The following is a 121,896-nucleotide window of genomic DNA, read 5'->3' as shown; positions in this document are numbered from 1 at the left end:
CGAAAGCCATAAGCCATATGAGCATAGCTGCCAACGATGGTGGCAGGTTGCTTATAGTTTTTTGTGAAAAAACGCTACGCCGTCACCGACTTCAACATTGTAATGGTCATTCTTCTATCGATCTTCTGGTCGCCGAATCATCTATGTCGAGTGTAATCCTCGTATAAGAAAAGATGTGCAGTCTTTCCGTTTGGTGCGCTGTACCATGTGGTGGCTGCGTTGGGCTAGGAATCAGTGGTATACGTGTGACGCCTATAGGTGTCGCTGATGCAGATTACTGCTCACGGGCGTGATAGCTGCAACCAGTCAGTGTCCATTTATGAATTTGACCGCTTTGAGCATCGAGTAGCACGTCACAGCTGAAGCTGGGAAACTCTGCTGTCCTCAAATTCATGCCACTTGCGCGCTTTGCCATACATTCGAGGGAGCCGCGTCACAAAAGGGCCGTTCATCGCTCGTTATTGAAGGTAAGCCTAAGACTTTCGGGTGCAACCAAGATTACCGCTTTATTGTGAACTAATATCTCAGGAGATTTGAAGGTGTGCTTTCTGCATTATCTCTTGTCTTGGATGAGTAAAAATTAGAGTTTGCTCACGCGAAACCGCAGTAATGCAATCCTTTTTGTTCGAAATGTATTACCCTAACCAACAAAGGGCAAGGTGGGCGTATCAGGGGGGAGCGAGTTTTCGTTGTGAAATCCGAACGATATCTACCCCCGCCAATGGGCTTATAAAATATTGACTTGAGCGTACATAAAACACATGCTCTATTTTGTAAACTAAAAAGTTTAGAAACGACAAAGCCTACCTGATTTGCAAAGGCACTTTTTCGCAGCTCGCATTTTACTAAACAAGCATTGCCTTGTGTATCACCTACAGCATCAGGCCACGGCGGTAAAATTCATTTCATAGAATGGTGCCTGAGGTCTGGCACAGTAGAACTTTATAGATAGGGAAGAAAACAAATTACGAAGTGGTTATTTTAAGTGGTCACTTGGCAAAACTCACATGAAGAGTCTCTCAGCGTGAAGTCGGACGCCACTCGACTTCGGAGCGATTTAAGTTCTCTATTCGGAGTTCTTGTCCGTTAAATATTACATATCTGCTGTCATTCAGCGGTAATAGCTTATGTTTTATATCCAAGAACGGAGAATAGATGTCTGAGTCTGCATAAATATTGTGGAAGATAAATAGGTAACAGGCAGATACGCAGAAAGTTGTCACTGTTTTTTTTTGTTTTGGTGACTCTTCATTACTCGCAACATAATTGAAGCTGAGTGTTGCATAAAGTTTAACATAATGTGTAGGTGGACGACTGAAGGCACATATCACTGTTTTTTTTTGTGCCTATCTGCTAGAGCTCTTGTATTTGTCTAATATGTGTGAAATACTGAATGGCGAACAAGCCAACCTATCTACTACTGTGGATACATTAAAGAACGCAATGCAGTTATGATGAACAGTGTATCGAATGCAGATGGTTACATATTTTTCGAAATTCGTATTACATCATCGGGGAAAAGCAGTGCCACATCAACGTTCATAAGGAAGAGATGCATGCGCATGAACTTTTTTTTTATTCAGTGGGACAGCTGTTGCTGCTACATTTGTGGTGGTCGTGCTTGAATGTGAAGCACGCCTTAAACATTCGCTTCAACGTGTTTGCGGGACGTTTCACAATAAAGGGTAGTTAGCAAGGTTGTAGCCAGTCTCCTTGTGTAAAAGCAACTGAAAACCGAGTTGCTGTTGCAGAACCACTGTGTTCCACTAGATCTTATATAGCCGTGGCTCTTTCCCTCAACGAAATAACGAGAATGGATCAGAGCGCAAACAGACAGGGCGTAGTTTTTGCTATTTCCAACCGACCAGGCAAGTTCATCAAGGTCGAAGTCCTTGCATATTGCCACCACCATGCATTTCCCCCTTGTTTCACGAGCTTTTATCCTGACGTTCTTGTCGATTGCCTTTTTTCTTCTTGAAACTGCACGAATCTGCATGCAATTCTATGAAACCACCAACGTTACCTGTTTTAGGCAGGCACATACTGTTTTGCTTAAAAAACAAGACAGCAAAAGGGTGGCTACTTCGACTGGTTGGTATTGCTTTTTTGAAAGAAATATACTTTCTTAGTGCACAGGGAACGTTTCAGAAGGAAGAAAGAGCAGAGAGCTCTGTACTATCTCTCTGCTCTTTCTTCCTTCTGAAACGTTCCCTTCGCACTACGAAAATATATTTCTTTCAAATAAAAAAAGAGCAGCAGCCGCAGGATCCTTGTGATGTAAAACGGAACACTTTCCTACCCTTTTAATAGAAGTTCCTCGCCGTCGTTAGCTTCTGCATCAGCTTTCCCACCCCTTCGTCTGTTCAATGCCAGCGATTCGTGAGCCGGCAGAGATGGTTCGCGAGTAGATTTCGGGCTTTTGTTAAGTACAGGGCGTATACTTACCGGGATGTGAACATTTTTCGAAACAAACAGGCCTTCTTGGGCCATACGCGCCATGAATGGATGTTTTTTTAACAATATAATATATACGGAGATGTTGGCGCACCATTATGGCCCCGGCTATTCCTTGGCTGTTGAGTGAAACTTGAACACGTATCTCAAGTGAAACACACAAAGCAGTGCATGGAAAATGGAACACTAAGACACAGATATCCAAAGACACACTTGTACGCACATATCACAACATAATGATAAGGGAATGTTCGAAAGTCAACAAATGAAGTCTCTGATAATGTCCCCCGTTAATATTCGGTTCGCGCAGCACAAAATAGCAGAGCACACGTCTGGTCCTTATGAAGATATATTTGCTCGTGTGTACGTAATAGTAGACACGTCATTCACTTCACAACACACACATGATGGGTGTCACATGATACTGCACATAATAAGTACATGTGTTATACAAATTAAAGTTCGTTATTTCTTAGCACTTGTCAGCAATTCCGCTGTCTTGTAAAAAACGTGTTAATGCTTTTAAAGCGTGTGACTGTAAAACTCCAGTTGGCCACGGGCTCAGAAGTTTCTTCATGCTAAACGGTCTGCGCTCTAATGCCAACAGTTTGGATTTAAGACGGCGTCTCGGCGTGCCATGATGTGGACAGTCTATGAGAAGGTGACATACGTCTTCATTTGTAAAGCCACATTCGTATTTGGGAGTTTCAGGTCTGCTAATATTGTGCAAAAAATGTTTTGTGTATGCGGTTCCTAGCCTCAATCACTGAATTAGTTTCCATACTTCTAATACCAGCGTATTTTGAATTGAATAAATGAATTGATGTGATATAAGTCACAGCTTTTTCTACTTTAGTCATACCAAGCAGTATTGCTCATTCTGAAAGTTGTGGCCTTTATAATACTACGCGATTCATTTTTCGTTATTGGTAAATAAACAGTAACGTCTATATGATGTGCTTGTCGTGCTGCTTCATCGGCAGCTGCTTTTCGAGGAATGCTACATTGACCAGGTATCCACTGGAATTTGATCTCACGTTGCGCCTTGTTTGCTGTGGTGAGCTCTTTCAGCGTTTCGTATGTCATACTATCACTTTTTGCTGTCGTGTTTGTACTTGAGAGTGATCTGAATGCGGCCTGTGAGTCACTGAAAAGTACCCATTTTCTAGTGTCTGCTGCCGAGTTCATAAACTTTATAGCACACATAATAGTGAAAAGCTCAGCTGTAGTAGATGACGTCATACGACATAATTTAAACGATTCCTGAATATTGAGCTGTGGTATAATAAATGCCGATGTTGAAGACGTTGTAATACTTGATCCATCTGTGTAAATGTGCATGTACCTTGGATACCGCTTGTGTATCTGATAAAGTGCTAGTTGTTGAGCAGCTTGTATGAACATGTCTCTCTTTCTGATAATGCCATCCACTGAGAATTCAATGCTGGGTATTGTAAGCAGCCCTTGTGGATAGTTCATTTAAGAGCTCCAAAATTCATTTCTTGGTAATATATGTACATTACTCTGTACATCTTTATGAACATTGCTTTTATTCCTTCGTAAAATCTCCAGTGCCGATAGGTGGTCCTTGTGCTGCGTCTGTAAGCGAAAAAAATGGCGGCATGTTTTGATTGTCCTCATGACCGGAAAGAGTGGTTGTCGAGTCTTTGCTATGACAAGGCTGCTGGACGTCACTCGTGGAACACCTATGCAGACGCGCAGTCAACTAGCTGATAGTCTTTGAAGTCATTCCTCTGAAGTGTGGGAAGGCCGTGTAGGACTGTTGCAGAATATACAACTTTTTGTCGTATTAAAACATTGTGAACAGCGAGCATGGTTGATACAGATCCGCCCCATGATGTCCCAGCAATTCTGCGGAGTATATTCACTGGCGTAATCACCTCGTTTTCGAGTTTATTTATGTGAGGTGGCCATGATAGCTGCCTATCAAGTATTACCCCGAGAAACCGATGTTGTGTCACAATCATTAGTGGTTCTCCTTCTGAATTGGGATTGAAGTTCTTTAACTTCTAACGGGTGAAAGGCAACACAGCTGTGTTTGCGTGCGATAGAATCAGTCCTCTTTCTTTTAAAAAGTTGTTGACAATATTTATGCAGTCTTGCGATGCAATCTGAATTAACCGTATCTCCGTGCCAGATGCCCAAATTCTCACATCATCTGCATATAAGGAGTATTTCAACCTGGAAGGCAGTCTTTTAGATAAATCAGCTATAACACAGTTGAAAAAAAGGGCTGAGTACGCTTCCTTGTGGCACTCCCTGTCTGACGTCATGTTCCACACTTTTACCTTCGCTCGTCTGAATGAATATTTTGCGACCTGATAAAAATTTAGATACCCACCGCAAGGACCTGCCGGACACTCCGAGTTCCAACATACTCAGCAGAACATGAGTGTGACTGACTGTGTCAAATGCCCTTTTGATGTCTAAGAACACTGCGGCCGTCAAACTACCACAAGCGCGTTCATGCTGCACATACGTTACTGTTCATTATTGCATCCGTTGTGCATATGTTTCCTAAACTCTGTTAAGTAGTTGGAGAATACACCAGTTCTGTCGCACCACCACTGAAGTCGTGCATCAATAATTTTTTCCATTATCTTACATAGGCAGCTTGTCAGACTGATTGGATGGGGGGATTCAAGTTCAAGGGCTTCTTTGCCGGCTTTAAGATCGAAATGATGCGAGCAAACTTCCAAGGCTCGGGTACAATTTCTTGCATCCATAGATTATTGTAAATATCTAAGAGAATAGTTGTGCCTGTGGGTCCAAGGTTCTTTAGCATATTGTCCGTAAGGCCGCCCGGTCCAGAGGCCAATTTTCGACATGATGCTATAGCCCAATGCAGCTCGCTTAACGTAAATACAGCGTCTAGTTGAGGATGCTGGGCACAAAAGCAAGCATTATTTTCTGGCTGGCTAACGCGACAGAATTATCAAATAAGGCATATTGTGATGCGGCAGGCCTACTGAGAAGTTGACAAACTTCATCTGCTACACAACTTCCGGTTTATTCAAGGCTACAGCAAGAGCACAAAATGGGAAGCTCTGTGATACAGGGCCACTAAATGCTCGATTTACAAGCCAAATTCTTGGAACAGGTGTGTGGGGAGAAAGTGTGCCACAGCAATCGCACCAGCGTCGTTTTACTAATTTTACTAGTCATCTACACATTACACTGTGGATTTTTTGTGCGTTTTTGTACACTTCTAAACTTCCGCGGCGTCGATGTCGATACGCCCTTTCTGAAAGTCGTCTGATGGCTCTTAGATGTTCATGTTCACCATCGACTGCAGCATAGTTTTTTTGGAATTGGGACTTTCTTTGTACATTTATTCGAAATAATTTGCAGAAATTCACTTTCAACTGTCGTGAGTTCACTATTTTGGTTTGTTAGGCGGTACCGAAAAGCTTTCCAGTTCGTCAGTTTGCTCTAGCGTCTGATGTCGTTATTTCGCAAGTAGGGGTGATTTATAAGAATGGGGAAATGGTCACTCCCACGTGTTTATACATCCGTTGTCCATCCCACACCATAAACTAGATCTTGGGAACACATAGTTACATCGATGCAACTCGAGTAATTATGCCATCGGAAAAAAGTCGGAGAGCCGTCATTTAGAATTGTCCAATTTCATTTGTCTGCGGCACACTAAACAATGTTCCCACGTGCATCACATCAATCACTACCCCAGATTATGTTGTGCACAATAAAGTCTCCACACATAAATGTATATGAATTGGAAATATTGAAGATATTTGTTAGCTCTTCCACCGAAATGCGGCTTGACGGTTGTAGGTAAAAATTGATCACTGTTACGCACCAAAGAATACTTTGCAAGCGACAAATTCCGGTAAGTCTGATCCCTTGACTGAACTTGGTGAAAAGGTAGGTCTTTCTGACGCACAAATGCACTCTGCTAGGACCACTTCGACGAGATGACTTATATATCACGTAGTTGAAGAAGCGGAAATCATCATTCATTCCTGCCTCTTCGATGCAAAGTATTGGAAAGTTATATTGCAAAAGGAGTTTACGGAAGTCAGAACACTTTCTTCGAAGACTATCGGCATTCCACTGGTATATGGAGACATCTTTATAGCGCTTATTCATATGTTACTTGTCACAGGTTTGATCCGGATTGTTGACACAATAGAGCTTCTAGAGGCAGCAAGATTTTTACTTCTGGCAGGTTGTTTGCTTCCGGTAGAGCAGACAGGATTGCCTTAAGTGCTGCGAAAAGCATTGGTAGAATCAATTGCATGACTGATGCAGAGGCACGGTCCCCATTGAATAGTTCAGTTTGACGCCTGTTGAGAACGACGGAACGTTTCGATTTTGTAGCTGGGGTGAACACTGGCGCTGTTGGTTGCGCTACTTTGCGGCTGAGGTCGCGTGGGCGTTCGCAGCTTTGACGCGTAGGTTGGGTTACTTGAATGTACTTCTCGTGAGTGGCCTCTCGGGTGTGCTTTTGGCGGTTCTCTTGGCGTTCTCTTGGCGTGTTTGTCGGCTGTTGTTGTTACAGTGTGATCACGTACAGGTTGAACAATATCGATGTTTGGAGAGGGTTCATTGGGGCGCGGTTTTCTTCCATGGATAAGCTCATGCCGACGCATTTTTGCAGTAGCTTTACTTTGCGGGCAGCCTGAATATGAGCAAGCGTGATTACCTGCACAGTTCGCACATCTAGGCTGAAGAACTTACTTGCACTCCTTATGGTGGTGTTCTTCTGAGCAGATCTTACACCGGCGTGTGTTACGGCAACTTTTCGCCATGTGTCCGAATCGCTGGCAGTTATAGCACCGAAGTGCTAGACCAAGATATTCTTCCACTGGGGGACTGGTGAATTCTAAGTAGATGCTTCCTGGAATCGGGCGGTGTCACACAGGTCCCGTTAATTAGGGAGGCGATCGACGGGCTAATTCCAAGGGCCGAGATATCGGCCCCCCGAACCGCACCACGAAAGCGTGGACAGCTTAGAAGTGGTCCTATTTGGCGCGCCAGCGGACGCCGGCTGTGGCCCAAAGAAAAAGTCAGAGCCGAGAATTGATAAACAACACAAAATAATATTCTCAATAATGGCAGATCAAAAAACAATACACAAGTATGCACACTCCACAATTGTTGCATACAATATGTCACCAATCAAACAACGTACTACACAGTACAATCGGCCACACTCGAAACAACGGACACAGACAACAATACGCACTACAATGCAGTCGTATGCATTGAACAACCAAGACACTTAAAGACTAAAGAGATAGAAAAACCTATTCAGTCCAAAGTTCTTGGAACAAAAGTCTGGATGATACTCTTCCGAGAATCACTCACTCAAAATCCCGCGTTGTTGTCGTTCCGCAGACCCCGAAGTTTCTCTTCAAGGAAATTTCGCGTCTTCAATTGGCCACTCTCCAAGCTTCAAACTTCTTCGCCGGAAACCCGTCTGCTTCACACACGCAGCTGTTGCCACGCGTCTTCGCTCGATAGTGGTAAACACACACTCTTGCCTGTAGCTCGAGTCGTCACCCTTCAGGTGGAAATCATCTTCTTCTCCTGCTTTGTCTCCACGGACAAAAACCTTCGCCGACTACACGGCGGAATCCCTACGCGCTCTGGCGCTAACTTCCGGCTTCTCCTGCTCTCTCGTCTCGGCTGCTCGATTAAATACCTTCCGCGCGAGATTCCAGAAGGTTCTCTTCATTTTGTCGGCGCGATACGCAGCGAAGGCTGGGGAGAGGGTGAGACGGTTGGAATGCCCTCCGCGGCAGATGACTCAACTCGGTATGACCACGCCCCTTTCCATCTAGAAAAATCGAGGGCTTGCTTGGCCGCCGTTGTGGGGTGAGGAGGTTCATCGGCGAAGCCACGCTTCCGCGGGGAGAGGGAGCGTGCTCGGGGAGCTTGTTTTCTTTTTTCTTTTTCTTTTATCGTTGACCTCGCGGCGTCACTCCGGCGTTTCGTCGCGAGGAGTTGGTGGCGCGCTCTTTTTGAGCGCTCGTTCTGTGGCAGGCGGTCATCTCAAAAATTCAGAATCACCGAGTGAATCGGACGCAACGTTACTACTCCATCTTCCTAGCAGTTGTATTTCATTTGCCGTTGCACCGGTATAACCCCTGCATCTCTCAGTACTCTAGGAGCTCATCTGAATAATGCAGAGGCACATGTTTTCCAGAAGCTAGCGCCTTCAGCTGTTGGACGAAAGACGACTAGGATGCTGTCAGTTCGTTTCTTCTTATATGCAACCAACGTAAATGGTTCATCTTCGCCCATGTCTTTTTCATCACTTAGGTAATGTGTTGACATTTTATCGTCGAAAAAGATTCTCTTCTAAGCGAAGCTTCTTGCTCCCAGCTTCCTCATCTTCCATTGCTGCTGTGCTCGCTGGAGCCAGTTCACAGTTGTGAATGAGCAAATGGGCCGGCTTTATGATGTTTGGGCACGCCTGTAGGCGCCGAGGCTTTTCATTGTGTCCGGCAGTACCACTCATGCGGGTTAACAAACTTGGACGAGCATAAGGCTCGTGGCGATGGCTACCAACCACCGTTGGCGTCGCGTACTAGCCAAGTCTTTGATAAAGAAACCTCGTACCTGTAAGGCACCGAGCTCTCGAAGTCTTCACCCGACTTCTTGCTGGCATAGCGGGGAGAAATAGATGTTAGCATAATAGTCCAATAAAAGAGCACAAATCGAACACTACACAAAAACAGCTACCGAACAGAGCCACATCTTTTTCTTCCTTCAAATAGATGTCCATTCCGCTACTCACATCTCTGTGGCCCCTGCGTAAAGCTCGTGAGAGTACGTACACAATAAATGAACTTAGTGATGGCACGTTACAATGTCCTTGTAACTCTGGCATCTGCAAGGCACAGGCGTGCTCATGCGAAGGCGGCTGACCCCTCCGCTCAATAACCTTGGAGGTTGGGGGAAGGCTGCTTACAATCAACTTAGTAGGTAGGGTGAACGCTGCAACAAACCTTTGCCCCCTTTCTTCCCCCTCTCACACCGTGAAAGGCAACGTCACGATTGCTTATGGGCAGCTGCGTGTGTAACTTTTACATACTATATATGCAAGCAGCAGCGGTGAACGCACTGATGGTAGATGACTGTGGACACGGGCAGGCTTGAGGCTCGCGCTTCGCGGCCACCGACAGTCAGTCGCCGCCGAGTCTTGAAATGACAGATAGGCTATTCAGTGTCCTGTTCTCGTCTCTGAAGAGTTCTGCGCGGCGGCAGGCCCACACACTCACAACATAAATGCAAGCGGGCCCACGTGGGGGTTGGTTCCTTTCCCTTTTTTTAGTTAACAGGAACTCGAAACGATCGGTAGACTCGGGCGCTGCTGCACTTCATGGGGTGCCATACGGCCGCCGCCGTGTCTGTGCGGTCAGGGCTAAACTGGTGGCACACGCTTCGACTGAGTGCCATCAAGGTAATACCGCTGGCTGGAGCAAATGCAGCGCAATGGCTGGTGTGCCACTCGAAGCTTACCGCACGCAGTAAATCAAAGTAAACCAAAATCTGCTACGCCACCATTCTTACCGCGGTCCTACAGGAGGAAATACTTATTCCAATGTGATCGACAGTATTAAGGTTGCTCTAAAATTTCCTAAGCACTGCCATGGGTACTGCAAGATATACGGTGGCGTTTAGGAGAGGTCTAGCAATGTATGTGGCTTAGAAGTTACCTGGATAAAAAGGCGAGAAAAGCATTCCAGTTTACAAGCGGCAAAAGTTTCAAGCTTTGCTCTCTGCTAGCTATAGTAAAAATATGCCGCGAAGGTAGTGAAGTACACTTGCAATAAGTAAATACACGCGTTGCCAACTGTTCACCAATTTTTTCTCAAATATTCTGCTGCCCAAGCAAATACTATAGGTAGCTGGAGAACTGTCCCTGTAGGTGGTTTTCTGAAGCGCGAACGGGCGTTGCCACGTTTGAACACGTGATTCAATGGCCTCCTTTCCACTTCTTCACTGTCATCGATGGCTGGCTGATTGGTCACTGCCGCTACCGGATTAAAGGCCAGCAAAGCGGGCACAGTGCGCGCTGCCCGTTTCTATCCTTATTAAAGACGATAGTCTTTCTTGGAGAACTTAAAAGCAAAAATTTTGGTCTGTCTGCCAGCACTTTTGTCTGTTTGTCTGTTTGTCCACCAGAACAAGAGACAACTGGTGGCGTTGTAGTTTAATTGATAGAGTTCACTTTCTGTGCGTGGTGTGGTGGTGAATTTAGTTCCTGTGTCATGCGTATATGCGTTCAAAGTCATGCTTCTGCGTGAATGCCTCGCTATTTATTTCATATGTCCCAGTATTGAAAAGTAGCAATGAACATCGGTGAAACACAAGTACAGTGCCTCGAATTTTTTCGTCGCAAGATGACACGCTGGTAACGCGAATTCTGGCACCTACGATACCACCTAGATATAAAAACACCTGAAGTGCTGAACTAATCTAGCAGCTGCATATAAACTCGCATATAAATCAAATTCGAGCAGGATCTGGGAATGAATGAATGAGGTCACAACCATCTTATTCATATACGCACCTTACAACCTTCTTTTGAGGGGGGTTTTGTGTAGTACTTATCACACTGCGACACGAGCCCAAAACTTTTTATAATGCTAAAACCCGTTTGCTGTACAGTTCGCTCTTTATTTAGCTGAGTGACGGCTGGATTTCACAACTACGCAAAAACCTGACAATTTCGTCCATTTTATCTGCTTCATGGCCTGTGACCTGTATGTGCTTTTTTTTTCAGCGGCATGACGTCACCATCAGCGCAGAGTGCAGACATCAGTATCATAACTCGTCCCTACATTTCGCACCTTCAGAACCTGTGCGTAGCCTCTAAGCCGAGTATTCGTGATGTTACCTCCATCTTCGAAGAATTCCATCGTTCTTTGGATGCCAGAAAGCCCAACCCTAGCCAAAAACCACCCTCTTTTTCTTCTACTTCCTCCAGTGCTTCCAAAAAACGGCGCGGCAAGACTGGTAAGGCGCACCTACTCTCGTTATGTCATCTTTATGTGCATTTTGGAAGGAGGCGAAAGTGCTGTAGGCCCATGTGCTCAGGTTTGGGTGCACGTTAAAGAACCCCAGTGGTTGCGATTATGCAGAGAATTCCGCTACGGCGCCTCTTATAATCATATGGTGGTTTTGGGACGTTAAACTACAGATGTCAATCAATCAAATCAATCTCATCGTTATGTGTTTTTTCACGTAAGCTTGCAAACCTAAAGACTTGGCAAAATGGTTAAAAGGACGAGTTTTTGATTCACGATGGATTGTAATACGAGTGCGATTCGTAGACAGGTTCACAACGGCAATGATGTTTCTGTGGCACAACACGTCAGTAGAAGTTGATGTGAAGATCATTTTGACGGCAGAGGTGTGGCTAAAAACACACAGATGAGCGCACAAGGATTATAACTGAGCCCTAAAACATAGCGCGTGATAACTTGACTGCGTCTCATAATCATATTGTGGTTTTCGGACCCCCACATACCGATTGATCGCGCATGCAGTGGTGTCTCCCAGGAAACCTGTAAGGAGTGGTGTCCACTCCTTGCGCATTCTCACATTCTTCACGCCTATTACGATCTTTCGGGACGCTAAACGACAGCTTCGGCCCACTCTTCACAAACACGTAGCGTGTTTGGCACAGAGGCGCGAAACAGTAGTTCTTCCGATGCCGCAGCATGGCTCAGAATCCAAGAAGCATGTCAATATCTTACGTGCTGCGCCCCGCAAACGCCGCCGGGAACAAATGAAATTGGCATGTTTGCGGAGATACTCTACCACAAAGCCTTCACTAAAGAGTGAGCCCACTTCCCTGTTCCAGTACCTGTACCCCATCCAGCAAAAATACTCGCCGGCACCAACTTCCCTATTTTACGTTCTTCCAAGGATGTTCGCTCGTTCTTTTTTGGCGTGTGCTCTTATTTTCGCCTTTCGTTTAAGTTTTCGCAGGCACTTCACCGCCCCTATCAAGCCCTTTCTAAAAGGACATTCCTTTCTCTTGGGGTCATCAGCAAGCATCCGCTTTTTCTCATCTTGACGTCCTGCTCAAAGCCCTCTGTGTTGGCTCATTTCGATGACTCTATACACCTTGCCGAAGTTGGTACCGATACCAGTGGTCTTGGCACCGGCGCTGTGCTCGATCAAAACTGACGTGTTCAGGATCGCGCCCTTGCTTACGTACGCCAGCAGCCTTCCCTTCACAGCTGAGTGAAATTATTCAAGAGCAGAGAGTACCCCGCTCTTGTTTGGCCCGTCAGACAATTCCACCCATATCTGTATGACAGAACCTTCACCATTGTAAGTGAACACCACGCCCTCTGCTGGTTGTCTTCCCTCAAGTAATTCTCTGGTCGCCTTGGTTGTTGGGCACTAAGACTTCAAGAGTTGATGTTCAGTGTCGGCTACAAGACTTCCCGCCTGCATAAAGGTGCCGGCTGCCTGTCCAGCTATCCTGTAGACCCACCAGATCCTTCAGTGAATAATACCATTCCGTCTGCGCTCATTATGAATGACATTTTCAACATTTCTTCTGAGCAACGCCGTGAGCAGGCTCTTAGAAAGATAACTGACAGCGTCAACTCCCTAACTCCTGATTTCTCGCTTAGGCTCTTTGTGTTACGTGACTGCACCTTTCTTCGTTGCGATTTGGTACCTGACGGTGTTTGATCTCTTACTTGCGATACCGGTAAACCTTCGTATATCTGTTCTGGCCCAGCTTCATGACGGGCTGACGGCGGGTGACGTTAATGTTTTCCGCACCCATGCTCGTACGCGCCATCGGTTCTACTGGCCAGCATTGTATAGGTCGGTACCCCGTTACTTGACCTCGTGCGACCTTTGTCGTGCCGGAATAAGTCAACACTACTGCTTTCTGGCCTTCTTTGAGCCCTTGACGTCCCATAAGAACCTATTTATCATGCCAGCCTGGAATAGCTTGGTCAGTTGCCTATGCCTGGCTTCACAAATTCCCAGCAGTTGCATGACTGACGTTGCGGATTTCTTGCTCCTTAACGCCATCCTGCAGCACAGAGCACCACGGGAGCTCCTAATGGACCATGCCAGGTACATTTTTTCGAGGGTCATCAATGATATTTAACGTCTTGTTCGACCAAGCATAAGCTAACTACTATGTGCACGGAGCGGACAAAGCGAACCATTACACATGCAGGCAATATACGTGTCTGCCGATCACCAGAGTTGGGTGCAGCATCGCGTTTTTTTTACACTTTCGCCTGTAACACACCACTGCAGGAGCAGGCCAGCTATACGCCTTTTTTATTTGGCCGAAATACAGCATTGCATGTGAACACGATGCCTCCTTCGGCGTATCCACCTACTGAATACTTTCAAGAATCTAAAGCCCGCACCGACCATGCATATCAATGTGCGCGCGTTCGATTGACTGACTCGCAAGCGGGACAACAATCTCATTACGGCAGCCGTCATCGAAACGCGCACTTTCTCTCGGGATCTCTTGTCTCCCTGTGGTCTCCAGCACGCCGTGTTGGGCTTTCGGAGAAGTTACTGTCCCAGTATATAGGACCATACCGCGTGCGCCACTAAGTGACCAACGTCACGTATGAAATTGAAAAAAATTGGCCCTGTATCTGCATATTACACCACAACTATCGTCGAGTCGGGAGAGTGAATAAAACGTTTATTTGATGTTCTGCGCAAGAAGATCGGTGAATGGTATTCTGGAGGCGCTGCGTTAGTGTCCCGAGCGTGCAGCGGAGGCGAATGAGCACATCAAGTCACGTCACATGTGAGACATGAGCACTATCTGGCAGTTATCCTGAAAAACGGGGCGCGCGCCGTGCGCGCCTGTCTCAGAGGTGACAAGTTGTAGAACGCAAATCGACGGGTAGGTGCCACCACCGTGTTTCTTAGCAAAGCGTTGGAAACACTTGCCATTACTTGCAAGCGTTGCATGGCCAGCGCAGCGTTATAAAGGCCATGATACTTGAAGTTACTTATGTATGCCTTTTCTAGTAAAAATACACATACATATATTTGTCATGTTGTCATGCAGATATGCGCAATAATTGCTTTTTAATTGACAATCACACAAGTATGAACGCTGAACCTTGAACAATATTGGTGGGCGCTGCGGATGGGATCGGCCGTTCGGAGTCGGGTCGGCCGTTCGAAGATTGGTCAATTTGGTGCTGTTTAGGGTACCGTTAAGGGTGAACAAAGAGGCAAATGTACAGACGCACAGACGGACGGACGAGAAATATTTGCGTCGAAGGTCCCCAAAAAACACTATGGACTTTAAAACTGTCTTCGACCTCATCCACTCAACCCCGCACCGACATCATTATTGTTGTCCGTCTGACGCCTTATCGTACACCGCACATCACCAACAAACGTGTATAGTGGACATTTCCACTACCCTCTTTCTTCGGCTGCACCATGTGGGTTCCTTCGCCACCGGAGGTTAATGTTATGCGCCGGTAACCTAGAGGACGAAGTGGAAGATTTTGATTGTTTCTACCCCAATTACTCTGACCGTGCAAACATCGTAATTACAACATTGTTCGTTCGTCTCTCCTGAGCAATATTTACCGCGCAGTCACCTGCAGCGCAAGCGCTGGATGGCGAAGCAATGTGGAACTGACCACGTTTTCTCGGCGTAGTTTGTGACTTTCTCAAGCGCCAGCACATCAGGCTGAACATGCTGTTCGTACATGCAGCCCACGTTTAGGGACACATAAATCTCGACGTTCTTGCGTATTATATGCAGTTTTTGCGTAATATAATCGATTTATATTACAATCTCGAGATGTCAGACCATTTACCCAGTGCTGACTATATTTGCACCAAGTGCGTCGTGTCATGTTTCACCTTTATTTTCGGGCAGATAATATCACTGATTCAAAGAGATTGTAGTTTATACACGCTGACTGCAAGTACTGACATGTTGTCAGTTCTAACATGTGGTGTTAAATTAGACAATAAAAACCAAAATAAGAGAAAAAACCACATTGGAATAGAACGTAAAATAGAGTAACAGTAAAATATCGGAGGATTACAGATTGGTCTGACGGCCAGCGGGGGTTTTGCGTATCGGTTTACATCAAGTCGGAGAACTAGACCTCGGCTGGTCCAGTGATGCGTCGAACAGGCAACCGGAGCACCAGTAAGAGCAAGATGATTACTGCCAAATGACATCCGGCAGAGAAAGACACTCAGATGAAATCTTGAAATTAAGAAGCTTGCTGAAGTACAATTTATTCAGTTCGCACTAAAAGCACAAGCTCTAGATGATTGAGACTCGAACGAAGCCTTCAAACAGCAGGCCATGAACAAAACAGGCCTATAAGATGATGATGAAAAATTCTACAGTCTTTGCCTACATACTTAAACAAAAAGGTCAACGTGTTTTTGCTACAAGACAGTGCGCATACACTACTTGTGAACTAAATGTGAACACACGGTATAGTCTTGTGAGGTGCCTGTAGTGGGGGTGGCACGGGAAACCCCGCTTGAGCCGCATCTCTTTTACGTGTATGGGCCGCACTAATGCTTCGCTGAAGTTTTTTAGTTCTTGTTCACCATGTCTGAACTTACAAGCAATAAAAATTAGCAATGCAAAGGAATAAACGAGCAAATCAGTAATTTGTCTTCATCCCCGGACCAGCACCAATTTTTTGGCAGCTGAAAAAGCTTCAGTTTCTGAGAAATTCGCATGGATTTCCTCTTGGATTTGTGCCACAAACGGGTAGTTGACTATTCATTTTTCGTGTGAGTGAGCTTAAATTCCAGATTCATGCTGGCAGGCATCGAGTGTATGTACCACAATGAACATAGTGATTGTTGTAAATGTCACAATGGTAGATCAATTGACACACAAGAGCCGGCTTGTTCGCGAAAGCACTCGTTACGTTCTGTCCCAAATACCAGTTGCACGTCACTCACCACTTTCAGTGGCACGGGCGAAGGCTGGGAGTGACGATGCAGATGGCCATAGCGGTGGAAGCTTGCACAGTGATGTGTGTTTCGAACGACCCTGCACGTGGGAGCCCAACGAGAAGCCCTGCTGGATCTTGTCCGATGTGGAGCTGTGGAACGGCATTCTCGCCGGGAGCTGCATCGAATTGTCGGAGTACATGTGGGGTGAGCTCGTGCTTGAGGGCTACGAGTGGCCCGAAAAGAAGCCGGCGATGCAAGACGTGCTTCGTGCTTCTCTACTGATCCACGTGCTGCTGAAACAGCACAGGTATTGGGGGTTCTGCTTCCATTTCGTCTTCATGTGCATGTGATGGCTTTAGTCCTTTTTTATTCACCTATAAATTTTGTGGTGTAATGGATTTCCGCACAATTCATCAATGCTTATTTTGCCTGGCAATTCTTTTTTTTTCGTCACGCTTTCGCGCTGTGTCCCCCTCAGTATCTCGTACCAGTACCAACTTGCCCTTCAAGTCACGCTTCTGCAATTTGGGGGTGCTTGTACACATTTCGTCTTGCACTTGAACAGATATGCCAAATTCGTCGAAAAGCACATGTCGCGTGACACCAGGTGTCACTGTTTGTGTTGTATGGTATGCGTTACTATACGTAAGAAGAAAATTCCCATGCATTTTGTATTGATTCTTAAAAGGCCAGACAAAACGGCGTTCTTCAAGGCGCTAAGCCAAGCAGTTCATTAGTCTTTGTCAAATCAGAGCTACGTGGGCACGAAAATTCTTTGCAAAATTTGCTTCCAAAGCCCTCAGAAGTGTACCAAAGTGAGTTGTCTCACTGCCTAACTGTTCTTTTACCAAAGCTTACATTGTTGTGGAGGTTGATTCTATAACCTCGTTGTTAACACTGCAACACCTTTCTTTTGAAAGCGTAGAGAGGTAGAAACTAAAAATAGCTACTGTGAGGCAGAAGGGAACTTTGTAAAGCATGCCATTCTTGTTTGCCAGATTAGCTTCTGCAGTGATGTGGCGTACGTCATTGTCCACAAGTGTTTCTCATTACTTGGAGCCATTAGTTTAACAAAGTGTTGTAAAGTACGTGGAATAATCTCTATTACAATCCAATGAAATGGGCTATAGTGCTTGCATAAGAAAAGTGCTGGTCATGATAATACAGATTATAAAACTTTTTTTACCTGTCGCGGACATCTATGACACCGAGGCATGACATGGAACACAAGCTTAAAAGCTTAAACTCAAGAAAGACGGAACAGCTAGTACATTTCTAGGAAGCAGTGAAGCCATGTCTAGGCAACTTTCAGCCTGTAGCCCACACATGTCTCTGCGGCCCGCCGCTACCTAGAAGGAAAGAGAGTAAGAAAGGGAAAGGCGTGGTGAACTTGACGCTTTCCCGATTTGTCCAACTTATGTAAAGGGTGGATCTCCACATCGGAGAGACAAGGACAAAGAAAGAATAGTGGACAATTCCTGTGTTCTTCGCTCGTTCTTGTGTCACTTCTGGCTATAATTTTATTGGTAATTTATGAATAAATGGGCCGATTAAAATGTTTCAAAGGTGGAAACATGAACTGCCTCGTTAAGTGGTCATTAAGGCGGAAAGCCTAACTGCCTCGTTAAATGGTTCTTTGAGCGAAACAGGGTAATTGAGTTAAAATGTATAATTACCCACGCGGCGTACGTCACTGACAACGTGACGTTGTGACTCAGTGCGTGACGCTGCCATGACGCCATCCCATATCACGTGTTGATGAATCACTCCTTGTCATCGCTCGGTCAAAGATGGGGCGATCGAAGAGGCAGTGTTAAGTGATGTGCGTGAAGCTTAATACGGGAGCAACAATGTAAATTACCGAGAACGGCAAGGAAAACACAGCTGCTTGTTAAATGCTGCTGGAATCCTCAGGCGCGATTGCAAATCCTCAGCTTGTCATCGGGCACAAGACGGCACTTGTGTGCATCGTTTCTTCTCATCTTTTTGCTGTGCGGTGTTACAGTAAAACATGATCCAATACCAACTCCCCCACGTTTCCACTTTACTGCAAAGTCGAAGGCACTACCCCTCCCTGCCTTTCATCTCTCTCTTTCCTCCTTTTAATGTATTTCCAAGAGTGCAGCAGGTTTTATAGTTGAAGAGTTACAGTAAAACATGCTGCTGAAGTTTCATGCAATTTGTCCGACCATTTTTCGGGATGCAGGTGCGTTACAGAAGTAAGCTTGGACCATTATATTACGGTGGTCGAGAAATATGTGCTGTTGGACGCCCTCAAGACTGGTGCCGAAGGAGTTAAGCGATTGGTTTACAAGCAAGCTGCCATCGACATCATTTGTCAGGTGATGGTTTAGATAAGCTGCAAAGCTCTCGAGGTGTTACTTGGTGATTGTACTAAGATGTATTTAGTACGAAGACGGTGTCATATGCTGTGCCGTTAGTATAAAGAGACGCTAAACTGCAGAAATGGTGAGCTGCTGTTACGCTTGTTTAACTTGTGAAATAAGCAAACTAAGAAGTTTAGGGAAAATATTTCTTATGATGCAGTATATTTATGCTTCATGCTGTTGTCGTGCTGCAGTGTAAGGTAAAAAAACGAGAGATAACAGAACGATGCGCAAACTAACTAGTTTTTGATTGTGAGCAAACCTATATGAGAAAAAAAAGAAGAGGAGAGGGGAATTCAGTAAAAGAAAACGGAATACGAAATAGAATCATACTGCGGGTGTACCTAAGTCTGCTCACGATCCAAATCCCATGCATCAATACGAACAAACTAATCCTCATTGCCACCTCATTTGCACATGTAACCTTGTCGCACGAAAATAACTTCCACATTTCCCACCTTGGTCTTTTTATACTTGAAAACCCATGCTTGCTGTTTTCCTAGCAAAACTTTTCGTGGCACGGAAATACCAGTCACCCTGCGATAATTCTCTCTTCCGACGGCCATACGTTCCGTCACTGTTGGAAGGCCTTTTGTGCAAAGTATACAGCCAGTACGACATGTCGCGCTGTTTTAGTTTTGAGGCAGGCAAGCATCACGAGTTAGATTTATTGAGTAGGGCCGCACATATCGGGCGCTCATCAGGCCCACCAAGTACAATGGTTTGCGAGTGGAGGCCCGCGTCAGGTCGGCACTCACGTAGCAGCAGAGACGTCACTATTAATTTTGTGGAAATAAAAACAGATAGAAAAAATAAAAAAATCATACTTTAAAGCACATCATAAGTAGTGGTCATAGGCGCGTTAGCACAACACTAAGCAATAACTCTCTGATTCCTATGTGTTCTGATGCAATGTAACGATGTCGTCAATGTCCTGGCGTGTTATCAAAGTAGACAATTAACAGTGCAAACATATTTGGTGTTGTGTTGGTGTGGAGCTCAATAGTCTTCTTAAGATGTAAGCTGTTACATTTGCGAAGCTCTGGCGCAGAATTCTTCACTGGTATGCTAAATGCCCCGGCTAGCTTATGGCTGGAGCCACTGTTTGTATTATTTACAGCCATGAAGGTATGCAAGCCATAAACATAAGTGAACAATCGTGAACGCCGCCAATGGCAACACATTTTCTGCGGCACGCGCTTCTTTGCGCTGTCGCGTAGGATTGCTGAAAGCCTGGTCCAATAATAGACTGAATAATGCACCTTTGACACATACCCTTATTACATGGGCCCTGGCGTGAGTATTTGCCACGCATGAATGGTGGGAAAAAATTCCCTGGGATAGTGACATAAGAATGATGTTTTTCATGAAATCTTACGCACTCACGTCCTCATATGGCCACTTTGACATATGCCAAGGATATATGCAGCTTGACAGGTACATTGAAGCAGTCAAATCGTTCATCCCCTGGTAACCTTCTTCGGCGTTATCTTTTTTTCTTTGCTACAGCGAAAGTTGTTATAAGATCACCACACGGGTCACGCGCAGTTGTCCGCCGCTGCCGTTGTCTGTAAGCACATCGCGTGAAATATGAAAAGAAAAAAAAACCTGGCACTAATAATACAGTGGGGCCCAAACGCGGGTCCACTCGGTACCAGCTCAACCTTAGAAGTACTTGTTGCTGGGCTAGTTGGTTCGTCATACTGAGAGAAACTTCTAGACGCCTAAACCACCACAGAAAGAAAGACACACAAACAAAAAGCGTCAACTCGTAACTGATTTATTTGCAGGAGAAACGCAGGAACTATATAGCCGCACCGAACATGCGCAAAGTGCACTAACTAACCTAGACACATGACCACAAATAAAAATCGAAAACATTCCAAAGGCATATGTAATCGGACAACGAAGTGCAAAAATCAAACTCAGACATGCGCAAAACCACTGACGTGTGACTTGTACACAAGTCACCTTTTTCTTTATCCAGAACGCTTCCATTATTTCACGGGCCTCAGCATCTGAGCTTTTTGCGAGGACAGAAACGCTTGAAAACCGCGCCGCACAAGAACAGGAACGGCAATGTGCAGGCAAATGTGCTCCTGAATAACTATGAATTGAAAGCTAGTGTTCCCTGATCTTTACGTTCAAACGCCGTCTAGTCTGGCCGATGTAAACCCGGCCACAACTAAGTGCGGTTAAATTACACCACATCCACCACGCAAACCACATACATCGAAGCGTGTATTTTCCCACAGGTGTTCTAGAAATACGTGGGCACAGGCCAGCCGGCTTTCGTGGCGCAGAAAAAACATACACATTCTACCTGTTCGCCAAGTTAAGGTTTTGGGCTACCTTATGAACACACTGTACAACCATGGGTCGTTTATCCCTGGGTTGCCTACATTATCCTGTGCACTTCAACTTTTGAAAGCAGGATTCGGAAACGGATACAATGACAGTTAGGATAACCAGCTTAATGCAGCGCCTAGCCTGATTGAAGTAGCTATCCTGCATGCTGTGAGGGCAAGATTTTATCAGCACTCCTTCGAGACAATTGGTCGCAATGACTCTTTTTACAAGTTTAGAATGAGCCGTGTCAAAAGGTAAGAGTTCCTTGCGTGAACGTGGGCACACGTGTTGCTCTGAGAACATGATCCTCAAGACAAAGCCCGCTATTTATTGTCAATGGGAAGCTCATGCGCAAACGATAGGCCGTTAGAATTTTGTCTGAAAAGTACTAATATTTCGTCCACTAGACTAGTGGTGGTTGTAAAAGGATTAGTGTTTAAAATTACTAAAAATTATCCACGTACCGAAAGACTTTCTGCATCTTTGCATCGTCATGTTCTTGAGCTAAAACAGTCAAAGGAATCTAAGAACATGTTACACAACACTGGAGCAAAACAGTCAATGCAGATCCCTTTTCATTGATCGTAAAGGTTGCCGTCAAGTGATACAAAGATTGAGCGTAGATAAAATTCTAGCAACGTCATGAAGTTATCTAGAGAGGCACCTGCGGCCCTCTCAAACGCTATAACTCCGTTCGTTTCAATACATGTTCAAACAGTTTTGAATAGCTCTGAGTGTGGCACACCATAGAAGAGGTCTTCACCATTGACTGAAAATTCGTACGCACCACCCCGGAGGCAGTACAGAGTCTGCGTAACGTCATTCGAGCTCTTCACTGCAAACAAGACCCTTACCTCTACCGTGCACAGGTGTTTCTTAGAAATTTACTTACATGCATTTGCCACGAGTCGCGTTCACTCGCAATGCACCCGAAAGGCATGTCCACCATGTGTGTTCTTGCCCTGAAGAACACTGACAGGGTTGCTTGCTTGGAGGCGCTGATAGCCATAGGAAAATTTAATAGTTCAAGATCTTTGCATATCAGAACAGCTTTGGCCTTCACCTTGCTTGCTTGCGACTTCGCTGGTACGAAGTCTAGAACTTCGTACCAGAGAAAACTTCTAGATGCCTTCTAGCTGTCTAGAAGTTCCCCCAGTATTCTACTACTGAGCTACGCTGGCGCTTGAGACTTGTTGGCAAGCATAGCAGGCTTTATGCCGGGAAAGCAATTGTGTTAATACGACTTATAGAGCGTTGTCGAACAGCGAAAAAACAACCAGCCGTCGCACAATGCGAAGAGCGTCCAATAAAATAGGACGAATGCTCCAACTCATTACAAAAGCTTGTTCTTAATTGTTTACCTATTACCTGTGGTGCATGCCCACTTCAGCCATAATTCCTCATCGTCGTCAGCCACTGAATGACCTATTGGCACACATTTTCTTGGAGGTGTTTAGCTGATTCCGCGCTTCTCAGAAGAATGATAAAAGATAGCATAGTGAATGCCAGCCTACTACAGAAAAATTTTGATATTAATGTCCTAGTGGGTATCAAGGAAGTGTGCTTGCAGTAAGCACACAATGAGTGGGCCGCAGTGCTATTCTGTCAGAGCTGCATAAAGTCATTCAGTGGTACTGCCAGATATATCCAATCCTTTGTCCCCCTTCCTATTTCTTGTTCATTTGTTTTATATATTCTTGTTTATCGCATTCCTCTGCACTTTTTTCACGTTTTTTAAAGGAACATTATTATTGTTCCTATCAAATTTTTATTTCTTTTTTAGCAAGCGTTGTAAAAAAATTATCTATTATGAGATACAGTGTGGCCTATACCCCATGTGGTTATGAGCCAAGATATCCTAGGCGACAAGACAAGACAAGAGTGTTTTGAAAAGGCTCTGAAAGGCCGCTCGTCTAGCTTTCGCTGTGACTGTGCTGCGCCTTCCGACCAGGCCTGTCGTTATTTTTTTTTTCATGCTCAAAAGAAGCTGCGCTAAATCATCGCAATTCATAATAAACCAAGTCGCCCGATCTGCAGTACTTGTAATTTGTTCGTTAAGAATGTGTTTGCAATTTTATGGAATCGCAATTGAAGTGCAACTGTTTCAGGGCTGTATACCATACAGTTCTTGAAAGGATACACTGTCTGGCGTCACTGAAGTAACAACAGAGAAGACACTAGTGTGCCCTGTTCACCTGCTGCTTACTTTTTGTCACTTCAGATCCCTTTGACCTCGGCAACAGTTTGTAGCGAGGCTATCGCAAGCATGACGAACGTCACCTACCTCAATCTTTCGAACATGTGGTTTAGCGAAGAAGATGCACGTATGATTGGTGGCTACGTAGAGGAGACAACTTCGCTCACTTTCCTGGATTTAGAGCAAATTGAGGTGAGTAGAAAAAAAAGTACAGCCAGTTCCACTGTGTGAAAAGCGTTCAAATGGCGAAGCTCATGTCCGCCTTTGTCAGGCTGCTGTTTCATTGCCTGCATAGGCTAGCTCCTTTACCTCGCGACTACAAGCAGCGTTTGCCACTCTGGATGAATTCACTTTCAATGAACTGACACACTCCTTTGTACTCCACCGTAACTCCCACCGGTGAACAACCGGGTTCTGGTGCGATTTCTCGTTAGCCTCACGTGCTCGCTTCCTTTGGTGCGCCTCCAGTTGGCTGGTTCTTTGAGTCGACCCTCATTCTTGTCTCTTTTGGCAAAAATGGTTCCTATTTGTTTACCCTTTTTAGCAGGCCTTGATCTTAGCATTATAATCAAGGCACTGCCCCATTTTTCCCGCTGCAACATCTATCACATGTTGCAGTTCACCCCTTCTTACCAAGCCGTGCAATCGACACATGACAAGGTCAAATAATCAGTGTTACAATGACGCCAGCGAAAGGCCAACGAAGTGTTCGGGTCCCGTGCTCTTAGATGAATCGGCGCGTTAAAGAACCCCAGGTGGTCGAATATTTCGGAGCCCTCTATTACGGGGTTTCTCATCATATCATGGCTTTGGAACGCTAAAGCCCAGATTGGAAAAAAAAATGTCGGGGTCCTCTTTACTTTTTGTTCGAAATGTACTGACGGGTTTTCAAACACGAAAGAATACTTTTCTCAGCTAGGCCAAGCGAAGGCAGGTCGTGAGTTGGCGACGCGCGAATGGCAGCGCAGAGATTCCCAGAAACGCAGAATCGTCCATGTGTTGAAAAACGCCCGACGCCGTTGACGCCGACATCATGGAGAGAGTCTTTTCGGCTGCGTCCGATGACAATCTACTTCTCTTGGAACCGGTGGAGCATTCCTGATTTTTCTCGATACCTTGTAGACCCTAGAAGAGATGTTAAAAGTACCACGTGGCCTTCAAGGTGGTATTTATTTTGTATAACAGGATCTCGAACTTGTCATCGGAGGTTGAGATACTTTTGTTTTTCGCGATTTTTTTTCGCTTGCGCTTCCTCGAGTTCTATCCAACGCTACCTAGAAGGCCGACTCCAGTCTGCTAGCGCAATCGATGCCGCAACATTCGTCGCAAAACACATCTTGCATGTAATGGACTCGAGTCATTGACAGTTATGAGTTAGTCGAGTGATGTTTATTTCGATACCCTATAGGTTCAGAAGGCATCACATAGGGGGGGGGGGGGCGTTATAAGGAGTAAAATACAATCATATTTCAGGTATATAGCAAGGCAGAATACAAAATACAGAAAAAGGTAATCTACAAATAAAATGCAGAAACGATAACATTTCACAAATAGGCAATAACATTTCACAAATGAACACAATCAAAGATCAGTATAAAATACAATTATCTGATCTATTGAAAAGTGTTATCGCGCTTAAGAAACGAGTGCAGCGCTAATTCAAGAGACTGATGACTGTAGATAGTGGCAATGCTAGATGGCAGTGAATTCCATTGATCTATTGTTAGTGCAAGAGGTGATTTCCGGTATTTTTCTGTGAGCAAAAAATGGATAGACTTTATAGGCGTGGTCTAATCTAGACGAGATGTGGTGCACGGGTATAATATAAGATCGTGAAAAAGACGTGGTGCTATGGTAGAGGATGTGAAAGTAGGATAACCAGGCGAGTGTACGACGCAAGGCGAGTGAATGCATATTATGAGTAATTTTTAGTTTTGTGACACTTCGAAATCAAGAATAAGATGATTGGATTAACCACGCTGCTTTGTTTTGGACAGCTTCGAGGTGATTAGACCAAGAGACACGATGTGGATGCACGTAATAATCGTGTATTCAAATGAAGGACGATTGACTGACTAATTGGCTAATAATCTGGTGTCCCGGTTAGCAAGATGTTGGCGTCGTCTCGAGGGGCCGAGATTTTTTAGGGCGTTAGAAGTTGTGCACTCTATGTGGTTCTTCCAGGTCAACGTCGAAAGGAATATAACACCTAATTATTGATATGTAGAAATTGGGACAATTTTTATATTGTCAAGTGTGTATGAGTTGCTCTGAGAATTCGCGGCCGTCATAAACTTAATGTGCATTGTTTTATCTGTAATAACTTGCGTCTGCCATGCAGAGCCCCAATCTGTCAGTTTCTTAAAGGTGGACTGAAGTGAATGATGTCGGTGGGAGACGATATTTTCTTATGGATTACGCAGTAATCTGCGAACAATCTGACTGTTGCGTTTATGTCGGTCACTATGTCGATGTAGATCAAAAATAAAAGTGAACTCGGCACTGACCCCTGTGGTACACGCGGTATTACGTGTTCGCTATTTCATATACGGTTTTGAATTTCGACAAACTGTTTTCTTTTTTTTTTAGGAAATGTTCCATACATTTTGTTGTTTTGGGGTCTAGCTGCAGATTGCCTACTTTTAAAGTCAAGACGATGTGAGGGACGCGATCGAATGCCTTAGAAATGTTGATCAACATTGTGTCGACGCACAGTGATTAGTGCAGTGATTGATGAATATTTGTCACTAATTCAAAAAGTTGGGTTCGGCAAGACAGATTTTTGCGAAGGCCAAGCTGGTTTATAAGAAGTAGGTTGTTGTTGTTTAGATACGCTATCACATGTTTGTGTATTATGTGTTCCAGTAGCTTGCAGCTAATTGACGCTAACGTTATGGCCCTGTAGTTGCTTGGAAGGGAACTGTCCTTGGACTTAGATATAGATATTATGAAAGCTGACTTCCAGTCTTTTGGTACACAACCTGTGTAGGGGGATTGCTGAAAGATTAGAGAAAGTATGGAGGCTGAATTATGCTTTGTTAGCTCTAAAGTTTGGCGCTGATTCCATTGGGACCTGGACTTCTTTTAAGTGGGAAGCCTTTGTGAATTCAGCTACTAATAATAAAACACCTTTATCACATTATAATTTGGATTTACGAGTTTTGAAAAATTCTGAGAGTCGTTTTTTACCTGTTAGGAAATGTGAAGTGAAAATACTCATTTTGGCGTCATGAATAGCTTTTTCTGCCAGTATCAATATGGATTTGTAGTTTTACCAGTCAAATGGGGTGTTAGTTTGTGATGCCTTCTTGTACGACCTTTATTTCTCATATAAACATCGTCTTACTTCTTGTGTAAGCAACGGATCATCGTCACGTATTTCAACGATCAGTTTCGGCACGCAGGAATCCTCCATCGCGAAATATGACCCAGTGGAGTTTAATAGAACGGTTCTCCAAGTTTTCTTGGAAGTTGGTTAAGAATGGCTGCAGAATTTGGTTGATATTCTTATTATCAGCTCGTGCATAGTTAGGAATGCATTTTTACTGCCTGTTTTGTCAGTAGGAGGAAGTGCGAAAGAGCATCCTACTATGTTATGGTCACTGATAGATTCTAGAACATGTGTTTTGGCAATATCGGGGCTGTTCATAAATAAGAGATCTAAAATGCGATTACCGCGTGTAGGGTCATGAACTAGCTGCGCGAAATCACGATAGGGAAGTAAGCTTACGAAAGAAAAGCGTTTAGCCTGATTTGACTGTGAAGACACCGTTGTTGTTGGCCAATCTATCGCAGGGTAATTGAAATCACCAACTATATATAAGAGGCAGTCCGGAAACCTGTTAGTAACCAGCTCTAGTGCTTCGTTGAATGGGTCAGTGAAATCCGCATGGCAGTCAGGCGGCCGATAGCACACACCTAACACACACCGCAAGTGACCGAGTTTGAGGGAGACCCACATGTCTGCTAGAGTCGAGTCAACTGCAATGATAGACGGCTCATATTACTATTTAACTCCAATAAGAACACCACCGCCCCCAGAAACAGCTATATCTTTGCGAAACATTACAAGCGATGAGGGGAGCACAAGGTCGCTACTATTGATATAATCAGAAAGCCATGTTTCTGTGCCAAGAATATCTGATGCGTAGAACGAATTATCGCTTTCAATAAGTCAAGTTTCCTAAAAATACTGCGAAAGTTGGCCACGAGAAGCGATACCGGGTTTTGTATCGTCGGGAAGCCCTTTGATAATTCGGTTATTTCTTTTCATTTGCTTGTTAATGTCGTCTACAGCATCCCTAAGTGCAGAATTGGTTCTCTCTATGTTCATTTTGACATTCATCACGCAGTAAGCCACCACATCAATGTTATCCGATTTTATGGCGTTTTTACGTTTTTTTAGAATGAGAACTCGATCCTTTTTGCTGCTGATTTCACTCTTGATCTCACTCAGGGAGGCAGTATATTTGGCATGACATTTCCTCATTAGTGATAATACGCCATCGATCTTTGGTCCGGGGACTCGCCTCCACATCACCAGCGCTGAGCAATAGTAAGGCAAAACAAACTGATAGCAAATGTGACGTAGGCCTTGGGAGTAAATTGTGGCAGCAACGCACCTGCGCTATACAACGTTTTTTTTCTGCCAAAACACATAAGGTTGACATGCCCTTCCGGGTCATTGTGACAGAAAGTGGTACGTGGCAAAAGCAACTCGGCTTGTTTATTCAGACCCATCTAAAGTGTCTAAAGATTGATGACCCATTTGTGATCAAAAACTCGCAGGCTCTGATAGAATTTTTCAAACAGTCAAATCAATCTAATCTTTTCGGTTTTTCAATTGACATAAAGGACGTGTACTACTCTCTGCCTCACGATGAGGTACTAGAATGTATAAGGGATAACATAGAAATTGTCGGGGAATTGAACTTCCAATTAAAAACTGGCATTAGTCGGCGAGATTTTCTTGACCTGGTTTTGCTGTATCTCATGTCTACTTTCGTTCAATGGAATGATTGCGTTTATCTGCAGAAAAAAGGTGTTTCAATTGGTTCATGCATAGCACCTCTACTCAGTGATCTTCTATTGGCAAAAATGGGCAAAAAACTGCAGGAAAAGTTAGAAGGCTCGCATGTCGTCAAAATATTTAGATACGTGGATGATTTCTTGGTTATTCTAAATTGTAAGTCTTCTATGTTTCTCTCGCTGGCGTGTTCTATACTATAGGCGTGTTCGAAAATTGTTTGAAGCCTCTTGTGGTGACACATGAAATGCCCGATAATGACAAACTACGCTTTTTGGATTTAAATCTGGTTTTTAGCTCACAGCACATCTGTTGGTGTTATGAACCACGTGCGCAGAAACCTATACTTCCCTTTTCTTCTGCTTACAGTAAGATAGTTAAGCGAGGCATAGCATGAACCTGCCTTGAGAATGCTTTAAATAGGTCGTGCGCCCACAATATCTCTGCGGAGACGATCCTGTGGACTAATAAGGCAGAGCAGAGGACGCGACAGAATCTGAGCAACACGGATACAGAACCTGAAAGGATAGCCGTGATTCCATACGTACACCAGATATCACATAGGCTCAAAAAAATCGGAAAACGTGTTGGAGTTCGTGTCCTGTTCTCAGCACCGTTCAAGTTAATCAGCCTCACCAAATCTACCAACCCCCTGAAAACGAAATCATCAACAGATTGCAGAGTTCAACATCGAAACAGGTACGCGGCCTGCTCCCGGAAAGTCATCTATAGGACCCCCCTTTCATGTGGTGCTTGTTATGTCGGAACGACCGGAAGGTGTCTGAACGATCGGCTGAGAGAGCACGCGAACAATGTTAAAAACGGGAAAGATGGTTTTCTTGCCCAGCACTGCACTGAGTGCAAGTGTGTTCCCCTCTTCGAGAAAACAGCGACGTTGTACAAACACAGAGATGTAAGCACCCGGGTCATTGTAGAGGCTGCGCAGATGACACGCGAACAGGTGCCTTGTGTTAGCAAGCCCTCCGTGGTTTTGTCCGAGAAGGAACGCAGGTTCCTCGAAGGATTCGGTGCGGGCAGGTAACGCGAACGGGTGCCTTGTACTAGCAAGCCCTCCGTGGCTTTGTCCGAGAAGGAACGCAGGTTCCTCGAAGGATTCGGTGTGGGCAGGTAGCTTTACCTTTCTGTTTCGGTTTCTTCTAGGTTTTTTCTTTGCTGTTTTTCAGTGCCTTTGTATATGTGCTGTTTGTTTTTTTGTTTTCTTACTCATGTTCTGCTCTTGTGCCATATGGTTTTTATCACATGGACACTGTCTCCTCTATATATTTTCGTGCTCTGCGCAATAAACTCAGTTGGAAGTTAGCGCTCGTGTCTTTCGTGTCCTTCTTGTCTCTGTGTCGTCGTTTTGTTCTCGCGCTATAACTATCGTCGTAGTTGCGCAGCACCCCCCCCCTCTTTCTTTCTAAAAAAAGTATTTTGTTGTAGCTGTATTATTTTGTTGTAGCTGTACTTTGTATGTGTATGCATCACACCATGCGTCAAAGATGAATTCACCTCAGCACCTCTATTTCCGGTGTCCAGCACGTGTGCTTTGGTATCTGTATTAAAAATTAAGCTTTTGATATCTATGCCTAGCTCCGCACAACAGTGCACAAGAGTGCCTGTGAAGAAGATACGGCGCTTGTAAGTTGCAAGGTCCTGTTTAGGAGACAATCAATGGTACGAGCGCATTTCACTAGGTTATTTCTAATGGAGGCGGGAATGTTGTAGGCCCGTGTGCTCCGACTTGGGTGTACGTTAAAGAACCCCAGGTGGTCGAAATTTCCGGAGCCTTCCACTACGGATTCTCTCTTATTCATATGGTGGTTTTCGGACGTGAAACCCAACATATAAATCAATCACTACGTTATGATACTGTGGCACGTCCCTTAAGTGCCTCGTGATACGACACCGGTGGTCTAGTGTTAATGGTGGTCAACTGCTCACACCAATGTCATGGGCTCAAAATGCCGGCAGTGGTCACCGCATTATTTACTTATGCAGGATTGCTTGATGTCTATGCGCTTAGATTTAGGTTCCCTTTAAGAACACTAGGTGGTCGAAATGTCCAGAGCTCTTCACTATGGCGTGTCTTTTAATCATATCGAAGTTTTGACGCGTTTAGCTCCAAGAGTTACACGCCGCATGACGCGCTACATTTCAGCCTCATCGATTAAGCCGATAATGTGTACACACAGTACTACAACTGATATTTAGTATTTTGTACAGCCATGGTTCACATCTACGTATAATGCGAGAAGAGAAAATGGACGCAGGTCACCTTTATTTGCTTAAAATTTCCGACCAGGCAAAAAATTGAAACACCTAAATGAAGCGAATAAATTACCGGGTCCCACTTGAAGCGAACATTTTGCACTGGGCCAATCATTTGTGCTTACTCGAGCTGTCTCGTGCTTGAGTATTGGCATGCTGCAACGCTGAATGCCGAGATGTTCCGCAAATGTTCTTTCTGAAACATTGACGAGAAGTTTAACCATGGTCACGCTGTTAAAAAAAACTAAGCCATAAGTATGGCAATAAACATGCACAGGGAACACATAGGCATTTGAACACGTCACTTTCGCACGATACATGTGAAGGCTCATAAACTACCCATAACCATGTATCCAAACAATAGCAGATTCTCGTTTTATTTTTCAAGTAATAACTTCATGTTGCCGATCTCGTTACCGTCAATACATTTTTTTTCACAGTGCATGTTACAAGCAAGCCGAAATTGTTAACCTGTTAATGATGTGTTCTGTAGGATCATCGATTCTTATCGGAACGTTCTACGGCAAGAAATGCTGTGATGCGGACGCAGTACAAATCAAATGCGACGACTTGATGCGAGACTTCCAAGTACAAGGCATCGTACATGATATCCAACAGTGGTTATGTCTACTCTGGCGGCATTTATAAGCCGGGCGCTTCGGATCATTATGCCAGCGTTGCACAGTTCTCGGCTGGACTGTTCTAATGAGACAATACATTTACTTGTAGTAACATATTTTTTGGGGGAAGCAAACTATTCCAGACGATTTAGCCGTATTTTCTAAGAGTATTTTAGCGAAGTGTTGTCAATCTCTGTGATGTTCTTTCGGATGACATTGCCTTGCTAATTATAGCAATTACCGCCTAATTCAAAGTAATTTGCAAAGTTAGAGCACTAATCTCTGTGCCTGCTTGGGGGCCGTACAGATATTCTTTTAAATAACATTTCCTTATTGTTTGTTGGAAAATTGTTCTATTTTGCTGTTGTCCTTTTGCACCACTGCTCAGCCACCTTGTTTTGCCCTAAATACTTTTCATAATCAATATTTACTTCTTCCCTAATATTATTGTTTCATAAAAGCCGAAAGATGTGTTGGCATCGATCTTCCTATGTGTTGCAGAGGGCAAATTTCTCCTCATTAGTGCTAGCCCTTTTATACAGTGCATTATATCAACTTCACGGTTCGGCCTTTCGAAATGCTGATATGTGTTGATATCATGTAGGAATGTTTATTTCCAAGCTATCATTTCCTTTCTGCTTTACCACCTTGAGAATGTCGCCTGTTAGGATTGTGAGGCATGATAATATAATTGAATGAAGCGTCGAGATTTCCGACTTCTTGCTAAAATGCCTGTTTCAGTAATTCCATGTTGGGAGTGGGGCCACTGGATTCGCACATAGCGCACTCTCTGTGTTTCATTTTGAGACTCGCCCTTTTTCGGAGATGAAACGTTCCTGAACACAGCGTTTAGCTGCAGGCAACGTCAGCAGCCTTGCAGCCGACCAGTCATTAAACGCCGGGCGCAGTGTTGAATCGTGGTCGCGACGAGAGTTCAGGAATTCTTCGTGAGTTCAAGCTTTCTCTATTCCTTGAACTTTTGCCTCCTTCCTTCGTCCTGCCATGTAAGTGCCCATTACCAATATTTTTGCGGGTTTAACAATTTCTACGTGATGCTCTCCTGTACTACATCTTTGTATAAATAAAATGTCGCAAAGAAATGATGTACTCATCAGTTGTACCGGAGTCAAAGATGTAAAATGGCCACTATAATAATGTATTTAGGGCAAAGCATGCGCGGCGTAAGGCAAGAGGCAACGACTTGTCTCTCGGTATCTTGTTTGTTCATGATTTCATGGGCTTGTTTTAAACAAAACGGGTTTACCTGCATCATGTAAAAAGAGCATGTTTAACGTAGGTAAGACATAAAATTCTATGGCATATACATGTCTGCCGCCTCCCTCTGTACTGAAGTCTTGTGTAAATTGCGAATCTTGCAGGCTGATGATAAAGGTGCAGGCATATTCCTGGACCACTTGTCACGCAACCGGAGCCTGAAGACACTGCACTTGCAAGAACACTTCCTGCTCGAGCGGAAAGGCAGGGCTCTTGCGGATGCCATCCGAAACCATGCCACTTTGGAGGAACTTAAAGTAAAGCACCTTGTTCTTTTTTGTTGGCAAATACTGCCGGCGTGCTTGACAAAGTTTTCTTGAGTGATTCTAGAATGCGCAGATATCTAGAACGCGCAGTATTATAATATCAATATAGGTAAGCATTTTTTGCACTCTTGTCCACAAGAGTTTCCGACATAGCTGCGCAGAAAATATGGTTGAGATAAAGCTTTCTGAATTCATAGTTAACGAGAAAACTTGTGCGATTTCTCTCAGTAATGTGCAACACAGCTAGAAAAGTACCGAAACAAAGAACGGAGCGACGGAGTATGGGCAAGCTTACTAACTGGAGTCTTGTTCAGTGCGATTGAGTACTGGTGGAGTACGTCTACAATGCCTTGGACACACGCGAGTTAAAAGTATGTGCAATATCTACGTGCAAGAATTGCTGTAGCGTACGGCTTGGAGATCGGTTAACCTAAAGGAATCGGTTTACAGCGTAAGCAGTTATAAGATCCCCTGTAGAGCTGTGCTGTGGTCCATTGACCAGCGCATCCCAGTAAATCACCACTCGAACGTATTCGTATCAAGATCGATAATGGGACCAATGTCTGGCATGCCACGTAATACCGACGTCCCTTATCCCCGAGTTCCGCATGTAGGTAATGTGTGCATTTCACAGAACGAACAATTTCCATATACTGTTTTGAAGTCTTTGTGCCTAACCTGGCCTCCTGCGACGCAGGCAGAAAGCTTCATAGTGCATTATTTTGCTTCCATACTGCAGGTGAAAGGATCTAAAGATGAAAGCCCATCTGCCCTGCTGATAGCAGCAGCTCAGAGTCGGTCATTACGGTCGCTTATATTGCTGGAATCTTTTATTGATGCGGCTCACATCAAAGTCATGGCTTCCGCACTGACGATACCCAGTCTACCAGCCGAATTTGAGGCACTGACGGTTCGACGTCCGCCAATGAGTCGACTCCAAAAACTCTCCTTGAGCAGTTGTAAGCCCTTTCACTCGGATATGGAGGCAGCATACGCCAAGCTAATTGGAGGCAAGTACATTATTTTGGCCACCGTTGTGCTTTGACATCTTTATTATCTTACTCAAATACATTGCCCCACTCTATTAACCATAAACGGCATGACCACCTAAACGTTCCGTTACAAGCTCTCCTTTAGAAGAATATGACGAGTGAAAGTCAAGTATCACTAGTACTGAAATGTCAAACCTTCTCAAATCGTCCAATGTAGGTGCAAAACTGAGCGCATCAACTCTTCTTAGACTACAGCGCACTCGCGTCAACTCGGGAAGTGGGAAACTTACGCCTGCAAATGTGTCCCTGGTGTGTTTTGTGAAGCGTGGTGATGGCATTTGACAACTTTTAAGTACCCAAACATGCGTTTTGAGTTGATGGGGAAAAAATGTGGCAGACACCACGCCTTGGACTATGCCGTGTTTTTTAGCGTGGAACCATGCGTTGCGTGGTAGATCGCAGTGTTTTCATAAGTGTAATAGTTGTGAGTAAATCGTGAGCATACCTGCCATGTCAACGTATGGGAGTTTGAAGAGCAGCTTATGGTTTGCTTGAGCGTCAGTACTCACGAGTGAGAAAACATGTTGGTAAAATCCAGACAAAGTGCACTTCATGATGCAATTACATGAAACGCCACTTCGGTTAGGGTATTCCTCACTGGTCGACAAGCGCTTAAAGGAAGATGCTACTGGAAGACACTTTTTCATTATTATTCACCCTAGGGCCATGGAACTTGAGCTGTATATGGAACTTTTTGTGCTTATTTCAAATATATAATTAGTTTTCTTGCAAGTTACGCTTCTAGCTCTGCAACATGACAATGTTAAAACCTTATTCCTTTTGCCCCCCTTTTTTCATCCCTAAAATTCTGTAATTTTTTACCATTCATAGTTCATATAGCCTCAAATAAAGTGTAGAGTACAAATAACTAATTAGGAAGCACATACAAAATATGTAATATGCGTGAAAAATAATAGACGTAAGAAGTCTATATTTCACCTACCCTGGTAAACGTATAAATACAATTTTTTATATACAATAAAATATTGAAATTTAAACTAGATGCTTGCATACTTTGGAAAAAATTTGGGCGAAATTTCCTGCAGATCCGAGCACTATCAGTGCCCGAAAAAGTAGGGGCACATTGGAAAAAATGGCAAAATTTGTGTTTTGAGAAAAACGAGTTTTAAAGTTAAAATTGCGTTTTTATTTATGAAGGATATTAATAAATCAGACGAAATTTGCACACCAAAAAGAACAATCTTTCTCGTAGTGGCCACTGTGACTAAAATACGCCAGCACCATTAGTTTGTCCTCGGCGTTTTCGAGCCTACTCCTCAGACATTTCGCTCACAGACAGGGCCATGAAACGCATGCCAAACTTCCGCTCCATCTGGCAGAGCCTTGTGCCAAATGCAAGCTAAGAAGTTCGACAGGACTGCAAATCCCAGCTAAGTCAAGTGTCATGCCATTTTGCAGCCATGTTTGTGCCACATACCGTCGTTCATAATGGCAATGTCGTCCCTGCTAAGTTCTCTCACTGCGAGCTCTTTCGGCCTCTCAAGATTGGCGCTGACGTCATCCATTGCCCTATCACGAACTTTCCGGCTGACGGGTGCGAATGATTGATGCATTGGTTTTCGCAAGCCAACAACTCCCGCAAATCGCACCAGCTGCTCGTAGCCCATTCCTACAGAGCGTGCCACACAACTGCTTTCACGTGCGAGCAATGCCTTTTTTTTATTCATAACAGAAATATTTACACGAAAAAAGCATTGTTCAGCTGCACTGCTCGACAAGACATGGACCCCGCAAATAGGTTTCACAGCACATACAGGCGCGCAGCGGCCAATGGCGGTCCCAGATTCGTACCATGTGGTAACACAGTCGCGGCGCTTGAAAAACGCGCAGAAGAGTGATTCTTGTTATTATCTTGCGCTGCATCAGCGATATGAACTGTTGACATTTGAAGTGTGAGGCTCGAGTCTTCGACTCATGCAATCAACAATGGCTAGCGGCGGCGCATGATCGGCGGCGCTTTTAACAGGCGCCTTGTGCTCTTTAGAGGAAATTTTAAAGCATTTCCAGTTAAGTCTGGACCTATATTATTTTTTTTAGAACAGTTGAGGTACTAATCTTATCAAAACAGGCGAAAATAAAAAATCGGTAATTATGAAAGAAAAAAAAACTCGCGTTTTTCGACCCGCATTTCCCCTAAATGTAGCTTGCTGAACCACGGAAATAAAACTGTATCGTTTATTAGATTGCTATAAAAGAGGTGCCTGCACCGGAGCCAGAATCGTCTATGACCCGACACACCTGTATCGTGGGCTTGCACATGCAACGTTTATTGGTTTGGTAGAAAATTTAGTTGCCAGAACTCCAACCACAAATGACGTTGCACTGGCATTGCGCCAGCATAAGGTCCGCTTTTGTGGAACAGTGGCTATGGTCCAGATTTCCCAGTTCCGCTTATAATAGGCGAATTTGGGCTTTTTTCATCCGTCATGCCGGTTGTACAACTTTCCAGTTCTTTGTCAGGTTTTAATGGTTTTTTTGAAATTTTCAATTAAATGCAGTTATTTTACTAGTCGTGAGGCTCACCAGTGTGCGCTTTTGTTCAAAATAAAATGTTAGTCGATGACTATTAGCAGTTGAGTGTGTATGCGTGTGCAGTTTTTTCCATTAAGGGGGGCGCAGGTTATATCGCAGCGCCGCCGCCGTCTTACTAAGTAAATGTAAGGGCCGATTTCACCCCATCTTTGACGGTCGGTCAGTGTGTGTCTGAGTGTCTCTGCAAATGTGGCTGTCCGCCTTTGTATTCTGACAGACGAAATATCTTGATGTAAATCACATTCTTGCCAACTTCACGTCACAAAAATCTTTCATTTGTTTGTTTCCCTAATGAAATAGACTCAGGACTTCTGCTCGCCTCTGTACAACTGGTAATTTTCTGCTTCTGGAAGACGTAGTCACGTGACAGGTTTTCGATGTGTTCTCAAACAAACATCATCTAACGAGCTTCTCATCTTGAGTAGGCAGAAAAGGACGTATTTCTGAATTTCAAGGAGGTCATAAAATATTCTTCGGCATGGGTAAAGAGCGAGGAATCTGATGTCAAGCATTGTGTGACACAAGGATGTGTCTTAGTCCTCTTCCGTTTCTCGCCAATACGCTCATTTAGCAAGAAAACTGCCCCCTCTCTAAGGGCTCTCACTAAATGCAGCTAACATGAGGTCCTCTGTTGGATGGGGATGGGTGAAAAACTTTATAGAGGTCCTGAAGGACGCACGTTTTATATGCGGTGGATCTTCTGTAGCTCCTACGTAAAGACGCGGAAGCCAAGCCTCCCCACCGCTTCGTGGGCCTTCTAGACAGCCTTCAGCTGCTGTAGGGGAATAGGGCTTTTGAGCATCAAATGAAAGGCATTTTCAGAAAACTTTTGATCTTTTCCTTGTAAAGAGGGGCATTTCCGGAGTCTCTGGTTAAAGCCACTGATCGGGGCAGTCGGGACAAAGTGCTGAAATGTTGGAGGAATAACAAGTTTAAGAGGCTGGGGTATGTTCCCATCTGAAGCATGCGAAAGGACCTGTGGCCTAGAGGACTTTTCGTGTGGCCGGGGAAAGGACATATGTCCGACTTGATAGTGCCTTGTGAATTCTTTGAACGTAGTGAAAATTTTTGGAGATGACCACCATCTGCTGTTCTTCAGTGTCGAGAATATATGAATATGATGTGTGCATTTTGACATCTGGAACTAGTGTTAAATTCATTCAGACGGCATCACAACAGGCCATTAAAGCCACCGTAACAGATAAATGGCTTTCGCTTTGGTCCCTTTCGTCCGTAGGTTTAAAAATTCAGTCATAGCGAGCGTGGCTTTTCTCGAATACTACGTGATCGGCAGCTACACAGGAAAACACATATAAAGCGACGACACCTGGAAAGCGATGTCAGCGCAATTGTGAATGCACATCGCATACTTGCCGGTCCATCATCAGATCATTCAGTGTCATCCCTACTCACTGTATATAATTCTGTAAGCAGGCAATGATTCGCATATTATGGAACAATAATACATGGGCTCTTATCTACGTAAGAAGTCGTAAAACACTTCTTGCAATGGAATCGCGAAGATTGGCACATGTATAGGAATTGTACGAGAAACTTCCAGTGGTCTTTTAATAGCTGACCTATCAATATTGACACGTGCGGTTCTTTTGGTTTACGAAGGAAGACGCTATCACTTTCTGTTAAGCGCAACGCAGGCCGCGTTTATCTTGTATGCCACTCTGGAACGCGTTACGACGCGTGTATAAAAAACTGACACGTGCGGTTCTTTTCGTTAGCGAAGGAAGACGCTATCACTTTCTGTTAAGCGCAACGCAGGCCGCGTTTATCTTGTAAGCCACTTTGGAACGCGTTAGGACGCGTGTATAAAAAGCCGGCGCAGTGCGCCACTGGGGGTCTTTTTTTTTTCCGTCGGCCGACGACTGTTCACGCCGCTGTTGCTGTGAGTTGTGTCTGGCCCTGTTTTGCTGGGCACAAGTTTGCCCAATAAACAGTTCGCCTGACACCGCCCTGACTCCTGCGTGCTTCCTCTCAAGTGCTGCGTGTATCACAACCTCGTGACATCTGGTGGAGGTGCTTCTCTGTCCATGTACCGTACGCCCCCGTCCAGCCGTGAGCCATACGGAGACGTAGCGGCCAGGCGAAGGTGAACGGGATGGTCGTCGTTGTTGCCACTGCGATCCGGCGATGTAGTCGGCGATGTCGCGAGGTCGCTCACCTGGGCGCGGACGCGGACGCGGCGCCAGTACACCGGCCCTAACAGGGGCCGATCCCCAAGCCCCTACCCGGGAAACTAAAGGCAGCAACCGATGGAGGTGCGGTTGCTGCACGACGCAATGCCGAAGATCCTCCTCCTCCGCCGCCGCCGCCGCTGCCGATGACGACGACCACGACGCACGAACTTTCCCGACGTAGTCGCAGTACGCCGCCTGAGCAGAGTCTTTACGACAAAGCCTCGCCGCCGACGCGGCATAGCAGCACCGGACCAAGCCGACGCAGCCGTGATCCGACGCCCCGACCTAACCGGAACGCCAGACGACGAACCACCGACCTCGACGTGATCATCGACGGCCACAGCGTCACCGCCCTAGTCGATACCGGCGCCGACTACTCTATCATCAGTGGTCTCTTCGCCGCTAAGCTCAAGAAGGTAAAGACTGCATGGGAAGGACCGGATATCCGAACAGCAGGGGGCCACCTTATAACACCGACTGGAACCTGCACGGCAAGAGTCACGATTCACAGCCAGACGTATTCTGTGAATTTTGTGGTCCTGCAGCAATGCTCGCCAGACGTCATTTTAGGCATGGATTTCCTGGACCAGCAAGGCGCAGTAATCGACCTAAGATCCAGGTCAATCACGCTGTCCACGAATAATGCAACGGCGTCAGACTGCAACGTCGCTCACAATGCCTTGAATGTGACAGAAGAGCAGGTAACCATCCCGCCACTGTCGAGCGTCATCATTTCCGTCGGCACCAAAGCGTCTACCAACTTACAAGGTGTCATCGAAGGCGACCAGCACCTGCTCCTAAACCGTCAGATGTGCGTCGCAAGAGGCATAGCCAAGCTTCATAACGGCAAAGCCAAGGTAATGGTGACGAACTTCAGCAACGAATATAGGCACTTAAATAGGGGCACGACGGTAGCACATCTAAGCGAATTTGTGGAAGCGAGCAATGCCTTCGCCCTCACTGATTCTCAGGGAGCCGCAACGTCGACAGCAGTGTCCGCGCCCGCCTTCGACGTCAATCAAAGCCTTTCCAGGCAGCAACAAAAGGAGCTCAAAGCCTTACTCCACCAATACAAGGACTGCTTCTCGTCGTCGTCGAGGCTTCGTCAGACCCCTCTCGCGAAACATCGCGTCATAACCGACGAATATGCCCGTCCGCTCCGTCAGAGCCCCTACCGAGTTTCTGCACGGGAACGCGAGGCCATCAAGCAACAAGTCGACGAAATGCTGCATGACGACATCATTCAGCCGTCTACGAGTCCGTGGGCATCACCCGTGGTGTTGGTGAAGAAGAAGGACGGAACCCTACGTTTTTGCGTCGATTATCGTCGCCTGAACAACATCACGAAGAAAGACGTGTATCCCCTCCCACGGATAGACGATACTCTGGACAGACTCTACAACGCCAAGTATTTTTCGTCGATGGATCTCAAAACCGGCTACTGGCAAATCGAAGTAGACGAGAGAGACCGAGAGAAGACTGCCTTCATAACACCAGACGGCCTATTCGAGTTTAAGGTCATGCCCTTTGGTCTTTGCTCGGCGCCTGCGACGTTCCAACGGGTTATGGACACAGTACTCGCAGGCTTGAAGTGGCAGACTTGCCTCGTCTACTTGGACGACGTAGTCGTATTTTCTTCCAACTTCGACGAGCACCTCCGGCACCTTGAAGCTGTTCTTCGGGTAATGAAAGCCTCGGGACTTACCCTGAAGCCAGAAAAGTGCCGCTTCGCCTACGAGGAACTATTGTTCCTTGGCCACGTTATCAGCAAGTCGGGAGTGCTCCCTGATCCACAGAAAACAGCTGCGATCACCGACTTTCCTGCACCCACCGACAAGAAAGCAGTATGCCGATTTCTTGGCCTCTGCGCTTATTACAGGCGCTTCGTGAAGAACTTTTCGCGGATCGCCGAGCCACTGACGTACCTCACGAAGGCCGACGTCGACTTCAAATGGGAAACGCCGCAAGTCGAGGCATTTCAAGAATTAAAGCGACGCCTGCAAACGCCGCCAATACTGGCGCACTTCGACGAAGAAGCTGACACCGAAATTCACACGGACGCAAGCAGCACAGGGCTCGGCGCCGTGATCGTGCAAAGGACCGACGGACTTGAAAGGGTCATCAGTTACGCTAGCCGGTCACTTTCGAAGGCAGAAGCCAATTATTCCACGACAAAAAAGGAATGCCTTGCCATCATCTGGGCTACATCAAAGTTCCGCCCCTACCTGTACGGCAGGCCTTTCAAAGTCGTGAGTGACCACCACGCCTTGTGTTGGTTAGCTAACTTGAAGGATCCATCAGGGCGCCTCGCACGGTGGAGTCTCAGACTACAAGAATTTGACATCACCGTCGTCTACAAGAGCGGACGAAAGCACTCCGACGCCGACTGCTTGTCTCGCGCCCCTGTCGATCCGCCGCCCCAGGATGACCAGGACGACGTCTCTTTCCTGGGACCCATAAGTACCGACGACTACGCGGAACGCCAACGAGCTGACCCGGAGCTCAAGATCGTCATGGACTACCTGCAAGGCAAGACCGCCGACGTGCCGAAAGTATTCCGCCGAGGACTGGCTTCGTTTTTCCTGCGAAAGAACGTCCTCCTGAAGAAAAACTTCTCGCCGCTCCGCGCCGACCACCTCCTCGTGGTACCTTCAGCGTTACGTCCAGAGGTTCTGGAAGCATTACACGACGACCCGACAGCCGGACATCTTGGTGTTTCCCGCACACTGTCACGAATACAAGAGAAGTACTATTGGCCTCGCCTCGCTGCCGACGTCGCCCACTACGTAAAAACATGCAGAGACTGTCAGCGACGCAAGACGCCGACAACTAGGCCAGCCGGACTTCTGCAACCCGTCGAACCACCTCAACGGCCATTCCAACAAATCGGCATGGACTTACTGGGGCCGTTCCCGACGTCAACTTCTGGCAACAAATGGATTGTCGTAGCGACTGACTACCTCACCCGCTATGCCGAAACAAGAGCCTTGCCCAAGGGCACTGCCACCGAGGTCGCCATGTTCTTCATTGAGAACATCGTCCTCCGCCACGGAGCCCCCGAGGTCCTCATCACCGACAGAGGTACGGCCTTTACGGCTGACCTAACGCAAGCGATCTTGAGGTACAGTCAGACAAGCCACCGCCGAACCACCGCGTACCACCCACAGACGAATGGCCTCACCGAGCGTCTAAATAAGACCATCGCCGACATGCTGGCCATATACGTGGACGTCGAGCACAAGACGTGGGACGCCATACTCCCGTATGTAACCTTCGCGTACAACACGGCTGTGCAGGAAACGACGCAGTTTGCTCCATACAAGCTCGTCTACGGACGGAGCCGAACAACGACGCTTGACGCCATGCTACCGGTCGGCACCGACGAAGAAGACCTCGACGTCGCCAGCTACCTGGATCGCGCTGAAGAAGCTCGACAGCTAGCCCGCCTGCGTATCAAGAGCCAACAGACGGTCGACAGGCGCCACTACAACCTTCGACGACACCACACCGAATACCAACCAGGTGACCTTGTCTGGGTCTGGACGCCGATACGACGACGGGGATTGTCTGAGAAGCTCCTGCGACGCTACTTTGGACCCTACAAGGTAGTCCGACGTCGTGGTGAACTGGACTATGAGGTCGTGCCCGATGGCTTAACGTCATCCCAACGACGCCGTGCACGACCCGAAGTCGTACACGTGGTGCGACTTAAACCTTTTTACGCGCGCTGATTAGCTGTGACGCATTGTTAATGTAATTTATTGCATGTACTCTCTCTTATGTTCTGTCTTTAGCATCGGGACGATGCTTTTTCAGAGGGGGGTAGTGACACGTGCGGTTCTTTTGGTTTACGAAGGAAGACGCTATCACTTTCTGTTAAGCGCAACGCAGGCCGCGTTTATCTTGTATGCCACTCTGGAACGCGTTACGACGCGTGTATAAAAAACTGACACGTGCGGTTCTTTTCGTTTGCCGAGGAAGACGCTATCACTTTCTGTTAAGCGCAACGCAGGCCACGTTTATCTTGTATGCCACTTTGGAACGCGTTAGGACGCGTGTATAAAAAGCCGGCGCAGTGCGCCACTGGGGGTCTTTTTTTTTCCGTAGGCCGACGACTGTTCACGCCGCTGTTGCTGTGAGTTGTGTCTGGCCCTGTTTTGCTGGGCACAAGTTCGCCCAATAAACAGTTCGCCTGACAGCGCCCTGACTCCTGCGTGCTTCCTCTCAAGTGCTGCGTGTATCACAACCTCGCGACAATATCATTTCACAGTTATGAAAAAAAGCAAAATGATGGTATTTTTATCGCCTTCGGACACAACCTAAGGACCTCCTATTGGTACTAGAGATATTACAAAAAACAGGCTGTGTCCATGAATACATTAAGCGAAGTACGTGTCACTATATTGCCAAGGAATGAATTAACACAAATGTCAACTATTCTACATGCTTACATTACTAAAGTTTGTATGATAACATGCTCAGAATAAGAATGGCATTACCAGAAGTGACCTGGTCCATCGAATCACTAAACGAGTACCTTTGCTAAGTATAGTTTTTTTTGCAATCAAATTTTTTCCTAAAAAACTGTAATAGGTAGGCACTTGTCGGCTTTGCAGCCAATTTCGAGGCTGAGACGGGAAGATGTCGTCACTAATTAGTTACTCCAGATTGATTAACAAAGGTAATTGAATGAGCTTTTTATATCAATTTTAGGGTGGTTGTTTAAACGGTGAAGTTGTTCTACGGCACAGGTTATGGGCAGCTTAGGTTTTAAAAAATCAATATATAACGAATATATAGGTAGTACACGTTCTTGGGCTTGTTGGTGCATGAGCACCAGTTCTATACTTTTTTGTTTTCATTGCTTCATGCTTTCTATTTATAATTGAGAACTAATATGCTGAAGACAGTAGCACGTGAGCTCCTTCTTGTAACAACACACGTGTGCGATTACTCGCTCCTCTTGTCAAAACAGACAAGGTCTGTTGAAGGTCGTACCTCTGTGGTTACTACACAGAAATCTTGTACTAGCAAAATTTGTTGTCGTTGTGGAAAGTTCTGTTGCTATTTTTAACTGCATGATAGGGGCGCTCTCACAATACCTTTTTTTTTGTGGCATGAGCTTCCCAGTTACGTCTTACAACAAAATACCACTATTTGACTAACATACATCGATTGCCTTCAGATTATTCGCTGGTAGTCACAAGAGCGATTTCTCATCATTATTCTAATCGTGCCAATGTAGGAGCCTTGGTAGAGCTGACACTTTCCGACTGTGGCTTGGGTGAAGTGTTCGCGTCGCATGCCTCGGAGAGACTGCTCCACGACAGGCGGCTGAATTTACTCAACGTGGAGACAAACCTTTTCTCCGTCAACTCGCTACAGAGCATGATAAAATCTCTAGAGGTAAGTTGCACGGAGATGTCGTGCTGTTCGGGCACGTATGATTTTTATAAAGTACATCTTACAATTCCAGCTGATACGGAGGCCTTGCGGAGTCGTTTCATATTTCATGAAGTGGTGCCATCGTTTGTGGCCTGGGAGGCATGATACAAACGCAACGATTTTTGTATATTCGCTAAATAGCACTTCGTTTATTGGAACGAGATTCACTTTCGTTTTCTAGGCACTGAGTTGGGCATTGACGTAATTGTGTACGAAGCTCAAACACGTGGGCCAAAAAAGCAACGACGCAGGCAGTGATGCATCATCTGCTCTTGGACAAATGCGAGCAACCGTCTGGATGCCTTGAGCACTCTCTAAACTTCTCCCGCAGAGAAGAAAGGGAAAAGTAGATTTCAGCTAACGTGATTGCTTGGGCGATTTGGTACGACATGATTCACATAAAAAACAGTGCCAATAACAAGGGACAAGAAAAGGAGACAGACAGCGGCACTGATTTACAACAAGATTTATTTGCTAGAACCGCACAATATATACTTGGGCAGTATCTGCCAAAAAATACAAAACAAAGAAAACAGAATTCACCCAACAACCGCGTAATCATCGTAATAACGCACCATGAACAACACGTGTGCCAACTGGTAGATTTCAGGCTCAATACGTTGCGATAGAAATGATATGGACAGTCTTTGCTGATTCTTGCTCCTGCTGCAACCGCCATCGTTCAAGTATTTGAATGTGTATGTATATATACACGGGGAAGGACGCGCTAGCCTCCTTTTTCTGTGGAGCCAACATCGCCTTTCTGGCCGGAATCGTCTGAGCACGCGCGCTTATCTTGCGAGCTAACAAGGGAAGGGGGTGCTTATGGTTGACCTAGGCAACGATCAGCGCGCGGCTTGTGTCCGCACAGGAGGCGGGAGCTTCTACGCGTGGTGCTCTCAACTCGAAAAAATGGTGCTAAAGTTGTTCCTGGAGTGGCCTTGTTCTCTTACACTAGCGTTTTGTCCAGCTACTTGAGATCTGATCTAAATGGTTGCCAGCCTCACTTCGTATATCAGTGGGGCCAGTGTGCACTAGCCTTGTTGTGGTAATCTACTATGGCCGCGCAGCAGGAAACTTGGTTTACTACAACTGCATGTAGTGCATCTTTACTACAAGTAATATTACTCCTAAAAATGCTAGCCTTGCTTCGTAATACATTAAGATATGTTGGTGTCGCATTCAATGCTTCGCCTTTTTGGCGAAACTGTGACTTTTTTTTGTTAGACAGAATAGCAAGGAGAACAAACAGAGAGTAATGCCAGAGACACCGTATAATTTCTTAGGCATTATCGTCTCTTTGTTCTCCAGCACAGAATAGGGGCTTTTATCTTGCGCGTATTCTTTTTTACGTTGTCGTGTTACCAAAATGATGCAAAAAGAGTTTGTTATTGGAACGCATATTTTAACAAAGCTATAGCTGTCTCTGCGTCAAGATCTACGCAAGTGCGTAAGCGTTTTTTTGCACGTTTGGAAAACGGGATAAGTGACATTGTAACTGCATCTAAATAATGAGATTCGATAACATTGAACCTGCACTGCGGCAAAATCATAAGCAAGGTTTTAAGTATGTACAGTTTTGTGTTAAACGCAAATAGATGAAATACCGTGTACAAAATTTGTGACACTTTGTGCAACCACAGTCATAAACAATTTAGCTGTGACGAAAATACGTCACTCAAATCTTGATGAACCCCGGCATAAAATGCCTTCGTGTTAAGAAAACGCAGAGAATAAGTACGGTTTAGTCGATCGCGAGGCTCCATGAAATTGTGTTTTGATTCGTTCAAATTCCTTTTCCTAATGCGCAAAGGTGTTACTCGTTGGCATCATAAAAGATCATTAGGGGTTTACTCTTTATGATGCCAAGTTGTCTAGTGTAGTGCGATATATCTGACTTGAACGCTTTTACAGACAAACAAGACGCTGAAGACGCTGGTGGTGAGCCTCACAACCGCACACTCAGAAGAAGATATTTCTCCCCTCTTCGAAACAATGCGTCAGGTCAACGCATTTTCTCGCATGTGGCTTCATTGGAAGAATCCTTGGCCGTCGGACTTGGCAAATAGCCTCCTTACGGCCCGTACGTTGTCAGTTTCCATAAAACTCGACGACTACAAAGAAGTGGACGCGGCAGTGACATTGGGTGCAATCGCCAGGCATCGCAGCTTCGATGCCGCTGAGATTGAATGCAGTAAGAAAGTGGAGCCAGCTGTTCTTCACATACTGGCGGACGCTCTCGCAAGGACCAAGTCTCTTCAGAAAGTACCATTTATTTCTCGTCACCACATCATCATCCTAATAAGCAGCAGTACCAACTTATTCAACGTGACCATTTCCACATGACAAATGCCTCTTGCATGTCGCAACCCGGTCCTTTGCTTGCTACTTTCGCGTTATACCTGCAAACTCTGTAATCGTAGGAGCCCACGTAACTTTGCTTCCTCCTGGCACTTATGCCGTGTCCTGGAATTCAGTAAGTTGCTCTTGACAAGCAGTGGTCTTCTTGCCTATGCGCTACTTTTCCAGACCATATGCATTCCTTCCTCTTTACTTCAAATATCATGTCCTTACCGATCCTTAGTTCCCCGACACACTCAGCCCTGTTCCTGTCAGCCAAGGTTAGACGAATCATTTTTTATTTTATTGCTCGCTGCGTGATCCTCAATTGACCTGTTTATAAGCCTCCATGTTTCTGTTGCGTAGGTAAGTACCGGTAAGATCCAGCAGATATATATATTCTCCTTGTGAGGAATAGTGCTAGCTACCAATCAGGATTTTAGAATGCTTGCTTAATCCGATAAAGCGTACTCATAGCGTGTTGCTGTGTGTACCACGAAGACAGCTTACGCAAAAAATCATTGCCAATCAGCAATAACAGAGAGAAGCATGTTAAGCTGCCCGTAAGCTTCATTCGGACGCAGGTTTCCGCCGATGTTACTAAGATAGAAACACTTATTCCTCGAAGCCTGGTTCCGAGAGTCGTACCACTCGCGCCTCATCAAATAAATCTCTCTCAAACCTATGTGGCCAATACCTCAGCTTGCGGTCTTGGGCCTTCATATTCGGGGTCGGTAATCTCCCATTAGCAGCGATATTGGTATAGAAAACAATGATGCACATTGCGTATGTCACCCCTCTATACTTTTTGAAGCTTGGTTTTTGAAGCTTCGCGGCTTTTTGGCAAAGATCAAAGTGTTAAAGCATGCTGTAATTACTTTTATACTATTCAAACAAGCCTCTGAAAACTGTATACTACAACGAATGTTAAGAGGCTCTCAAGTGCCACTTCTTTATTAAACCATGAAAAGTGCCTTTGAGGTGCATCTTACTTAATTCTTTTTCCTTTTGCCCGAATGTGATCTTCCTCAGCGCCATTCTTGACGCCTGTTTTATCTACCACTGTACACTGTCGTTGTTTATGAAAGGGAACACGCGAACACGCGGCCTGCGCTCCGCGGCGGCTGCCTACAACACAATAAACAGACAAGTGAAGAACGCATGTTCACTCTTCATGTCATCTATGGCCAATCAAAATCACGAGTTACGGCCGGTAGACAAGCGCTGCCAGATTACGTTCCCTGATCACTCGCGCGGTGAGCGATATCCAGCGATTGCTGCAGCTTGCGCCGTAGTGACAAAAAACGTTGGATATGTTGGTAGTGAACTACGCGCTGCATGCCTGAGCAGAGAGAGAGGGCATTCTAGCAGCGCTTGTCTACCGGCCATAACTCATTACTTTTTTCTGCAACAGATGACGCTGAAAGCGAATAGGTTTCCTTTTGCTGTCAGATAATGTGCTTTAGGGAGCCGCCGCGAAGCGCAGGCCAGGCGTTAGCGTGTTCCCTTTCATAAAGAAGAATGGCGATTTGGGCTAGTTGGTTTGAATTCATAGTAATAAGGGCTGCAGCGCGAGCACGAATGTGCTAGAAGAAAAAGACAGTCGAGGTACGGAAGGCAAAAGAGGACAACACGAGCGCTGACTACCAACTGAATTTTATTCACAGCACACATGATAATATATACAACAGGAAACCAGCACACGTGAGCAACGTGACATATTCTGGGGCATGTTCTGATAAAAAGAAGGTACTGAAACTAGCTAACCTTTCATAAAGGATGACCGTGTACATTGATAATGTTAGTGAAAACCCCGCAACGGAAATCCCGCAGCAAAATTGCCCACCCGGCGCGTCTATGAAGCCACAGTACAAGGAGGGTAGTACAGCTTGAGCCTTGATACGTGGACGACGTCACGAGGTAACAGAGGCACTGAGGGTGTGCGGTTATCCGGGACATTTTCGTGCGTTACTTGACGAAGCACGCGGTCTGGGCCCGTAAAATGCGAAAGTAGCTTCTCAAAGGCGCTGTTACGTCACGTTGGGGAGCCGAGAAGAATGAGGGAACCCACTGGAAATCATTGTTCTTCATGTAATTTGTCGTAACGGTGCTTGTGCGTTTTTTCAGGAGTCGCCAATCTGTTGTTCTCCCCAGAGAAGGTACTGGGGTCATGGGGCTGCCAGATGGCACCGCACCGAGAGGTTGTCTGTTATGGTACCGTTGTAGTTGGCAAGACGCGTCCACACCCGGGGCTATGGTAGTATATACTGCAGAAGGCATCCACTGCCGAGCTCCATCATAAAAAAAAGAGTACCCCGCACCTCTACCCAAGATGTTACGGGGTCTTAATATTGCCAGTCACAAGCCACAGTACAGCTCACGCCCGAACGTAAACTTCAACTCCCTTCTCGACGCCTTTTTTTTGTATCGGTTCCACTGAGAATGCTAGTGAATAACGTGACACCATATGCTGATATAAAATGCAGTAACTGATGGGGATGCATTACGCTTCCACAATCAGCAATGCTTCAAACACTGTACAATGTTTCGAACATTGTACCTTACATTGTACATCGTATCCTTATAACTTTGTCAAAAGCCCAAAGTTTGAATGTTGAAGCACTTTCGTTCGACATGCGTCACGTAAATGTCAGTAGTCTTTTCCAGTTTTTTTTCCTTTTCATCTCTATCCGCCGCTGGACGCCACAGGGTTGATAGCACCATCACATCATATAGCATCAAAAAAGCACCGTCAACGTTGAGGGCTTCTGTGCTAATGACTAAAGCACGATGAGTTGTTTAGGTGCCTCCACACAATCAGGATGTGGAATTGTAAAGTCTTCAGTATCAGGCTGTCTTTCCGACAGTACTAAGACTTGCCTTAGTTACCTCCAATTCGCGACAATTTGTGCGAGCTTACTTCATATCTTCTCGGCGAAATAATTAATCTTATGTGTAACTCGCTCTCAGCATCGGCTGCACCTCTCCATAGTAATCCCACGGCCTTGAGCACCGGTCATCTCTCATGGGCTTAACCAAATCATTCCGTGTGCACCTCTTTTATTTTGGGTCAACTAGAATATCCGCTACCTTTGTTCGTTGCCGGACAAAATCTGTTACTTTCAGTGCCTTTGTTGCTTCTGGAACTGTGACACTTTAACGATTGAATTCCGGTTATTTTCAATATATTCAAACAGAAACAATCAAGTGTGATGGTCTATATAGCGTTTTTATTTTGATTATCTCGGATGTAAACGCTTTAAAACCTTGCTGCATGGGAGACCAGGGCGCGGTGCAAGTGACAGCCGTCTCTTTCCCTCAGTTGCTGAATGGGAAGTTGCTGCATGGAGAACTAACATGCGTGAGAAGGTACCGATATGGTGCATGTTATGACTCCACTGATCGAAAGTCGTATCATATTCATACTTATCAAGCACAATGCTTAATCAACAAACTGAAGTTCCAAATGGCTGCGACAATTCTTTCTTGAGTGAGCTCTTTTAAAGAATGCGAAGAATTCGGATTTACTAAAAGAATACAGTTGGTTTATCGCTAATTTTGTTAAATTTTGCAAGAAAAAACCGGTATTCTGAGCATATTATTGTCAATATGGTTCCGAATAATTTTCCGAATAAAACTGTTGCAGGGTACCTAGAGTAACGAACTTAACTAGCTAACTAAAAGTGCTAACAGTGTCGCACACAAATATTCCTCCAGATGCCTTATTCAGACGAGATATACGCTACAGATGTTAGGTTTTCTGTAGCCTTCTGTGAGAAGCAAAAAAAAATATTCATTCGCCTGCAACGTGCACTGGAAAGTGATATTTACTATCCCCCCTTATTAGAACGTATTACTAAAATGTATGCATCACCATGCGTCTACCCAACTTTTAAAAAAAAACCTTTATACACTATAACACTTCCTTCTAATGACCTTTGAAATGTTTTTTGCTTTTTATTACGCAGGCATTTGGTGCTGAATTTGTCCGGCTTACCGGATGCCGACGTGGTCAACCTGTTTCGCGCTCTCGAAAGTAACCAGACAGTCTTCACGATGGTCTTAAATGCGATCACCTTTAGCAAAAGAAACGCCAAGGCATTCGGGCGATTGGTCGAATGCAACCGATCACTCGTTTATATCCACGTCAATCTTCAACGCAGCGATCCCAACGTCGACCGTATGGTTCAGTTTCACAATATTTGCCGGGAAGTTAAGGAGGCTCTTCGTCGGAACCGGTTTATTCTCAACGTAAGCGCAAGGACGGGGTATTCTAATCCTTCCAATGACCCTGCAATCAAGGCTGCTATCAGGCAAAACTCGGCGAGTATTCATTTTTTTCGTCTATCTATAGATATTTTGAAACGCAAAGAGCATTTGCTAGCGTGACATATCAGCAACGCCAGCTGAAGTTTATGGCTCTTGAAATGGTGGAGGTTTAGGACTCTTTCTTTTTTTCTTTTCTCTTTCTCTTTCCTTCTTTCTTTCTTTCGCTTTTTGTTTTTCCCTTTGATCGTTCTTTTTTCTTCTTTTCTTTCCTGTCTTCATTCATTTTTTCTTTCTTTCTCCTTTTTTCTTTCATTTCTTTATTTTCCTGTTTCTTTCCTTTTTATTGTTTTCTCTTTCTTTTTTTCTCGTATTATTTCTCCTTTCTTTCTCACAACATTTCTTCTTCCTCGCTTTCGTTCTTTTTCTTTCTTACTTTCTTTATTTGTTTATTAACACGCACGGTTAAAGGCAAACGTCGCCTGACTTGGCCATGCCATCTATACAGCAGCAGCAGCAGCAGCAGAAAGAAGTTTACGAACACAAAACCCTACATGAAGATCGAACAATACGCTTGTTTACACAAACAATTTGTAAACTTCATCGAAATAAATGCAATAAACAAAAATAAACTAAACCTTTAATATTGCACACTTTGACTTGTAGTTAGGACTAAAAAAAGCTGGATTAAGAGGCCTCACGAGGACAGGGCGACTCGAAGAAGTCACTCTGTCCCCTTCGCATTCACCTAGGACAGAAGAAAACTAGTCTTCTGTACACGTCTTCTCCTTCAATAGTGTGACTGAGTGACACTTGAGTGCACAATAGCGTGGAACGCAATCGTCGATCGTGGCGAACTTGGCCAGTGACCGAAAGCGTCGCGTTTGACGCATTTATGAATAACTGTTCCAGTGTTCTTTGTGGGACTCGCATTATAGCTTCAGACTGAGCTCGCGTACTCGTGTTATGTGCTCGATCTAATCAAAATAGTTTAAAAACATTGAAGTAATTACACTTCAAGTGCCACGCAGAGTACATGAAGTCTATTGCATTGGTGCCGCTGCTTTTCACTCCGTAAAGTGCCTTTGTAGCCGGCAGTTTTTTATCGCAGTTGGTGGCGTTGTCAGTGAACGATAGATCAGGATTTGTGAAAGTTATATAGACTTCTTCTTCGGTGGCTCAGGTGTTAACGCCTCGCACTCGCGAATCAGAGAACCCAAGTTCGATTCCGCGCGGTGGACTCTTGTTGGTTTTTTTCTTTCGCTATATATATATATATATATATATATATATATATATATATATTGTGATGAGCGAGACGGAAAACAAGAGACAACACCCGATCCTGGGCCAGCTGTTCTTCTTCTGACATCGTTTTCTGTCTCTTGCTCTAGCTATCCGCGCGCAGGAGCCCCAGTGTCTTTCTTGGTCATGACACTCGGACATGACTGCGCGCTCGCGGAGCTGGCGGTAGTTTCTGGTGGGCAGGCTTGGCTGCATCGTGGTGGTAAGCCCGGACCACAATACAAGATGGAGCGACGGTATGGGGAAGCGTCTCTGGTGGACGGCACTAGCTGCCTCGAGCCGGTCGCTTTTTTGCACGCCACGATGTCTCTTGAAAAAGTGATGTGGACTCAGGCGGCCGGCACTGGCTGCCCCGTTGCACCGACGCTTTCGGCCATGCTGCGATTTGGTCTGGGTATCTGCCAGAAGTAGATCTGGTGGTCGACAGTGGCTGCATCTCGGGGGCCGGCCTCGACCACGCTGGAACTGGGTGCCGGAGTGTGCCACCAGTCTATCGGGAGGTCGAGACTGGCTGCATCATTGTGGTTGGTCTTGGCCATGCAGTGACTCTCTGTGGGAAGCAGCCAAACATGCACCTGACAGCGTGCTTCAGACGGGCAGCAAAATCAGCGGCTGACGTAAAACGCCGGACGATGGTTGCCGAAAGTGTATCCCAAAAGGCGCGCTAGGTGCCTTGGCTGGTGTCGAGAGTGCGTACGCAACTTCTGTGATGCATGACAGAAACCATAATTCACGGCCGGTCTTGGCACCTGCGGCAGGACATTCTGTGAAGCTGTCATCGTATTGGCTGCGTCATGGGGGTCCCTCTCGTGGACGCGATGACTCACCTTGCGGGGCTGTCGAACACCCTGGTCGGTGACCATGGCTATCTCGTAGCGGTCGCAGCACGCTTAGCAGGCGATTCCGTTGGTACAGGACATTGCTGTCGGCATTCTGGACAGGCTGCGATGCCAATTGCTGAGGCTCGAGGGTGGTCTTGTTGCCTGTTGTCAGGCTGGAGGACTGCGATGAGACATCGAGCTTCCGCCCAACTTGGGCTCGATATATGGTAGTGGGCGCGTTGACGAAGGGTCCAGCTACCCTGTGCCCCTCTGTATCTCCCCCCACGAAAGAGGACGGGGTGGCCAAAGGCTGACACGAATTTGGGTTCGGTACCAGTAACAAGTCTGGAAGCTCATGTGGAGAGCTGGAGTGCTCAGCTGAAGCCTCGAGATGGAACTCTTCTTGAACTCCATCCTCGGTACTGGTCAGGTTGGACTGGGTGGTGAAAGGGAGATCGGAGAGTGTCCGGCCGAAGGTTGCTATGAGCTTGGAGCTCCACTCCGCCCATGACTGCTGCTTCCAGCCTTCATACCGGTGCCACGCCGCTGCACCTTCCCGAAAACGGTCTACAGCCACGGTTCATTTCTGAGATTCCATCCAGGCCTCGCGCATTGCTATCGCGTTGACGGTTGCCACCCAGCTGTCGGCGTTGTTCTGGACCTCGTGGAATTCCGGTAGTTCACAGGCGGCTGGTGATTGTGAGGTGGCAGGTGGCAACGCAGAGATCACCGACGCGAAGCAGTCGAGCTGGTGTGAGAGCTCGATCAGAGAAGACCGAAGCTCCCTTCGTTGCTCCGGTGTGCTTGCCTCAAGGTCGTGTGAGACAGCTACATCCAACACTGCGTTAATGTCATACAATGCTGGCAACATTGTAGGAGCTCGCTCGGCGATCAACGCTGTCAGTTTGTTAGTCTTGGCGCGGAGGAGTGCGATGGTACGCCACAGCTCTACGGCACTGTCACACGAGGCTTCAGAGCCACTTTGGTTCGCGTTCGTCATGTACGTGGTTCTCGTAGTACTCACGGTGGTGACACGCACGTCCAAGGAAGCATGAACAGCGTTTCTTGGCGGCTAATGTGTTGGAAGAGTACCGGCAGGGAATGCCGGCCGTGGGAAGCTTGAACAGCATTCTCAAAGGACAGGAGCCCGTGCGTATTACGGCCGCGAAGTGGTAGCATAGTGTCCACTGGGTGATGACCCGGTACCACAGAGGAGGCATGGACACTGTCCACTGATGGTCCGATGGGCAGCTGAAGCGGCGGCCGGGTTGTTGACTCCATCGTCAAAGAAGCGTGAAAGGTGTTCCTGGTTGGAGAAGCCCGCACTGCCCACGAACCACAAAGACACGTACCGGTGGCTTCCCGCAGAGAGTTCACTTGTCGGCTTGCACTGACGGCAGAATTCATAGCCAAGGACGCGTGGACGGCGTCTCTTGTGTACTGCAGCCGCCGAGGAGGCCTTGACGCCGTCCCCGAACGGTGGTGGCAGTGGTGGCAGGTGAACAGCTGCCGATAAGGCCTTGACGCCGTTCTCAAGCGGCGCTTATCGCAGCTGTCCTGGATGACGAAGCCGGGACGTAAGCATTCTTCTTCGTCAACTGCGCCATTGTAACGGAGAGCAAGAGACAACACCCGATCCTGGGCCAGCTGTTCTTCTTCTGACATCGTTCTTCTCTCCCTTCCTCTAGCTATCCACGCGCCGGAGCCCCAGTGTCTTTCTTGGTCATGACAATATATATATAATGTGTGTGTGACGCTAGATGCGGGTGACGTGAGCTGGATCACACGCCATGTTTATTCCATTCTCACTTCTTCCTTCTCTGCTTCTACGAACCATAAATTCCATCACATCATACGTCGCACGGTTACCCCCCCCCCCAGGAAGAAGTCGCGTCAGACACTTAACAAAACAACAAAAACGCATAGTGTTAAAGCGAAAAGTGTCAAAATGCACTGTAGTTCCATTCCAGAAGGGACTTCCTTAATTCGCACAAAAAATCTACAGCAGAGGGAACCAGTCCGGCCATATCTAAGAGAACTCGTGTGGTCAAGGCTGGCTGTTGTGTCCTGGATGGCATAACCACACCCTGGAGATCTGCACTGGTGATGACATCGGTTGAGTTCTTGTGAGGAACGGACAAGACTTGAAATCTGTGTAGCATTGGATTGAAAAATGTCTTTGGCATTGAATCCAGCGCCGTCGTGGCAACAGACGCTGTGCTTCTAGTCAGCGTGCGTGAGAGCCAAGGCTGATGGGAGGAAGTGTTTTTTTCTCCGTTGTATACGTGGTAGCTTCCTGCCTTTTTCGTAACTTTCTGTGGTGTTCTCTCCGTTTGTTGCATCGCAGACATGGCCTTGAGAACTGGTGCAGAAAATTTTGTTGACGTTGCTTTCTGCGATGATGGCTTAGGCATTGACTTTGTCCTTGCTTCTTTAATTGCTGTTGTCTCTTATGACCTTTAAGCCACAAGTGTACTCGTGAGGAGATTTCACATGATCGTTGTTCATGTTCGAGTAGCCGTTGTAGTTCCTGGGGTTCGTGGAGTTGCCTTTGTTGAAATTGCTCGTTTTCCTGCGAAAGTTGGTCATATGGGCATCTCTCAGGAACATGAGTCTGCTTTTCTTTGCATGGTGATGTGATCAGTAGATAGTCGGTGGTCGATACTGTACTGCAGGGCTTTTCTTGGGATAAAATCAGTTTGGCACACTGATGAAAAAGCTTCCCAGATGGTTGTGTGTCATCATTCATTGTAAATGTTTCTGTAAGTTCACAATGTGCCGGTTGGTGGGTTCGAAACTGCTGTAGTGCTTCGACTCACATGCGTGTTATCACGTGAAGATGAGAGCACAGCAGATATGGCTTGAGGGGCTTCTGATGACGTTTGTTTTTCTTTTTGTGGCGCGATCAGGTTGTGAACGTCTTTCGAAAGAATCTGGTCTTGAACATCAGGGTGTGGGCTGGTAATGTGAGGGTTCGTGAACTCGTCACGCGTAAATGCCGTCACACGTTCGAAACCATCTGGGCCTTGTGTGTGACACGAAGCATCGTGGTATTCGGGTGGTTTAGTAACATCTGAAGTGTTGTGGTGCAGCGAACACGTTGAAAATGCCAATTTCATTTGCTCTTGGGAAAGCCAACTTCAGGCTTTGTCTTTTGGCGAAATAGTCTAGATTTCTTTTGGTATACGGAGGTTTTACCTTGTCTGTTGCGACGTGCAAGTTACCAGTCGGTGTTCGAATGCGAGACGTTTTTTCGGAAGACTCATATGACGGTAAAACGGTGGCATATTTTCTCTGAGGTCTTGTTTGGAAAATAGGCATACTGCGAGAAGACTTCGCGTAACTGTGATGGGTGAGTTGAAAAGCCTTCCGCTGATACGGTGTGAACAGATCTTTATTGTTTTCTTTGAAACGGGTGACCATTTCTTTTTTGATCTTTTTCCAAGACTCGTCATTCTCTAGGATGTGGGTAAGGTAAAATTTAAATGCCTCACCTGAGATGTAGTCAGTGAAGTTGATGATCATCTCCCGTTTCGACCAAGATGCAGCGGTAGCGTGGAGCTCGAACAGGTCGAACCAGTTTTGTACGGGTCCATCGTCCGCTGGTTCGGTGTACTTAGGGATGGGAAGGTCGGCAGATGGTTCCGACATGATGCTGGTCGATGCGTAATACTAGGCGCTTTTACGGTAGTCCATGTGTGGTCAGGGTGTCTTGCGGAGAACTGCGTAGATGATGAGCGACTGATGAAGGGGCTGGCAAGTCTCCATCCTGTCGACTCGGGTGGCGATAGATGTGGGAGACGTGGCCTGGCTCGTACGCCATGTTTATTCCATTCTCACTTCTTCCTCCTCTGCTTCTACAAACCATCCATTCCATCACATCCTCCGTCACGCGCACGCGCACGCACAGTTTATATATATATATATATATATATATATATATATATATATATATATATATATATATATATATATATATAGTAGGTATGATACAATGCAGCCCCTTTTATAGGCTCACGTGATGAACTCTCGGTATAGCAGCTAGGACAATCAAAGTAAAAAAATGGTAATCTGTCAGAACCTTGTGTTGACATGACTGACATGCGGCGGGTGCATGAATATACAAGTTTCAAATTTCCTTGCGCATCGACACGCGGGGCACAGTATGGTTGGCAGGACATGTAAAAGAGCTCTGAAGTAAAAAAAACCACGGTTGACTAATATACATTTTAATATACACTAAAATATTTTACTAATCTAAGAAGTCGTGTTGTTATAGTGCGAGTCAGGTGAGCTTTCCTACGTTTTCATTGATACCTGAGTGAATGGTGCTAAATTTGTGGATCAAGAAGGATTCCCTCACTTCCCTATCGTGATTTGTCTTGAAACCGGACTGAATAATAGTGGCCCTAATTTTGTCCAAACCATGGCCAGGCATACTGACGTGCATCGACAGTGGTAGATTAGGGAGGCTTACGGCATGTGCACGGTGATTATTAAAACGAATTCTGAAACTTGTCCCTATGTACTGAGCTCCGCATGTTGAACCACGGCTGGACTCGACTCCTTCTCCGGCGCTCCTCTTACGGCCTTCGCATTGGGGCGTTTTGCTGCCTGCCGCCGAGTTCGGGGTGGCGCTGCTAGACCACTGTTGCTTTAAGCGGGTAGACTTAACTAGAAGGAGGTTATCTGATTGGTGGCCAAAGTCAAGGCACGAGTGAAAATTAAACCCCTCACTGCGAAGTACGAATCCTCAACTTCATTATTTAAAGGAAAAAAAAGGATAAATGTAATGGTTAGTTCACTAAGTATTACGGCTAGGTGGCGTTAGCCGCCGCCCAATCTAATGGGTACAGCCACATCCATCCATCCAGCTCCGCCGCCTCCAAGCGCGTTCACGGGCGCAGTGTGCGCGCCACAGCGCTATGGCCATCATAACAGCGCTGAGTACGAGGAACAGAACCAACTGCGGCGCCTGAATTCTTGAAGATGAACGTTTTATCCACACAATACAGCTCGGTCGTTGCATGTGATGAGGTTAAAATAGTATAGTCGACCTCTGAGAGCCCCGCTTACCCAGTCGCAACCATTCCGGCAGCTTTCCCGGATTTTCGCACACGCGTGTTGTCACAAGCAACAGTAATCCATTACAGCGCACAAAATTCAGAGAAAAAAAGCAATATTTATTTTGTCGTATGGTGGACTAGAACTTAAATAAAGAAACAATTTCTGTGCGAGGTGAGCACAAATACCTTTTTCTTTCAAACCCACGCTAGCAATACAAATTAACACAAACACAAATGCATGGTACAAATAAAGCGAACCTCCATGACATACTCATCACAGTCTGAAATATTTTCTAGACGGCTTGTGCACATACGCAAGTGGTTTTTCATTTCTATCGCTAACCATCTTGATGTAGTTAACGAGAAGAAGTCTGAAGAATTTGTCCGCAATTAAACGAGCTGTGCGCCTTGCGTGGCTGCTGTCTACACCCTCTGGGCAGATGAGGACGGGTGATTGTTCGAGGTGTGGGGTAACCAGAAGTTGCAGCACTTCATGCACTTTTGTACGTGGAAGTTTGCTAGCAGCTTTTTTCAAAGAAAGTAACAATGTTGTCCAACAGTGTCAAAAACAGACGGTTTGGGTAGTGGAGTGCACTTTTGTCCTGGCTGTGCAACAGAACATACAAAGGATCAGCTTTGTTCGTAGTCGTCAGCATCGTAACACAAGCACCACACTCAAACTCACTGACGAGCTTCACGATGTATCCACTCCCCGTAGGCAGACGGCGATGACTCCGCTTTCCGTTTCGTCGGCTGTCGAGGAGCCGAGGTGGCCGAGGGGCCACGCGCTGCAGGTTCTTTACGCGGCCTCTTCGTAGCCGGGACCATATACGAAGGATACTGATCGAAGACCGTAGGCACGGTTCCTGGACGCAGTTTCTGGATACGATATCCGGGAACACAGTCATTTTCCGTGAAGTGTTTGCTGCACACTACAGTCGACGCGGACTTGTCATTGATGAGGAGGTTTTCACGTGAAACATTTTTCCTCCACTTCGATCACAGTTCCTCATCGCTAGGAACTTGGTGGTACGACACACCCGGTGTCTTCCCTTGCTGTGACTTACACAGCGGCACGCAACAATAAACCATGGCTACGCTAGTGCAGTTAGCGTGCCGGAGCGTGTCTGATGCATTGTTTACCCGAGGTCATCGAACGCAGTCAAGAAAAGTCGCAGTCGGTGACGAGGGGAGCCGGCGGAGCTTACAGTGAGGTGGTGCTGCCCTCTACGCGTCAAAAAAAAATATATGCGCGGCGCCGGTATTGAGAAGGCCGTAAGGTGCGTGCGGAAGGAGCGTCGAGTCCGGCCGTGGTTGAACACTCGGGAAGATAGATGACGTTGATACTATCACACGTGTAGTTCCCATTTATCTTTAAAGAAAAACTGGACGATGTACTTAAAACTGTTTTAGATGTCGTCATGTGCGCGCACACTTTGCAACGTGGTTTGTTGCAGGGATGACAGCCTTCATGATGTGAACACGTGGTTTTAGATGAGGTTAGTAAATCACGAAGGTTCCGCGATCGTCGGTAGACCACGCGTGGTTGTTCTGTAAAGATTCCTTTGAGCCGCTCGCTCTGTATTAAAATGTGTCAAAATTAGATTAGTCCGTGAACAATTTTTGGGTATTTTGTTAGTACTCAGCAGGTCTGAACGGTCAAGCTCTTCTGCACGTTTGATGGCGTCTGTGATTATGCTGGCCGGATAGCTCCGTTTTTCGAGCGCGCTCCGAAGTTGTTCGCAGTGGCGGGAAAATTCGCTGCTATCAGAGCATATTCTTTTAAAACGGACTGCTTGGCTGTAGGGAATACTAGTTTTATTGTGTTTCACGTGGCTACTACTAAAGTGAAGATATTGCTGCCTATCCGTGGGTTTCCTGTAAAGATTAGTTATCAGCTTCCCGTTACGTAGAGTGACCATGACATCAAGGAAGCTTATGTTCACAGGTGAATACGAGTGCGAAAAAGAAATCGCCGGATGAGCGTTGTTAATATCTGCTATGAAAGAAAGAAGTTGCGATTCACTATGGTGCCAGATTAGGAAAATGTCGTCGATGAACCGCTTATAGTAAAATGGCTTATATTCCCAATTTGCAAGAAATTTGTTTTCAAGGAGCCCCATAAATATGTTTGCGTAGTTTGGTCCGATTCTTGTGACCATAGATGTACCGCTAACTTGAACATAATGTGTCCCATCAAATTTGAAATTGAGTTCAAGAATGAGCTTAAGCAACGTAGCTAACGTAGATGCGGAAACTGGTTTGTTGGCGTCGCAATCATTGTACGCGCTGATAACTGCCTCGATGCCATCTGAGTGAGTATAAGCCATCTGAGTGAATATATATATATATATATATATATATATATATATATATATATATATATATATATATATATATATATATATATATATATATATATATATATATATACATATGAGTGACGCAGATGCCTGCGGCTAAATCCAGCCGAGACGTTCCGTATAATTGCTATCGCAACAATAAAATTGTACGCAATCTCCCGCTACAGGGAACCTGGTATGGATGCGAAGCAGCGGGGAAATGCTTTGGTTGAGCTGGAGATGGCGTACTTTATTGAGAGCTTGTGCTGGCACTAACGCTGACACTGGCGACGGCGTTGACGCTGGCGTTTCGCAGGAGAGAATGAGGCGAACGCATACAGTCATTTTATACCGAGGAACCACCACGGCGCCCCCACCGGATTATGAAGCTGTCGTACCACGCGTCATGCACGCCACTCTGTAGGGTGGAGGATTTCCACAAGAGAAACAGGCGGAGCGTAGGAGAGAATTGAGGGGAAGGGTACGCGCATGCGCCTTGGGACTGTGGACACCTAGGGGAGGAAAAAGAGAGGGACGTACGCAGCACCCGTCATAAGCTGCTTCACATCTCAAATGAGGGGCTCGAGCTAGAGTCGAGCTCCGCCGTTCCATTAGCAGTCTCTTGGGCGACCCGGAAGTCGTGGCACTTTTTGGAGGTGTCTCAAAACGGGCATGCGTAGGTCATGCAGTGCGAAGAGCCACGTCATCACACGTGTCATGTAACACATTGTGGTAACACGTGTGACAGGCGTCACCCCACAGAATCTGCATAATCAGAGCGTGACGTTCCCCATCTATTACAAAAGGCTCAGCCGTAACTCATCATCCGCTATGTCATCAATTCTAGCAGTTTTGTTGTCATGCACATTGCCTCGGAAATCCGTTAAGGCAACTTTACTTATGGAAAGAAATGTGAAATATGACACAGTAGGCAAATGGGCACTGTAAATGCAATAGGAATTTTAGTTGAATGCTTGAGGCCCGTGTGCCTGGATTAAGGTCCACGTTACAGAGCTCGAGGGGTCGTAATTTCCGGAGCTCTTTACTACTGCGTATCGCCTAATTTTTTCGTAGTTTTGGGACGTTAACCTAAATATTATATATTATTATAATATGAATCTTTCTGTATTGCGCAGTGATTTTACTATTACAGTGCATGCGAAAAAAGCCGCCATGAGTATAAAAGCGTCTCTAAACCGTTTTTATAACGGGACGGAACTGCACTCTAAGTGGTTGAAATATTGCACTCCTTGCGACTTATATATCAGTGTACTACAAGTTCAAGGAGACTAATTCAATGATATTCTGAGATAGCAAAAAGCTGAGGTTGCACGGCTAATTGTATTGTGCAAAATGCAGGTGCTCATTAGCCAAAGTCTGCGGTTCGTTACTGGGTCCATGGAGAAGACGGACGCCATGGCCTTCGAGACCTTGCAGCACTGTCAATCGTTGGTAGTGAGGCTGCACACCTATACCGACGCTTCCATCGAGTCAGCTAGGTTGATGGTCTCCGAAGCACGAGATAGGCTCACTATGAACTACTTCATCCTCGCGGGCATCGTCAAAGCCATGATTGTGTGCCAGCAAAGTCACAAATCACAGAAGAAAATTACTTTGCTCGACAATATCGGACGTGCCATGCAGGCGCGCATATGTTCCTACCTCAGCTTGACCGATGTCGTGGACATCTGAGGGGCACTGTTTTTTTTTTTTTTGGTTTCTCAACGCTCTATCTACTGACAATGGCGTCATGTTACGTCAGCCTCCATATGAACTTGAAGCACATAAAAAGAACTATCGAACCAGTTATATATAAGCTGCCTCAAGAGACAATGAACACTTTTTAACGGACAACCCTCCAGATTTAGCATTGCTTTGTAATAGAAAAGACTAAGAAAATATTATGCGATCATGCTGTTGTATATTATGGTCCAAGAGCAAAATCTGCGCTTACGCACATTGCATCTTATCAACGCACGGGACATTGGAGTTGCACAGTTTTTCAGTCACTTCATTTCAGTATTTATTTCTTTATTTTTGCACGTGCAAATTTATCATGTCCTTGGTGTGCATGAAAATAAAATCAAAAAGGTTCAATTCATGATTTGCAACGCTTGCACATCAGAAGAAGAACGCATAATTTATTCATCCGCCCTTTCCTTGAGAAAAATGCTAAGATGACAAATGTTGTGTTTTTATTACATTTATAGAACTCCGGTGAAGCCGTAGTACTATTTGTGAAATCTTTTGATCTCTATGTTGCATTCATATTTTTTTAGCCAACGCGTAACTACCAATATGTATTTTTACACTAGACAACGCCTGATGTTTTGTATTATAATGGTTTTACAATTACTTCACAGTGTTCGCATAGTTGAGTTATGTTGTCATACGATAGTTCTCGTCGGTGCCTTTATGGTGTTGGCGTTTGCTGAAGAGGCTACAGTTCTGCAAATATGTGCTGCGTTTTCCTAGGATATCATTCTACTCTAACGGAAATGTGTACGTGCCAATAATGCCGCTCTAGGTGTGCCTTGAAGTTAACAGTTTCAAAGAAGCGCTGTGTGTTTGGATCGTTTCATATGATATAATTAGCAAAGCTGCGATCGCTGAAGTCTGCCGCCAGTCCTAGATAAATGTTATGATCTTTATGAAATGGTACGTGGCAATTCACCGCACGCACTCGGAACAGATGATTCAAAAGACGAACAACAATCTGGAACCCCAATCAGTTTTCTCCCCCTGTGTTCCCGGTAATAAATGCGAAGCATTTCTTAGCGAACTTCACTGACAATGAGCGTATCTATCTATATATCTATATATCTATATATATATATATATCTATATATATATATATATATATCTATATATATATATATCTATCTATCTAGAAAGAAGTGTATACTTATGGGCTGGTTTTTCTGCGTTTTACACAATATTAATGAGATCTAACACACAATAATGCCAAGGGAAGTACAATGTAGCGTACAATGTACACCATACAATGTAGTGCTATAGCTGGCACTTGCAGAAGTTCCCCAATAAGCTCAACTTTCGAAATCATGCGCACAATATTCTTAAAACTTTATAAATCTGTGATGTTTTCCCTACAATCTACCATAGTCGGTGCTGAATGATATGACTTGTAGCAGTTTCACCCAAAATGTAATCCCAAGATAAAAATAAATGGCAGATGAACGTTCAATGCTTGAGTTACTGGATTTAAGACAGCGCCTGAAGTGATAATTTTTAATGTTAAATAGTACAAGTAATTCAATTCGGTATACCCTACTATGGTTGGCTACAAATAGTAACCTCCATTTTGCTCATACACACAGAAATATTCATATTAGTTTGTTCTAATACGTGTAAATACTTGCGACATCACTTTTAGACAGCACCCGCATTAACTTCAGCGTTCTTCGGTAGTTTACATGCTTCATGATGTTTAGTCAACGTGGGGATGCGTTCACTTACTGTAAAGCCACTTTCGTGCGATGGTGCCTACCCATCGTAATTAGCGTTCTCAGCTTCAGCGCGCAGTGACACCGCGTGGCGGGATCGAGGTTAAATGTGTACACGCGGAGTAGCCCTCTCCGCGTAGTCTGGCAGTGGATGGTTGGTCTTGCGGGTGGTCCGTAGGTGTGACACCGCTACTCGATCCCATAAGCTCCAGTCGTAAGTCCAACATCGGCGACGCTGTATTAGTGGTGCCTTGTATGTGTCATACCTGCGTCACATGGACACGTTTGAAAGGCCATTGAGTCGACGTTCATCGAAGCGCTACAACTCTATCAAGCTCGACGGAGTTCTCACGCTGCCACACGACAGTTTTCAACGGCCGTCGAGTGATTCAGGTGTTTCCAGCAAAAATTTCGTGGCGCTCAAAGTTTTTATTTTCTTTTTTATGTCATCATTAATAAAACCAAATAAATCTACTTTACAGCACACTTTTTCTTGTTGTTTGTGTCTAAACATGCCAATAAATGTTTACAGGAATTTTAAATGCATAATTAGTTTCAATCGTTGAGCAGCGAAACTGTGGCAACCCTATAACCGCTTTATTTGCTGTTCAGCGGCAAGGATGTTCTATAGAACCTCTGGAGTGGCAGTCCCGGCCGCCGCAAACGGGAGCAAGTGAAGCCGCTGGCGGCCTTATTGCTAGAGGAAAAACAGGGCGGAACCGCCACAAAATACGCGCTTTGCGCGTGTCAGTTTGCAGTTTCACGATAAAAAATAAGATGAAAACCACTTTTAGGTTACACCAAGTAATAAATGCCTCTTCTTGTTTATGAAACAAATTATTTCATGCACCCATTGTCAGGTGCACGCTTTCAGAACAATCTGTTGTCGAGAGATGCTTCGCATATCGAGCTTGCTGGCGCACTATTGCGGTACAAAAGGATCGTAGTATATAATGGGTGTTTCAAGAAATGTGCCAGCGGATACTAAAGATGAATGGCAACGCGACATTAGCTTGCCTCTTTTATATATGTGCTTGTGTGTGTGTCGGTAGATTACCAGAGAACATATAAGGAAGTTGAAATAGTTAAAGCTAAAGTAAAAAAAGAGGTAATTAAGTAAACTTGGAGTCACCAGTAGTTTTTCTACAGTTATCTGAATCTAACCAATTTACAGGCGGAACCAAAACCAAAGCACTGATGTCGCGTGCAACCTACAAACTCCAGAAGACGTACTCCAGGAAACGTACCCAAAATGAACCGTTTATAAGAACTGTAGCGGAAGCTGCTAAGCACCACCGCATTCTTTTCTATCCCGTCTGCAGCCGGCCGTCGACAGCGCGCCTACTCGCGGCGCCAGCTCCTCCTCCTCCGTGTTCGGGGAACAACGTGTTGTCGGGGCCGGCTCCGGGGATTAGACCGGCGGCATGCTACGCCTGCTCGCTCGGTGGCCCCCTTTTCCTCTTTCTTGTAGAAGAACGCGGGGGTGCCTCATTCTCTCCCTCGTCGAGGGGAGCTCTCGTCACTCGCACGGAGTGGAAATAAACAGTCTTGCCCTGCAACTCCAAACCTGCTTCACGTCTCCTTTCTCGCTGCCTCCGGCAGCCGACATTTCCGGCCGCTACAAAATTGGTGACCCGAACGCTTCAACGAACACGCCGCGATGAGCTCCGACGACAACGCTGCTGCCTCCACGCCTGCGGTCATCGCCACAGAACTGAAGCTACCAAATTTTTGGCCGAAAAATCCAAGAGTTTGGTTCAGCCAAGTGGAGGCCCGTTTTCAACTCCGGCACATCACCTCGCAGTCGACAAAATACCTTCACGTCGTCGCAGCCCTGCCCCCCGAAATCGCCGACGCTATCGACGACATTTTGGTTTCACCCCCCGCGCAAGAAGAATATGACACCCTCAAAAAGACGGTGCTGGACCGCCTCGAGGCGCCTGAAGAAAGCAGACTGCAGCAGCTCTTGTGTCGCGAAGAGCTGGGCGACCAACGACCTTCCCAACTGCTGCACCGTATACGGCAACTACTCGGTGTGCACGCGCGTCAGGACGGCCAGCTCCCACTTCTTCGTGAACTTTTCCTGCAACGGCTCCCCCAGTCGGTGCGCGTGGTTCTCGCGGGTTCAAATGAGACGTCCCTTGATCGACTAGCGCAACTTGCCGATCGCATCACGGAATACTCAACTCCAACCTTTGCGCCCATAGCTGCTGCAAGAACACATGAGCAACCAGATCGACTGTCGCGCCTTGAGGAGAAACTGCAACAGCTTACCGAGACCATGCAGAAACTTGTGCTATCTGGCGCTCCCCAACAGGACGAGCAACGACGCAACCGATCTCCTTCAAGACACCCAAGCTCTTCCCAGAGAAGCCATGCACGAGATACACAGGACGGAGTTTGCTGGTACCACCGTCGTTTCGGCACGGGTGCTAGCCGCTGCACTCAACCTTGCTCGTTTCCGGGAAACGCTCCGGCCAGTCGTTAACGGCGGCTTACGACATCGGCCCTCCACCCAGCCGCCTGTTTTTCGTAGTCGACCGCGTAAGCAACTCGCGCCTGCTAGTCGACACGGGAGCCGAAATCTCTATTGTCCCGGCAACCCCCGAGGATCGCCGACGTAGCAAGAACACATCGTCGCTGCAGGCAGTGAACAACACTGCCATCGCTACGTACGGCTTCCGCTCGCTGACAATAGACGTCGGACTCAGGCGCCTGTTTCGCTGGGTCTTCGTGGTGGCGGATGTTAATTTCGCCATACTCGGAGCAGATTTTCTTAGCCACTTCAACCTGGATGTGAGCGTACGTGACCGTTGCCTCAAGGATAACAACACATCCCTCAAAGTACGTGGTTTGGAGTCAAACATCTGCTCATCTGGCATCTGCGCCTTCCAGCCAGTATCAGCCTACCACCACGTCCTGGCCGAATTCCCCTCGCTCACCAAGCCCCGCAACACGGAACAGCCGGTGAAACATAACGTGACTCACCACATCGTCACCACCGGGCCGCCAGTCACCGCCCGGCCACGACGGCTGTCCAGCAAAAGGCTTCAAGCTGCACGCAGGGAGTTCGAGCATATGCTGCAGCTGGGAATTGTTCGCCCTTCGTCTAGCAACTATTCATCGCCGCTACACATGGTGCCTAAGGACGACGATTGGCGCCCGTGTGGTGATTACAGAGCCTTGAACGCATCGACAACGCCGGACCAGTATCCTCTGCCACACATTCACGATTTCAGCGCGCGGCTGGCAGGTACGAAAATATACAGCAAGATCGACCTTGTAGCGGCATACCACCAAATCCCCGTCGAACCGCAGGACATACCAAAAACAGCCATAACAACTCCGTTCGGCATGTTTGAGTTTGTCCGCATGCCCTACGGCTTGAAAAATGCCGCACAGACCTTTCAAAGGTTCATGGATGAGGTCACCCGGGGTCTTCCTTTCATCTTTGTCTACCTGGATGACATTTTGGTGGCCAGCAGAACGCCTGCGGAGCACGAAGAGCACCTCCGCCAGCTCTTTCAGCGTTTGGATGAGCACGGTCTGGTGTTGAAACCTCAAAAGTGCGTGTTTGGAGTAGAGGCGCTCAACTTCCTCGGCCACCACATCACTGCTGAAGGCATTATGCCATTGGAATCGAGGGTGGAATCCGTCAAGAAGTTTCCAGCTCCAACATCTTTTCGCAAGCTGAGGGAGTTCCTCGGGCTCTTAAACTTCCACCGGCGCTTCATTCCGTCTTGTGCTCGAGTGCTCCAGCCATTGACCGACCTGCTGCGCCGAGACGACCAAAAGGCACCAGAATTTTGTTGGTCTGACGAACACCAGAACGCTTTCCAGAAAGCTAAGGACGAGCTAGCCGCGGCTACCCTTCTCATTCATCCACGGCCTGAAGCTCCTACACGCCTCATGGTGGACGCTTGCTCCACATCGGTCGGAGCAGTGCTGCAGCAACAGGAGGGCGCCCAGTGGAAGCCACTGGGCTTCTTTTCGAAACGTCTGAAGCCTGCAGAAGCACGGTACAGCACTTTTGGAAGGGAGATGCTCGCAATATATTGTTCCATTAAGCATTTCCGCTACTTCCTCGAAGGCCGTGAGTTCTACATCTTGACAGACCACAAGCCCCTCACCTACGTATTCAAAAACAACAGTTCCTCCTACTCAGAACGAGAGATCCGTCAGCTCTCATTCATCTCCGAGTTTTCTACAGACATCCGCCACGTTCCCGGGGTCGAAAACGAAGCAGCTGACGCCTTGTCCCGCGTCAATGCTTCCAGCACAGAAGTCCTGGACTTCGAAGCTATGGCCGCAGCTCAGCGGGACGACCCCGAGTTGACAAGACTGAAGGGAGGGGGATCTTCACTCGTGCTCTCGGAGGTTGCACTTCCCTACGTCCAGAGCACGATAACCTGCGATACCTCCCAGGCAGCACCACGACCTTTTGTCCCACTGAACTTTCGCCGAGTGGTATTCAACACTTTCCACTCCATCAGCCACCCAGGTGTCCGTGCCACCCAGCGGCTGATAACGCAACGCTTCGTTTGGCCCGGAGTCAACGCGGACGTGCGACGATGGGCTCGGACATGTGAAACGTGTCAGCAAGTGAAAGTGACTCGCCACAATCGGGCTGCACTACAGGAATTTCGGACTCCTGAGTCGCGGTTTGACCACGTTCAGCTTGACCTCGTGGGACCACTACCGCCCTGCCAAGGATTTAGGTACCTGCTCACATGCATCGACAGGTACAGCCGGTGGCCCGAAGCTATACCAATTGCGGACATATCAGCTGAGACCGTCGCGCAGGCCTTCATTCAAACATGGGTGTCCCGCTTTGGCTGCCCCGCCCGCATAACAACTGGCCGGGGACGGCAATTCCAGAGCAACCTCTTTTCCGCACTCTCAACGCTCCTCGGCACGAAGCTGCAGCATACAACCGCCTACCACCCCGCCAGCAACGGAATGGTTGAGCGCTTCCACCGGCAACTCAAAGCCGCACTGGCAGCGAAACTCGACCGCCAGCACTGGGTGCAGAAGCTCCCGCTCGTTCTTCTTGGCCTACGCTCAACGGTGAAGGAAGACCTCGGCTTCAGCGCAGCGGAAATGGTCTACGGCTCAACAGTGCGCCTCCCGGGAGAATTCTTCTCCGACCAGACACCTTCCGCCCCAACAGCCTCCGATCACATCGAGAAGCTGCGCGCATGGCTCGCGCAACTCAGGCCAACAGCACCTCGCATCGCCCGCAACAGGAAAGCTTTCACTTTTCCTGACATGGACTCTGCTACCCATGTGTTCGTGCGACACGACGCAACGAAGCCGCCCCTTACTCCGCCGTACGATGGCCCATTCAAAGTTTTGGGACGTACTAACAAAACCATCGCAATCGACGTGCGGGGGAAACGAGAAGTCGTCGCCGTTGACCGCACCAAGCCTGCTCATATTGAAGTTTCCATTCAAGCAGCCTCTCACGTACGATTTCAGTGCTAACCATTGGACTGTGACCTTTCACTATTCAGCCCGTAACTGCTGTCCTTCTTTAAAAGCTCCGCAATCTAGGGGGGGAGCCTTTGTAGCGGAAGCTGCTAAGCACCACCGCATTCTTTTCTATCCCGTCTGCAGCCGGCCGTCGACAGCGCGCCTACTCGCGGCGCCAGCTCCTCCTCCTCCGTGTTCGGGGAACAACGTGTTGTCGGGGCCGGCTCCGGGGATTAGACCGGCGGCATGCTACGCCTGCTCGCTCGGTGGCCCCCTTTTCCTCTTTCTTGTAGAAGAACGCGGGGGTGCCTCATTCTCTCCCTCGTCGAGGGGAGCTCTCGTCACTCGCACGGAGTGGAAATAAACAGTCTTGCCCTGCAACTCCGAACCTGCTTCACGTCTCCTTTCTCGCTGCCTCCGGCAGCCGACATTTCCGGCCGCTACAGAACGATTGCGGTGGCGTTAGGTCTGCGTAATATATATAAACTTCCGTTGGCGACGTGTGTTGTCATAGCAAGCGCAGCCTTTAGAGCCTAGAAAGGAGGTAGCTCGATGTTTGATATAACCTCACTCACTCATTTTGGCAACTTCTTCTATCTGCGTTTTGGTTTCGGTTTCTTCGGCAAGATAGAACGAACTTCAAAGGTGTCTCATCTCGTTTTAGACGCAATTGCTTACTTTCGTGACTACATTCTATTGAAGCTATGTCAAGGAGGTAGAAACTAACAGGTTTTTGCAGATGCGCTTGGAAAGTAGAAAAAAATGGGAAGTGCACTGCCAGGCCGCAGTCTGGTTGTCTGCCCCGTTCTGTTGAAGCTGCATTCCTTGAAGTGAATGAAGCAGAGGTGGTCACCTTCCGTAGCCCTCCATTTATTTCTTCGAACAGCATGTTCCCAGACAGAACGCAGCACACTGTCTTTCGGAAACCTGTAACACGGATAATCGTGGCATAGAATATTCCCTAGGTTTGCGAATGCCTCGGTAAACATGCACCAAATTCGATATTCCCTCGCCAAAAAATATGCACGCACGCCATCAGTCTTGCTTTGTAAGACAGCACCAGAAAACTTGGAATTCAAAGGGCATTCAGATGGCCTACTCGTTTTAATGTTTGATACGTGCAGCCATGGGCTGCAGGCTAGTGCTTCGTTCATAAACTTAAAACTCACAGAAAACGTCGTGTCAGTGAGCATTGAAAGCTTCAAGTTACCTTCCATAGACCTTTACGCATGTATTACACACATGCGCACTTTTGATATTGTTTCTAATTTACCAACATACGCGAAAAATACAGGCGATCGTTAGCAAAAGAAGCGAGAATACTTACTCGTGAAGATTGATCCCATCAGGCGTCTTCTTGATTCGATTTGTGCAGCCATAAGCGACGCACGATGTCACCGTGGCCATGAAAAATCTTTAACTGCTTTACAAAAGCATGTCACAGTCTCCAAAGGCCACTGTAAGGGCGGAGCTACGAAGCGCAGTTTGTCGTCTGCTTTCGAGTCTTTCCTTTTCCAATATGGCGGCGACCAGCGTCAGTTCTCGGGGCGCACCTCTACTCCAGAAGACATAGTATAGAACCCCCTTGTTCTGCGGTTGTGTTTACACGATTACACGTGTTGAAGTGCACTGTGACAGCTGGCTGTTACGTGCATGTGTGCAGCCGTCACGAACCGCGAAGCAGACGACAAGGCCGATATATGGTGTTCTATATGAGTACGACTATAGAGCTTGATGCCGCGATCGAAGCGGCGAAAGAAGAAGCCGACGCCTTCGAGGAAGAGCTGTGGCTCGTGAACAATTTGCTGACAACAATGGACGTGGTGACCGTATTCAGCGTGGACAGAGAAAGGTGGTCCTTCACTGGGCAGACGAGGTGTTTCAAGGAGACCGTGACACTGCTTGGCGAGAACTACTTTAAGCGAGCATTCCGCGTTATGCCAGGGACTTTTCGCTATATTGTCGAAACAGTCAGACCGCTGCTCGAGTGCCAAAACACTGACATGCGCGAAGTAATCGCGCTTGATAAACGCGTCCGCGATAAGGAGCACGGTATCGAGCGAGTATTGAGGTAGAACAATTCGTAGACTCTAAATGACACAAATACTATATAAATTACTTAAAACGCCCATACACACAACTTTCAATGCATACTCGTTAATTATTTTATTTTCTAATTATGAGTAGGAGCACGCTGCGAACAAGAGGGCGTGATTACGCCGTTTTCTCTTCCGCCGCTCAATGTCCGTTGAAGTTTCAATGTAGTTGTGAGGTGCTCCGTCGACTCGGTGGGCTATTGACTCGATAGCCTTTGAAACCGCCCGTGTGGCAGCGCGTGTCTTCCCGTTGACTCAATAGACCATCGGTTCAACGGCCTTTTAGACACCCGTGTGACACAGGTATTACTTTGCTTCCGTATATGGTCACTCTAAAAACTACATGTGTTGGTATTACATTCAGTTATTTTTCATGGTATGCGCTACTCCTTATACTAGGCGGGGAGGCTAGCCGTTATATAAAACATGTTGATGTATGTGCACTCGTTTATTGAGAAACAGCGTGAGAGTGTCCGCTTCTCTTAGAAGACCGACTTCTTCGAGACCCCACTGCAGCATGGGATGCTGTTGCCGAAGTTTATTTTTTGTACGTCAAATGAAAACATGTTATTTTCCATGTTCCTACCTTAACGCATCTGTTTGATTTACTTTTAAAGTGGCTATGCACCTTACACTTGTCGTCATAACAATTTAGGACAAGTTGATACTCTTTTGTTGTTAGGGGCGTTATTGGCGTAGGAAAGATATCGACGGATGCCTGAGCTGAAAACGTTTTAACGTGATAGCGTTAAAGAGCTCGTGTCGTAGAAAACCGTTCACCGGCGTCGGCCCCGTTGGTTGTGAGCGAACAATCGTCTGTGCGTCTGTGACCTAAAAATCAAGTTACCGAGATAGCCGCGGGAGGCCGCTACTTGTCCACGCGAACACGCGCCAACACACTGAAAAAAAACGCGCATTAAAAAGGAAAAGAAAGTGCTCAATTTCACGAGGTGCGGTAGTTTCCTTGCCCTGCCACCCCTCTCTGCTTAGCTTCAAGTTTCCAGCGCTTTCGTCGGGACGAGAGAAGAGATACTGCAATTGCAGCATGCGAAAAAACTTTTGTAACTCCACTCGCACTGGCTGGACGGATTCTTAAAATTTTTGCGGTGTTGAATTCGCGAGGCAGTAAAATCTTCTAGTGAATTATTTTCATGGGTACTTGAAAAAGTGTTTCAGGGCCCCTTTAACGCATTTTGTTCGATAGGTGTCACAACAAAAACGAGCCCATTTGGCGATAATAGCACGCGCTAGTCTAATCTACTGTGTGCGTGTTTGTGTGCGTGCGTGTGTATGTAACAAAACATATGAATAAGTATGCACTTAGCGGTTGAAGGGTGCACTAGGGGCGGGATTTCGCTAACGCGTTCAACTCGTGAAGGCGAAGCTTAAGTGTCCCCAAATTTGTCGTCTTCGGTTCTGAACTCACGAAATCGTAGCAGTTTGTGGAAATTCTCACGAAGGGTTAAGGGGTGGACAAAACCATTTCAGGAATGACAAGGTAGCCTCAGTTCTGAAAGAATGGGCGAAGTTTTAACGAAAATTTGCACAGTTGTGTGCGTTGCCACTAATGACCAGCGTCTCATAAACGTAGCGAGGCCACATGCGCGATATGTAGATCGCGAACCTGCCACTGAAGCACTCTAGTTGGCAGATATGCGTGTTCATGATGAAAACTACTCCAAGCATTGACTAATTTACATGCCAAGTCTAGACTGTTTAACTGCACCATAACATAACCATGGAGCTGAACCATGAGGGTTAATAGCTGGACGAATAATGATACGGCACATTCGCCAAGCATTCTCAAATAAATGGTAGCCTACCACTATCCCACAAGAGAAAGGTATATAACAGCTGCAGCTTGGCGGTTGTTTCTTACGGAGCAGAAACCTGTAGGCTTACAAAGATGGTTAAACTTAAACTGAGGTTGATACAGCGAGCGATAGAAAGGTGAATGATAGGTGCAACCTTAAGAGCCAGGAAGAGATCAGAGGGGGTTAGGGTACAAATGGGGGCTAAGAATATCATAGTAAAAATTAAGAAGAATCGGACATGAACAGAGCATGTACAGCATATGCAGGATAATTGCTGCTCATTAAGAATATCTCACTGTTTTACCAGTCAACGCAACCATGTGAAGGGGAGGCAGAAAGTTATGTTGGTACATGAGAATAAGAAGTTTGCAGGAATAACGAGAAAGCAAAGGACCGAGTTGATTAGCGGAAAACGGTAGAGACCTTTAACTTGAAGTGGGTGCTGTTCAGATTCTGCTTCGGGTGAAGGTTACGAATGTGTAGGGCAGATTCCGAGGTTCCCATAGCATATGGTACAGTGGTACGTATTGACACCGCCTTTATCCGTCCAAACAGAGATCTGAGCGCCCAGAACAAATTCAAGAAAGAATTTGTGTGGATGGTCAGCATCTGCATCACCCTTAGAAGATGGGATATGAACTACAAGACGCCTGAGCTTTACCGCTAAACTGAGTAGGTACGTGGATACTGGACAGGTGAGTGCTTTTGGCTACTAAGAATACCCGAAGTCGTCAGATGATTTCTATCACGTTAACTTCAGCCTTACAACAAAGCACATCAGTGAAATGGTTAAGAGAATGCGGAAGCGTGTTATGCCCGGTCAAAATATTTGTTGTCTAATACTTTCATAAAGACTGGCAAGTGAAAAAAAACGAGGATAGCACTGCGGAACTGCACCCCGCCTGACACAGTCGTGAAACGCCAACATCATGGTACACAGAACGCATGCGTATACTGTTGGCTATTTCTCCGACGTGCTCTGTTGTGCGGTGCTGTTGAGTGAAATGTTACTTCAAGATATGTTGAAGTGAACAGCGTAGCAGTCGGCACTCGTAATTGAACGTGGTTTATGCGCCTTCGCATCACCAGCCGGTCTTATATGATGCTACCATGTCCTGCGCTCAAGCGTCACGTGATACTGTTAAGAAATGCAAGAACATGATACATATAACAAAACATGCGTCGTCATTTCGCGTTGGCCACAGTAGCTTGCGCCGGTTGGGTAATACTACATCATCATTACATGTGACACCTGTAGATGCCGTGGATGCACATTTACACCTGATAACGTCAGACATTCAAGAGCTCATCGCGTAGGCGGAACCGTACCAGAACAGTAGAATTTGACAGTTGGAGTGGTGCTGTTCAGACACGCTGCTCGTGTCTGAAAGGATCACACGTTGGAGCACGCCCATTCATCGATTGCTATTGAAGGTGAGCTTCGCACGTTAGTACGCACCCATGATAAGCAGGGCAGAGCAGATAGGCATTTTAGTAGTAGCAAAGCTCCACTTTCAGGCTTGGTTGTCATGTCTTGCTTGTGTAAGGCCCTGTTATTTAGAAATGCGTTAATTAGATTCAGAAAAACCGAAGGCATGTGTAATGTTCCGGCGAAAAATTAGGGTCAAGAAATTCAGTTGCAGAACGTTATCCGCCAAAAGTGGCCTGATGCCCCGCCGCGCTGGTCTTGTGGCTAACGTACTCGGCTGCTGACCCACAGGTCACGGGTTCAAATCCCGGCTGCGGTGGCTGCGTTCCCGATGGAGGCGGAAATGTTGTAGGCCTGTGTGCTCAGATTTGGGTGCACGTTAAAGAACCACAGGTGGTCGAAATTTTCGGAGCCCTCCACTACGGCGTCTCTCATAATCATATGGTGGTTTTGGGACGTTAAACACCACAAATCAATCAATGCTCACCTGCAGGTCGCGGGATCCAATCCCGGCTGCGGCGGCTGCATTTCCAATGGAGGCGTAAATGCTGTAGACTTGTGTGCTCAGATCTTGGTACACGTTAAAGAACCCCAGGTGGTCGAAATTTCCGGAGCCCTCCACTACGGCGTCTCTCATAATCATAGCGTGGTTTTGGAACGTTCAATCCCTTCTATTTATCAATCAATCAAAGATGTCCTGACCATGGCACAATGCTGAATGTGGTTGAAGATCCTGCGTTAGGTAAAATGAAATAGTTTCCTGTCTTAATGGTGTTTTTGTTTTTGCTTTATGCTTAAGCACTGAAAAATTCAGTGAAAACACTTTTCGTCATATCAGTCGTAACTGAGTGCTGCGTCGGCATGGTGGTTCATAACACTCGTAAACCAGCCGCGCTTTGTGGCGACGCCCAAGGAGCGTCCACCGCGGTGGAACCGCGGTTTCAGTGCATACCTGCTGTCATGCGACTGGTTCCATCCCGGCCGTGGTGGTAGCAAGTCCATGGAGGTATTTCGCCTCGTTATGTGGCATCCGTTGTCGGGATCCGGGCACCATGTACAGAGGCTCGCGTGCACTGCGAGGTCAGTGCAGGTTAACAAACACCAGGTGGTGGAAATTCTCTTAGCGCTTCAACACAGCGTGCCTAATACTATTTTAGTTTCGGTGCGTAAACCTGCGCATGTAATTAATGACATCAGAGCAGCAGCGCACTTAGAAAGAACGGTGAAGGCAGCAAAGACTGTAACTCAGCCGTAAGCTATGCTGGTCACCTATTTTCATATAGCACAATTAATGGTCTCGACTTTTTGTAATTTGTCGAACGCGGCCTAAAACGGCACAAACCGGCTTCACATGGAGATTTTACAATATAATAAGGCGGTGTTCTCGGGAAGCCATTAGGAAAAGGCCATGGCTACCGAGAGTGAAAAGGGACAACTCCGCAGAGGTAGACCGAACTTTTGAGGTAACGCTGCTTTATGAAGATGCGGGATAGCCGCCCGGTAACTTATCACCAGCCGTATGTATATGTTCCTTTGCAGGGCGCGACATGACCTAATAAAAAAAGCTTCTGCGATGAAAATTTGACATTGGAAACTTCTTTCACCAGTCAGTGCACTCGATTTGGATGATTGAAGACACTACGCAACCGTAGCAGCCCCACGTTGTGACCCAAATCACTCCTGTTTCGCTCACCGCAACCAGCATATGATTGAGGCTGTCATACAAAGAGCTCAAAAAACCTGAATTCCTGTGACGGGCGAATAAACATAGGTACCAGTGCCCCAAAACTAAAATTAAGCACGTGAGCTGTGGCCTAACTACGCAAAAGTGAATGTCAGCACGTTTCACCAGATAAGTTGTTATGATAAGTTGTTACGATGATAGTCATCATCATCAGCCTGACTACGTCCACTGCAGAACAAAGGCCTCTCCCATGTTCCGCCAGTTAACCCGGTCCTGTGCTTGCTGCTGCCAATTTATACCCGCAAACTTCTTAATCTCATCTGCCCACCTAACCTTCTGTCTCCCCCTAACCCGCTTCCCTTCTCTGGGAATCCAGTCAGTTACCCTTAATGACCAGCGGTTATCCTGTCTGCGCGCTACATGCCCTGCCCATGTCCATTTTTTCTTCTTGATTTCAGCTATGATATCCTTAACCCCTGTTTGTTCCTTAATCCACTCTGCTCTCTTCTTGTCTTTTAAGGTTACACCTAACATTTTTCTTTGCATTTCTCGCTGCATCGTCCTCAATTTAAGCTGAACCCTCTTTGTAAGTCTCCAGGTTCCTGCTCCGTAGCTAAGTACCGGAAAGATACAGCTGTTATATACCTTCCTCTTGAGGGATAGTGGCAATCTACCCGTCATAATTTGAGAGTGCTTGCCGAATGTGCTTTACCCCATTCTTATTCTTCTAGTTACTTCAATCTCGTGGTTCGGCTCTGCGGTTATTACCTGCCTTAAGTAGATATAGTCTTTTACAACTTCAAGTGCACTATTATCTATCTCGAAGCGCTGCTCCTTGCCGAGGTTGTTGTACATTACTTTCGTTTTCTGCAGATTAATTTTAAGACCCACCTTTCTGCTCTCCTTGTCTAACTCCGTAATCATGAGTTGCAATTCGTCCCCCGAGTTACTCAGCAATGCAATGTCATCGGCGAAGCGCAGGTTACTAAGGTATTCTCTATTGACTCTTATCCCTAGCTGTTCCCATTCTAGGCTTCTGAAAACCTCCTGTAAGCACGCGGTAAATAGCATTGGGGAAATTGTGTCCCCCTGCCTTAAACCCTTCTTGATTGGTATTCTGTTGCTTTCTTTATGAAGCACTATGGTAGCAGTTGATCCCCTGTAGATTTCTTCCAGAATGTTTATATATACTTCATCTACGCCCTGATTCCGCCGTGTTTGCATGACGGATGATATTTCTACTGAATCAAACGCCTTCTCGTAATCTATGAAGGCTATGTATAGTGGGTGGTTATACTCTGAGCATTTCTTTATTACTTGATTGATAGTATGAGTGTGGTCAATTGTTGAGTAGCCTGTTCGAAATCCTGCTTGTTCCTTTGGTTGATTGAATTCTAATGTTTTCTTTACTCTGTTAGCAATTATCTTTGTAAATAGCTTGTATACTACAGAGAGCAAGCTGATCGGCCTGTAATTCTTCAAGTCCTTGTCATCTCCTTTCTTATGTACGATGATAGTACCTGTATAAAAATAAGCAACCACTGCTCTAGTGGAGAGCACTGGCATGGAATTTTGCACATCCGGCCACTGTTGGCGTGCTCCATTTTACTTTTGGAGCCCCTATACACGTGAGTCGCGCCTTTCAACATCATCGATAGGTTGCCGACGAAGCTTGAGTCGAAATTGCGACTTTGCGGGTCAGCAGCCTATAGCACTGTAAACATTGTACGGTGGCGAACGCTGATGTCGAAGACAGAGCGTCTCGCTAGGAACAATATGAGGGGCACCTATCGACCAATTCTCTGCCCGCGCGGCCCCAAACTGTCGCCTGCCAAGCAGCTTTCGTTCTTGCTTATCGTGGCGGCCATGGCAACTTTTTTGGCCGAGAAAAGAGTGCTAAACTGTATACACAATTTTCCGCAAGATATCTGGGTGTCATCATCTTCGGCTGTTAGGGCCATAGTTTCTTTTTTCTTGTGTTTGTTGTGACGTGTGTGATTAGGGCCATGAAACATCATATGCACAAACCGAGCACTTTTATTTAACTTTGTTTCTTACTTCAATAGCCCTAATGCCCTACTGGGCATTACATAAAAAGGAGAATTTCGGAGAATATGTACATTTCAAACCATATAGGTAACAACCGACACATATAGAAAGAAAAAACACGGAAAAGGAAGCAGCTAGTAAATCAAATCATACAATCTATTCATATACAATCACCAACATCAGCCGAATACATACTCATGAAAGCAAAAACAAAGAAATAAAACAAGTAATGATGAAAACACTTATGATAGTTACGTCGAAGAACATTGAGCGTATATAGCAAAAACCGTACATAAATAAAACAAGGACAATAGCAATATTAGCAATGTTCCTTACTGTACAAATAGTTGTGCAGCATCGAGCCAAATATAGAAGGATCTGTTAATCCAGCTATGCTTGGCGCAACATAGTTCCACTTGATTGTGCCTAATTACTATGGCGAATTTTGAAAATTTTTGGTCCTGGCATAAGTTGAGGCCACCTTGTGCGTGTGATCTACATTGGTTGAGGTACGAGGGGCTAAAATATATCAGACCGGTCGAAGGATGACTTGCTGTAATAGGAGTGAAATAGCGATAGTCGAGCATGTGGCCTGCGCATGACAAGTGTAGTAAAGCTAAGTTCTCTTTTGAGTTACGAAACACTTATGTAACGTAAGGAGGCTGTCGAGATAGAACGGGAAGGTTTATTCTGTACCATTCGAGCATGTCAGTAAGACCCATTGAGTGAAGATGGCAAATAACTGAAGCGTATTCAGACATGGCCGGATCAAGAATTGAAAGTGAGCAGTCTTGTGTTCCTGTCGGCGAATTGCAAGCGCCGTTTTGAAGCTTATTAGCAGCATGCTCTGTGCGCAGACGCAGGTTTAGATCGAAAACACAAAGGTTAACAGCCCAATAGGTCGGGTCTCAAAGCCACACACAAAGCATCATATAACGCAAAAAAAGAAAGAAAAAGAGCGCAATAACGAATCATTTGATTGATTGATATGTGGGGTTTAACGTCCCAAAGCCACCACATGATTATGAGGGACGCCGTAGTGGAGGGCTCCGGAAATTTCGACCACCTGGGGTTCTTCAGCGTGCACCCAAATCTGAGCACGCGGGCCTTCAGCATTTTCACCTCTATCGGGAATGCAGTCGGAATTCAATCCCGCGACCGCCGAGTCAGCCGCCGAGTACCTGAGCCACTAGACCACCGCTGCGAGGCAATCACGGATCAGTGTCATGCATAGAGGGAAGCTCGTGTCTGTTTGTGGTATCGTATCAAAGCGAGAATGCTTCGCTTAGATATTTTCCCTTGTTCTTTTATTTTTGCACTGAAGTGCTTTTGAAGCACGAAGCGGTCGTTGCATCTACTTTGATAAAGGAAGATAAAGATTGCAAGGAAAGCTCGTCATTGGTGTCGTGCATGCCCAGATGTGGCTTATCTACGACTGCCGGAGTCGCTAGTACAGTTCCCAGCACGGTGCTCCACCGCTAGAAACATTAGAGAGTAATAGTTTAGCGGCTCAGCTGCCCCAACGAACAAGCCGAGACTCAAACTGCGCAGGCGCGGCACGCTGAGTGAGCCAGCAATTTTATGGAGTGAACTAGCCCGCTTGTTTCCTCCTCTTAGCGGGCGTTACAGCGTAGCGTGTGCTAGCACGCAGCGGACCAGTCCGTGTCCCCGCACCCTCAACATTTCTTTCCGCCATGGCATAGAGAGTGAAAAATAACCATTTCAGGGGGTGCCCCTCCGAACGAAAAAAAATGGCCGGCTACGCACCTGTCAGTGTGTGAGCGTTCTGCAGGCAAATATTCGACTCGATCGACAACGGCTTCAACCATGTTCAGTAGGTGGTGCCACAATGCGTCCCGTTGTCCCTGCTTAAACAAGCAGAGCATTCACCCTGCTATTTTATTCTTCCTTTTGTTTTACCCTCCGCTGGCTTCTCCACTGGGGTTTTTGGCCCATTCAGCCGCTCTGCTATTAATTAGTCTCTGTTCACTTCTCCACCACCTCTGCGGTAGTACCCCAAGTGCTGTGCTCAATAGATTGCCAAATTCCCGAACAGACTGCATATACAACCTGATCTCTCTTTTTTTGGTGTTAACCTTTGCAATCATACCTGTTTCGAACATTTATGTTAAGCTTACTTATAGATGTTTTGTCAGATGGGGGAGTTCGCACGTATGCTTGGGCAAACTTCTTAAGGTATCATAGTGTTTTTATCGTAAACACTGTTAGACAGATGTTAAGGGACTGAAATAAACATTTGATAACAATGAAATCCCAACTAGCTCTATTCCACTCTTCAGTCCAGTTAAATATAGGATGACTTGGCCTGGTTGTATCGGAGTTCTCAAAACAAATCCCAGTGTCTTGATTTCTTCCGTTCAAATTAGTTGACGTAGTAGCGTCAACTTTGAATGTGTTGGAGCACCCGTAGTTATGCTGGAATTCACTGTAATTGATCTGCTAGCCCCAGACCGTTAAATTAATAAATCAGACTTTCGATTGCCAGGCCCGGTTCTCACCGCTACATTCGTGCTGTGATTGCCGTCTTTTTTAAGGGTACAATTTCAATGTTTCTTTGTATCATTGGTTGCTGGAGTCTTTACTGGCCTAACAAACTCCCAGTTGTGCACCTGTTTTCTACGCATCCGTTCAGGCACAATTATTTTCTTTGTGATCATACCATGGCATCGGCACGAACGCAACGCTCCGAAATGAGTATCTTAACATCGGACTACATGGAACTTCTTCGGAGCCTGTGCGTAATCACCCAACCGAGTCTGAACGATGTCGCCACAATCTTCAAGGAGTTCCATCGAGCTTTGAATGACAGCAGTACCAAATCTTTCCCGAAACAATCCAAGTCATCGTCGAGTTCATCTGGCACTGCCAAGAAACGAAGTGGCAAGTCTGGTAAGCAGCCTTTGTTCTTCACTGACATTATCGCGTTATTGTATCTATAGCAACAACAACAACAAAAGAGGGCTTGCAAGCGAGTATTGCAAAGCCTTTTTAGCAGCAATTTGTCATCGCTTTGTTCTTGACTTCGGTTTCATGATCGAAATCACAATCACAGTATGGTTATGACTAGTCTTTATTATCTATAATTGAGTGTAAATCCTAAGCGTTTCTTTGTTAATTTATTTTTTGTATAGAAAGAGCTCCTTCGTGATCTTGAGTAGGCCCATTGTCATTGTTCGCTCCCCACTTTTTTCTCTGCTTTAGCATTCTGTACACATTTTGCTTGAATCAGGCGCAGTTGGGTATATACTCCTACTGAACGCTAGCGTGTGGGTGACATTTATTGGATGATTGTTGACTTGCAACCCAAGAAACGTACTTAGCAAGAATGGCTGTGCTGGCATTTAGCAGTGCTGCAGCTTAAATCAGTATCGATATTTCAGCTTTACTTCTTTTGGTCACACTATACGTACATCTCACCTTCGGTTAGTCTTCATACTACGCAGTCGTATTCCTTCAACAAGTGAAAGCATGCACTCAGAAGTTGCGAGCCAGATATCCCCTCCGAACAGATATTAACATATGCTTGATTTTCCGCCAGCACAAATTCTCGTCTGTATCGCTAATTTAGCATTGATGGCGCATAACATATACCTGACACAATAAACTCGGCTATGGTCTAGAGCTCCCGAATGCAAGATCACAGGTAGGATTTCTGGCAAAGACTATGGCTGTTTGGTAGCGGTGAAAAAAGTCAGAATACATATGAAACGTATTTTAGATGTTTCACATGTAGACATATTTCAAGGCTTTCAGAGTGAGAGAAATAAGTTTTACTTAGCAAACGCACTCAGGACACAAGGTGAGTGGCCTCCTTCCATGTAGCCGTGGGACAGTTTGTACATTTCAAGAATACCCAAGGCTGGTTTGAAAATTCTCCCTCGCATATACTTTCGACAAGCTGCTTGGGAATCGGCTAATAGTATTGCTGTGTTGGCAAAGATTGAGATTGCTAGCGCTATCGCTGTTTCTTCTGCCGTATCGATTTTTGCAGTTAAGATGCCAGCTGCCGTTCTCTCTTTGCCTTCGCTGTCGACCATGCTGAAAGCATGGGCGGGTATTCTAGATATTTTGCTGCATCACTATATCTTCTGTCCGCATTGCGATCGTAGTCCTCGCGGAGCATCTTTATTTTTGACTTCCTTTTTTGAAGATGGTAGGTAAGATGCATATTTCATATGCCGGCTGCGGTGGCTGCATTTCCGATAGAGGCGGAAATGTAGGCCTGTGTGCTCAGATTTGGGCGCATGTTAAAGAACCCCAAATGGCCAAAATTTTTGGAGCCCTCCACTACGGCGTCTCTCATATTCATATGGTGGTTTTGGGACGTTAAACTCCACATATCAATCAAGATGCATATTTCATGGGATGCGGTCTACTGAGATGTACTTTCCAATTGTTGCAGCGATAATTCTTTTCTCATCCGACTGTTGCTCTGCTTCAGGTGTAGAAATCAATTCCGAATTCCCTGAAAAGGCAAGGCTAAATGGTTATCATTTCCTGCATTTAGGATTGTTGAACCACAGAACATCACTTTAGACCCATCGTAGTGAGGTAAACAAAATGCTGCGGAACGGCATGCGATTGTTGAAAGCTATGGAATGCGATAACTTACCTTCAGCTCTAAGGAACCCACTTTTTTTCCTTTTCGTTAAGCGTATCCGCTGCTATAGTGCAAGCATTTTACATCGCTGGTAATTGCCATTCGCATTGACCATGATAAAAAACCTAAAAAAGGAAGCAAATGCGCTCATGTGGAAACTTTATCAGCGGGATCAGTATTTTTTTGTAAAAGTTTCATTAGGGGCGAACTAAGAAGAGGTATAAATATTTCGCGACCAACGTAGGTGAAACTGCTGTGTAGCCACACGATGGTTCTCGTGGTTTCGCGTGGTCCTTCACGACCTTCACAGGTGGCAGTGATTCAGGTTAAATACGCCGTTCACACGTACCCAGCGCGTAAGCGAGCACTGCAATCTGGGTGCGCAAAGTGACATGGACCTTGATTTTGACAGTGCACTGTTTCTTGAGCGTGTTCAGAAATAAACGGAAGTGTAACGCTTGTGAACAGGCGCTTAACGGACACTTCCGTCCGTGTGATGACAGTGATGGAAAGCATTTATTTCTGGAAGTTACGTACAGGGATGCTGCGGAGCGGTCCTCATGGGGCTACCCTGTACAAAGACGAGGTGGGCACTCTTTACGGGAGCCCATTGGCGTTACCCGTGGCCCGGGCCCGCTCAACTGAGGCCACTTGGGCAGTCATATCAAAGCAGCCCCGCAGAGTTGTCTCCCAGCTGTACCGCGAAGGGCTATAGGTAGAGGGGTGAGGTTTAATTTTTTGCCACGCCCATTCACGCAATATGAAAGATGTCACAGAAATTTTCCCCGCATTGCGGGCTCTTCGTCCTGCAAGATGGGTTGAAGTGTTTTAAGACTGCCGGGCACTATTGAGTTTTGGTGTAAAGGCATAGGAGGATTCGCTCCTTTGCTTTCATGAGGCCCTTACGGCGTTTCGTATAGATTTGGTGGCCGTATTTGTAATAGTGTGTGTTCGTGTGCCTTTCCTTCAGTCTATATTCACTAAGCTGCCCTTTTATGACGGTTTTCAGAGTGTAAATGTATTAGTGCGTGACGAGTGAACAGAAATGATGATGATATCCTTTCTCTGGCGGCACTCATTAACCAAAGGAGATAAGTAAAAAAACAAGGGTCAGATATGATATCCGTAATAAAGAGGCTCGCGTTCTTTTTATAATAATATTTCTTTTATTGTTCACTCTCAGAACATCAACGCCAATTTGGCACAGGTACTGTGCAATAAAGCTAATAAATAGAGAAAGAGACAGAGAAAGAAGAGAGGGTTGAGAAATTTCCTACGGGTCAAGGCGATGCGTTGCGCTGCCAGAAGGAATAGAAAATGCTCGGGTTTCACGGGAAAATAACGTGGTCAACCTTGTGACACCAACTTACGCCACAGCTTCCCCACGCGACTGTTGCGCCGGATTATAAAGGGTCCTTAAGAATTCGCTAGAGCTTTTTAATGCAAAGCGTTCCTTTGAACAACGCACGCCTTTATCTCCAAGCTTCGCTTCGCATGTCCATTCACTTTTTCGAGCCGTGCACTACAGGAATGCGTTGCGCTGTCAGATCAAGCGTGAGTAGGCACGATTACTTGCAGAACACAACAGATTGGTTGCTCGTATGATGAAAAAAAAAACTAGTTGCAGCTGTCTTCTCTTTCAAGCCTGCTCGTGCTTTTACGGTGCATGCGCACCCAATGTTTGTGGCACATATCCGCTTTATGATCAACCATGACTAAATAATACACCATGATGATGTTACATGCCTACTATCCGAGCCCTTAAGTTTCAGAGCGTGATGATTGTGTTACAAATTTTGTCGGCCTTATGCCGTCACAATGACATGATAGCATGAACCATCACTTATGGTAGTTTATGTTCACTTATTATCACCTACGATGTATAGCTTTGATAGACCACGAATACATAACACATGGTGACGACAGGGGACTTCGACAAGTTGAGCTCCTAAAGCTTTTGACGCCGGAATATTCGAGCTCCGAGCAGAATGAATATATATATATATTTATATATATATATTACGATGCTCCGCCATTTGAAAAGAGGGCAAACGGCATGCAAAGATACTGCGTGTATTTTGACGAAGGCATACGCCGAAAAACCGCTGCTGGTTAAAACTAATCTGGAATTAGACACCGCGGTAAGCATCATACCCATATTATGGCTTGATATCTAAAACAGTGATCAATTACATTATTACTGACGTCGCACTATCTGCAACAGCCTGCCACATACGTACAGATGTGTAGCCCATTCTGTAACAACTGACACTGCTTTAGGCAGTCCAATCATATTGCCTAACCCCTTCTTTCATTTTTATGCTACAGCCTGATTACACGTTTAAGTGCTGCCTTGCGTCAGCCACGCCGAATGACTGGCAATGATGTAGTTATTCTTAGAACCTTGCGGGGATATATCGCGCACAACCTGAAAATTAGTTTCTTTTAGCATTTACGGGGCCGCTATAGCCATCACGCTTGATTATTCGATAGCGCTTGTGTAAATGCCAACGCGCTCCACGGCTTATCACTTTATCGACGGCCGACACTTGCAACACACAGTTGACGCAACTGTCGACCTGCGTAATGTCTCAAGGAGCTGAGGGCACGTTTCGGAACAGTGGGATTCCAGATTTTTGCACTCTTCTCTCCTTCATTCGCTGTTCCATGTGCAAGGGAGTTTATTAGCGACGCCAGGTAGTAGGCAGGCAGCCGGTACGGACAGAAATGCTCGAGCAGTCCAGCGTCTACAGCTCGTGCACCCCCTCGCGTTTCGCACTCGGAGAGAGATGGTCCCACTAGTCAGTGCCTTGCGAATTCCCCACTACAGATGCAACAACAATCACTCCTATAGTGTAGACCGTTGCTCACTATATTGAGCCTTCCATTCGTTGAGATCAAACGCGTTCTTCGTGAGTTCCTAGGTCTACATGCGTTTACAAACGTGCTGAAAAATGAGCTGGTAAAGCTGGAGTTGCAAGTGGTCCTTTATAAGCTTGTTCAGACGGGAATAGTTGCGGAAGCTTCCATGGTAGGACTCTGCCCTCGAAAGAGTGTTGCTGTGTTAGTTCTTGGTATATGCTCACGCAATTACGTTTAAATCGCGCCCGAGTGAACAACGTCCATTGCTCGCTTGTAGTTTAACTAGGGGACGGGAACTTCTTATACATCCCATGTATTCGCTCTCGGCAGCGGCACCATTACTTTTGCCAATGGCGGTTGCTAGTCATCCTACTGTAAATAAATCATGAACACAAACTTTTTCTCACGACATCACTGGTGCGGACCTTTGTTAACGTTTTTAAATATTTTGTTCATGTTCTCTGAGAAGGCTAAAGTTAGCTGAGTGATTTCTCAGTAACACAAATCTCTGTTGACACAAATCAAATGCACCTTTTAATGCATGTTTTGTATTAAAAATAACGAATACATAGACGTAGTGGGAAAGTGTGAATCTATAAGAGAAGCTTTTACTTGCAACTGACATAGGGACATTATGAGTAAACGATGAACCGAGAATATCTGAACCATTGCGAAAATTATCAGCGATTTCGAGTACAAAACGTCGTAATTGACTCACGTTTCTTATGATGGCACGCATAGCATTGTTTTATTGAACTTTAGTACCAAAGCAGACTGAAGTTCAGAGGCAAGGAGAGGCTGTAAGCGATCAGAAGTTTTTCGAAAATGAACGTTGCTGTAAACAGTGTTTCGGCAAGTTGACTTGTCGTCGTCAGAGCAACAGCGTTACATCGACGAAGCAAGTCCACTTGTCAAAACGTTGGCTCCATCGACATTCTCGTTAAGACTTTCTTAAGACATGAAGTCACTCCCGTGTACTTGAGTGACACTATTACAAGTAAATACTTACAAATTTTCAACTGCATTTACAAGAATTTAATGAGCAGAAAGCAGCCTATAACTAGCTGACGTCGTTCAAGCTACACGCCAAAAGTAAAAAAAAGTTAAACCATGTAGTCGAGCCAACTCGATTGATTGATTTGTGGGGATTAACGTCCCAAAACCAGCTTATGATTATGAGAGATGCCGTAGTGGAGGGCTTCAGAAATTTGGACCACCTGGGGTTCTTTACGTGCACCCAAATCTAAGAACGCGTGCCAATAACATTTCCGCCATCATCTAAAATGCAGCCGTCGACGTCGGGATTTGATCCCACGACCTGCGGGTCAGCAGCCGAGTACCTTAGCCACTAGACCACCACAGCGGAGCTCGAGCCAACTCGACTTCAAGCGTTTCAATAAATGCATTTTCTCGACAGGAGCTTGGCTGCTGTTTGCAAAATCAATACCTGCTCAAATAATAGGTCCAGGTTCTTGTGCTCACCCGTTCCCTTTAGGAAACGCTGAAAATCTTTCACTGATCTTGAAATCCCCGGATTAGCACATCGCAGATTCGCGGAAAACTTGTGTAGCCTGAATAATGCCTTGTTCGACAAATGTATAGTTGACTTGTTCGGCGTAGCTCAATGTCGCTTCCGTTCTGTGCCCACCACAATTTGTTGCATTTCATTTTCCCGTAGTCGACAAAGGGGTGCCAACTTTCAACTTATTCAAAGGGGTGCCAACTTTTATATTTGTAAAAACTTGTGAAGGCTAATAAATGTGAACTTTCACATCAACCTCTGTCCAATCAACCAGATCCCGGACATCCGGCGACCGCTACGAGCGTGCATGTTTTTTTAAACCGAAACTAGCGCCCGGCTTCCGAGGCCTGGATTAACTTTGTTTCCCGGGTACCAGTGCGACCAACTAAATAGTGGATGTGTTCTTCTGAAGTCTTCTGAACGCTAAATCAAAGCAAGTTTCTCTTTCATGTCGTACACACAGGAGGAAAGAAACATGTGGTTGCATCCAGCCAGTTTATACTTATTTCTCGGCTATTACACATCCATGCGCTTTCGTTTCACACTTATAGCGTGCACATGAGCATTACTGGCCCGTGTACTTAGATTTAGGTGCATGCTGCAGAACACGAGTCGGCCGAAGTTTTCGTAGCATTTCGCTACGGTGCTCCTCACAATCATATTGTGCTTTTGATATGTTAAACAAGAAAAGTATAGTGTACACGCTTCAGCTGTACTTCGCGGATGCGCACCGCGACAACGACGTCAATGAGTTCCACCCCAAGACAGCGCACTTACTTTTAAGCGTCTTCGGGACTCTAGGAGTGCTTCTGATCTAACACAACTAGTTGAAAAGATAGTTGATGCTGAATGTATATTGAAACCATTAGCCGAAACAGACTGAACAAGAAACACGACCGGACACAGCACTGTATCCTGTCGTGTTACATATCACGTTTCTGTGCGTGAAAAGTTGTTAAGGCGTTTTTAGGTTAGTATCTAGGGTAGTGCTTCTCATACTTTTAATTTTTAGTGGAGGTTTCATCGATACGAAACAGCTAGATGTCGTTAGCTGGAGCATTTTTTTTACGTTTTATCCCCATTCTCGACAGCCACCTGCTCAACTTTTTCCAGCTGCTCGTGGCGATGCTGACTGCTTTGAAAAATCTCACAGTGCTGTGGGTTTCGAACGCTCGTCCACTTGGAAGCCTGGCGTGAAGCCTTGTTGGATCATGTCCGACGTTGAGCTGTGGAACCGCATTCTCACAGACAACTGCATGGAACTTCGAGAGTACAGGTGGTGTGAGCTCCCTCTAATGGGCTACGAGTGGCCAGAAAGAGACCCGGAAACAAAAACGTGCTTCGCGCCTCGCTACTCATCCATGTGCTACTTCGACAACACAGGTATCTGTTTACGCACATTTCCGTTCAGCGCTTCGTTCCATTTACTTTGGGGGTTGATATACCAAAAAAAAATAACTTGTTGTGCATACCCAGGGGTAACTTCCTGTGCTTTACTGTACCTGCCTCTCTGCTTCAAAGGCAACGAAATCACGGTAGCTTCGCACTAGGGACGCAAGCCTAGACAGCTGTTTTGCATGGACAGCCTATTATGACTTCTTTACTTTTGTCTTTCTTGTTCTGTTTTCTGGTTTTTAGTATTCTCTCTTTTTCTCCTTTGTTTTCATTCTCGTTCTTTTTCCTTTCTCGCTTACCCTATATATTTCTCACCTGCTTGCTCATGTTTGTATTTTATATGCGGTTTTTTCTGCGTTGCCTCCAGTGGGGAGGGAATGCAACAGAACGGGCCCCTAAAATGCTTGGCGTTCTTTACAATCAAGGCTCTCGAAGAGCACTACATCAGAAGAATAGCTACCGTCACCCGAGCGCAGGCGCAATATGGTACAGAAGGCAATAACATATACGTACAAATCCTGGGATATGAAATGTGTGGACATGTTGCTTATTGCTGCATCAGTCTCGATTTTTCATTGAGTTTATTATTTATCAACTATGCCTATTCATAAATCACAAGTTACGTTTACCGCCCACATGCGGCCTTATTCATTTCTAGTGGACCCGTGGTGAATACTTGGCATTCACTCAGCTTCTGCAAAACAGGTTTTCGCCCACTGTGACTTCATTTTTAGTTGCACCAGTGGCAAATAGCTGGGCTTGTTCGATTTCTCTGGCACACACGAGCCACGAATGCTGGCGCTCACAGGACGGGTGAGGTTTTGTCATATACGAATTTGGTGTGAAAATCTAGAATTGCCGGTGTGAAGGTGGTTGCCTATTGAAGCTGTGGTATTATGTGATCGTCTACACCATTGTGACGAAGTCTTCGATGGCTGAGTGATTCGCTACATAAAACGGCTGACACACAAATGGCTGACAGACACTACGCTGTTACAACAGGTTTTTATTGTGACGGTCATTCCACATGTTCAATACATGTGGAGAAAGAGAAAGAAAAAAATTATTGCGCAAAGCTTTTGACTGAAGGTGTGAGGGTACATAATTTCGGGAACACGCTGTCCTCTGACCATCCGTCGGGCTCGCGAGACGAGTTGAGGCTAGTCGACCACGTCCATCTGAGAGAACGCAGTCTCCCACGCTTCACTGGCGAAGTTTAAGTCCGCATCTCTTGCTGGTGCCCAAATCTTCGGGACTCTTACTTTGCATTGCAGTAGGAGGTGCGCCAGAGGGTCTGCCACATTGCTTTGGGGACAGGTGTAGCTAAGCAACGTTGGCCTCATATGGTTCAACGGTACGCCGTGAGTGAAATGGTTTCTTCGAAGGCACCTGTAGTGTGCGTGTTTGTCTTTTATTTTTAGTTTTGTATGTGGTGGAGGGTATGAACTGCGTTGGAGCTGATAAGGTCACAGTATTGCATGGCACTTTAGCAGTACGGATTATATTGCTTCTGCTTGTGTTGTTGAGTAAGAGGTGCCAGGGATCTTGTACGGGGATGACCGGTTGACGCATTCGCCAGCCGTGGTGTGAGCAGCTTCATTTCCCTCGAGACCTTTGTGACTCGTGACCTACACGATGCATGTGTATGGGAAGGATGGTCCATGCTGAATCGCCACGGTGAAGGTAGTCGGTGAAGACCATGATGGGAGGAATCGCCACTCGCCTGAGTGGCGAGTGCTACAGCAGCCTTTTTATCTGCGCCCGCACGTTTGGCGAGGATGGTCGCCGATCCCAGTACCTTGCCTTTGTAATCTGCGACGGTAATCGCGAAGGTCTGACCTCCCGGATTCTCAGTTGCGTCCTCGTGTCGCGCCTGTAGGTCATGGCGATGGTTATTTTTGATATGTTAACCCTGGCGAGCCACTTTTCTCGGTGGACGCAAAGCTGTAAAAAGCAGCGTTGCGCTCTCATGCATTTAGGCGTGGGAAGCGGTGTTAGCAATAGAACTGAGCTGTAGACGCCACAGTGTGCCAAGCTCTTTGTTTGTCCGTGTGTCCTCACGCTCGCAGTACACCGTCATGAATTTCCAACTGCACGAAATCCACTACAGCCTAAACAATAAAATCGGAAAAGGCTAATATTATGCACACGACTGCAACGCGGAGTGCACCATCGTGGCGGATAATATTACGCCAGATCAAGAGCGAACGTTTACGATATATAGACAATTGATCGCTGCGTAAACTCGGTAGAGGGGCAAACAAGGGCCCAAATAGAGATACACGATGCTAAGGAACTACCAAAAGACACCTTTGCTGCTCTTGTTGACTTTTCACACACCCGCATAGCCAAAGTTTCTAGGAAGACCGTTTGTAAAGCTACTCAAGTTTCGGGAAGACGCCACTCCATCTTGTAACACTTGGCTCAAAGCAAAAAAAAAAAAACGCCACCTACGCTGCTACACCCTGACTGCTTCACATGATATCGATTGTCATATATGGGGCTGGTTATTTCAGTACGTTACATTGCATTTTTGCGTATGAATTATACAGAATTAACGTTTTTTGTGGGAAGTATGAAATGTTCGAATTATAACTGGCTTGCTATATTGTTTGTTTTTCTTCTTATTAGCTTAATGACCCATTTTAGGGGTACTAAATAACGGATGGTTAACATAATAGTACAATAAAAGCAGGTGTTAGGTGTGATACGTGTTGTCAACGGGACCGAAATTTAGTATGATTTCTAAGACATGATCACAATCTTTCAGTAGGTCATTTTAAGGGGATAGGCACCCCTACTTTCATATACAGAAATGACTTTCCTAATGCAGATGCAACAAAAAAAACGAGATTGCAATCATGCTGAGCATAAGGAGTTACCAAGCTTACATTCATCGGAAGCACATTGCTTGCATGGCCATAGCACCCCGGCGACGTGCAATGGTCTTCAGATATGAAAATCTGGGCGTATTCTCCAGTTCATGCTTACCGAGCTTATCATTACAGGACCCGATTTCGCACACAATGTTGAACATCATCGAATCTAAATATTGACCATTGTATCAGAAGAAGCAATCGCCTGCTTTGGTAACAACGTCATGTCTCTCCGAAGTCATGGTGTGTAAAGGTGAATGCCTGGCGGAATTTGCCGAATACAGGACGATGCTGATGGTCGAAGGACTTGTACCTGATTTTCATTGAAGTAGAGGCAATGTAACGGTCGCAAAATGCAGCACCAACGACTACACCTCCCAAGTTTCCCCCTGTTATTCAAAGTGCGCGAATCACGAAAGGGGTCATTCATATTGTTACCAAAAATGAGACGGAACGTTACTATTTGCTGGTGTATTTACACTGATAAAATCGGAGCGCAGCACACAGAGTGAGCAAACCAGTCCTCTCCATCGTCTTCTGTCCACAGAATGGTTCACCCTTCGTGCGATAGCTACGTAGCATTATCATTACCCCCTGGTTGTAAAAGCACCGGCTTGGTGCACTTTATACGTTTTCTTAAGAAGGAGAGTGGTATGGTTTCAACCTACTGACGTGGACTACATCACGGGGGGTGTTTGCAAACAGATTATTTCCAGAGACTGGAATGACCTCATTGGTAACGTCTGTTCCCCGTCGTGTGATACAGTAAGGTCCCTTGTGCTGAGTTAGCAACGTCTCTGACAATCTAACACGACGAACTGGGCACCAGAGAAAAACTAGAAAACCAGGTGAGAAGTCAACGTCGACATGCTTGCTGTCGTAGAGAACCTTCTTGGTTGTTTGTGAAGCCAACAGCCTAGAGCGGGCAATCTGACGTGCGTGGTCGGCACGAGCGATGGCATCACGTGCGTATTCATTCGGCGGAGGGGTAGTAGTCAGTAGTAGGGTGTCCAGTGGTAAGGCCAGATTACGGCCATAGATCATATAGAAAGGTGAATAACCTGTGGTATCGTGACGAGATGGAATATAGGCGAACGTTACGTGAGGTAGCGCTACATCTCAGTCATGGTGGTCAGATGAGACATACATCAAGGGCTTGTCCATGAATGTGCAATTTAGGCGTTCGTTAAGGTCGTTTGTTTAAGGATGGTAGGAAGTGGTCAGTTTGTGCTGCGTTGAGGAAGAGTGCAAAAAGTTGTCGAGTACGCGTGACACAAATGCGCGTCCACGATCGGTGAGCAATTGTCAAGGAGTGCTGTGGTGTTGAATTACATCGTGGAGCTAGCCCCGCCACGGTTGTCTAGTGGCTAAGGTACTCGGCTGCTGACCCGCAGGTCACGGGATCAAATCCCGGCTGCGGCGGCTGCATTTTCAATGTAGGCGGAAATGCTGTAGGCCTGTGTGCTCAGATTTGGGTGCACGTTAAAAAACCCCGAGTGGTCGAAATTTCCAGAGGCCTACACTACGGCGTCTTTTATAATCATATGGTGGTTTTGGGACGTTAAACCCCGTAATTCAAAAACATCGTGGAGAAAAAAGTCGGCCACGTCAGTAGCAGTGCTGGAGGGGAGCGCTCCAGTGATGGCAAACCTGGTCACATTGTTATAGCAGCGGCCACCAACTTATTCCCAGATTTTGATTCATGGAACGGTCTGAGGAGGTCTACACCAACACGGAAGAAAGGTTCGGTAAGGATGGAGATCGGGTGAAGGAGTCCAGCAGGGGGTGTGGCAGGTCGTTCTCGACGTTGGTATTTATCGCAGGAGGCCACGTAACGTCAAACGGACCACGCGAGACCATGCCAAAAAAGGCGGCGCCGCACGCGGTCGTATGTGCGAGATACGCCCAAGCGGCTGGCAGTTGGTTCGTTGTGAAGCTCGTGCAGGACCACGGAAAGGATATGGTTAGGCATGACTAGATGTAGCTCAGGGTCATCTGGCTGGACGCTCCGACGGTACAGCGTCCCATTTAGGAGGACCTACATGCGGAGAGACACGTCGTTGGGGTCAGATTCCAGACGGGCAATGAGTGACCGCAAGGAAGGATCGCGACGCTGTTCGTCACCAATCTGACAAAACCTAGACATGGACATGATGCTGGGGCCAGGCTCGCCGACCGATTCATTTGGTTGGTCAATAGGGTAGCGGGGCAAGCAATCGGCGTCCAGATGAAGGCGTCCACACTTGTAGGCAACTGAGTAGGAGTACTCCTGAAGACGCAACGCCCAACGACCAAGTCATTCAGAAGGGTCATTCAGTGAAAAAAGCCAATAGAAGGCGTAATGATCTGTGATGACAAGGAACGGGCGGCCATATACAAGTAATGAAATTTCGAAACCGCCCAGACAAGGGCAAGGCATTCTCGTTTTGTTATAGAGTAGTTGCGCTCAGACTTTGAAAGAAGACGACTTACATATGCAATTACACAATCAGTGCTCCGCTGACTTTGGGCCAGAAGAACAGTCTATTAAGGCCGAGTGTGCCGACAGGAAATCAAGGCCTAGTACGAGGTCATGGCAGCAACGATCTAGACTGGCAAAAAGGAATACGGCGTGACGACCAGCGATGTTGACACGAGCAGTGCACATTCCGACGACTTCTACGGCGCCGCCATCAGCAACACGCATGGCTTGAGTCGTAGAGGGCGTCATGAGCTTCTGCAAACGGCTGCGTAGATGTGCGCTCACAATAGATAAGTGGGCGCCTGTGTCAACAAGCGCACTAACAGGAACAGTGTCGGCTTAAAGTTCAATGAGACCGTGGTGTGTTGGCATAAAAAGAATACCTGTTAAGGTGAAAGACTATATATTTTTTATGTAACGCAAGGAGACGATTGGTTCTTTTCGAGAAAATATACCGAAGTAATGCAGGTGAAGCGGGCGTCGAAGAGGGCTCAGGAGCCTATCAAAGCCACTCAGGTTGGTCTCCATTATTTGGCCCCCACTGGTGCTCCGTTCTCTTGATGATCGTAAATGCCAGCGTTGCAATATATTGAAATCATTTGAATGTCAACGGCTGAACCAATATTCTGAGGGCTTAACTTTTCAGTTTTGAGTGCATGTAATACAGCAGTGCTGGTCCACCCCGTATCCCCCCTGTCATCAACACCAAAAAAAAAGTCTTGTATTACATGCGCAAAACCGGACAAACTAGAAATGATCTCGCTGGAAAGGAAGGGAAGTATGGCGTTGAATCTTAGTGTGCACCCGTGTGCTTACATTTAGGCACACGTCAAAGTATTGATGGGCACTAAACTAATAGCGAGTCCCCACCACGGCGAGTCTCTCGATTTCTATTGTTCCACCGCGTAAGACCGAAACAAACATGGTCATTTGGTTGGCTCCTTATATTTAAGATGCTGGCCTTAACATGCGCTCTGAAGATTGGAGTTTATGCCAGTTTGTATTATCAATTATCCTCTATCATTTAGGGGTCGAGTAAAACCTAACTCTATATGTGGCAGTAAAGCAGACTGATGGTCACTGCTGTCTATTTCATAATGGCTTGATTTGAGTTCGAAAAACACACATAATATTGATTCCACTATAGATGTAACCAAAGCCCCCCCCCCCTTCCCATAAGCAAAAAAAATCTGACTACCCACCTCGCTCCTGCGCTTCTCTTCGTTTCAATATCTGTGCCCTTCTTCCGCTTCTGTCTAAGAAAAGCGATTACATAGATCGTCTATCATGAAGCGAACGGCCCAATTCTCTCGTCGGGCTACACCACTCAGCTAAATAGGCTAGGAAAATAAAATGCTAAAAACCTCACTTGAGATTTAACATTATTGAAGTAATGCTGTGTGCAAGTCACAGTGTCATCAAAGATCTCACGTGGTTGCGACATTGTAGTGGCGCAATTTTTACGCCATGAAGTGACGTCATATCAAGACATGATGCAGCAACGCCATCGCATGGCAACACCGCTTGGCATCACTGCTTCGCCATAAGTGAGCTGATGCCGGATCTAGTGTGAGACCATGTGAGGTACGGGTAGATTCAGTAAGGTGGAGCATCACATTTCGATGATGATGATGATGAACAAACTTTATTTAACTAGCAGAAAGGTCCTCTTCCCCTTTCAGGTGCGAGAGGAGAAGGGAGGACCAAACCTAGACGGTGGCCATGATCCCATGGGCCCTGGCGGCGTCTTCGGCCTGCCGTATTAAGCGGGCTTGTAATTGAGTCTGAGCTGAGGAGCGCGGCATCCCATCCACTCCCGTCTGGAAATTCGCCTCTCATGGGGGCCTTCGGGCATGCCCATAAAATGTGGCTCAAGTCCGCCCTGTTGTGGCAAAATTTACACTTGTCCGAATGAAGTTCGGGCACGCAGCGGTTCATTGTTACCGGACTAAGAAACGTGTGGGTCTGGAGTAGGCACCACGCCTCCGCCTGTCCTTTGTTCAATGACGAGTGTGCGGGAGGATAAATTTTCCTGCTTAGCCTGTAATACTGTGTAATATCTCTGTAAGTGGTCATTCGCTCAAATCTCTCATCGTCCTCCCCGTTCGACCAGGGCAATCCAGAGGCTCGGTCTGTAAGTCCTCGAGCTGTCTAGTGTGCAGCCTCATTGCCGGGCAAGGAGGAGTGAGCGGGTGCCCAGACTATTTATATTGTTCGTTGGTGTTTGTATCCAACCAATATTCTTAAAGCTATTTGGGATATTCGCCCTCGTGCAAAGTTTCTCACAGCCGTCTGTGAGTCGCTAACAATGAGTGAAGTCGAGGTTGACGCTATGGCCATTGCAATAGCTGCTTCCTCCGCCTCTTCTGCAAAGCTCGTTCTCACCGAGCCGCTGACCTTATGATTTCCTTTGTAGTCCACTACTGCAATTAGGGCTTCACAACACATCAGAAGAGCTTATAGAAGCTCAAAGAATCGCACAATATGAAAGACTAACGCAGAGTAAAACAGGTAGAGCCATACTAGAGGAACTGGTTATAAACTACGCAAATCAATTTGGCGCCAAAAAGGATATTTTGTATGAAATCAGAAAATGTTTAGTAATCTTACCGATTCCAAAAAACATGCACCCCGAACATCACAAAGCAAGGAGAGCTGAAAGAGCGAAAAATATACATAACAACGTAAAAGATTTACCGGAAACAACATACGTAGACGCGGCCAAATACAAAGGAAATGACAACATCACATTTCGAACAATTTTTATTAAAGCAAACTCTGGCGCGGCGATCGTTCAGCCTTCATGGAACTGATCAGCGGTGCATCAGTTTTCCTAGTTTTCATGCTTGTGAGCTTCGAACGCCCTATTGGCTTTGTTTATTGCTGCTTTTTTATTTTGCTTCAGAGAAAATGATGAACCGTAGAGAAATTCGTGAGCCAATCGGAATAATCGAGTATAAAAAGATCAAAGATTGAGGTGAAAATTTCTTGCTGAACTTTTGCTGAACTTTCTTGTGTCACAAAGTGTACGCTAACCACGTGGATACAAAGAGAGCCGAAACAACGAAGCTTTGACATATCATGTAAAAGCCATCATTCTCATGCTAATGAAAGCGTCATGTGTCAAAGTTTATAATGGCACTAGCGTGAGCTCTGTTTAGTGAAAATCGCGAGAAACCTCTAGGAGGAGGAACAATGCAATTGACCCTCAAGGTCAAGGTTCTCATATTTCAAAACGTCTTTCAATTGCTGTGGCGTATAAGACAGATTTAGTGGCGCATGCGCAGCATTCGTGTGGACGCAGCCTCCGGTTAGAAATTGCTGGCAGACTGCGTCCGTATGGCTACTTCGGCCGCGCAACTGAATCTGTTTATTATGTCTTGTGAAAATCCCGGTACGTGATTATATAGCTTGTTGCATTGCTAAGTGTACAGCAGACTTTAATCTGCAAGTGTTACCCAGCGTAACATACTGCCGCACTTATACGCAATTTCCTAGCTTTGACGAACATTTTTACGGTGCAGGTGCGTGACACGCATATACATGGACTTCATGCATACCGTCGTCGAGAGATACGTCTTGTAGCACGCTATAAAGACTGGCTCCCCGGGACTCAAGTGGCTGGAGTACAACCAAAGTTCTGACGACGCGAAGTGCCCGGTGAGTAGTGGTGAAAGTTTCCAAGTTGTCCATACGTTAATAGTAACTAGGAATTCAAGACGGGAGGACTTTTACAAAGGCACTCATACGCGGAAAGGACTGACAATGAATAGCACTCGTTCAATTAGCGAAATACGCCTGCCACGAAGTTCGCACAAAGGCAAGAACATTTGTTTATTGGTTTAAACTGTGTCAGAACATTTTCAAAAAAGAAGAATGTGTGGAAGTATGTCTCGCTTTCTTTTTAGTTTACTTCAAAACTCTGCGATCACTGTTTTTATAACAACTCACAATTCATGCGGATTGCGCACTTGGTTTTCGTGACATAAAAGTAGATGTTTCATCGCGTTAATTGAATGCATATATAGGCGTCAGCAGAGGGGTGCAAAAGGGGCACTCGGCCCCCACAAGCCTCACCATGCAGCACTAGACCTCACCCAAGCTAGACAAGTGCTTTCCTCCTCCCCCAGCCGCGATGTAACACGGTTCTGCACCCCAAGAGAGGATGATGCCGACGATCCCCCCATCCCTAAAATACGCGACCATTACTTCAAAAATACTTCGCGAAAGATGCAACTGTTCCTGCCTAGTAACATGGCAGTATACTTCGCAGGTATGTATTCTCCTTCTGCTTACATTTAACAAAAAAGTATTTCATGCCGGGGTCCGCCATGGCTGCGCTGACGTATTTAGGTAATGGATATAACGTTTTAAAACAAATATTATGAATTGCAAAGAAAAAAACTATAGAAATCTACCGTAGCGGGGCATTGAACTAGCGACCTCTGGCTCCCCAGCGCACGATGCAAACCACAAAGTCACAAAACGTACACTGTAGAGCCTGCGAACGGTGAGCCATTTATATACACCATGTACCACTGGCCGTCCTCAGAGCTCATCCACATTAGGTCGTTTTTGTCATCAGCTCATCTCCCCATGCCAACCCACTTGTTGCTATGCGTGCGCGCGCCTTTACATCGCGGGGTCAAAGTGCGTATAGATGTTCTGGCGTGCTCGCTCCTTCAAGCGCGCGCGTATCTCCAGATTTGATCATTTTGTAACTCTTGTGTCTGCACCACAAGTTTGTTTTGAAGTTACAGTGGTTAGAAGACACGAAAGTCTGTTCGCAATTTTCGGTAGCCGCGTGTACGAAAGGGGCGAGCTGTTCACACGGGAAGAGTTGTGGCAGTTGCTCCTGGTCGTCATGTGTATTCTTTCGCGTTCATTTCGTGCGTCTTTCATTCTGTTTGAGCAGCGTGCTTTGAGTGTTGAGGTGTGGCAGCTGTTTGTCCATGCTCGTTCAGTGTATGCTCATTTCTTGCATGCTTTTTGCTTGGGCGGCGCGCTGCAATTTTCGGGCTGCTTGCCGTTCTCCTCGTTACAATTCAATTTGTTGCTGTATTAGTCATTCCTTCACCGTGGGGGTGTAACATTGCCCAATAAATGTTCAAATACCTCTTTGAAAAGCTGTCTTACTTTCATGTTATAGCGATTCCTTAAAACAGTGACAAGCGGCTTTTTTCTGTCATTTCAGGTACCACCGACCGAGACAGCCGTCTGTTGCGAGGCTATTGCAAGCTTGAGGAACGTCACCTACCTCTGCCTTTCGAGCACGCGCTTCAGAAATGAAGTAGTGCGTATAATCGGTGGCTACGTGGAGCGGGCCACCTCGCTCACACACCTGGAGTTACTCAACATTGAGGTGAGTGTGAAAGTAGTCCTTACCAACGACTTCTACTCAAGTGTTAAGTGGTTTTGACGAGTGCAGTATAGAGCCGAAATAAACAACCACACATATACGAGCTTATTAGGGGCCTGTTGAAGACATGGACAGTGTTCCCTATATATTTTTAAAATAAAAGAGCGAAGAACGACGAACGAAGGCGCAGAAACGAGCGCTGACTTCTGCCTGGTTTATTTCTAAAGAAAAACAAAATTTCTAGCCCTGAAACATCTCAAGACCGAGATAATCACACTATGCGAGCAACTCTAACCTGTACGAAGAGCTATCAAAGGAATGATAACACTCTGATCACCGAGCTTATCAATCAAGTCAGCAACCATATTTCCAAGCGTGATCTGTTCCTGGTTTGAGAGAGGACACTCGTCTCGAAATACAACACAGAGCACCCGTAGTTAGACCACAGCTAAGCGAACGTCTCATGATAGTGTTTTTTTACTATCTACTTGCGTTCAGATGACCTGGAATTGAGACACCTGCATGCCCGTCTGGCTTATGTACAATTAGCAACAGCCCAGAGGGGCTTACGGCGGCACCCAGAGAGCCTTCAGTAAAAAAAAGCGCATACATAATCAGTCAGCAGTAACCTCGTTCGGATTGGATATCACCCAAATCTGGCTAACTCTGGTGTAAGAGAATACGGCTGCTCAATGGAGAGATGCTCTTTCCATAGTCGCTTCACATTGAGAGACATGAAACGGTATGCGAAGCATCCGAGATGATGCCAGCAGAAAAAGCACACGCTGCAGCGACCATGCATTTAAAATCAAAGTTCACAGCTGCGGCCCGCACCCCCCCCCCTCCCGCCCTGTAGAGTTTCTTCTTGCTAGTTAAAGACGAGCGGGGGGTTTCATTTTTGCGTGAGCATTCGACAGCTGGCCTAATGTGCGGGGGGGGGGGGGGGGGGGGGTCGAACTAAGCCTTCCGAGCGATGCGGACAGGCCTGCTCGTTTGACGTCTGCTGCAACCGCGATCGCCATGGGCGTTCTCGCGTGGTAATCCACCAATAGACCATACGGTTCGAAGAGGATGTTAAGATTTTGTACTTGATAAGCAGCGTTACAGCAGTGCTGGCGACGAAAACGTATCGACAGTGTCCTTATAATTTCTAATGCAATAAAACACTAAAATTCCTGTTCATGCGCTTCAGTATTTTAATGGTAGGAAAGGAACCATTTTAAGTCCCGAATGATAAATTCGGAGTACGCGTGTGGTAGACCGCTGCAGTTCGTCAAAGCCGTAAGGTTCCATTTGCGATATTTTGCTGTCTTTTTTTTTCATTGCCTTATACGAGAGAGCTATCAGGATGGTCAATACAACATATTATTCTAAGCAAGACAAGGATGTCAAGATGTCCAAGATTACACCTTGTCATTCTGCGTCTTCTTTACGTTTTTGTTTCCGCAGGTTCTTGTTCTTAACGAAGTGATTCTCCTGTGACTCGCCAAGGACACTTGTTTCACTAAACCAGACACACACTTACAAGAATCGAAATAATAAACTCGAACGGTCTCCTGTGTGTGCGTAAACAATGACGGCCACTATAAGGCAAAAAATTGTTCCTTTTCTTCGATGTAGTCGATGTAGTGATCCTACTTCGTACCCCTACTAAATATGTCGGAACTTTATGTGGATTTGTGCTTCCTCCAGTATTGGAGACATTGCGTGCTCTGTGGACGTCATTTCGCAATTCCTCTGGCCACCTTCCACAAAGCGGCGATGTCCTGTGACGACATCACAAACTTTCAGGATCACTGTCTGTACGACGTAACGTGATAACGTTATCATGTGATTGCTGAATTGTTAGTGTCGAAACCGACGGCAAATTTTCTGGTTTGATGTATCTAAGGCTCACCACTGTGTATGTGTTTATTACCTATGCTCGAACTGAAACTCGAACTGCGGAAAATGCAGGCTGATGGCACCAACGCTGGCCTTTTCCTGAACCACTTGGCTCGCAACCGAACTTTGAAGTACCTATATGTGCACGAAGATATGCTGTTCACACGGGAGGGTAAGGCTCTCGCAGATGTGATCCTGAAGCATGTGACCCTGGAGGAAGTTAAGGTGAGGCACATCGTCTCATTCTGTTGCTAGTAGTGAAGTCCGGTGGGGTATAGATGTTCTTGGAATGGAATGGTGGCGAAAGTTTGGTTAGAATCTTGGGAGAGTCTCCCTCGGTGAAACATTCCGACCGGTTTCTGCGGCGTTGCCACGCCAGGCGCCGGTCCTGCCATATACTCGCCAGCGTGCGCCGCGCTGCGTAGCTTTGACGCATGCGCGTTTCAGCGCGTCCGGCTTCCCTCCGTCACGAAAAGAGGGAGAATCAGTGTTGTCTGGTTAACAGATTGGCGCAAAATGCAGCATGTCGCATTTCGCGCTGGTTGCCGTCGGTCCGCGCCGACGGACGCTGGTCGCGCCAGTCGAGCCTGGCGTCAGACTATAGAGTGCTCGCGTTTTGCTAACGCAACGTTGCTGTGCCCAGCGTGTTCGCGCGTCAAAGCTACATTGGAGTATAGTGGGCCCTTCATTATGTGCTAGCGGCCGTCTTGCAAGCTCCACATATACCAAATTTGATGGTAGGTGACGTCAATGGACGACGAAATATATGACTGGTCCAAACGTGATAATCCTGACACGCGTGTCATCTAACAACATGACAACATATCACTCTCATAGAGTACTCGCGGCCTTGTCGCTAGCTCCACATATACTAAATTTAGTATCACGTGACGTGAATAGATGACAAAAGTAAATGACACATCCAAACATGATAATCTTGACATGGAAGTCATGTACGGCATCATTTACATGCACCTTGTAACGTTGACCTCATTTGAAAAAAAAAACAGATCAACCTTTCGCATCCGCGATCGCATGTCATCCATTCTCCCTGTACATGGGATCTGCCAATTTTTATTCGCTGTAGTCCCCACTGTACCACCTTCGGCGGAAAGTCTGCTCGCAGCGGCGGTAAACAAGCCCGTTAACCACACCTTCTTGCTCTACTATATTATACTATACTATACTACAGATGGCAAATTTTTGGTCTTTCTTTAAAATATTGCTATGTTTTTCTTAATTTGTTTTCTCCCATTTTACCTGTAATCTTCTCGTTCTTCCACCCACTGCAACACAATTCTACGCTTTCCATAGACGCCTTTTAGGCTAGTGTGCATGAATAGTCGAGTCGTTACAACAATCGCGTCCGCACCACAATACCCGTGTTGCAATCCAACTTTCACAATTCATCGTACTTTTTTGAGGGGGGAGGTACCTAGCGAGCGAGTCTTGTTGATCCAAAATGTCCATTGTCATGACTACATTTTGTAAGGCAATGCTTGGATAGAGTACGATACAGGCACAACACATGGGAAACATGAAAAAATAAGTTTAACAATTATGACACCAATAATATTCATAACTGTGAATGGACAATGTAAAATCTCTACAAACGGGAACCCTTTATGCCTGTCAGCAATCTCAACGTCACTATCAGGACCTGAGGACATAGCTATCTCCTTGATACTTCATTTCACTTTACGTCACTTCATGTAGATTATGTGGGGTGACCCTCGAGTAACGTACGGTTACTCACCGATATGATTCGCAGGGCTTCGCCTACTAGCTAAGATTCATTTGGCTGGTGATGAGTGAATTTTTTATTCTCCTCGTCCTATGGACTTGTCACCCCCTTTTCGCATTTTGTATGCCTTCGTTTCATCTAGCAGAGTTTCCGATTAACGCTGTCGTCTTTCCAGAGTCCTTACTGCAGCAGTCCTCATTTGACGAAGCTGTACGGTCGCCCACGCTGAGCTCCATCCTCACGCAGCGATCTTCATCATTCTTCTTTGCTTCACTTACTCCCTATAACCACTTTGCTTTCCCTTGAGCCTGCGGTACTTGGTAGTAGACTTTGCCTGATTCCGATCGGCTGTGGAACTTGCACTTTATAAATTTAGCGTAAACTATGCGTATTAGGTCCAAGCCTAAAACAGCTCGACTACTCAATGTGTAATTTTTTGTTTCAGCTATATAACATGTTTTCTCTTGTCATTCCACAAGCCTGCTCCCCCCTTTCCGTCCCGCCTTGGAATCTTAGGAATATAGTTGCTTTAGTGTAGACCCTCCTGCATGTGCAGAAGTGCTGTGTAACATTATTGTATGTGCAGAATTCATCTCTATTTTTAGAGATGGCACAGTTATATGTCACCGATGGATGTCTTTTGCGCATGCCTACATATACCAGATAAAGCTCTTTTAAGCAATCGCACGTATCCCTGATATTTTAATGATTTGTTGAGTGTTTGCCGATTTAGCAACATAACTAGGACTAATCAACTAAATGTTATTGCCAAAAAAGTAGCGCTCAAGGCTACAACGTACTCGGAACAAATGCACTTGGTGTGCATTCCCGTAACTACGTTCCTATTTGTTTCTGAAATGTACTGCGTGATATTTGGGAGATCTTGTATATCCCTATATTAATTCCAAAACGGGAAAGCCCGGGTGAGGTGGAGCAACGTAATTGCGTAGAACAACGCCAAAAAGCTTGAACGAAACAAAAAGTGAGGGGAAAGATTAAAGATTATAGATCGTAGCGTTGGGCAGTGGGATAGTTGACAATAATCAATATGTAAGTGATACAGTCATAGATTGATTGGCAATAGTAGCACAAATTTTTTATTTAATGAACATGCAAATTGTCTCGTATTATGATCGTAATATGCTGCTTATGTTCACGATGTTAATAAAAGAAGCTGTATCACATTCAGCGTCTCGTTAATTCAATTGGCAAACAATAAAAAAAACCTTTTCAAAAGTTTCACCACAGTTGTGTGGTGCCCCATGCAAAGGGTAATGATGCAAGCTTGTTTAGTCTCACATGCTTTTTAGATATTGGGCGCAAAAAGAACAGAAATAAATAAATAAAGACACATGCACAATCGGCAGTGCGTGTGTACTTTCTTTCCTTCGTTGTTGTCTTTTTGCGCCCAATATTTAAGGAAACCCATACCAAGCATGCAGGTACAGCGAGTGCGTGCTTTCTCGCTTTCATGTTGCAGGTGAAGGGAGGCCCACACCGAAGCCCGTCTGCCATGCTGGCGGCAGCTGCTCAGAGCCGCTCATTACGCACACTCACAGTGCAGGAATCATTTATCGATGCCGCACACGTCGAGGCTATGGCATCCTCGCTGACGCCGCCAACACTGCCTTCCGAGATTGAAGCGGAGGGAATGAAAGCTCCGCCATTGAGTCCACTCCGAAAAGTTTCCTTTATTGAGTGTGGAGCCTGTAATTCAAAACTGGACGAGGCTTACGTGAAGCTCATTGGAGGCAAGTACATTATTTTCGCCGCTGTGGCGGTTTCACATTGGGCCAATTAACCTACTTGATTACCTGGTTCCACCACTGTGATGTAGTGGTTATGGAGTTTGCTGCTCATCCGAAGGTTGTGGAACCAAATCTGGGCCGTGGTGGCCGTCTTTTCGATGAAGGCGAAAATGCTTCACGCCTATGTGCTTGCAATTCAGCCCACGTTAAAGAACTACATGTGGCAGAAATTTACGGTGCCCTCCAATACCCCATACCTCACCATATTGTGGTTTTGGTATGTTAAATCTCAAGAAGCACTAAATAAAAGTCACAGTTTCACCACAAGGGCAAAGCAATGAAAGCTATAGTAATAACTTGGAACTTAACGCTGAGAACGGCTAGCAGGTCGAATCGTACAGCGCACTGTTCACGCATGAATTATGCACGAAAACACACACAGGACGACAGCTAACTAACCCCAAATCGAGTTGTAAAGTTTACAACTCGATACTTAACGTGCTGTTTAAATATAAACAACGCACAAAACGTAAACACAGGTACAGCTATGAGGGAGAACTAACGAGTGTCCCGGTTGTTACTTTGCTGTGTTTGAAAACCACACTCTTTTCGCAAACGGGGCCTGCCCAGCGAGCGAAGTTGTCCTTTGTGGCCCAGGCAGCTAACGCAATCATTCCGGTGAAAGGCCAAGGCACGCGAATTTCCCACCGAAGGATAAGCGCAACCGCACAAGCCCCTAACCCCCGCCCCAATGCGTGGGGCAAACTATGCTTGTGAGATAAACGTGCGTTGGGGCATCGCGACGAGCTGGGGTTTGAGCCCGGGCGGCTTTGAAGTTTTCCTATATATATATATATATATATATATATATATATATATATATATATATATATATATATATATATATATTGTCACGAGGTCGTGACGTGGCCGAAGACAGGAGTTTTCGTGTTGGGATTTAACTGTTTATTTGGGCGAACCTGTGCCCGGTGAACGGAAAGTCCAATTACAGCAGTAGTCTTGCACAGATAGCAGTCTCGGACTGATAGCGGCGAACGGAGCGTCGGCCTTCGATCAACAACTGACAAGCGGCGAAGCGCGTCGGCATTTATACTCTTGCCGTCGAATGTTCTAGCGTTATCGCTTGTGGTGGCGTAGGTTCCAGAACAATCTGTACCGTTCGCACAGTGGGCGTGATCTTATCGAAATGATCTACTACAGTCCGGAACCTTCTCGAAAACTGCAGGCGTGGTTTGCGCTGAGAATCGTGTGGTGTTTTGGGACGATAACAAAAACTTGGGAAATGGAACGTGGCATTGCCCCCCTCTGAAAAAAGGCATCGTACCGATGCTTTAACTAAAGATGAAGGTACAATAATAATGCAAGAAAGTATAACGAATAAATTACGATACAACAATAATACAAAAAAACACTGTTTCAGTTTGTTAACGCGCATGAAACGGCTTGAGGCGCGCGACATGCATGACTTCAGGTCGCGATCGGCGTCGTTGAGAGTTCGGGATGCCGTCGGGGACAACCTCGTAATCAAGTGGGCCGAGACGTCGAACCACCTTGTACGGTCCGAAGTACCGTCGCAGAAGCTTTTCACTTAGTCCACGTCGGCGTATCGGTGTCCACACCCAAACACGTTCACCGGGCTGGTATTCCACGAAGCGTCGTCGAAGGTTGTAACGGTGGCTGTCGGTCGTCTGTTGATTCTTGATACGGAGACGCGCAAGTTGTCGGGCTTCTTCGGCGCGTTGAAGGTACTCGCTCACATCAAGGTTTTCTTCGTCGGTGACGTTGGGTAACATGGCACCGAGCGTCGTTGCCGGGCTCCTTCCGTGGACCGATTTGTATGGAGATATCTGCGTCGTCTCCTGCATCACCGTGTTGTATGCGAAGGCCACATACGGAAGATTGGCGTCCCACGTCTTGTGTTCGACATCGACGTACATTGACAGCATGTCGGCGATCGTCTTGTTAAGCCGCTCGGTGAGGCCGTTGGTCTGTGGGTGGTACGCTGTTGTCCGGCGGTGGTTTGTTTGGCTGTATGCCAAGATCGCTTGAGTTAAGTCGGCAGTGAATGCTGTTCCTCTGTCGGTGATAAGGACCTCCGGGGTGCCGTGACGTAGGACGATATTTTCGACGAAGAACTTAGCTACCTCGGATGCACGGCCTTTTGGCAGGGCTTTTGTCTCGGCGTAGCGGGTGAGGTAGTCGGTAGCTACCACGATCCACTTGTTTCCGAAAGCCGACGTCGAGAATGGCCCCAGTTGGTGCATACCAATGTGCTGGAAAGGTCGGCAAGGTGGATCAATTGGCTGCAGAAGTCCCGCTTGCCTTGTCGGCGGTGTCTTGCGTCGCTGACAGTGTCGGCATGTCCTCACATAACGAGTGACGTCGGTGGTAAGACGTGTCCAGTAGTAACCTTTCTTGTGTCCTCGCGAGCGTGCGAGAAACACCGAGGTGCCCTGCCGTCGGATCGTCGTGCAGGGCCTGCAGGAGTTCTGGTCGCAGAGCTGAAGGCATCACAAGGAGGTACTTAGCTCGAAGTGGTGAAAAGTTTTTCTTTTGTGGAAGACGGTTTCGTAGAAAGAACGACGCAAGTGCACGCTTGAATACCTTCGGGATTTCGGCGGTCCTGCCTTCGAGGTATTCTATTAGGACCTTAAGTTCCGGGTCGGCCCGCTGTCGTTCAGCGAAGTCGTCGGTAGTTATCGTTCCCAAGAAGTACTTGTCATCCGGGTCGTCGGGTAGCGGTTGGTCGACAGGCACACGAGAGAGACAGTCGGCGTCGCAGTGTTTTTTGCCGGACTTGTAAATGACAGTAATGTCATACACTTGAAGTCTCAGGCTCCATTGAGCGAGGCGACCTGAAGGGTCCTTCAAGGTGGCTAGCCAACACAAGGCGTGGTGGTCGCTCACAACTTTGAAGGGCCCGCCGTAGAGGTAGGGGCGAAATTTCGACGTAGCCCAGATGATGGTTAGGCACTCCTTTTCTGTTGTGGAATAATTTGCTTCTGCTTTGGATAGCGATCGGCTGGCGTAACTAATGACCCTTTCAAGTCCGTCAGCCTTCTGCAGAAGAACGGCGCCAAGACCTACGCTGCTTGCGTCGGTATGTATTTCTGTCTCGGCGAATTCGTCGAAATGGGCAAGTAACGGAGGCGTCTGGAGGCGATGTTTAAGCTCCTGGAAAGCGTGTTCCTGTGGCGTTTCCCACTTGAACTCCACGTCGGCCTTGGTGAGGTCAGTGAGAGGATCGGCGACGCGGGCGAAGTTTTTCACGAACCGCCTATAATAGGCGCACAGGCCCAGAAATTGGCGCACGGCCTTCTTGTCAGTGGGCGGCGGGAAGTCGGCGATGGCGGCTGTGTTCCGTGGATCGGGACGAACTCCAGACTTGCTGATAACGTGTCCCAGAAACAAGAGCTCCTCATACGCAAATCTGCACTTTTCTGGCTTCAGTGTGAGTCCGGACGTCTTGATGGCTTGAAGTACAGCTTCAAGGCGCCGAAGATGCTCGTCGAAACTCGAGGAAAACACGACGACGTCGTCCAAGTACACAAGGCAAGTCTGCCACTTCAATCCTGCCAGTGCTGTATCCATAACGCGTTTAAAAGTTGCAGCCGCTGAGCAAAGGCCGAAAGGCATCACCTTAAACTCGAAGAGGCTGTCCGGTGTCATAAACGTCGTCTTTTCTCGGCCTCTTTCGTCGACTTCGATTTGCCAATAGCCAGTCTTGAGGTCCATTGACGAAAAGTACTTGGCGTTATGGAGCCGATCAAGTGCGTCGTCTATCCGTGGGGGAGGATACACGTCCTTTCTTGTGATTTTGTTCAGGCGGCAATAATCGACGCTGAAACGTAGGGTCCCATTCTTTTTCTTCACTAACACCACGGGGGATGCCCATGGACTCTTGGACGGCTAAATAATGTCATCCCGCAGCATTTCATCAACTTGTCTTTTCATGGCCTCACGTTCTCGCGTCGAAACCCTGTACGGACTCTGGTGGAGTGGTCTGGTATTTTCTTCGGTTATGATGCGATGTTTCGTGATTGGGGTTTGCCGAATTTTCGATGACGACGAAAAGCAATATTCGTATTGCAGGAGCAGGGCCTTGAACTGTTCTTGCTTATCGTTCGGAAGTCTGGGATTGACGTCGAAAGCTATGGGAGGGGCTTGGTTCCTCTGGGCAGGTTCCGCTGAATCGGCGAGGGCGAAAGCACTGGTGGCTTCGACAATTTCTTCGATGTATGCGACCGTTGTTCCTTTGTTCACATGTTTGTACTCATTGCTGAAATTCGTGAGCATAACCGTTGCTTTGCCTCCCCGCAGCTGTGCAATTCCTCTTGCGACGCAAATATTTCGGGTGACCAACGGATGCTGACTGTTTTCAACGACGCCTTCCAAGTCAGGTGAGTTAGGAGCGCTGACTGAAATAATGACGCTTGAGCGAGGCGAAATAGTGACTTGCTCTTCCAGCACATTCAAGGCATGGTGTCCTGACGGCGTGCGCGGTGGTAGTGCTTCTTCTGTGGATAACGTTATCGACTTTGTTTTTAGGTTGATGACAGCACGTTGGAGGCATAAGAAGTCCATGCCAAGGATGACATCTCTCGAGCAACGCTGTAGGACTACGAAGTCTGTAGGATAAATACGGCCGTTAATGGTGACTCTCTCTGTGCAGATTCCTGCAGGCGTTACGAGATTACCTCCGGCTGTGCGGATTTCAGGGCCTTTCCAAGCTGTCCTAACTTTCTTTAACTTTGCGGCGAACGACCCACTGATGACAGAATAGTCGGCTCCAGTATCGACGAGAGCGGTCACACTGTGGCCGTCGATAGGAACGTCGATGTCGCTAGTTCGCTGTCTCGCATTACAATTATGGCGTGGCGTCGGGTCCCGGCTGCGTCAGCTTGTTCCGCTGCTTCCATGTTGCGTCGTCAGGCCACCTCCGGTAAGTGAGCTTTCGCCGCCAGGGCTTTGCCTGGTTGGCATTGTGTTCGGAAAGTGCCGTCGCGGCGTCGTCGTCGTCGGAGGATCTTCGGTAGTTCGTCGCACAGCAACCGCACCTCCACCGGTTGCTGCCCTTAGTTTCCCGGATACGGGCTAGGAGACCGGCCCCGCGTTGGACCGGAGTACTGCCGGGGGTGCGGTGAAATGCGGCGGCTGGGCGACGGCGAACGGGAAGGACTTCGGGGTGTCCATTGAGTTCCTGTGAGGTAGTCGGCGATGTCACGTGGCCGTTCCCCTGCCTGCGGACGTGGTGCATCGACGGCGAAGCCACGCAGTCCCATCTGTCGGTACTGGCAACGGCGGTAAGTGTGCCCGGCCTCGCTGCAGTGGTAGCACAGTTGGCGGTGGTCAGGGGTGCGCCAAACGTCGGTTTTCCTCGGTGCACTGTGCTGGCCCGCTGGTGAACGGTAGGTGGTCGGTGGGGGTTGTGGCGGCGGTGGTGTCTGGCGACAGAAGTGCGACGGGGCGGCGTTTTGGCGTGGACGGGGAGGAGCGTTGTGGCGCACTGCAGCGGCGTAGCTCATAGTTTCTGGCTCGGGCAGCGGTGTTTGGGGAATTCGAAGTGATTGCCGAACTTCTTCTGGCACAATGTGGGCGATCGAATACTTGAGGGTGCGCCGAAGGCAACAGTTTGCACAGCTTTTCCCGCACGATCGCTCGGATCGTTTCACGCAGGTTTTCGGAGTCGCTGGTTTGTGCAGCAGCGCATTGTGGAGTCAGGCGACGATTATACTGTCTGGTGCGCATGTCAAAGGTTTTTTCGATGGTGGTCACCTCTGATACAAATTCTTGGACGGTGTTCGGTGGATTCCTCATTAGTCCCGCGAAGAGCTCCTGTTTGACCCCTCGCATGAGGAAACGAACTTTCTTCTCCTCAGGCATGTCTGGGTCAGCGTGACGAAATAGGCAGGTCATCTCCTCTGTGAAAATTTCGGCCTTCTTATTTGGTAGCTGAACCCGGGTATCTAGTAGAGCAGCGGCCTTCTCTTTGCGAGCGACGCTCGCGAACGTCTGCAGAAATGTGCCGCAGAAGACATCCCACCTTCGGAGCATGGACTCACGATTCTCTAGCCAGGTCCTTGCGGTGTCTTCCAGGTAGAAGTACACACGACGGAGATTTTCTTCGTTGTCCCAGTGGTTGAGGGCGGCCACACGGTCGTATGTTTTTAGCCAGGTTTCCGGGTCTTCAAACGATGACCCATGAAACGTTGGTGGTTCCCTGGGTTGATGAATGACGATCGCGGGCTGGGACACTCCGGTTGTCATTTTCGCTGCAGTAGAGGTCATGGCTTTGGCCTTCCGCGCCTCGTCTTGTAGAAGCCCGTACTCTCGTGGGAGACCTCTCTGTCGGCGGCTTGTTCGCTGCTCTTGGTTGGCGTCGGTGTCTTCTTCGCAACGTGGGCTGGGTTCACGGCTTGACGGGGGCGTCCGGTACATGACGAAGCAGCACCTCCACCAGATGTCACGGGGTCGTGACGTGGCCGAAGACAGGAGACTTCGTGTTGGGATTTAACTGTTTATTTGGGCGAACCTGTGCCCGGTACATGGAAAGTCCAATTACAGCAGTAGTCTTGCACAGATAGCAGTCTCGGACTGATAGCGGCGAACGGAGCGTCGGCCTTCGATCAACAACTGACAAGCCACGAAGCGTGTCGGCATTTATACTCTTGCCGTCGAATGTTCTAGCGTTATCGCTGGCGGTGGCGTAGGTTCCAGAACAATCTATACCGTTCGCACAGTGGGCGTGATCTTATCGAAATGATGTGCTACAGTCCGGAACCTTCTCGAAAACTGCAGGCGCGGTTTGCGCTGAGAATCGTGTGGTGTTTTGGGACGATAACAAAAACTTTGGAAATGGAGCGTGGCAATATATATATATATATATATGTATATATGTATGTATGTATATGTATATGTATATATATATATATGTATGTATATGTATATGTATATATATATATATGTATATATATGTATGTATGTATGGGATATGGCCAAACGGGAGCGTTTTCAACAAGGATAAATATATTTATCCTCAACAGTTTCGGGAGGGGTCCTCCCTTCATCAGGGGATGAGTTATATATATATATATATATATATATATATATATATATATATATATATATAACTCATCCGTATATATATATATATATATATATATATATATATATATATATACGGTGCATGATGGCAGCTTTGGCAAGGGCAAGAACAGAAACATGGTGGATCTCTCAGTCATCTAAACTGGTGCAACACGAAAGCAGGACGTCTCCACAGAAGGTGTCGTACGTTTATTATTTCCCTTATATGTTTCATGAGTTTCCTCAACTTGATGATGATCAGCAGATATGCCACTTCACGTCGATGCACCTTTGCTCACGCCTGCTCGCGCATATCCATCTTCTCTACTAACGTCCATGATCACGAGTAAAAGTTTGTGCTATTTGTATTGCACACCCATCAGCATAAAACCTATTAAGCGTCGGTAACCGATGTGCACTCTTTCAAAAAATCTTCATATGAAGAGAAAAACGGCAAGGTGTTCACTCCCTAGTAATACTGTAATCTGCCCTTATAGTCATACATACAAAATTACATAGCCCTTTGACAGCGTGAAAAGTACAGTTTCTTTTTTTATATCAAAAATTTGCTCATAGGCATAATAAATATTTATTAAAAAATCGCAGCATGTCCACGGATTGAATGACGATGAGTGGGGCGAAGCGTCCGTCAGCCAATCCGTGCATCCATCCGTCCATTCCTTCTTGCTTCCGTCCATCTAATCATGCGTCCGTATGTCCGTGCGTTCGTCCTTGCGTCTGTCTGTGCGTTCATCAGTCCGTACGGGCGTCCGTCCATGCGGACATCCGTGGGTTGATCTGTCCACCCATGCGTCTGTCCGTCTGTCTGTCTGCATGTCCATCCGTCTAGTGAACTATCCAAGTACCACCATATCGCATCTTTGCATCATATATTTATTATATACAAGTAGCAGCATTTATCGGATATTTCAAGAACTAAACTTCCCAGTGGCACACACCGGATAGAGGTAGTTACTACAGAGGACGATCAGTTGACTCCTTAACAAGCTTCGCCCCTAAAATTACTCATGCCACTTCGTGCTTAAAGTCATGTAATGAGCATCGTTAAGGTCCACGAATGCCACGGTCAAAGACTCAAGGTGGTGTAGTGGGCCAGTTGTGAGACATGTTGCACAAAGGCGACGACGATGACGGAGTTGTTTCCTCGATCAGTGAACACGGGAACGCATTCCGCTTCCAGCTGGCGTGTCGCGGCACCAAAGCACACAATTGCACTCTCATGCTGTTGACGTATGTGTGCTGCGGGAGCTTACACTGTCTGAATGCGGCCTGGGTGAAGCGTTTGCGTCACACGCCGTGGAGAGACTGCTCAAGGACAGGCGGCTGCGTGTACTCAACCTGGAGGGTAACAGTTTGTCAATCAACTCGCTCAGAAGAATGATAGGAGACCTGCAGGTGTGTTGCACATGATTTTGTTTTTCTTTGTTCAGACATGTTATGGAAAGAAGTAAGCAACAAAAGGAAGAAGGCAGGGAGGTTAACCAGAGAGACATCCGGTTGGCTACCCTACACCGGGGGATTAGGGAAGGAGACAAGAAATATGAGAAAGAGGGAAGAGAGGGATAGGAAGAAAAACGTAATGGTAATCAAAAAATGTTATGGTACACAAGGAAAACATTATGCAGGTGTTTTCTTTTATAGGTGCATATAGGGTCTGATGCGCCGTATTTACATTTTTGTGCATGTGGCCGCTTTGCTCTCTTATGTACATAGGAGACACTTTATTAAAGAAAAAGTGTCTGTGTCGACAGCGCACTTTATTGACGCCAGTCAGTCCTCCTGGTAACCACCAGTTAGAAAGGAACGCACTTCACAATGTGTATGGGGTTTTGTTCTCTAAAAGGAAGGGACAGATTTGTCAACAAGTAAAATCATTCTGAGGTTCGCTTTTAAAATTGAAACAATGAATTGAAACCTCAACAACGGTGCGATGGAGGGGCGAGTACTTGTAGAGGAAATCGCCATAAAGATGGAGCAATTATGGCTGGACAACATCTGCGAACAATACCTTTATCGATTGAAGTTGTTCAATGTTTCGCTAACACTGCTCTTTTGCTAGTAAGAATACTTTGTCAACGCACCAGTTTTTAATGGAATAAGGAGCAAGTATACACGCAAGCATACCACAAAGCATACCTGGAGTCACAATAAGCGCACTTCGTAACAGCGTACAACAAGCGGACGCTTTAATGCGCTAGAATACGCGTAGTCCCCTTTATTGGTCTGAGAACTCACTCGTGAGTCGACTCGCTCGAACTCACTCGGGCTCAGATAAAACCGTGAGCCTCAGTGAGCCCGGTTAGTATTAGTTTGGTTTGTTTGAGTCTTAGGAAGTTTGGCTGAACAAAAGTTTCGTGAGTGTGAGTCGAGCGCAATAAGACGAGTGCGAGATATATATATAGGAGAGTCGTAGTGAGTTTGATATTTTTTTGCCGACCTATGGCCATATACCTACTCATTCTCAGCATAAGTGTCAGCCTTACCTGAATTCGTGTTCATACTCGTGTCTACTCACATGTGAAACAGTGTCGTTCATACCTCATTTCAACTTTTTTTTATCACAAGCGTAAATTACGTAGGGCCGTGCCTCGAACTAACCAATACCCCCAGCCTATTCTTCCAGGAAAGTTCGTGAGAAATATACTTGCCATCTCTTTTAGGAAAAATGCTCTTACTCATTTGCAGTCACTTACAAAACCGTATTCAGAGGTACTAAAGTAAAATGTGGCAGGAAGAGCAGAGAACCTCAGATATTGATGTTAAGACGCATCGACAGGAAGGTCAAAAAAGCTAATTCTAAACAAACGAGCTCATGAGTCCACTTACTCGGACTTACTCAGCCTCAGCCGCGAGTCTGAGCAGGTCCTGCTCAAGAAAATGTTGCTGAGACTGAGTCCTAGTGAGCCCTGAACGGAAAATATATTTCATTAGTGAGTCTGAGTGAGCTGCGCAGTTTCACGAATAGGGAAGATCAAGAACAATCCAACAGAACATCGCGATGGAACGCAACATCCACAGGCACATCGAAAATTGTGAAAAAAATACATGTGTCGATAAGTACATTACATCGTTAGCGAAGAACAAACAACGGAAACGTAAAGTTGTTTAGAAAAAAGCGTAGCAATTTCGAGTAAAGTTCTATAAGCAGTCATTTCTCTTACAGAGACAACATTCAGTGTCCATGTCTTTTTAGTTGCCGTTTATTTCGCCCTAACGCTATGAACTGCTCTGGTGTAACAACGGGGTTTTTACAAGCCAAGAAATAGCAGCATATCCATGGCGTGAATGATGGAGAGCGGGGCGAAACATTCCTCTTTCCATTCGTTCTTGCTTCCGTCCTTATATGCGTCCGTCTGTGTGACCGTCCATGCGTCCATCCGCCTGTCCGTGCGTGCGTCTGTTCGTGCGTCCGTCCCTGCGTTTGTTCATGCATCCGCCCCGGCGTGCGTTCATGCGTCCATCTATGCATCTGTCTGTGTGTCCGTTCGTCCATCTATTCAACACTCCAAGTACCACCATCTCGCATCTTTTCATCGTATATTCCCCATATAGAAGCACCGCCATTCAGCGGACATTCCAAGGACTAAAGGAAAGGTGGCACACGCACACTTTCTTACGGCTTGCGCTTCGGGTCTACTTCTCAGCTTTAACAGCCTTGAGTTCTTGGTATATACTAGTTCATTGTATTCATGGCACTGCGGCTCAGCGCTCGCTAAACCTTTCTAAAACGAAGGAGGTTACACCCAGCGAGCATAACGTAGCAACAATTTTTTGTCAGATAGTGCTCAAAGTGCATGCCAATGGCTGCTAATGGGGATCGCAGCGTGTGCGTTAACTAAAATCCTAATGCTCCCGTCTCTCATTCCCCCTTAGCAGCCATTAACATGTGCATTGAGCACTATCTTTTATTGTTCAACAGCGCACGGAAGACACCTCTCACCGGCACCACCTTGAAGGTCAAAATGTTATACTTGTTACATACTACAACGGCTACGAGGGACGAACGAGTGGTGCTATAAAGAGCTTCGCCCCTAAAAAGATAGTCGATAGCTAAGATTGTCGAGAGCGCCGTGGTGGAGGGCTCAGAAAATTTTCACCATCTCATCTTCAACCTGCATATAACATGCGCAGTAAAGCGACCTCTAGCACTTCACTTCCTTCGAAGGGACACCATTTTGGACGTGACTTGACGCGCGCCTTTCTGGGCGGCAGCCAAGCACCGTTTACATTGTATCGCCGAGGTGCATAATCAGTTGCTAGTGTCCAGACAAGCTCTATTGGTGAAGCGACATTCATGGCCGGCTCGATAACTCGTACCAAAAAAAGTTTATCGCCTACTAGAAGTACTTTCTTTCTGAAAAATACGTGCAAGGTTTTTTGTGCTTGTTGTGGTTTGGTGGTGGTTATTGCCTCTCCTGTACCCTGATAGTCATAAACTCGCTGAACCACGCCCCCATAGGAATACATGGGATAGTGGCATGGATGCTTCTGACCTCCAACTCTGTACGTCTTCTAAATGTACGAAACACAGCTAGGACGTAAATGAAATTCGTCACCCATATACTTCTGTAACCAATATTTCGAAGCCGGTGAATATTCTTCAAGAAGGGGTGTCACCGGTATCTTTCGCAAGAGGTCTTGTCGAAGGCTTCACGACTTTTACAGCTGCTACCGTCAAAAGAAACTCATTTGTCTAAACGTTCTGCTACGCGAAGTGTTCGCTCAAGAATATTTTTTTCTCAGGAGCCTATTTATTCCATACTTAACTTCTGCCTTGTTTAGCATCTTCAAACTGATGTGGACATGCACTGCTGGTTTCAATAGCACCTCCACTACCGTAACTCTTCACATGTATGTATAATTCGTAAAACCATGAGAGATCGCTGATTATGGTTTTGAGACCTGGAGATCCGTAATGAATGCTTGACCGAAGTTGAGATTGATGTGATTGGCGCAATACCGAGACAATGTCAAGAAACCGTACACGTGTACGAGTGCGTGAAAATTTTTTTCTAGAGTATATTAATGATATCGCTGTCACAGTGACTTGTAGAAGAGCGGCCTGTCAGAGACTTTATTGAAGCTATTCTGGTAACTGCTACAAGCATACTTCCAGGGTACCAACTACATAATAAATAATCACAATTTTCGTGTAGTAAACTTGCATTTACTATACTATACTTCATCAATCTTTGAAGAAGTGTCAGATTCGCTGCACACTTGCGAGAAATTTCGTGCAAACTTTTTATGCAGTGGCTCATGACGATGAACACGATGCCTGAGGTGAGTATCCATCACAGTTACCAGGCGATCAAAAACAAAATTTTCTTATGATTTGGCGTATTGAACGACCCAATCGTTACACAATTCGTAATGTTTGACACCCGGCTGTTTCTCTGCTGTTTTAAAACGGTTTATTACTCATAATGACACAATTCCTTTCCCGATATCAAGCCTACTAAAAGCCAGTTTGCAAGCAAGTTCCAAGTACCACCTTGGCTCAGAGTTAGAATGCGAAGCTGACACATAGGGAACCCGGGTTCGAATCCTATTGTGTCCTGACTGTTTTTTTTATTTACTGAGTTCTTTTTCCTTTTCGTATGCAATAGTGGTTATGAACATCGGCGGTGGCGGCGGACAACTACGGCGCCACACGCGACCAGTGTTGTTATCTGATAGCTTTCGCTGTAGAAATAATGTATGTCGACCGCCCATTGTCTAATTTTCCTTAACAAGGTTCTACTCGTGCCGAAAAAGCCGCGTGCGCCTTCAAAACCCATTGACGCTACATTTTTCCTCCACTCCATTTCGACAAGTCCGTTAGCACCAGCCCGTTACCGCCAGTCCCTTTGCATCACTCCTTTTCCTTCACTCCGCTTCCTTCCCTCCGTTTCCTTCCCTCCGTTTCCTTCCCTCCGTTTCCTTCCCTCCGTTTCCACCACTCAATTTCCAGCACTCAATTTCCAGCACTCCGTTTCCACCACGCCCTTTGACAAAAACCTTCGTTTGATAGAAACTAGAATCACTGGTTGTTCATGCATGCATTGTGCTTTCTCGGTTTTTAATGTTCTTAAGGCGCATTTAGCAAAAGTTTTTAGGTACATTCGTCATTAGACAAGTTTTCACAAAGTTTCACAGTGATAAACACGATAACATGACTGTCATTCTTTGTTGCATGACTACAGTGATTCGTGAGAATTTGTGTCTGCGACATAAGAGTGTAAACTCATGAACATCGCAAACACCACCCTAAGAATGTATATCGGTCCGCTCTTCATTGTTTGCTGAACATTTATTGTTAGACGGGATTTCGTGCGGTTTCAGTGATAATTGTTTTCAGGTGACTGTCAGTATTTATTTTATGGTTGTTTTGATGGATGAGAATTGTTCGTTTGTGGTGTAAGAGTGTAAGTTCTGAACACCGCAATACCACCGCATACTGTTTTGTTAAGCATGCTGCCAAGCTGTGTGCTATATTACGAGTTTTCAAACAAAATTGTCTTTGCAGGCTAACAAGACACTGAAAACGATGGTGGTCACCATGACAAGTGATCTACCGCAGAAAGGCGTTTCCTCACTGTTTGACATTATCCGTCAGACCAACGCCTTCTCCCGCCTCTGGATTAATTGGGTCTGTCCTCAGGCATTGTATCTTTCGAACAGAATACTTGCTGCCCGTACGCCTTCAATTGCCATAAACCTAAACGGGTTCGGACCAGACGACGGCGTGGAGGCACTGGACGCTATTGCCAGAAATCGCAACCTTGAGCTCGCCGCAATTGATTGCTGGAAGGAGACAGAGCCTGCCGTGCTTCAGAAACTGGTAGACACTCTCGCAAACACAAAGTCTCTTAGGAAAGTACCGCTTATTTCTCATCTAGTACCGCTTATTTCTCAAACAAAATAACTCTCTAACGTGCGCCTGCCTGCTCAGGCTTTAATGCAGCGTTCCTGGCTTATGCTCACCCGCAGTAGAAACGTGAAACGTGACCGGGATACAACGGCGACATGACGAGCTTAGCGTTTCCCTAAAGTCCAACCGTGGTGGTCAAAAATCGCAGCATATCTACGGAGTGATTGATGATTGGCGGGGCGAAGCGTCCATCAGCCGTCTGCTCATTCTTGCTTCCGTCTGTCCGCGCGTCCATCTGTGCGTCCCCTTCTGCGTTCGTCCTTGTGCCCGTTCGTCCTTGTGCCCGTCCAACCATGCATCCTGTCTGTCTGTCTGTCTGTCTGTCTGTCTGTCTGTCTGTCTGTCTGTTCATCCGTCCATCCGTCCGTCTGTCTGTCTGTCTGTCTGTCTGTCTGTCTGTCTGTTCATCCGTCCATCCGTCCGTCTGTCTGTCTGTCTGTCTGTCTGTCTGTTCATCCGTCCATCCGTCCGTCTGTCCATTCGTCCATCCATCTAGTTAAGACTGCAAGTACAACCATGTCGCATCTTTTCAACATATATTCATCATGTACAAGTACCACCATCCAGCGGACATTATAAGGACTGAATGAGAGGTGGCACGGCCGGACTAGAGGAACGGCATGAGCGCACTCTTACTGCCTGCACTTCGTGTCTATCTACCTTAATCCTACGTCTCACCGCCACTATAGTTTAAAGCACTGCAGCCAAACCCTCGCTAAACCTTGCTAAAACCAAAGAGGTTAAGCCCAGAGAGTTTAACGTGGCAACCCTGTCTGATGAGATAGTTCTCAAAGTGCGTCCTTCTGATACTAGTTTTTTTAATACGCATCAAATTTAAGGCAAATTTTATTAGAGAATAAGTCACCGATACTAGTCTCTAGGTTATTTCAACAGAAAAAACTATCTTTTTATTTATGAACAACGTGCACGCGCCTCTTCCATAATTCAAAAGGGTGCGCGCGTGCCGCTCTTGCTGTCCGGCTGTGGAGGGGGCTACCTACTACTACTACCACTACCACTACCACTACCACTACCACTACCACTACTACTACCACTACCACTACCACTAATACCACTACTACTACCACTACCACTACCACTAATACCACTACTACTACCACTACCACTACTAATACCACTACCACTAATACCACTACCACTACCACTAATACACTAATACCACTACCACTACTAATACTACTACTACTAATACTACCACTACCACTAATACTACTACTAATACTAATACTACCACTACTAATACTACTACTACCACTACCACTAATACTACTACTACTAATACTACCACTACTACTACTAATACTACTAATACTACTACTACTAATACTACTACTACTAATACTACTACTACTAATACTACTACTACTAATACTACTACTACTAATACTACTACTACTAATACTACTAATACTACTACTACTAATACTAATACTACTACTACTACGATACATCGCGGATGCACGACCCATTGCTTAGGGAACTTCGCCCCCAAAACACTTTAACATGCCGCAGAATGGTGACCTTAGTTCAAGTTAGGCCTCCGGTGTGCGACACTTTACTAGCTATAACGCCCCTTTCCATAATTGCGCTCTCTGCGTAAACATCTGCATCTACCACAATTGTTTACTCATTCATTGATAACTGACTCCTTCACCCGGATGAAGATCTAGCACCAAGTTCCAATTTGGGTTCGCCCAGGTTAAATAGTGCTGTAGCTGGTGAACACTATACAGTTTGTGAAAACTGTTTAATATCGGTGTGAAAGAAGCCTTCAATTACCCCTCGAAAGGCACGTTCTACTTTCTTGTCATACCAACTTTAACGATTCGTGTAACCATTTTTCATATTGATGGTGGTGTTCCACCAATCGATACTAATTGAGGACACAAAGCGTCGTTGTTAACTTTGTATGTTTCTTTTGAGTTTTAAAGGTGGCACTCGGTTAAGCAAAGCGTACTGGTGACCCCAAGTTTGTTTTTTGTCTGTGCAATCATGCACAGCCGTACTACCAAAATATGCAGTTCAATTATAATTTACAAGTAAAAAAAAGTGGTTACTTATGCTAATGGGAGTGAAAACATCGAAATAAGTGTAACCTTAGGTTGCCATAAAAGTGGAAAGTGGCTGAAGTTCTTTGTAAACTATTCCACGAGTCGCCCTACCGCAATCATGCCAGTCATGTGACCGGAGTTTACGCTACAGAACAAAGGCGCGCTTGTATCTTCCTGAAAATAAACATAGAGACATCGACATACACAGCACAGGGCATGCGGCCAACAAAAATCATAAGCAAGCCTCGATCGCGCAGTTAAAAGGTAGTGTCACGGCCACTGGATAAGAAACAACCTTGCTTTTTATACAGGGGCCGTGGTAGTGTTTTTGATCCCATTAAAAATGAAGTTCAATCACACCCACTTATATAAACACGAGTTTTAGCGATATACTGGTTATAACAATTAAGCGCTGATATACCGTGACATTTTGTATTATTCCCTACTGAAACGTTCCGTAAGATGCGGAGACCTCAAGTACAGTATTATTGGAATGCGGAAGACGTATGATGCGGACTCCGCATAAGACATATGATGCGGACTCCGCATCTTATGGAAAGACGTATCATGCGGAAATTACTCAAATGTGTGCATGTTACGTCTGAATCTAGTGCGAAGCAATATAATGTGTAAATTGAATAGACGTCCACATCTTGAGTACATGCAATACTGTGTACAAATCACAATATTTCTTAAATGTGCATGATGAGAGATTGAATCATCGGCATCTTTCTAATTGTCGTGATGCGGAAGCAAAATTACCTTTTAAATAAAATACATTACAAAACTACTAAATTAACATGCTAGCGATCATAAATGGTGGTTACATTGCAACACATTAATGCAGTGTTCTATGCAAGACTTAAAGAACTTATAAAGTTATTATTATCAATAGAGAAGCATTAATATAGACATCAGCCCTGCTACAATCAATATATTTTTTTATTTGTCTGTATGCTCCAGCTGTGAATAGTGACATTGCAGTGTTGATCGTACACAAATGAGGTGACTGCACCGTAATTTCACGAGCTCCACCTAAGCCACAGGATGGTGGCACAATGTAACAGCAATTTTAGAACGAAATGTTTAAACAGAAATAATAATCATAGCACTGTGAAAGTGT

General features: G+C 46.2%; 2 protein-coding genes and 1 long non-coding RNA gene across 5 annotated transcripts; all 3 read left to right on the top strand.

The window, feature by feature from the left end:
- The first annotated feature begins 247 nt into the window (after positions 1-247).
- On the top strand, positions 248-47,379 carry LOC142761680 (uncharacterized). Of its 3 annotated transcripts, XM_075874138.1 has the most exons (9): positions 284-467; positions 11,234-11,466; positions 16,426-16,717; positions 18,617-18,752; positions 23,368-23,535; positions 32,640-32,792; positions 33,541-33,811; positions 43,844-44,004; positions 45,958-47,379. In XM_075874138.1, the coding sequence occupies exons 2-9, from the start codon at positions 11,238-11,240 to the stop codon at positions 46,387-46,389; spliced, it is 1,842 nt and encodes a 613-aa protein (XP_075730253.1). In that variant the 5' UTR covers positions 284-467; positions 11,234-11,237; the 3' UTR covers positions 46,390-47,379. The 3 variants fall into 3 exon arrangements, with proteins under 3 accessions (XP_075730254.1, XP_075730253.1, XP_075730255.1); XM_075874139.1 differs by lacking the exon at positions 23,368-23,535 and having other exon boundaries at positions 248-467; XM_075874140.1 differs by lacking the exon at positions 11,234-11,466 and having other exon boundaries at positions 292-467.
- A 2,978-nt stretch (positions 47,380-50,357) lies between these two features.
- On the top strand, positions 50,358-62,965 carry LOC142772043 (uncharacterized). Its single transcript, XM_075874137.1, has 2 exons — positions 50,358-50,706; positions 61,543-62,965. The coding sequence occupies exons 1-2, from the start codon at positions 50,440-50,442 to the stop codon at positions 61,873-61,875; spliced, it is 600 nt and encodes a 199-aa protein (XP_075730252.1). The 5' UTR covers positions 50,358-50,439; the 3' UTR covers positions 61,876-62,965.
- A 34,493-nt stretch (positions 62,966-97,458) lies between these two features.
- Positions 97,459-101,381, top strand: LOC142771426 (uncharacterized). The gene is made up of 3 exons (XR_012885912.1): positions 97,459-97,588; positions 99,123-99,290; positions 101,244-101,381. It is a non-coding gene; the product is annotated as an uncharacterized LOC142771426 (long non-coding RNA).
- The last annotated feature ends 20,515 nt before the right edge of the window (positions 101,382-121,896 follow it).

Source organism: Rhipicephalus microplus, chromosome 9 (genome assembly GCF_043290135.1).
Source record: "Rhipicephalus microplus isolate Deutch F79 chromosome 9, USDA_Rmic, whole genome shotgun sequence".
Lineage (NCBI taxonomy): Eukaryota > Metazoa > Arthropoda > Arachnida > Ixodida > Ixodidae > Rhipicephalus > Rhipicephalus microplus.
The sequence above is the reverse complement of the archived record's forward strand: the minus strand, read 5'-3'. Positions and strand labels throughout refer to the sequence as shown.

What these genes read in the sequence shown, in the direction of transcription:
- LOC142761680 (XM_075874138.1), top strand. Translation starts at nt 11,238, where the DNA reads ATGACGTCACCATCAGCGCAGAGTGCAGACATCAGTATCATAACTCGT. An exon ending in AAAACGGCGCGGCAAGACTG is followed by an intron (nt 11,467 to 16,425) that starts GTAAGGCGCACC and finishes CACCACTTTCAG; the next exon opens with TGGCACGGGCGAAGGCTGGG. An exon ending in GCATGATAAAATCTCTAGAG is followed by an intron (nt 44,005 to 45,957) that starts GTAAGTTGCACG and finishes ACGCTTTTACAG; the next exon opens with ACAAACAAGACGCTGAAGAC.
- LOC142772043 (XM_075874137.1), top strand. Translation starts at nt 50,440, where the DNA reads ATGGTCTTAAATGCGATCACCTTTAGCAAAAGAAACGCCAAGGCATTC. An exon ending in CTGCTATCAGGCAAAACTCG is followed by an intron (nt 50,707 to 61,542) that starts GCGAGTATTCAT and finishes TGCAAAATGCAG; the next exon opens with GTGCTCATTAGCCAAAGTCT.